General features: G+C 28.0%; 4 protein-coding genes across 4 annotated transcripts; 1 reads left to right on the top strand and 3 right to left on the bottom strand.

Annotated features, from left to right (window-relative positions):
• Positions 1 to 6,869: 6,869 nt before the first annotated feature.
• On the bottom strand, positions 6,870 to 33,422 carry LOC136980340 (proton channel OtopLc-like). The gene is given in 8 exon segments (XM_067276432.1): positions 6,870 to 8,744; positions 8,820 to 8,994; positions 9,585 to 9,688; positions 9,691 to 9,744; positions 9,824 to 10,088; positions 10,164 to 10,278; positions 32,549 to 32,623; positions 33,242 to 33,422. Coding segments are annotated over 8 exon segments (1,737 nt in total). The 5' UTR covers positions 33,277 to 33,422; the 3' UTR covers positions 6,870 to 7,830.
• Positions 33,423 to 50,477: 17,055 nt separating this feature from the next.
• LOC136980326 (proton channel OtopLc-like) lies at positions 50,478 to 55,866 on the bottom strand. Its single transcript, XM_067276418.1, has 9 exons — positions 55,732 to 55,866; positions 55,510 to 55,599; positions 55,155 to 55,270; positions 54,947 to 55,061; positions 53,402 to 53,648; positions 51,891 to 52,051; positions 51,622 to 51,802; positions 51,294 to 51,544; positions 50,478 to 51,161 (listed from the first exon to the last, which is right to left on the bottom strand). The coding sequence occupies exons 2-9, from the start codon at positions 55,546 to 55,548 to the stop codon at positions 50,493 to 50,495; spliced, it is 1,779 nt and encodes a 592-aa protein (XP_067132519.1). The 5' UTR covers positions 55,549 to 55,599; positions 55,732 to 55,866; the 3' UTR covers positions 50,478 to 50,492.
• Positions 55,867 to 62,079: 6,213 nt separating this feature from the next.
• LOC136980339 (N-acetylglucosamine-6-phosphate deacetylase) lies at positions 62,080 to 88,004 on the top strand. The gene is made up of 10 exons (XM_067276431.1): positions 62,080 to 62,301; positions 78,830 to 79,053; positions 79,134 to 79,273; positions 83,289 to 83,343; positions 84,312 to 84,521; positions 85,941 to 86,029; positions 86,203 to 86,347; positions 87,055 to 87,184; positions 87,263 to 87,309; positions 87,425 to 88,004. The coding sequence occupies exons 2-10, from the start codon at positions 78,843 to 78,845 to the stop codon at positions 87,634 to 87,636; spliced, it is 1,239 nt and encodes a 412-aa protein (XP_067132532.1). The 5' UTR covers positions 62,080 to 62,301; positions 78,830 to 78,842; the 3' UTR covers positions 87,637 to 88,004.
• A 3,189-nt stretch (positions 88,005 to 91,193) lies between these two features.
• On the bottom strand, positions 91,194 to 135,786 carry LOC136980348 (prolyl endopeptidase). The gene is made up of 19 exons (XM_067276439.1): positions 135,573 to 135,786; positions 125,448 to 125,575; positions 124,880 to 124,975; positions 123,449 to 123,617; positions 121,149 to 121,250; positions 117,353 to 117,495; positions 115,496 to 115,608; positions 115,244 to 115,389; positions 115,048 to 115,152; positions 112,242 to 112,346; positions 106,168 to 106,248; positions 103,841 to 103,954; positions 103,598 to 103,746; positions 103,390 to 103,506; positions 94,976 to 95,071; positions 93,437 to 93,538; positions 91,793 to 91,952; positions 91,495 to 91,563; positions 91,194 to 91,426 (listed from the first exon to the last, which is right to left on the bottom strand). The coding sequence occupies exons 1-19, from the start codon at positions 135,771 to 135,773 to the stop codon at positions 91,355 to 91,357; spliced, it is 2,268 nt and encodes a 755-aa protein (XP_067132540.1). The 5' UTR covers positions 135,774 to 135,786; the 3' UTR covers positions 91,194 to 91,354.
• Positions 135,787 to 144,179: the final 8,393 nt, after the last annotated feature.

The following is a 144,179-nucleotide window of genomic DNA, read 5'->3' as shown; positions in this document are numbered from 1 at the left end:
TAAATGATCTTCCTATGATATAATCCGTAAAGAATTTCGGAAAACATTACTTTTTCCATATCAGACAAATTACAATTTTAATGGTTACAGGACGTCGCATGCTCCGTTACATTATTTTGCCACATTTTGCCGAACATTTTTAACATTATTTTGCCGAACATTTTTAAAAAATTGTTCACAATATATTTAATGTTTTTTTTTAAATTTTCTTTATTATTTGTCTGGCTTAATATCACTTAAAATAAAATAAAAAATTATAGCTTCAAACTGATGTTGCGATATCTCTTACTTGTTTTGAACGGTATATTTTTATTTAAGATTTTATCATTTGTTATAATTTATTTCTCATAATATTTGATATATTAAGAAAGCATCATTTACGTGAAAATACGTCAGAATTTTGATTCATACTCATATTTTTAAATGTTATAGTTAAATTAAAAAATCTTTATATATTTTATTATACTTCGTGTTTAAAACTTTTTAAAAGAATTTTCAAAACTAGTTTGCTTAAAAGAAATTAAAGATTTGAAAGTTTATATTTTTCTATTAACTTTCTTATTTATTACGTATCTCTTGAAGATAGTCGTTAAAAAGGTAACGATTTCTGTTATCACAAATCTGTTGTATTCATTCAAGTTTCATTGATTTTTGAAACAATGTTTTAATGAAAATAAAACTACTACCATTTTATTATATTTCATTCTAGTCACGTTACTGGATAGGATTAAAAGACAAAAAATCAACCATTTTCTTTTGTTGGTATAATGGAATAACCATTATACCAACAAAAGAAGCAAAACTTTGAAATAATTTAAAACATTTAAAAAATGATAGAATAATTAAATGATTAACTAATTATAACAGAAAATTATTAAATTATTAAAAGAAATAGTAGAAGGAAGTGTATTAAAAATTTAAGATAATAAGAGTAAAAGGATTTCGGTTGCCTGGTTTGAAAAATTAAAAGCATGTGCCAAAATGTGGGCAAATCATTATAAAAAAAATATTCTGAACATTATAGAAACATAATTAACATATATAATTTTTTGTTTAAATTATTTTGAAGTTCTTAATCATAGTTAGTATTATTTAAAATGGGTTTATTTCGCGTGTTCAGGATTTCGGTTGAATCTATAATTGAATTGTTTTTAAATGTTAATGTAATAGAACAACAACAAAAGGAAAAATTAAGCTGCCATATCCAACATAAATAAATTAAATCATTTGTTTATTTTAATCGTTTTTCCCCTTTCCATAGCAACAATTATTTAATTGACAAGAATATAATTTAAAAATTTGCATAGCTATAAAAATGATACAAATATTAAAGCATATTCCTAAATTCATTATCTTCTATAGCAGGGTAGACAACCTTTTAAGTATCTATAGTGCAAAACTTTTTTAGTTACCAACTGAAATTTTTGGAGCATATTAATATTTGGTCGGAAAGTTAGATTTAGCAAATTTTCGGCTAAATTGGCAATCCTGCTTGCAAGCCAGCATATGGCAGAGTCTTAGAAATAGAACGTTTGTTTCATTTTCTTATTACTTATTATTACTAAAACAGTTGATAGTATTTGTTTCTTCATTACATTTTTATTTAGTATTTCTTTAATTGTATTCTGTTTAGCTAAAATATACAACTCGGTGAAGATGTTGGATATTTTTTAAGGGGAGTCCGGAGTTGTTTCAGAAAAAGTCCACCCCTGCTCTATAGGTTGAATTTATAATTTGTATATTTAATTCTAAATGATTGTTCATACAATTAACACACAAAGGGTGATCAGTAGAGTTGTAAATTGAAATCAAAAACTACAAAACTGGTTTCAAAATGGACTGAAACTCGGGTAAAACCAGTTCTGATGGCGAAAAAAGTTAACTATTTTCTCTCTATATAATTAATTAAATAGGCAAAATCATTTTTTATTAATAGAAAAAAAAATTTATTTATACGTAAAAGTGTGAAAAAGGATGGATTTAAATTTACAATTAACTTGGAATTTTTATTTTATAATTCGATTGTGTACAATTAAATTTTAGAGTCAACAAAAAGAAAGTGTAAATTTAAAATAAATATGATTATTATCTAATCGCAAAAACTTTACTACTTTTGAAACAGATGAAATACAATAAATCTATTTTCGAAATGCAATGACTTTCAAATCAAACAATTACACAACTTTTAATAAACGAAAAATTTATTATTTATTTTTTAAAAAATGTAGAGAATAAATGTATACAGTACAAGCTGAAACAAAATTAGAAATTACTGGCTTTTAATAAAATTAAATGAAATTTTTTAAATGTGTAAATTCTACACATTTAAAAAATTCCAATATAAAGACTAAATTGTCTTCATTTTCGACATGTCAAATCACCAGGAACAACAATCTTCCATTGCAGAGACGACCTTCTATTAGAGGCTACGCCTCTGCAAAAACATGCAAAACAGTGTCTATAAAATTCACAGGTGAAAAGCCAATTATTAAAAAATACATAATTTTTTTTTTAAATGACTGATGAATTTACACATTAAAAAAACTCTGTACAAAAGACTAAAACATCGCAGAAACGACTTTTTGTTAGAGGCTACGCCTCTAATAAAAGGTTGTCTCTGCGATGGAAGATTGTTGTTGTTGGTGATTTGCCTTCTATCTTCTGTTCTCGGTTCCAAAAGTAATATTAAAAACCTGGTTAATTAAACCCGGATTTTGAAAACCGGTTTTCATAATTATTAATTATTAAAAAAGTAATACTTATAATTTGGCATTACCGTAGATAAAATTTAATTCAGAATATGTTATAATATACTTTATATAAAAAATATTTAATTAATGATATATTTATTCAAAACGTTTTGTTATAGGCTATCATAAGAAAACAATAAGTATAGTTTTTAATAAATTTCATAAACTAGAAAGGTTCCGTATTTAATACTTGCAGCATTAATATAAGAAATAATTAAATTAATAAATCTTAAATGACTTTTTGAAATTCGAGAAGTTTACTAATGAGAACATTATCACTCATACTTAATTTGTGTGAGTAATTTTGTTATTTTTAAGTTCTCTTAGTAATTCTATTTTTCGTAGTAACGTTTTTTAAAATAATTTTAGCAGGAAACTAATTTAAAATAAGCATTTATTTTTTAAACAAAAATACTTCCTGTTAAATTTTTTATTTTATTCGCATTTTTTCATTCGCTACGATAAGAAAAAGAGAGAGAGAGAGAAGAGAGAAACAAGGAAAGAAAATGAGAAAAACGTGTAACTAATGATATATTTATTCTAATCTCTTTCTTATAATAGTCATAAGAAAATACAAACACCGTTTTCGTCAATTATTTGGTCATTGGTATCGATAGAATTTATTAAATTATTTTATTGTTGTTGATATTGTTATCCTGTTATTGTATAGGATGTTATACATTAAATAAAATCTCACAAATCAGCGAAAATTCTGGTTTTTAATATTTAAATTTCAATATTTTTCGCCTGTATATTGGCTTACATATTTGATCAATATGTATATTATTTTTGTAATCTATAATTTTTAGTTATATTGGATTAACAAATATAATAAAATAGGATTTATATTAAATAATTAAAACTTTAAACATTTTTCTCGTCAATTTATTTCCATTACTTTAAGTTTTATACGTTATAAAAATAAAAATTAAAAACGATTTTGAATTAGATAAACTGTTTTTAAAATATTTTCATTAATAAATGTTATAGATTAGTAATAATGATTTAGATTGGTCCATAGGAATTTCATATTTAACGATAAGAGAAAAGATAGGAAGATAGATAAACAGATAGAGATAAATGAGTATCTGCACAAATAGAAAAACAAGAGAAAATATATTTGTCATAGTAAATTACATCATTATAACTATTGTAACGATTTGAAATTAATAAATTATATTTAATATACGATTTCATTTATGCTTTTAGTATGCAATGGCCAGCAAACTATTCCTCTTTCACGTGTCTGTTTTATATTTGTATTCGCAAAAATTCTGTAAATAAATCGTAGACATTTATTTATTACTCAAACTAACTTAAGGCCTATATAAATTAATGTTTCGTAAGGTTATTACGCTCTTATTTCATACTAATCTACAGTGATATTTTCCTTATGTTAATGTAAATTGTTCATTTTGTTTATATTTTGAAATCATAATGCCACTGATCTTTAAAAATTAACCTACTTGTTATGTAATATGTAATATGTAAAATATGTAAAATTTTAATGGAAATTGTTATGTACAATAGAATCCCGATTATCAGAGGTTGTGGGCTGATGATACCTCGGATAAAACGGACTATACAGCCATTAAAAATTACAAAATATAAGATTTATATGGTATATCACTTTTAAGCCTCATTCACCTTAGTGAATTTAATCATATATAAGAACAACAATTTTTACATCATTTATTATACAGCTAATATGTACTGTACAATAGTTTTAAGAATAAAACTGTGTACAGTATTATTGTAGTTGCATTTCAATATGAATAGTTTGTCTCATATTGAAGTTAAATGATAAAAAGTAACAGAAATAGATAATTTTGTAATACTGTTTTCTTTTAAACTTTCTTTTATGAATTACAATGTAAGAAAAGTAATGTATTCACTTGTAGGTTTGCCTCGGATGATGCAGAATCTCGGTTAATCGGATTCTAATGTATATTAAAATAGTTGATGTTCATTAATATACATTAATTACGAGTAATTCAGACATCTTTTTCAAACTTGCAAGAAAGGGTAAAAAAAAACTACTTTTTTAAACTATTAGAATATTTTAAATCATTCCGTTAATGATAATTGCTTTCCTGATTTGTTAACATATTACTGTAATTAGCTATATAAACAGATTCCAATGTAAAAAATGACTGGGGGGGAAACACAAAATGTATTCAAACATTCAATACAGGTAATTAATTGATGCAATGTTTAGATTTTAAAATTCAAATATTTCATACTAAGACGATAAGTTTGTCCTGCCAAGTTAATTAATTTATTAACAGAAATTTCTTTGCAGGCCAATAAAGGCCTAACTTTCTGTTTAAACATCAGTTTCCAATAACTTATAAAAAATTATTTAAAATAATAACAACTTATATATTTATTAATCAAGCAGAGCTAATTATTATTTTTTATTAAATATGAATGATTAAAATAATCAGCAAGACTTTAAATACTCTGAATTTTATAATGGTTAACCAAATTACAGGTTAGTCACAAATACAATGTTTTAATATCATTAAGCGATTATCTTCTTACAAAATAATTAAATATCGTCGAAAATTTCTAATTGAATCTTTTTAGAATTCAGAAGTTAGCAGAAATATTTAATTTTTTTTTTTTTTTAAATAAACCGGGCAAAATTTATATAATATGCAATAGCATACGGACCTGAAATTTTAACGGTAGATTCTCACTGTAGTACTACACGATTTCGTCCAGCTTTACGGTTCCATTGTTGCCTAGCAACAACCGGTTTGTGACGGTGAAAAAGCGGAACAGACGGGGTAGACCTCCATTGTATTTTTTGACTGATGTTAGATGGCGAATAGACAGGCGCCATCACTCCATAATTTAAAAATAATGGCGGCGGGCAAAAAGCAGTTCAAGAAGAATTGTGTAAAAAACTTACTTTTTACACAATGATATAGTTTCTGTACATTGTCAGACTTCCATATTTCTATTGTACAAGAAATTAAATACCAGGTTCATTAAATTGAAAATGGTACACGAAGATTTGGATGAAAGTACGAAATAAAGCCATATTAAACTAAATTAATAAATTTAACTTATTAATAATACAGTATCAGCATGTTATATTATTGATAAATGTATTATATAGTGTTTACGTACAGTAGATAATAAGCTGGGTTATATAAATAGTGTATCAATATTAGTTTACATAAATAGTTAATTGTATATAATTAAATAATACGGTACATTTCATTATAGTTAAATATTTATATAATTGTATTGTAGATGTTTGTTTATGACTAATTTCGTAAATAAATAAAATTTAAAATTAAAATCATTGATATATATATATTTTCTAGAGGTGAAAAATTTTCCATTATGGAAATTACTTCATCCAGAAAGTGTGCTTTAATATACAGTATTCACTAAAATAATTATGTAAATGATCCTTAATTGCCCAAAAATCTACCAGAAGACTTTCAGTTAATAAGTGCGATTATACGATGTGGATGCTGTTGTGAAAATTCTAACATCTTTTTAATGTTTTGTAGACGTCGAATCCTACAATGAAAGATCGATGTCGAGATCATTTTTAATGTGTATTTTTTTTTTTTTTTTAATAGTGTTTATCAGTCAATTTTATGAAGTTTTTGCTTCAAGTCCTGAACGGAATGAAAGAGGGCTTGAACATTGTTCGTATTGTCTTGATTTTGATTATGAAAATAGTTTTTCAAATGAAAATCCTGGGGCCTCATGTAGGAGTAGGAATATTCATTAAATTGGAATTAATTTTGCTAAAAAAAAACAGTACAAAAAATAACAATAAATAAATAAATAGTAAAACAGTTTAAACATGATAAAAAACAAGTTATTTTTTATTTCAAATGATTGAACTTTTGATGAAAAATGAACCCGTTTTCTTTTTAAAGGAAAAATTTTAACTTTAGTTGATTTCTATGCAATCTGAATTTAGATAAATAACACAGATAATATAATTCAGTACGTGTGTATCGAGTATTTAATCTGGTGGAATGTTTTCAACTGTCTTTAGATATTAATACTAAGATATATTTTAAACATTACGATTATAAAAATTTTCAAATAAAAACAGAGTAAAAAATTAAGTACACATTTTAATACATAAAAACAAATTTTATATTTCAGGTGACATAGATAACATGCTTTAAAATCATTTTATAATAACTACATACGGTATGAAAAGTATCACAATACAAAAGTATACAAACTATATGTATAAAAGCTATTATAAATATTCACATGGCACAGATCTGTATTAATATATCCTTTTTTTTTAAAAAAAGTTTTAGCTAATAAATTTTTTTAAAAGTCAGAAATAATTAATTTACGATGTAAAGTATTCAAACTTTTAAAAATTATGCAGATGATTTTTTCATATTTATGACAAAGGCATATAAAGGTTTTTTTAGAACTTTTACACTATCTGGTTACATACAATAGACTATAAATAAACTTTATGAGATGATTTCAAACAGACGTTGTTAACGAACAATTAGCCTTTAATTTATATTGTATCGATGCTGCCATCTGTTAACGAAGTTTTAAAATTTTTGTTGTGCGCAAGCTTAGCTTTGTTAAGTGAATTTTTTCTTTCATATATTATTCTACAATAATAATCATTCTACATAACCTACTATACACAAATACTTGTACAGATTTCGGTAAATCAATCGGAATATCTTACTTTTTACATATCTAACCTATATAATCTACATAATATCTATACATTTATTTGAAATAATTAATTACGTATGCTGTTAAATGCTTCAGTTTCTTGTAAAATTATATTTCGGAATGTTATTTGCCTTTCAAAGTTTTATCAAAACAAAATTGTGTGGAAAAAATTACGCATATAAAATATCACAAAATCTTGATACTGTAGTTTGAAAAATCTCCTTTGAAATACTTTCTTTAAAAATTATAGCTGCAAGAGCAGAAACATTAACATTAATTAATTAATTTTCTATTGCTCTTCTTAACGTGTTTCGATCTGGTCCGATCACCAATTGCTTACTCTTGGTTTTTTATAAAGATAAAAAATTTTAAAACAGGAACTGATCGATCATGAAGCAACAGCTTTATAAGAATTTTTCCATATCTCCGCGAATGTTATGGAAGAATGAAACCGATAGAGAATACTTAAAGGAAGAGTTGCGCGGATTATAATTGACCATGCTAAAAATCCGTAAAAACCTAATTGTACTGGGCTGGCTTCTACTTTTTGCATCTCAAAAGTGTATATTATCCACAAAGTCATGTTACCCATTAATAAAAATGTTACTACTTGTCTTCCAGGTTTTGTTTGGTCATGTTCGGGTAAATATGTAGTACGGCATGTGACTTCAGCAATAAACAATGATTGTAAAGTTACTTGAATTATAGTCAATCCACTAGTGACCATAACTAGAAGATTAGGAGTGTGATCCATAGCAGACAGAGAACCAGCAATAATACTAAACATAGCATACATGTATAGACCAAAAGCTGCTATTCTTAGTAAAATTTCTCTTAGATGATCGTGGCGATCAGATTGAAAACGCAGAGACCGGACTCTGTAGAAACCGATAATAATTGCAAAAATAGTCAAGATCATAATTGCTCCGTGAGATAAATCTGATAGATAGATTGCGAGTAAATTATACTTATTATGCTGAATTAGGACAAAGAAGACAATCAAACAAATGGTAGCTGCCACCAACATCAACAACCCGAAGAAGAGCCCTTTACTGGATCCTGCACAATTAACTGAACGTACTGATTGAGAACTAGAAGTCCTAGATATTCCGTCTTCGCTATTTGCTTCTACTTGGAAAATTGGATCTTTGCCGATATTTTTCCACATTACGTAAAGAACAGCCGCTCCTATCAGGCTATATTCTACAATAAATGGATAAAGAAATGGAGACGAATCAGAAACTATCGATCCCATAATATCGTGCTTCAGACATGGATTACTTCGATTGCCAGTATAATTCTCTGAAATTATATAAAACAATTAGGATTTAATTTTCTTATTTTAACTCTTTATATTATAATAGAGAGAACATTCACCTCTAAAAGGAAGAATAAGCTCTTCTAAACTGCTACCTTTTCCAGTTTTTAATTGATGATCAGCTATTTCTTGTAGAGTTTCCTTGCCTAAGGTTCTAATCCATACGCAGATGTTGGTAGCTACTACATGCATCAGGCCAAACCTAGCCAAAACTTTAAATTTGTGGATGTTTAACTAGAAAATAGTGAATTTTAAATAAAAATTCAGAAAATCAATATATTCTATTAATCGAATTATCGATTTAATAACTTCAATTTTTTATATGAATTATAAAAATCGATAATTCGATAATTTGAAATAAAATTTAAAAGTTGGTTCAAAGTTACGATAATTGTTTATTTTTAGCCTAAACTAATTAATAAGTTCATAAATTATATTAATTCCGTATATTTTAATATAAAAATATTTTTAAAATTCTATTTCTAAATTATATGTCATTTATCTTATCCAAATTAACGGTCCATTTGTCTTCACGGTTCAAATAACAAATATAAAGCGAACTTCATATATTATATAGTAAAAGTCACGATAACTATTTGATTTATATAAAACATTCTATTCCTTTTATTAATTTTATTTGGTTTACAATTTTTATCCCTTAAAAATTTTTAATAAAATCGCAGAAACAAGTATAAAATTTGTTAACTAATGCTATTTTTATATTAAATTTTAATAATATTCATCGATGTTTGAAAACAAATACGCTTATATTAGTTATCAACGGCTTTTAAACTTAATATGGGAAAGGTGTAAGTTTATCTCACCCGTGCATTAACGAAAATGAAGTACATCTGAGCGAAGGTAAACATCATCTGTAAAATTGGATTAATTCCTAATAGGATGCTGTAACAAGGAGACGTAGACGGTACTCGAAAAAAGATCCAAATTCCAAGCCATTATAGACCATTGTACCCAAGCCGAATGCTGAAAAGAGAAAGTAGGTGGCACGTTAACTTTGACAACCGGAAGTTGTATTGTACTTTTAATCCGAACTGAAACTCACCAATGGCACCGATTCTAAGAAAAAGGCTGCCGTGACTCCGGTCATTTTCTGAAACTCGATGTTTTTTTAACCGAGGTGGAATTGGACCATCTCCTACTTCCAATTTCGGTGATTTTTCGGTTATTTTCTTCAAACTATCCAAAATACTAAGTTTGCTAGATTTCATGTGTGTACTCGGTAGGCCTATATGCGGATCTCTCAGGAGATAAATATACACGTAGAACAAAAACAACAAACTCACGGAATAAAGAAACATATAAAATCCCTAAAACAGAATATAATAAGATTAAAAATTAATTTCATTTCTATAAATTAAATAGAAAATATGCCTAAAACTTACCTCAAAGTAAAATAAAGGTACATGAGGAGTTACGATTTCCGATGTAAAAAAAACCACACAAATGACTACCAAAAGTTGGGCATACATAGAACTCATCATAATAAACTGTTGTGTCCTAAAATATAAAATTTCCATTTCAATATCATTTATAAGCGACTTATTAACCTGTATTCAATTTGTCTTAACTCGAAATATAAATAGCAATAATTGTCTTTTACTCCAGGCCATGCTAATGTCCTACATCAACGAGGTTTGTCACCTAGACCCGACTCTCACCGACCGTTGATAAACGTTTACTGAGCATGCTCTACTTTTCTTTTTTTTTCCTTACGTTCACCGTTGTCTGACGAGATGCGATCGTTATGCTAGAGCACGTTTAATAAATAATTTATCTTCAATGCTTATGTACGAATTGTAATAATGTAATTATTTTACCAAATTAACGCAAACAAGGATCATTTACCTGTAATTAATTTCATTTTTATTACATCAATTACAAGTTTTATTTAGGATATTGTATAGTGCAAGAACTGATTTCTTTTAAATTAAAATAGATGTATATGTATATAATATTTCGTTAATAATAACACAAGTATCCTCAAAAAGCTAGCTATCCCCTGATTTAACATTTATTATTACAATAATAGCGAACGAGGCTATTGTTTTTATGTTATTTTTTCGAAGGGTTTTTTTACAATTTCAAGTGCATTGTCCATTCAGATCTTTAGATAAGTACATTTTGATTTAATGATAAAGTAACAAACATCCAATTATTATCGTTATAAATGATCGTCCGAAGAGAAAGGTAAAAATAATTAGCCAAAGTGCAATACTTCATTTTCCTTATAGTAAACGATTTATTTCTGAAAGTAGATTAAAGTTGTGTATAATATTTTTAATTGATATCGGTATCTTATAAATTACATGATGTAACAATGTAACGCATATACAGTAATCATTTTAATGTTTACTTAATTTCTTTTTTATTCAAATATTATATTAGACTTTAACTTAAAAAAAAGTATATAAAAATAGTAAAACTAAATTATATTTCATTTAATTAATCATTAATTAAAATATATGCTTACAGAATAATATTTTTATAAAAATATTTATTTTCTGTTATATATTTACTATTATATATCAATAAATTACAGGCTACAAGGGTTTGTCATCAAATATGTTTTAAAATAAAATTTAGAATGAGAAGTATAGCTTATATATTTTATATTATTTTTAATAATAATATGCCGATCCTTAAAAAGAGAATTTTATTCATTTCAAAACCATTTTCTACTTTAATTTACTCAGACTTAAAGTTTTAAGAAAAAAGGTACAGTATATATTCAATCAATCAAATATTTCTAATTGGACAACAAAAACACATTTACGACTGATTCTGCTTTATCTTTTGGTAATTGCTGCCTCAATTTATTACACATTCTTTCAGCTCATTACACTCTTGAGATAAAATTTTGTCATTGTTCAATGACTATTGTGTTTCACTAGTAAGATAAACAGACTTTCATATACTCTAATTAATTCGTCTGCTTATAAAAATAAAATAAAATAAAATTTATTTTATTAAGATACTTTCTACAAGACTTTGTTTAATTTTATGTCAATGATCTAATATTTTATTGCCATTAAATTGAAAATATCGAATAATTTATTCGATATTTTCAATTTAATGGTAATAAAATGAGAACAAATTGATTCGTTTTATTGGTATTTTATTGTCCTTAGAAGTGAAATGAGTTAGAATTTTGCGATAAATTTACAATATACAGGACTTGTATGTAATTAGAATTATCTGTATTTAACAAAAGAGGCTTTTAATAAGTTTTTAAGATTTAATTTATACACATAATATTAGCTTTAAATTTTTATTTTATTTTTTAATTTTTGGCCGTAGACTCGATTTAAAGGAATAAATCTTAACAACTAAAATTATATATATATATACTGTATTTTTTCAATTCCATGTTTTCTGTTTTTATTTTAAATTCCATTGTATATTTTAGTTGAATAATAAGCTATAGTGTAATAAATAAACAATAAACTGTGTGTTAAGAAACGCGTTAAGATTTAAATCTTAGATTTATAAAGTAGAATAAATAACCAAAAGACAATTTAAGAAGAGCATTACATACGTAAACAGCTTGAAATAACAGCCTATAACATTATACGATCTCGGTTATTGAGATCTTATTATGGATCTCCAATGTAATAAATTTACAAGATCTTTCTGAAATGAGCACGCGTTATAATAAGTAAATGAGTAATGTTACAAAATGTTTTAATATTACTAATTAAATGTTATTAAACTTCAATATTTTAAAATAAAAAATAACCTAATTATAAGATTTTTTTGTATTTGTTATTTAACATTATATTTTTACTTTATGACGAATTAAGTGGTCAAAAATAGTAAGCGAAAATAAGTCATTAAAGTTCTAAGATTTTTAATTAATAAATAAAATCTGAATGTAAATTAGTATTATTTATAAATTTAATCACATTCGTTAAACCATACAAAATTTTAGAATATAAAAATAAATTAAATGAAGAGAAAAATATTTTTAGAATGTAATGATATTATTTATCTTACATAATGATTTATGCAGTTTTGGTTGAAGAATTTTCACTAAAAGATCTGTTTTTTTTTTTGAACGAGATAGTCGATAAAGTTTGAACAGCTGCTATAAATTTTGAGAAAAATGAAATGAAATGCTTAAATTTCTGTTAGGAAATATAATTTATTAAAAAATGTACTGTACGTACTACATACACATCGTTTCAAATTCAAACATTCACGACCTACTGTCAACGTTAAACAGAAAATAGACGGCCTACGTTCTATCTAGATACTGCACTTCTAATTAACTATGCAATATAATAATCCTAGCTGCATAAGAAAATATCATCAGCCATCACTTTTCACATAAGATTAGAGATATAACCGATTCGTTTTCTGAACGAAGCACCCTTCAGTAAAAGTTTATAGTACTAGCTTTCCCTATAATAACAGCAATGTTACATAATATTTAAATTATATAACTCCCGATAATTTAAAATGAGATCATTGAGTGAAAAGGCATATATATGTGGTTATAGAATCCTTATAGAAAATTCGAAACTTATTATTTATTAATACAGAAATGTTCGTTCTTCTAAGAGATACTGTATTTCTAAATAAATAATTTTTGTTTTGAAATGTGTCTTAACTGAAATATTTAAAGCTTTGGATAATTCTTTCCCTTATTGTTTTTGGTATTCTGGTTATTTCTGTTTTATTGCTCTCCGGAACTAAATGCAATTTAGTATGCCTCAAGCGGAAAGGTTTAATCTGAAATGTGCCTAACGAATCGAATCGAGTTTGCTACGATAGTAAGCCAATCATAAGGAAACCGATGGTGTATTTGAATATAAATTTCTACTTACACTTACTTTAAAATATAAATTTTATTAAAAGATTTGTCACATTCAAATGAATCTTCTCTGATGCTCTATAAAATACGCATAAAATTTAAAATCGTCGATCTTTCACGAGTAGAAAATGAATAGAAAGTCGAAACTATCTTAATAGCTGTTTTCAAATGAAAATTCCAATGAGAAATATATATCTTTACAAATATATTTACGAAATAAATCAATAAGAAAGTGAAAAATGTTTTAAAAATATATTCTTTCCTTGAATACAGTTTATAATTGCAACATTCTTTTTCATAGAAACATGTAAATGTGTTTTAAAAAAGTGACACACGACGAACAAAAAAATGTCCTTTAACAAAAATTTCTCTTCAAAAACCATTCCTGATACATTGTTCAGTTTTTATTCTGTACATATTTAATGCTATAGACACAATTTAAATTTATGGTATTTCCTTCGTTCGTATTCTAACCAAATGGAATTAGACATAAATTTAAAAATATCACATCTGTTCCCTTCTTATTTATTTCTAGTTCGTCGTTACCAGCAGGATATTAACTATTATTATAACATATTTTATCTACTAAATTACAGTATAAGGAAACCCAACAGCCGGCTGAAGTTGATTCAATTAGTACAGTAAACATCTAGGAGAGGTGATGTCTCAAATTATGATCTATAAACTGTTTGTAATACGAAATTGTAATGTGGTGTGTTACTATTTTAGCTACATTTAGGATAATTATTCCACTTATAGTATCTTATTAACATAATTCGTTTAGATAGAGCTAATTTTAGAAGTTAAATTGGATTTACGAGTTTAAACTTCATATTTAAATGCAAACCATCGGCAGTTCCCAATAATTTAAAATCAGATTAATAAACGAAACTTACAGTGTACTATACATTAAGTTTAATATTTAGCAATAATTCGTTTATTCATTAAAATATTCATTACCTTATTTAATTTTCTTATATTCTACAAATATGTTATGATTTTTTATTATGTTAATTTTGTCCTAAATAATACTTAAAAGTCATATTTTTTTTATTAAAATATAGGCCTAGGTCTCCATTTCCAAACAAAATAAGCAAACTTCAACAGTGTTTATATATGAAAATTTATTATATTGTTATTTTGAACTTCACCCAATAGAAAAGTCTAGTATTTGTTTAGTGATATGCTTTGAAAGAGAATAACAATTCTGTATCTGAACCTTTTAATCGTGAGTGGACCTTGCGGTCATTATATTTATTCACGTTACATATGAAAATAGAACAGTAACATTATCAAAATATAATAGTTTTATATTGCATTAAGCTTTGAAAAGTTGTAAAAAGAAAAAAAAAAACATATATAATGCTTAAATTCAATGATCTTTCTTTCATTAACCAAACGTTATACTATAATATAGGACACTATATTTAAAAAGAAATAACGATATTAACATTTGTATTAAACACGTAGGTGCAAATTAAAAGTATACATCCATTTTAAATTTATAATATCTAATCTTGTTTATGTATTGATATATCAATAATAATTCATCCTCAATATACAAAATGAAGGAAAAATTCCTTTCATTTGGCATTCATTTTAATCAAAATTTTATTAAATAGAAATTCTGATAAGTAATTTTTGTTAATTTTAAATAAATGTCAGATTTTAAGTGAATTTTTTCCACGTAATGATTTTGCAAAACCTAATGCATTAAGATTATTTTGCTATTTACGAGCTACTGAAATGTTTACTGTCATTCGAGACTTGAACAGCTAATTAGGCAAGAAACGAATACCATCATTACAATACTCGACATAAAATGATGCCAACAAAAGATAACCATCTCATTAAATTATAAGTAGAAAAACTATTCTAGTTCCACTCGAGTACCTTTCTTCAGTTAATATGGGAATACATTACTTAACATCATCACTTCTGTATGAACAATTCAAATTATGAATATATAGGCCATAATATACTTTTAATATCACCTACATATTACCATTTAAGTATGACATTTTAAATTTAATAAAAAAATTTCCTACAATATAATAACATGGGATAGATTATAAACATGCGGAATCAATAATTCATAAGAAGCATTATATTCTCTCAAGGTTATTTTCTATCCATTAGTTATTATTTAGTTTAATAATTGTAAACCCGTTTTAAAATATTGTAAATCAATTTGGAAATATCCTAAGACCTCGCCAAGTGATTAATATTTCTAAATTTATTATTATTGCTAAATAAAGACCTAAATATATTTATTTAATATGTAAAAAAGCTGTTTTGAAAGTCATATTCTTTACAATTATTTTCCCAAACTTGAAAGACATAAAACTTATATTTTTAATGGGATTTTTAAATTCGAAGAAAGAATAAATTCTGAAAAGAAATAAAAAGAATGCTCTGTTTCCTTCCGGACAATGTAATAAAAATTGAACTGGTGGCCTGAAACTGTTTATAAATTATAAGTTAAGAGCCGCGAGACAAAAACACAATAATGTGGCTGGTGGCAATAAAATACCACCAAATATAGCGTACATCGACCTTTATAGGCACCAGTTTCCATCTGGTATTGGCAAACCTAAATAGCAGCAGAGCGTGATTACACAGAGAAGCCATTCGATAATCAAGTTGTACCATACGTGAAGAACCATCTATAAAATACAACAAACTCTTTCTTGTCATCTAAACCAATCATCATCGAGTTAACAAAAAAAACTTTATTATAATATAATCGTCAGAACACAAAGACTACTACTATTGGCAATAACTTAATCCCTATTACAGTGCAGTGATCGTATCATTAAATTTTTGTAATTAATATTAAAACTTTAAAATAATTTATATTTAATTGAAATTATTCGTAAATTTTAAACAAACCAAACAATAAAAAAACGCATTTACGATTCATTTAATCTTTAACACATATGCCATTGTAAAGTATTTTGCAACGCATGGATCAATGTCCTTCTTGAAGAAAACCCGTTTCATAAAAAAAGAGATTAACGACGTACGACACATTTCATTCGGCTTTTATATAATAAAAAGAATTTCCTCGGCTCAAACGATGCAAACGGACACTTCTAAAGTAAAAAGAAGATTCTAAGAGGGAAAGCATTGGGAGTTCATAATCGAGGCCAAGTTTAATACTTAACTTACAGAAAACGGATATTTGGATGATAACTTTTTCATAAAAACTATTCATTAAGTGTCATTATGCAATGCAGAGTCAGATTATTTTTTTCTTCGGATATGTATTTTTTCGTTTTAGCAAAAAATCGACCTAGAGTACTTTTATTTATGCGTGATCTAATTAGAGACTAGGCCATAAAACGCTTCAACCGGAACACAAGTGAATCTAACAAATGTCATCTTTACTAATTTATGAATAATTACTCAACTCTTAAAAACGAAATAGCGTAAATTAACCAATGTAAGCAATCGTTAGTAATTTACGCGATTAAATTTATTTCCAACCATTTAATTAACTGTTACGTATTGTTCAGTTAATTAAAATTAACATTTAAATTTCAAAGTAAATAACTTAAATGTATTAATAATAAATAAATGCGACTGACGATTCATCAGATTTAACGATGAAATCTGAAACGGATGAATAAAAGTAATTTCGTGCCCGCCAACTGGGTCGTCGATTAAATATGAAGCATGCAGAAATAGCTTTCCCATTCAGACCATCCAAGCAGACCTTTAATTGCAAAGTAGAACATCGAACAGTAGGTCATGGGTCATCGACACTCTTGATTGTTCGTGATATTGACAAAATATTTTCTATCAATTAATTAATAAATATGCCTAATTACCTCACTAATTAATGATAAAATAGCTGTCGGGAAAGGGTTAATAATTATATAAAAATACTACAGATAATGAGTTATTTACATTCATCTTTTAATAGGATAAATTTAGAAATGACCTTATTTTAATTTTTTTAATTAATTTATATATGATTTTTTTCTAATTTTTATATATAATACAGTTTTTACGCGTAGAAGAATTGTATTTATAATGCTTTAAAATTTTTAGAATTAAATAGGCGTACGATAAGTCAATTTAATCATTAACTAGACAAAAAGATGGCTGTAAAAAATGATCTCGACTGTACAGGAAACTTATTGAAACTCTGTGTGAAGTAAAATGGATGGGATATTTTCGATTTACAAAAATACAACAGATATTTGTATCCGGTGTTAGATAAAAGTTACTGAAGTGAGATATATCCTCACTTGATACCATTCATCATTCAAGGACTTTAGCCATTTTCAAAATCGGTACTCGGTTCCAAATAAAAAGATCTAGTTTAAAAGATATGACCTTAAAATTATGTGAATAAGAATAATTTCTCCTCTGAAGTGCTATTGTTTACATAACAATGCAGTCCTTAATATCGCCCAAAAGAAGAATTCCAGTTTAGAAAAAAAAATATAAATATCTTTTAATTTTACGTTCTAGAAAACTCTAATAGAAAGCTTTACACAAAGGAGGTGTGTTGCAATTTATAGTGGACATGAAATGTAAGCCAACTGGTACTAATTTCGCCAGTATCCAGCTAGTACCGGAAGAATAAATATGATAAAGTTACAAAGTAAAATTCGATACCCTTCTACGAAGTATTTTTCTAATATTGAAAACAGAATTACTTATTAAATATTAAAGTTTGAACTAGGTCTAAGCAAACTACAAAAGTTCAACTGTTCATACTTTGGCACGATCATTTTTCATCATAAAGAAAAATAATTTTAGAAACTAAATATACAATATTTCAAGGTCTAGAGGCATGAACAGAGGTTAAAAGATCAAATGACCGAATGTATGCGACGTAATAACAAAAGCAGATGATGTACAAATCTCGCGCGCTTAACCGTTAGTGAAGATAATGGAATCTGATTTTGTCTGAAATCTTACTTTGCAATGTCATTCTTGGTAACGGTCGAAGCGCTGCAAGTCTTCACCTCTACTTGCAGATCACCGCCTTCTTCCATTGACCTAGAGAGAGGGGATAGATGCGACCACTCAGCACACTGACTTTATTCGTCTGTTTGACTGCTCGGCCGACTTCGTCTATTCAATGGGAATGGTGTGACGTCACGTAACCGCTACCAATGTTTACGTTGGAGCTTTTCCCTCTTTGAACCTGTTATGTCAAAACTCTTCAAGCAGTAAGTAAAACTCGTAAAGTTCCTCTTGAGTCCCAGCTTCCTCAGATGTAATTATAAACAGAATTTTAAATTAATCGTTTTGATCTCGTGTCATTTAATAAGAGAAATAAAAAATATCGTGTTGAATTACACATGGTATATATTACATATGTTTTCATTTCATCGCATATATATACAGCACTTCATCATCTTTAAATATCGAAATTGAAACTTGTAGAATGATATATTTTATAAAGAATTTCAATTACAAATTTCTAATGGTTATTTCTACTAAAAAATCTCCATCAGTTTTCAAGTTAGATTTTTCAATTATGTCTAAACGAAAACAAATTTATTTTCTATTTAAAGTAATTTTCCACGAAGTTTATTCTCGTAATAGAATATTACAAAAGAAACTAATGTTATTGAGGTAAACTTAATACAGATTTTATGTTTTCATTTTTTAAATTAAGTTTATTGTAATCTGATACATCTTTCCTTCTATTAAAATGTTATTTTAAAAATTGTATATAGTTTTTTAGACCGATGACTTTCAAAATATGGGTTGAATTATAAAAGTTAACTCAATTATGTCTTTTTTTTTTTTGCTTTTGATAAGAAGGAAAACTAGAATTAAACTAAGTTATTCTCAGATCAAAAATGTCATTAGTTCCGAATGAGTTTGTGTGAAGATCCCTTATTCAAAAACATTATAATCTCGTTGAATTTCTGTAATATTTAATATGAAATAATTTAATTATCTCTACTAGTAAGTGGCTTTAGTGGGGCAGGAGAAGTCATCTCCTGTCTGGAGGCATTGCTCAAGATTGTAAAAATAAAAAATAAATAAATAGATTTTAATTCGGAAGGAATGTCTATAGATACTGAAACATTTAACAGGAAAAAATTAATCTTAGATTTATTTAATCGATGAAGTGGAAAAATCTCTTGGACCTTAATTTTATACACTATTTCCGCTTTATATTAATAAATTTCTTTAAAAATAATTGAACTGAAAAATAGAATAGTCGTAAATAAATATAATATTTTTCGTATTTTTCTGTATGGAAAAATTCTTTACCAAACAGGCAGACTATAAGTAATTTATCCCTTCATTACCAAAACAATTACCGTAATAGCTTTAGCATTGTTTAGAACAATCGTGCCGTATTAAATCGCTTTGTAAAATTATACGAGACTTAACTGCAGTCAACGCTATAATCAAACAACTAATTAATGGAGATTCACATCTCAAAGCGTTTCTTAACATAAATTCCTTTGTAAAGAATTTCTATGAACAATTAAGAATTCGTCAAAGTTAAACTTTTAATAAAATAAAATTAAGATTTATGTATAGCTTTATTATTTCTTTTTATTTTCAGATGTATGTGATGTTTAATTAATTAATTATTGTAAATTACTAAGACATTTAAATAAAACAATTTGCATAATTTAAAAATAAAATATAATCGTTATAAGAAGACGATGTGCAAATTAAAATCAATATTACTAATAGAACAATAACTGATTAGTTCATTTAAAGATAACTTGCCCCAAAACAACAATAATTAAACACAATATTTCCTGAACCGTGCTCTACTTTTAACAGTATTTCCCTTAAATACCCTTGAAATATCGTGTATTCATAATGAAGGAAATTCAGAAATTTATTATTATTATTATTATTTGAATCAAAAGATGAATGCCATTCTTAACAAACATTAGCATGAAAAATTGCAAAATAGATCAATTTTAAGTTTAACTTATGATTTAAAAAGTAATTTAAATTATTAAAAAGCATTTCCTGTTTTTAAAATGATATTGAATGTTTAGAGAAGTAGTACAATCATCGAAGAAAACGTTACGTAAACGTTAACTATTGTGCTAATGCTTCCTTCAACAATACAATGGCATTATTTGATTCACGTTATTATTTTAAACAATAAAAATACAATGTTGTTACTTTTGCTTGATAATTATAATTATATAATCTCAACTTTCGCGAATTGTTAACACTTTCACGAAAAAGAATGCACTAACAAGTACATTATTTCAACGAATTATTTATTGCGATATAAGGATGGATTGTAAGACACAATTTTGTATATATTAAAATCACAAAATTCATCAACTTTAATATATCTATTAAGCAATTTTAGAGATTATACGACTTTTGTGCGTACGATTATTTTTAACTTAAGATTGACTTAGACCTATCGTTTCATTACATAAAATCTTTCAATTAGATGCAAATTCTAGTGTCATTGCACTCAAAACTTGGTTTCATCATCTATAACTAATCATTCCGATAATTTTAATCGTGGTGTTTTGTAACTGCATAATTATTGAGTGAAAATAACCTTTCGAAATTCAAATGCACCCAAAACAAACAGCATTAATATAATAAATAAGTTATATTCGATTTTAATATCAGATTATATTCCTACTTGGCGTTTTTAGGAAGAGGTTTCCTGCTGTAAGAACTGAGACACGTTTCTCTGGAGGACGACAAACTAATGATGCGATCCTTATCCAACGTGATGGATGCGCTATTATGGTGATAACAATCTTCGGTCTCTTTCATTGTATCTTGATCACTGTTAGTAAGTACAAAAGATAGCCAGCCACCGTTCAGAATGTGCGAAGTCTCTTTTGACATACTGAGATTATCTGTAAGAAGAAATTACATTTCTCAGAACTGTCTAATAAATAATATAATTAACAGATTAAATATGTCATTTACAAGAAAAATTATTCTATAGTATATATATTTCGTGTCATATTTAAATTGAGAGTATTTTTATATGGCTAATATATATTTGGCTATTACTGAAAGGTGAAGAGAAATATATCAAATCAACAAAGTAACATAAAAGTTATACTCTAGGTTGGCATGTTGTCAAATTAGTTATTCGGCATCTGCTAAGGATGAAAAGAATTGGAGAGGCATGATGTCGGCATTGGCCTCTTGCCACAGGCATTGCTTAAGGCTTTGGACAAGTGAGGCCACTCTTCTGGATGTTCTAGAGTTGATTATACTTGCCTTTACATTAAAATAATATAGAATTTTGTACGTACGTAAATAGACGCTTCCATAATAAAATAATTATTTATTCTGTAGACATTCTCTACATTAATCAAATTGAGGCCAAATTTGAAAATCTGGACCTCAAAACCGCCAAGACACTTATGCATGAATTACTGTATATAGACATGATCGTGAGTAACGCAACGAATTAAACTAATTTAAGAATGAAAAATGATATAAATAATTTAAATTCAAATTATCTATCTCCATTGTACCAAATTCTAATAAACTTTTAAGTTTTTATGTATGACATGTAATATTCATCAATTAATTTTAATTTGTTAATAATAATAAACAACTACTTTTAGATTTTTTCCATATTGAAATATACTGATCTGTGGTTATTTTTCTTATTTTAATTAACAAATTTCATATGACTTAATCAAAATTTCCTGTTAAGTGTTTACCATGTGAATCGAATGAACGATTTTTTTTACGTAGCGCCATCTGTGAATTGTAATTATAATTTAATCCCATATCCAAATAATTATTTTTAAAATATAGTATAAATCTATTAATACAGTATATAAAAATAATTTTTATATTACAAATAAAAATTAAATCTTTTATTTGATTAAACAACAAAATAGACTTAAAATCATTATCATCTTCAAATGACTTTCGCATAATATTTACGTCATAGATATTAATGCCATCTGTAGACGATTCAATAAACTATTTCCACTGTATTTGACCTAAATTAATATATTGATGATTTTATACGCTTTTTAACATAATTTTTTAAGAAAATGAGCAAATAATGATAGAAATAAATTCATAAGAATTATTTTATAAAAAAGTTATGGTTGGTTTTATAGGAATAGAAAAAAATAAGAAGTGTGTAAAAATTTTCACGCGTTAATTTTTGTTCTAATTATTTAGGAGGCATAAATGTCTGGAAATGTATTTTATTTATGCAGAGGAATGCTTTATTGATTACTGAAGTTTATAATATTTTTTTACGGCTTCATTTTTTCGTTACATAACAGTAACGTACCGTATCAGATATAAAAGCCTATTCATACAAGTAACCAAGCGTTCTTATTCGACCCGAAGCCAGAGAATCACTTTTATTCACAGAAAACGAATTTTTACGAGTAAATAAAATCCCCTTTTATTATTTTATGCATTATTTAAGTCATTCTGAAATTTGTAAATAGTAAGAAGCGGATTGAGAAAAACAACGTTTGTAACGAAAATAAATGAAAAACACATTACATTATATTGTTATGAGAATTAACAGGAAGAAATTTTTGTCCTATATTCAGCATATTGTGTACTTTGAGGTTAGTGAACGTTTCACTTTCCCTAACTCCAATCGCTACGAAGTAAAAACTAAATCGAAAATCCTTTGTGAAAGTCAATAAAAATTTATGATATAGTAAAATATTTCCAAGAAAAAACAACTATATATTCACGAATTATATTCTTAGAAACAATCGAATTTCCTAATTCTATTAATTAATGAGGAATGTGTGATCGAATGATAAGGGAAAAGTTGTAATGAGCATTTATGTAATAAACTGTGTTCATATTTTATAAATATTACGAGATTTATACACGAAAAGATTTTGTAAACTCTTTATTAGGTAGAAAGAAGCCTTTAAGCATCGACAATGAGCTAGTTCGTGATGAAAGAAAGAGAAACGTGAGGGTAAAATGTTCCAAAAAGTATCTGGTTCACGAGTTTGTAAGAATACAGGACCCACCTTAATTCCTTTTTGGATTATTAACAATTAGAATAGGCCTAACAAGAATTTTTAAAACTATTTGAGAAGTTGTTATGTGAATTCTCTCCAAATTCATAAGATTGTGACAATGCGAATGGAATAATGTTAAAACTTTACCTCTTCTTAATTTAATTATTCAAATATATTATAAAACTTTTAATTCAATAATATTTAATTAATTTCATTAGAAACATATTTAATTCCTACGTTTTGTATTTTGTCTGTAAAAATAATTAACATGCAACGGTGTTTGTGTCTGAGTGATTGCAAAAATTACAATTTTGTAAAAATAACCTTTAAATTTTTATATGATTAACATTGGATTAAAAATAACACGGACTGTATTTAATGTTTAGCTTCGCAATATATTTCAAAATAATAATAATCAGGAAATAGTTAGAAAAAACTAATTATATAGGATAAAAAGATTTCATTTGCATTAAATGACATAATAGTTTATTACAGAAATTTTTTAAATATATATATAAAAAAAACTATATTAGAATTTCAAATGACATAATAAATGCTGAATTACAGAAAGTATTAAAAAATAATTATAAAAAAGTTTCTTCGAGAAGTTCATATTTATATAGTATATATTTAGGTTAGGTCGGAGTGGCCCTGAAATGAATACTGACCTAAACTTAATTTGATTTGATAGGACCAGTTTATATCTCGATTAATCTAGTTGTTTAAGTATATCGTGTTGCAATCTTTTATCAAAAAATGAAAATATTAATAAATCTGAATATTAAGATATGTGACATTTTTACAGGCATTTTATTTGCAGTTAAATATTAATATTCCGCACCATTTCATAATACAAGCATTATATTTGCTTCCAGTCGTACAAAGTTTGAATGAATTTTCCTAATCGTGTTGAATTGTAGGTTATGTCTGCCAGTTATTTTAAAATAAATCATTATTTTATTGCATAAAATGTTATAAACAGACACGTGATTAACTGAAGTAAACGAATGATCGAAATCACGAGGCATAACTAAAGTTTATCTAAACGAAAAATGATTTGAGTCGGTAAGCGATTGCAAATATTCCTCCAAATACAACAATAGCGTTACGAAAATCTTGCACAGTTTAATGACTTAATAAATGAGGTCAATGACAATTTTAGTTCCGTCCTATAGTATTTTTGATCTTTCGAGCATCATATTTGTTTTGTCGCGTATTGTCTTAACAACGCTTTCTCGCTTAATTAAACGAGTATTACGAGATTTAGTCAAAATTCTTCAAGGACAACCGAAATTTACTTCTATTTGCGTAATGAATTTCTTACGTGGGAAAGTACTGTACTGTACCTATACGAAATTGAATCAACATTGCTAAACAAATTGTAATCGTGAAATCAGAGGGAATTTTCCGTAAATGTATTCTATTTTATGTAAAAACTTTAGTTTAATGAGGCTACTCTAATTAGTTAATTATAATAAACAGTTTAGAAATAAAACGATTAAAAAAAATCAATGAAATTCATAACTTCTCATATGAGATTATGGACTTTCCATATCTAATTTTATTTAACAAACTAAAACTGTCAATAATTCTAATTCCTCTGTACTAAATTCCAATTATAATCCTTAGTATTTCACATTATAAGTGCTTCGAACTCAATAGAATTTCTTAAAATGTAACTTCACTCACCTCGTAATCTTCAAGACTTACTGGTTACGATACTCAATCCAATCCAAGTGCTGAATACGTAAACAATCTGTGCAATGTAACGTAACGATCGCCTCAAGTAATATAAAATTTATCCTATTTTTACCAATAGCTCAATCATCGTTGAAAGAAATTTACCTCAAAATACTTTCCACAATCACGTAAACAGAAAAACATGTCAACGAAAGAACAAATTCAATAGATTACTCGCTGTCATGCAATCATTCAAGTTGAATATTAACAAAACAGATCGAAATGATAAAACTAAATGTCTTTAATTCTATTTTTATAAAGTAAAGATATAATAAGTAAATCTTACGATATCATCTACGCTTCGAACAATTGATTGTCAAAATCGAATCGAATCTCTACCAATACGAAATTTGTACTACTATTTTTATAGATGAGCAATAAACTTACCCAAAACATGCCTCCTACCGTTTCCTGACCGAGAACTCATTCGATCCGAATTTATCTTCCTTCTCTACCACAAGACAACCAATCCACACAATGGAAATTATAATATGTTAAAGGGCATGGCCAACAGGAATACCCTTTATATATTCTATCGTGTCTTGTCTTGTACACGACAAGGTATCACACGTTAGAGGTTCTGTTCATTTGACGTCACATTCACGTGATCTGGGAAAACAACCTTTTCATCTTACAAATACGGATGCCATATACAATTTTCCCTCCAAAATAATTACATTCCTATTAGCTATGTTTTTGAGTCTACTTCATTAATAGAGAAACATTCTGCATGTTTTATTTGTTCAAAAACATGGTAAAAGGCTCCATACAAGGGCTCCGACGGTCCTGATTAAAGTATTTGTATAGAGAAAAAGTATCCAGATGTTTATAATTTATTAAAATAAATATTTTAACATTGAATTTTTATTTCATTAAATAAAATAAATATATAAATTATTATTAAAATATAATAAATATTATCATTTATTTCAATGTTATTTTGTTTGGAAAATATTTATATTTATTAAAGGGATGAAAAAATGAGTTGCTAAATAAATAAATCGTTTTAAATAAAATAAAATATGGAACATCTAAAATAGAGTTAGCATATATGTTTTTTCAACTAAAATTACTTTCAGAATAAGAATATCATTTAATAATGAGCCAAATTGTTCACAATTTAAATATATATGCCAGTTACGATACAGTTACTTTACTTTTTTAATAAAAAAATTATAATCAAATTTAGTATTTAAATTTAGAAATATCATATTGAAACTATTAATTCTGTTCTATATATTAATTAAATGTCTAGATACAATTATATGTACTTAAAAGTAAATACAATAATCTCTAATTATGAAAATACATAAACATCGAATCTGAAATTGTAAGTATCAATATAAAAAACTGAAATATAAATTTAATATACGATACATTTTCATTTTCAATTAATATAACGTGAATAGAAAAATATATCAGTTATTAATGTAAAATGATTTAATAAATAAAAAACTATATATTATTTTTATTATTATTCCTAACAATATCAAATAATTTTTATTTAAAATTTAAATTATTATTATTTGATTTGAAGTGGAGAAATTACATAGCTTTGTTTATTTTAAATACGTTAGTAAAGGAAAAATAATTTTTTTATCGATTTTTCCAAGAACTAAATATATATATATATACTGTATACAAACAATAAACTGTTTTAGACATTTAAAGCTTTTTTACTTTAAAAATTTCGCTGTCTAAAATGGTTTTTATTCAAATATTTCGAATGGTAGTTATATATTTTACTTCCATTTGAATTAGGCTAATAAGTTATTAAGATAGGGAAATTAATGGAGTAGACTCAAAAACGTAGGCTAATAGGAATGTATTTATTTTGGAGGGAAAATTGTCTATGGCATCCGTGTTTGTAAGATGAAAAGCCGTTTTCCTAGATCACGTGAATACGACGTCAAATGAACAGAACCTCTGACGTGTGATGTCTTGTTGTCGTGTACAAGACAAGACGCGATAGATTTCGAATATTTCGAATGGTAGTTACAGTAGAGCATCGATTATCCGACTTCCCGATTAACCGACCGCGTTCTAGTCAGCAAATTCAAATGTCCGCTAGTGATGTGGCGCTACAATATTTGGTTATGTCTTGGCTACTTTAATATTATTTTTGTCAAATTTTTGCTTGTTTTAGCTGCAGCACTGGCTCGATCATGAAAGGGAGGATAGTATTTAAACCAGGCCTAATACACTATACTAATAATGTATTTTTTCATACTTTTCGGTTATCCGAACGACCCCAGTCCCCAATTAAGTCGGATAATCGATGCTCTACTGTTATATATTTTACTTCCATCTGCGTTAGGCAAATAAGTCATTAAGATAGGGAAATTAATAAAGCGCAGTCGTAAAGATTTTATTTTCTGTCAGTGAAAATAACATTAATTTGATAGGGATGCGAACAACTACGGGTTCCCAAGTTTTCTCCAAAATCTCAACAAACTCCTCGAACTTCACCCCTCTCTACGGTCCTGATTATAACTTTCGAATTCGAGTGAACAAACTTCGTTACTGGCCCTATATATTATCCGGACATCCCGTTTATCGTGTATATTTAAACTTAAAAAGCTATATACAATGTTTAATATTTGAAGTTTAGAGTTAAGAAAGAAGGAGTCCTTGACTTCATTTGTTCATATCTAAAGCAAATGAAGAAATATTGAGAAGAGAATCTTCATCATATTTCAATCGTTAACGTAGACAAATATTTGTGATACTTAAATTAATTATATAAATTTGATGGAACTTACAAAAATATTATCCTGGTAACTGTACATTTTCTGGTTGAACAAAATTAGGAAAATTCTTCAATTTTTTCCTCTTATATATTTAGAAAAATTTGCAAAATATTTAAATAACATTAAAATTTAAAATAATAATAAAAATCTTAACTATTTGGATAAAATACCAGGTTTTTAAGCATTATAATCTTGGAAAGCAGCAAGGCAATAAAAATAAGACTTACCGGCTTTATCGATGCACAGAAAATATTGAATTGTCCGATATTTTGAAATTTATTTGACCTTTCTTTCTTATATTTTTCTATAAATGACGTATTATTGCGTTTCGTGATATCAGGACCATTCGATTATTAACCACAAATAATAATAATAATAGCCGTTTTCGAATACAATAAATTATTAATTGATTTAAAAAAAAAAAATAATTAAATATAAGAAGAAATTTCTAATTATAAAAATATCATAAGATAAAAAGCAGTTAAGCTTTACTTAGAATACTACGAAATAAATAGATCTCGAAACCTACAATATGTTAATCTTAAATGTATTTTTATAATATTAATCTTTAGAACAATTAACGAATTTTGATTGGTTGGGTTTTTATATCCTTCACCTATATAAATACCGAAATAAGTAACATGAAGAAGGGCAAGGATGAAAAACTATTTTCGTTTTTATTAAATGTCCTTAAATGCGAAACAAATAAGGGAATGATTTAAACTTTTTCTCATACATTTATTTCAATTTGATTCTGTCTTAAAGATGTTTTACAATTTTAATACATACAATTAAAATCTTCTAAACAGTAACACAAAATTAAGACAAGTAACTAAATACACCTTAATTCTATACAGATTTTCAATTGTTTATGTCTTTCTCAATCATTCTGATATCAAATCGATGCATTTTTTTTTTGGTGAACAAAAAAATGCTAAGTATTATGTATAATGTTAAGTGTGTAATATAGTCACGTGTTTTGTATCCTGAACAAAAGTCTGGATTTAACAATTGTGTAAAAAAAAACAAAAAAATCATTTCATAAACTTACAAAAAAAAGTCGACGACCTGAATTAATGCTGTTATATGACTATGCATATAAGATCACTTATCGTTAAAAAATCGCTGTACTATTTATATCTTTTTCTGAAGGAAGGTTAGTTTTCCGGGTAAAGTGTGTATAACATCTTCAGATCATAATTATCGCTAGTTTCCTTTTATTCGAATACAAGTGTTAAGTGAGGATGGTTACTAAAATTCTAAATATAGTTATGATGAATTTTATAAATAGTACGGTTATTTTGTACTGAAATTTCATCATTATAATTTTATTTACAGTTATTTTATACAAAGTAGTTTCGTATACAAACTTAACCGGTTAGGAATTGCGTTAAGAAAATTTATGTCTATTTTAAGTAATTAAATATATACACGCGTAAACTTTATATATAGCTTGGAATGCGTATGTATAAAATATAATAATGTTATATTTCTAAAAAATTCAAGAGAATAAAAGACATTTGCTTACCTGAGTCTGCGAGTTCGCTGATTGTGATTGTTGTTTGTGTGCAGGAAGATCCGTCTTAGAACGTTATAAAGAGTGAAACTTTTCCCTTGGTCTTTGGTCAGAATTATAACAATTTCCCTTACTAAAAATAACTCCAACTCCAACAGGTTTTACTTTTCGTGCATCAAATTTACTAAACTATAATTGTCATTAAATGTTTTATAAATAAGGTATAAAAATGTTAAAATATCGTCGATCGCAATTGCATAGCTCTATTATATTTATTTTATACTTTTAAATATATTTAACAAACAATAAATATGCTCCATTTCAATAACATAATAAACGGTAGCTTTAATACAACTGTTAACGTTAGCTGTTATAATATAACTGGCAATACTACTGCAGTTAATGAAAAAAAATATATTAAAAAAAATTTTTTTTCACAAAATTTGAGAACTATTATTAGAATATCAATATAGATTCAGACCAGCATTTTAATTAGGAGTTTATTTTAGAATTTTCTAAATTAAATAAAAAAAAATTTTTTAGTTTAATATGGTCAAAATCATTAATTTCGAATAAAATATCATCAAATCGTCGTCAGAAAAAAGAAAAATTAACAATCCAGTCAATTAGCTTTAGTAAAAATGTTAATAAAACTATCATAAAGCCAAAAAAAGCATTCTGAACATTAGTATTTTGTTTCGCACGAAGCAATTTAGAGAATACGGTTCCGAGCACTAACTCTATCGATGAGAATATTCACAAAGCGTAAATGAATCTGTAATGATGTAGAAACACTTGACCCCTTTGAGAAAGGGGAAACGTCGGAAATAGCACAAAAAAACACAAAGATAAGTAGACGATTTTAAAATACTTTAAATTTCGCAAATATATATATTATTGTTGAAAAAAATTTCGACATTTTATAGGCGAACTAACGCCTACATTTGCAATATTCTCGGATGATACATGATTAATGACTACATTAATTACCGCTACAAAATCATTCTTAAATATTTTTTTTTTTTTTTTTTTTTTACTGTTAGTAATTTTAATAAAATATACAGGTCATGGGTAATCACTCATTATATTCAATTAGTTTTAAGAGAGATTTGTGACATCGTTAAATGTCCTCTTTCAAAAATAGTAGGTGGGAGCGAAAATCATTTCAATTACTCCTATTACTCTCATTTACCGAATTTGTTTCTGTAATTATAATTTTTACTATTTTTTTTCTTTTTCCCCGTTTTTATTTTCATAGAAATGAGCTTAATTATATTTTCTATTTATGCAGTTAATTCATTCATCATGTTACGTAACGTAATTTATTAAAAAATTACATTAAAATTAATATGATTATTATGATAATTTATCAAATAAATCTTTCGAAGTGGTTATTAAAGTAATAATAAGTTAAAATTAGTGTGAAAACTTTTACTTTATTATTACTAGACATTCTAATACGAGTAAGTTTCTCTTTGAAATTTTAATATTTAGGTTTTAAATTATATACTTTATATAAAACAATAGGAAGGCAGCTGTTACAAATGCCTATAATTAAGTGTCTGAACAATATGAGTATTATAAAGAAAATCAATAGTTGAAATCAGGGGATGAATCTTCACGAATGTTTCATCCGGAAATCATCACGAATTCGATTCGTGAAGAAAATAATAAGATTTACCTTGGATCAAAAATTTGGGTTTTTCGATGGGGAATGGTTCGAATTCAATAAATAATTATCCACGTTGAAAAAAATTACCGAATTATTAATACGAAATCACGGATTTTAACAAAGGTTGAATCGTGCAGGAGATTTAAAAATAAATCTCTTAAATAAATTAAATGTTAGATTAAAGTCTGCTAAAAAAATTGAACAAAGAATTTATTTAGTTCTTTTGTTTTATTGATGTATTGAGTATCATATCATAAAGCAAAATATTAAATAATTTTTAAAAAAATGTACTGTACATATTTTCGAAATATCAAAACACAAAACAACGCAAACAACAATTGTTTTACAATATAAAAGTACTGTTATATAATACGACAAGTATATAAATAGGTATATATAAAAAGAAAAATACTGTTAAAATTATATATATATATATATATATATATATATATTATATTATATATATATATATTTTCATCATCATTTTATTAGACTTAATTTGTCATATTTCTTTTATATTAAATACAAAATAAGGCTTGCATTTTTTCAAAACATTCACAATTTATAATGATTTTTCAATCAAAGTTTTCTTTAAAAAAATTAAATTATTTTTTAGAAAAAGCTATTATAAAAAAAATTACTAAAATTATCGATATTTCTATAGTAATTACCCAATAATTATGCAGATGATAGGAAGAGCAACCGAGATCAAAAATAACATCCATCACTCATAATAAAATATAACTACATCACTATGATTTACCACGTAACAGTTTTATTTCAAAGAAAGTGGACGATCAATCAATCATAAAATACGCTTATCATATTTAAATTCACTTTACTCTAAGTGATTAAACCTTGAAATATTGTAAATTCGTTATTTTACATGATTCCTCAAGGTAAATCAAAATTTAAATACCATATTCTCTACAAAATTGATAGGAAAATAGTATCTATCATCGGAAGATTAATTTATCGGATATCAAAGTCAACGATATGTAAGGAAAAAGAAAGTAATGTAAATAGTATAATATCAATCTTATTATTAGATATAAGTAGAATATTAATTGTAATTAAAACCAAGGAGAAAATATTTCTTTTACCTTTAAACTATAGAATACTTTAAGTTAACAGAAACTTTAAACCTGGATGATTATACACATGCTTATATGCATGAAAACACAAACAGAATAATGATCTTATTGTTTAAATTATCAATAGACTTATTATATGTTTCGGAAAGATTTTGTGGTATTCTAGAAATTATAATATGTATTTATATATTTTATAAATCATTTAACTTTTAATTAGCTTACTCACCTTTTAATTTTGCTTTTAACATTTAACTCAATCTCAAAGTCTCTGGATTCTGCCATTATAACTGAAATAGGCTCCCTAAAATTAATAAAATTCTATCAAAAATCTGAAAGAATTAAATGTACACGTTTAATACATGTTAAATTAGTATACATGCTACCAGCATTAGTTTAATAGAATAATTTTAATGTCTATAGGCCTGCTACTTATATATATATAGGATTAAAATAAGAATAAATTTATTAATGAATTGATTAAAGAGATATTTTATTTCTACGACAAATAATAAAGATATTAAAACAACGAATAAGCTATTTAACATTTTAATTTTAAAAGTTATTTAAAAAAATAAATCTATAAAAATGTAATAAGCTTATGATTTCATAAGGTAGATTTTGATATTTACAATAAAGATGGCCGCATATAAAATTTCAAGCTATTATGACGGAATTAAAATTTAACATAACGGCAAGATAAATTATAATACTTAATAGCAATAAAAATGATTAGGAAATTATTGAATTTAATTCAATAATTCTTATTAAAAATTGATAATGTTTATTTATCGAAGGTTACGCCGATTTTGTCATTGCCTATATGTGAAAGAGAAGGAATGAATGTGTAATATTAGAATTGCGCGAGTATTGAATAAAATATTATATAGATTATAGGAAATAAAAAACGCATAATATTCACCTTTTATCAAGAAAAAGTGGATCAGTTTCAACCATTGAAAACGAATGGAGTAAAGGCGCCAAAATTTCGGGTCGAGTCCATTGACATCGTCTTGAGGGTCGCTCGGATCGATAAGCTGGAATTGAGTGCTACTGCCCCACCATATTCCGACCTCTAAATTATTTCTAGAATTTTCCAATGTTAAATCATCCGATGCTCGTAACTCGTGCACGACATTTTATTTTTTTCCCTTTTTTTTTGGTAAAATTGTTTTTAATCCATTCGATACTATTTCCGTTAATTTCTTTAATTTTCAGATAAATTTATTCCTCGTTTTTTTACGCATTTCCCCCATTTTATCTGATAATTTAATAGCAGTCGATATTAACCATTAAAAAATAAAAAGTAAAATAAATGCGGCGAATTGTTAAGATATTGATTAAATCGATTACTAAATATAAATTATTTTTAAATAAAGATAAATTTAATTACGAAATAGTTAAAATATCGTTTACAAATTAATTTAACAATGAAAATATTCTTAAAATATAAAGTTGCAATAAATATATTGCAAATTTAATACAGTACAATAAATAGACGAACAGGAGTATAATTCTACATTATAATTAAAAGCATTTTAGTATTAAAATATTCATATAAATTATGTTTCTAATGTACAATACATCATTAAAATTAATTGTATTAAATGCATTAATGAGCAGTACATTATTATAATTAATGGCTTCTTAAACTTTGTTTTAAAATTTTCTTTAAAATGAATATAAAATAAATTAATAATTTTTTATTTTAATTTCTTAAACAACACCATAAACAAAGAATCATAAATTTAATTAAATTCTGATGAATTAGTTATTAATGCCTCTTTTTTATTTAAAAATGAATAAGAGTTATTTCTAAATACTGTATTTTTATTTAATATTATGTATATTGATTTAAATCAAATACAGTATAATAAATGAAAAATTTTATTTATATTGTTATTTACTTTCTATTTTATTTATGTTTTCATGGGGTTGCAGTAAAAATTTAAATATGATGAAAGAAAATATTCAAGACACGGATTTATTATTTATAAAATATTCTATATTATTTTAAACAAGTAAATCTTTTTTATTTGTTTAAAATAAATAAAATATAGTATCTAAGCAATTTTAAAGATAATATTTAAAATTATTCTCTTAAATATAATTCAAACAAAGATATATTTAGATTTGTTCGATTTTGAGGGAAAATTTCCAAAATTTCCCAATAAATTAAATAAAAAATTTATAATTAAAAACATACAAAGCCTATAATGTTCGGTAACCCGACAGGACCGCCCGAAGTGTAGCAAGAGCTGGGGTAAAATACATATAGGGTCCTATAACAGATTAAATTATTATATTAACGTAAAGGAAGTAAACGAAAAAAACAGTGTACAGAAATCCACAATCCCTCAAGGCCCAGGGCATTTTGCTCCTTATGCTGTACTCTGAGCAACCTTGGATAACTATTACTTACAGAATCAACATATTAAATCAACTTAGAAAGTTAAATATAAGAAAAGACTTTAAATTATATTTTAAGAAATAATTCAAATAGACATATTCAACAAATATTCATGTAAATTCAATAAAATAATGAAAAATCGGGCCTATTTAAACAATCTTTATATTGATTTTAATACCTAAATTGAGAATATGAATTTTTACAGATATTTTAAATGCTATTAAAACTATACGTTTTTGAATTTCGTTAATATGAATGTGAGACTGTCTTACGTTTTTTAATAATATACTTCGTATTGTAATCGAAATTAGTTCCATTTCCATGATAATTGTTTAGATCAGTGATAAGCAAAAATACTTAGAATCATCGAAATATTAACATAAAATAGAGCTAAATATTTATATGACAAATTAGGTTAGACGTGGAAAGTAGAATTTTCCAAAAAAAAAAAGCGAATAGAGAATTTTTCGAAACACTTCCCTGATAAAAAGTGAGAATGAATTCATGAAACTTTTACTTTTGATAGCCCATTTCTTTAATAAGAGAGAGAAATAAAAAAATTGTCATCGGATTTTCGTTTCAAACGGATTTTTTAAAGTAATTTCAAAGTAATATTATTTTAATTTTCTTTACTCTTACAGTATTAAGACAATGCCATTAGACACACAAATATCCCCTCCCATTAATATAACAAAATAACAATCATTATTTATTAAAAACTAACAAAAGCAAATACGATTTTAAAAAACAATACGAAAGTGCATAAAATTATTCCATAGAATAAAGCTCATCAATTTTCGTATAATTTTCGTAATTGTTGGTGAAAAGCAGTTACACCACACATCTCTTGTTTCTACTTGTATTTTCTATGTGAGAGTATTTCTCAAAATTATAACTGTATAAACGAAACAGTTTCAAACCTAATTTGAAAAATGTTTTGAGAAAAATGATTCCGAATTTTTCCAAATGCAGATCATACGATAACTTATAACCGAGCTCATCATTTGGATTAAGCAAATATACAGTATTTACATTATATACAATATCTTATTACTTCATACAAATATAATTGTATTAAGCATTTCGTTCGACCATTGAAATTGTTACAGGTTCGAAATTAAAAAATTAAATAATTTTCTATTTGTTCAAAGTAAAAAATTCTTAATACGTGGATATAATAATATATGCGTATAAAAAAATATGAGTAAATACTATACGAGAGGATTAAAGGGTCACAATAAATGTTTGAAAATGGTTCGGCATCACTGATTTAGGAAAAAAAGATTGACCGACGTTAATAGAAACTGGATATAAATTATTAATAGAGGTTAAATTTAGAATTGTAAGATAAAATATAATACTAATTTTAACAATATAAATATACATTTATAAAAATAGTAAGATATGAAAGACCTATTAAAAAAAAACAATTTTTGATATTTAACATTATTCTTAAAATAGACCGATATTAAAATAACATTTTCATAAATAAACATTTAATGATTTTTTAATTTAAACTTAAAAATCGTTTAATTGTTTTATCTATTAACACTGTGGTTCCCAACCTTTTTGGAATTACGGCGCACTTAAATAATTATGCGAAGGTTGCGGCACACTTTATTATTAAATATTAACTGAACCGGTGAACAGGTCGATTACGGGGTTCTCTAATACTTTTTCTATTATAGTTTACTGGAACGAACTTAAACCTTCAAATTGTTTACTGGAAATCTTTAAATCAAGACATGTTAAAATTCCTCTATAAAAGAGTAATATTAAAATGCTGTTATTAATTCTGGTTATAATTATTATGAATATTATAATCTATTTATGATTTGTTAATATAGTCGTTCCAACCGGTGCCCCATGAAGCCATTTTAGCAAATTAAGTGTACGCTTGCCGCTTTAATTTTTTTCTTCTGGCAGTACATATGAAATGGCTTCGTGGCGCACCGGTTGGAACGATTACATTAATAAATTATAAATAGACTATAACATTAATAATAATTATAATCAGAATTAATAACAGTATTTTAATACTACTCTTTTATAGAGGAATTTTAACATGTCTTGACTTATAGGCTCTGTTTTTAATCAGAAAAGATAGTGTTTCTCAACCAAGGCCATGTCTTGCACGTGTATGCAAAACGTTAAATCTTGTACGTATACGTACTGTTGGTTCTCGTGCACATCAATATTACTGAAAGAGTTCTCAACCTGTGAGTTTGAAAAGAGTTGATATCATATCCAGAAAAGCTGATATTTGCCACCGCCAAAAAAACTGACAACCAAAATTTTAATCGAAATATAATGATTTTTACAATTTTGATGGAATTCTCTAGTGCGAGGTGCACAGAAATGGTAAAATAAATTATTAAATATGATATAAGATTATTTTATCGCATCAGTTTTTGTACTTTTGATCATTTTGCACTTGTTAAATCACAATGTAGTGTAGAACAGCGATTCCCCTATATCGATCCTCCGATCCCCTATTTCTGATTCTCCGATTCATCCAAATATAGAATTGAGACCTCACCAATTCTTATCTGTTTGTATAAACACTTTCTCTCATAAATATTTTTCTTCTATTTAAAAAATCTTGAAAAGTGTTGTGCATAGTTTTTATTTTGGATTTTTTGACGGCCAAAGAAAAAGTATATACAACATTACATTGAAGAACATTGACAATCAACAACAATAACAATGAGAAAAAAGGATCGTTGGATTTGTATATATAAAAAACATTATCCGAAAAGCAATAATTGTAAGAAAAGAAAATTTGAAATCATCGACGAAAAAAGCAAACAAATGCCAAACACGGCGAACACGCAAACAGAACCCTTCAAAAGCGAACTGTCGCGCAAAGCATGGACAGTTGAGAACTTTGTTATTGTTAGTTGATACATAAACAAATATTATTAATATACAGTATACTAATTAAATATAAATTTAAAGTATTCTGTAACTATTCTAAATTATGTTTATAGTACATTGTTTTTCATTCATAAAGTGAGTGTCAATAAAGTAAGCTAAATGTTTTAAAATGAATGTATAGGCCTATGCACTGTACATACATATGTATGTAATTTATTAGAATATGTTATAATTAATGCTTTAATTTTTCCCTGAGCCACTATTATGGGGACCACAGAAAAATATTAAGCTTAAAAGGTGCCAATGATCAAAAAAGGTTGAGAAACATTGAGAAAAACGATCGGATGGCAGAGGCAGTTAGACTACCGCTCTAGGAGACTCGGGATCGAATTCGGTCAAGCAACTCCCTAGAAATTTTTTTGGGCGGCTATATTTCCTAGCTTGGAACTTTTTAAACACTCAGCGTACAGCTACGATTTAGCGCCGAGCGACTTCCACCTCTTTCGTGAACTAAAAACGTGGTTAGTAGGGCAGAGATTCGAGACTAATGACGATTTTCAAAACAACGTTAAGGCCCATCTCATTGGCGGCATCTTTCTATGAAGTGGGGATTGCAAAGCTCGTCCACAGATAGACAAATGCCTCAATCTTCACGGTGATTATGTCGAAAAGTAACCATGTTTGTACCTAACTTATGATGATAAATTCATTATGTTATTCACACTTGTTTTTGTTTTATGGACCATCAGAGGTTGAAAAAAACGACTTACATATGATGGAAATAAAATTTTCGCTTAGTGTCCACAGGATCGAAACAGTTAAAACTGAAAAGAAATCAAACAAAATAATCAGAAAATTTGTATATATAAACTATCTATTAAAATAACTAAAAATCATGGATCCCGAAAGCAACTAAAAGTTTCTAGGTTTGATTAAAAACTTGAATAAAACCCGAATTAACACGTCTCTGAAGTCCTTATATTTAGACGAGTTCTGCCTTCTTTCCGCAGAAAATGTGCATTTGCAGTATTCGAAGTTAGACAAACAACTATACGAAAACACGATACGTTAAAATAATAAAGCCAACTATTGCCGTATACCATCGGGCTATATAACGGCTAAAATAATAATAAATTACCAAACAATTAGAAGTTAGAACGGAAGTTTACAAACCGTTTACTTTTGAGAGTCACGCGATATACAGTTAAATTTTGTTGATAATAAAAAAATTAGCTAAATTTGTAATTTTAATATGCTACTTTGCCCTTGAAAAAGATCCGGTGTACAAATAGTTCTGAAGCGGCGCTCTAGATATCTCCGACACGACTGTACTAGTGAGTTTATTCATGCAAATTTTCTGACTGGGGTTCAGATACACCTGTATAATAAGGTTCGATATTTTGATGAAATACTACTTAATGAAATTACTGATTTTAAAATATTTTACATAACTAGCGAACAACCCGCGATACCTGCGAGGTAAGGCATTAGATAGAAAAAGTTAATTTAGGAAAAAAATTGTAATTTAATGCGTATCAAACTTTTGATAGGCATTAAATTACAATTTTTATAGTAATTGTAGTCTAGATACTACGAGAAATATATCCACGATCTCCGTACCAACTACAAAAATCGGTTACAAATTGTTTTGTTTAGGCCTACTAGTAGAATCCAAGTCTTTCTACTTCGGCTACCGATTAATATCTTTAATCCATCGAAGGACCGCGAACGACTCACAGCAACGTAAAGTTGAACATGAGCAAAGATTGGAGAGAAAAACATGGAAGGCACAAGCATAGAAGAGTTATGTATAACATGGAAATGACACCTGGTCATTGTGGCAGCATTGCGCTGAGGACCTTGGATCTATTTTGGAGAGAAATGAAATGCTCCGCAATGTAAATATTCATGGTTCAGTATGCCAAGATAGTGTTCATCTGGTATAGTGATACTCCTCATCACTTTCAGGTGAGTAACAGGAACACGAAAACTTACAGTACTTCACATGATCTCTCATACATGTACATCTCTCATACTAATAAATGAAGTACAGCTTTGGGGTCACATAAGTTATTACAAAATGATCAGTGGACATTTATAAAGTGCGGAAAATTCAACACCGAACAGAGCTCTTTGTCGGGCCACACACTCATTCATAAACTACTTTACATGCACAAATGGCTTGCTGTAAATCTCACCTCTATCCGTCGACACTCAATTCTTTCAAATCTGCTAGAAAAACTCCTCAGTAATTTAAAAAATAGAAAGAGAAATTTAAAGAGTCTAAATGAAAAATTGTCGCTAACATTATTAATGTTTGTAGATGGCAATTTTGATATGCAGGCGATCTGCCAAGAGGGATGCCTCCGAGCACGTGAGCGATCTGCCGAGGGAAGATGCCTCCCGAAAGGACTTTCGGTTAATGTTACCTATGGTTCTAAAATGGCGGCTCGTCTCTGATTCAAGGAAACAGAAGAAAGAAAACAGTGGGGACGCACGGTCTAACCTAACTTATCCTAATAAATTACCATAATTATTACCAACCAAATTATTAGAATAGATTAGGTTAGGTTAGAACGTGCGTCCCCACTGTTTTCTTTTTTCTGTTTCCTTGAATCAGAGACGAGCCTCCATTTTAGAACCACAGGTAACATTAACCGGACTTTCTATGGAAAACTGGTCCCTATTTAGGTGTAACAAACGTGAAGAAAACGTTTGATGATTACGTGGATTTTCACGTAATCATCCCGTTGACGAGGCACAAACCCATGACTAGTGTTCAGTGGTTTTATTCACTCGGTCGCTGATGGGTGCCTAACGTTATTATTATAATTATTTCAAATATATAATGTAGCTATTTATAAACATTTAAAGTATACGCCATAATTAAAAGTTGATTATAACTTATTAAGAGGAGTAATTTGATTTAAACAAATTTATTCAAATATGCTTGTAACTAAATATTCAGGAATAGACTTTTTAACATTTTCGATATGATAGACAAACAATTGATTCATAGAATAGAATTTAATACAACCAAATAAAATATAATAATGAAGTTCCTGAAAGTTTAAATTTGAAACGATTTCAGCACTATCTAAATATTATTTTTTAATAAACATAATAATATACTGTGAATAACAGTTTCATATTCTCAACACATGAAAACTACAATTAGAAAAATAAGGCAAAAATCATTTAAATTAATTGATAATTAAAATTAATTCTAATTATTAATAAGTAATTGAATTCATTTAAATAAATCCAACTATTTATTTATGTATTTTAGTTTTAATATGTTAAGAATTCAACATATAAATTTAACAAAATGTTGTTTTGAAATTTTTTAAAAATATAAATAAAAATTAACGAAACTATTTATAATATTGATATTATTTTAAATCTAAATATATAGATTAGTCTAATTTCGTAGTAATCCTCTTCATGATACAACGATAAGGAACTGTTCTTTTACCATCTTTTTTATTGTTAATGGTGTTAACCAGGTTTTGTCTCTTATGGCATCTTTCCATTCTATTCTTGATATTCATTTTCTTCTCTTGCCTTCTATTTTATTTATTTATTTCCCTTTGAAAGGTTCTTCTAAGTTCTTTATTCTTAATTATTATGATTATTTAATTATTTATACCCTGTAAACAAATAATATATTTATGATTAGAATAAATTTAGAAGCGCATCCAAATTAATTTGAACGTTATTTTGAAATTCAAAAGATAAACATTTCTGTTTAATTAAAAAACAACAGAAAGAAAAAATGATATTAAAATGATTTTCCTTTTAATTATTGCATGAGAATATAGAATTTTTGAACAAAATGCTTTGATTGTGTGCAATTATTACACCAACTTGCAATTCATTATTAAAAATGCAGTTTTTATTATACAAATAATCATTCTACAAATGTATCAAATAAATAATTTAGGATTAAATTGTGTTAATTATAATATGTTATTACATTATAAATATGTAAAATAATTTTAATCATGTTGGCTGCTTACTGCATTTCCTAATGAAATATTCTTGAAATACACAATTCAATTGTAAAATCCCACATCCTTTTGTACCGAATCATTTCGATTTAGATTTTCCCTATTCGTTACTGTATTTTTCTAGAATTACTTGGTGTCAAAAATTCATTCTCAAATGATGACGTTTGAAATTGTTTTTGTTACAAAATTTCAATATGTAATTTTATTAGCTCGATAAACTTACACAATAAATATGGAAAATTTTCTTTATACATGTTTTCCCTTTTCTATAAAACGGAACTATTATGTTTCAAAAGTGATGGTTAATCATTTTTATTATTATTTTTTATATTATTTTTATTAAAAATATATAATTTTTTTATTGGCAGAATATATTTACATTATTAATTACCTTATTAATATAAATAATAAATTGTTAATGTTTTTATTTGTAAATTTGTATTATCCTTTTCAATCTAGATTTGAAAAAATATCAATCAGAACTTGTAATTGTTAATTCAGCATTTAAAGAAATGCTTGAAAATTTAAGATCTCATTCACAATTTGCTGAAAAATTTCATGATCTTTTCTTTTGAATGCTTTCCCCCCTTAAAGTTTCTGTATTTTTTCAAAATATTGACTAGGTCAATTCTATCAGCAAAATTAGGAAATAATGCAAAATTTGAAATTACTATTGACAATTTTATTAGATTAGGACATAAACTTTTCAGAGATAGGCAAACTGATAAATTAAAACATTATGCATTTTTTAAATAATATGAGTTTTAGGAAAATTTGTCATAATTGGATTAAAAGAAAAATATTTAAAAAATAATATAGCATATAAATTAAAATGATAGGAAATCTGTTATTAATTTATATTTGTTCTAATTAAAATAAATTGTATTTATTTTCAAATGGAATAGTTCAAAATGTCCTTGAACCATAAAAAGCAACTAATCAACCAACTAACCCAAATACAATAATGCAAAACTAATTTATGATTTGTTTGTCTAAATAAAAACAAAAAATTATTCACAATTCTGTTTTAATTCCATATTATATATTCCGAAAAATCATTTGTATAACATTATATATTTACGAAAACATTTATAAATTATTGCAAAAAACAGATGCCAGAAAATAATTAAAAGAATATTTTATTAACAAACATTTTTATAATTAATTGTTGCTGATTAGCAAATTTTTGAAAAATTTTATAAAATATAATCATTTGTTAGATTACAGAATTTTCATAAAATATTTGCCTAAAAATTAATCAGCTTTTAATAATAAATAAATGAAAAACACGTTTAAAAAATAAATATGGGTTTTTCAAATAAAAAATAATCTGTCATTCGATTATCGAAATCACACGAAATAGCTCTAATAATTTATTCGCTCCCTTTTAGTACGTTTTAACCAAAAAAAAAAAGAAAGAAACAAGATGGCTGGATGGCCCCATTGTAAGCCTTGTCGAACCCATAATGGGTATGATTAAAGGGGAATCAAAAAGGAAAAAAACAAAATAAATAAACGAAAGTACCAAAAAATTACAAAATTCTCTTACTCAACTATCGAAATTCCGCTTCGCCCATAATGGTGCGATTTTGTTCCGTTGGGGAATACCACACTAGACAATTGAACAGTTTCCTATTATGTAATGTAAAAAACCAATGAGTAATTAAACGAGTTATTTAGATTTTACATTTTGATTTCTTTCCACGGGTGGGTGATTGAAAACAGTTTCAGTTTTTAAGCCAATTTATTTAAAGTAAAAAACACTTCGACGATATAAAAATTTTATAAATTAAAGTGACGTATTAGTTTACTTTTAATTTTAATTGTAGTTTAAAGTATTATATTATTTATAATGAAATTATTAATTTTTTAAAAAGACCTACTTTTATGCTTAATATAAAAACTGCAATATTTACAACACCAAGAATTAGAAAAGAATTGAAGATTAAATACAATTATAAATTTTATGTCTTCGCACATCCTTTACAACCACAGAAACCACAATTGAACAAGAATGAAATATATTTTTCTTTTAAATATATTTCATCCTGAATTTTTTAAAAGTTTCTTAAGAAATATTTTTAAAGAATCAGGTTCCAGAGAGACTTTTAACCAATTTACATATTCGTAAGCAGAGATCTTGAAAAAATAGGTCGATTCTGCTTATGTGAATTGTGTTCCTGTGATTGTAAAGCCTAAGTAAAGACATCAAATTTTTATCTGTATTTACTCTTCAACCTTTTAAAAATATACTTCATCCTAGATTTTTAAAAGTTTTACCAAAAATTTAACTAAAAATAAATTACCAAATGGATCCATCAACGGTTAAAATGTAGATGTTACACTTCCTTCAATTATTTCAGCTGAGAGACATTTATCAAAATCTGTATTCTATATACTCTATGTATACGGTACACAGAAACAAAGCTGAACATCATATTTTATTTTTATTATTATTAAAAATATACCTTATGAATGAATTTTTCTTTTATATATTTTTTTAACATTTTTCTTTTTTTATTACAGTAATTATAAAACCTTCTTATTTTCCTTATTAACGGAAAAAATAAATATTTTCAAATTAATGTTATTTTTATAATAATAAGCATTGAAATTAAAATGACAAATATTTGCAAAATATATATCGTTTAAAATTTATCATTTATAATAACTTTCAAAAATAATTTAAGAATTTCTCTGAAATAGTAATCTTTTTTTTTCAAATCATGCTTAGGCAATAATATAATTATTAAAATAAGTTTCTTAGAACTTTACTTTTTTGTAATTTATTATCATTATATTCGAGCAGGCGCTCATTAGGAAGTCTGGGAATTTATATAGTTACTTACTCCCCAGTAACCTTAATAAATCATAACAAAACGTAACTATGACGGCAAAACCACACTAAAAACATGTTGTTATTAGCCTGGGCCGGCTATTATCATTACATATTACAGTAATGCATGTTCGCCAAACGCTTAGCATTCACTTTGCACTTGAAGAACCACAAGCCCAGCAAGCATTCACTTAGAGCTCGGGTGGAAAACTAAGCGCTGAATGAGGCACGTTGGGATGTCTTCCCAACGTGCATCTTGTTTTTTGTCTTTACTTTTTATTTTTTAATTCCTTTGCAGCATTTTCTGTATGTCTTCTTCGGAAATGCTTTCAATCCACGAACAGATCAGTTCGTGAGGTATCCAAGTATCTTAACAGTAATATCGCTTTTGCTGGACATCTTATTCTACCAATGGTTGAAAGGTGGAAAAATTTTTCATCGTTTTTAATTTTCCACTTCTCATAGACAAATAACCTCTTTTAAGATTATTTTAAGAATGTTTTAGTCTTTTGTAGAAGGTTGGAAAACGAAGTTTAGTACATGGGCATAACACCGATTATGGATGTGATTGAGAATTAGCTACTTCTCTCAATCGTGCTGCAACACACTGATACTGCCTCGACATAGTAGAAGCACAATCGGAAGCTTTTACTTATCATTTTTTTAAAGAAATTCCTTGGTTCATTAAAATAGTTTTCAAGATTTCAAAAATCTGTCTTAGATGTTCAAAAACCGTTTTTTAACACGTACCGCGAAACCAGAACACACTCACCATAAACTGAGATATTTATGATTGTGTCCATTTTAACTGAATAAATTTCCTCCTCTCAAACATCTGCAGAAATTTCTTAAAGTATTTCGATTATAATTCCTCGCATGATATTTATAACAGACTCAGAAATGCAACCAAAATTCCTCTATCAGATTTTCCTCTATTGGTCGTCTTTTCGTTGTACAATTTCTTTTTCCATTTTCTCTTTTGCTATCACTTTATTGACACGTACTTTAACTTATCATCAGTTCCAGCTAATAACAAAATCAATTCCAAAGTTTTTGTGATTGATAGTTCACTTTCAATAGCAAATGCGACTTCATTCCTGTATTCTCGATATGGCAACATTTCTACATCAATGAACTTCACAACTTCAAACATACTCCACACAACTGTTCTTCTATTCGTTATTTCATTCTTCCGTTTGCCTAATAAAAAAAAGTAATCTGATACTTTTATCCACGCTTTCTTGCATACACACACTCACAAATAAAAGATGCAAAATAGAACAAGATGTTCTTCGTCGTGACTAGCCAATGCCGATAAGTTTCTGACTTTTGCGGTTCTGCGAAGTCTTTTTTTTATATAAATAATTATGATAAACTTTTGAAAAAGACTTGCATATTAAATTTTATTAAAATAAAAATAATAAAATTTTTACACTGCAATTTTTTTTATAATAATAAAACAGTGTAGAGAAACATTAGGAAACCTGTATACCATGAGTTTATTAATCCCCTAATTAATTTTATTATATTCATCCCAAATTTCCTAATTCTATTACTTTAATTTTCTAATTTCATTTATTTCTAATTAAAATTCTGTTCCTCAATTCCATTCATTTTTTAATTTCATATCAAAAAAATAAAATTTTTATTTTCTGTAAAATTAGGGAATGAAAAATTAAATAAATAAACTAGATCTACTACATTAAAATTGTATATTTAGAATTAAATATGTGTTTATAGAGTTGTTTATTTCAATATTTAGCTGAAAATGAATCTTATAAAAAGAAAAAAAAAAAAAAACTCGTAGTAAATTATCAAAAATAACAAAAATGCAGTTTGTATTTGTATTAGTATACTCCACATTTTAAACTTCTATATCTATTAGGATCAGATATCCATAGTCTGGCATGGCCTTTCTATAACACACTGTATATTGTACAATGTTTAATTTTTCAACTTATCGGAATGGATTCCAGTTAAATATATATTAAGTTCCATTCTATACATTTATTGTGTGTTAATAATAACCACAAAGCATCGAAACTGTTCAAATATTTATTAAAATTCCAATTACTCACTTCAGGTAACAGTTTTTGTCTGGGCAGCAGAAAATATGCAAATATTTACAATAAAATTTATATATATAAAAACAACAACTATAGAAAGCAACTACTTACCACAATACATAAAATAGGTTTGGTCTTTGTGAATATAATAAATAAAAATTCTTTTGGTTATTATATATAATCCGTCATTCTGATATTTGCACTATTAGGATACAGTTAAATCATTAAGCAATAAATGAAATTTATCTTATAATATTTCAATATTTTAATTACTAATATATTCAATTGTTAAATATAGATTTTCGAATGAGATTTAACGAATCAATTAATGGTATAATGTACGACTTTCATTAAAATATTTTAGCTAAGAAAGCAAATTTTCGGATATCGCTTCAATGAAGTCAGACAAGGACATACCAGTACGTAGTCGTACAGTGACCATCTTATTTATATTTACTCGAACAATGTAAAAATATCCTACATTTCGGTTCATAAAGTGATTGATGTTTCGAAATCTGCAATAAGCATAAAATATTTTTAGAAATGAACGTATTCTCTTGTAACATTTTATATACATGAAAACAAACCTTTAACCTTAATTTTTTTCCCTTTTTACTTACATATGTAATAATTAATTTAGTTTTATTACCTTATATTTTATTACTTATATTAAATAATTATGTCACGAATAATTATTTAATATAATGAGTATTAAGGAATTATAATGTAATAATATAAAATAAATTTGGAAATGTTTCGAAAAATTTCAGTTTCTGCTTAATTGTATGAAAATATTAAAAAATTAAACACTTCATTTTCGTAAAAAGTTATTTATATTATTTGTTACATTCGTTGTAAAAAAATTAGCGAAAGTGAGTCCATCTAATTAATTAAAATTAATATATTTTCTACAAAACTAAAATAAATATATTGTGTAAAACAAATAAAATTTAAGAAATCTAATAGCTAGGGTTGTGTAACTTTCCCGGTAAAAGATGTAAAATTGTGGTGGCGCCATCTGTTATGATATTTAATTTTAAAATAACTTTTTATATTATTGATTTATTATAAATTGACAAAAGGCTTAATTTTGAGGGTAGATATAAATTTTATAAAAAATTGTAAATGCTAATAACGAGTAAAATCTTCATTAAGTCCAACTTCACTCGGACACATGACACCCCTCTATCTCTCCACTCCCGTGACCTTTTGCCACCAAAATTTAATAGCATCAATTCCCCTAACACAGAAACATTCCTGCAAAATTTCAGAAATTTTCGACAAAAGACACAGGAGTTATTAACTTGTGTACAGTAGAGGAATAGAGAATTTTAAAAATGTGTTAGATTGGTGACTTGGAGTGATAAACTCTTATGTAAGATAATCTTTGTAAATATAAATCTAATATAACAAACGTTAAAACGGAAACCATATAAAGAGTTTGGTTATTTTAGCCTACCATTGTCACCTTTATCGCGATACTCGGATGGTACGAAATGGTAAAATTTCATTAGTCAAGTAGATAGCAATTGAAAACACGATATCTTAAATTTTTTAAGCTATCATATTTTTTCTTAATGTTAACACTAAGAAACTGTCCATTCCGGATACCAAATAGTAATCTGCCAACGAATCAAATTTCGAAGTTGCTAAACTTGACATCCTAAAGACTTCATATGATTTGTTCAAATGAAAAAAAAATCTTATAAAAATGCTAAAGTAATTGATTTTATAAGATAATAAAGTGTTTATATTTTTGCAACAGATTATATAAAATACACGAGAAGTATGTCCTCGTAAATATCGCGTTTATAGATAAACTATTAGAATTTGTGATGGTTTATTTAATTACGGCAACGCGACACGTGAACGATCTGCAGAGGGGATGCATCCCGGGAAGACTTTTATGGGAAGCTGATCTCTATTTAGATGTTACTAACGTGAAGAAAACTTGGAAAACTTCACATGGCCAGCCAGTTGGCAGTGCCAGAACCCACGACTAACTAACCACCAGTGTTTGGTGGTGTTATCTACTGGAGGGTAGTTATTAGAATTAAGAAAGTACCGTTCAGAAATGAAAAAACCCGAGTTGTTAGATGTAGAAAATTAAATACTTATAGATTTTTCACAGGATAACACTTTCCATTCCACGCCGGCAAGTGCTATGTAACACACAGCACTTGCCTGTTGCAGTAATCAGATAGCGTGTCTATTTCACTCTATATCATTGTCGCAGTAATTAAGTGAATGTAATATATATATTTTTAAAATTATATTCAGTTTATTATTTTTTTAATTTTTGCCATAGATGCCTCTACGTGTAAACCCAACAAAAGGAATAAAGACAGAAATTAATCGATATATAGAAATCCGATCGATATTTTGGGGTGATATTTATGGCATTATCTAAGAAGTATGTTAACGTAACTGCCTAGTTTCGTAGGAATTGGTCGAACGGCCTAGGTGTGCATAGCGAACAAACAAACAAACATCCTCATTTATATATATGTATAGATAATACCCAGGAGACTAAGGTAATTAACACTTTATACAATGATAAAGTAACTACAAGTTTATATTATATTAAATAAACAAATGTTTCTAGAAGAGTAAATTAATATTCAGACAGATTATTAATTAGTACATCTCAGGAATAATTACAAGTGTGAAAATCTGGAGTCGAGAAGAGATATTTTAATGTTTTAAATGAAGTTAATATTCTAAATGTAAGTTTAAATGAAAATGATAGAAAAATTATCTAACTTTGTTAAAGGAAGTATTTCCTCTGAATCACACAGAAAAACGATGTAGTTCCTTTAAAACTGACAGTGAGTTGAATTCGATGCATCACTCGACTATCGGCCCAAACCGTCTCGGAAATACGGCGTGATATTCGAGTTTTTACATTCAAAATGAATTATTTCGTCATATTTAATATATATTCATTTAAGTCTTTTCATTAAGGTGATTTATTGGGCTGCAATTTGAAAGGATTGTAGGCCTACAAATTCCTACTGTCGTCCGTCTGTCCGTCTTTTCTTAATCTCGAGAACGGTGTTAGGTAAATGAAATTGGGATCAAATATGGAAATATTAGGGGCAGCAAGCCCCGATAAACTATATATAAACTTCCGATGCAAATCGTAAGTCACATTATTTCAATTCAAAAATTTTTACCTGGAGATGACGGCACGACTCCATTGCTAACGGAAAAGTATGATGTACAGGGGCAATACACTACAGTACCAATTTGAAGTAGAGAACATATATTTTAAATTAAGTAAATTAAAAATATGATTACAAATTGCAGCCCGGCATTATGACGATGTCACAATAAATATTGCTCGTTCAAAATATAACGTTCATAGATTTTAATATTCAATACAAATTTTTATAAAATATGCCTAGTTAAATAAAATAATAATAATAATTATAAATATTATATCTGGTAAAATATGATGAAGATATAAGAAAATAATTCGTGGATTCGGCTAAGCCTACAATGGTACATTCAGGTAGTGAGGGATGGGACCCGATATTTCCTAGACAGACCAACCCCGAAAAACCACTGGAATTTTTCTTTGGTCTCCAGAGAGATATCTGACGCTTGGCCATCTGGCCGTATAGTTAAATGAATTATATAAGATAATTAAGTTCACTAATTATTCGAGTATTCGAGGTCTGGTTAATATTCGAATTCAGGGAAAATGTTATTCTCTCATAATGAATAAAATTTTTGTGTTTCTTTTTAATAAACAATAAGCCATTTTTTGTTTTTACAATCAAACATTAAATTATTTTAATTCTTTTAAATTAAAATACAATAAATAATTGCAAAAATATTTAATAAAATTAATATAATATAAAATACAAAATAAAAACAAATGCTTGATGAATATTTGCGCTTATTAATGTTATATCATTTTACGACGTTTTCTATACACTGTATCACAAATATATAGCAAATATATATTTCTATACTTTATAACATTTTTTCCAAATATCACATAAGCATACTGTAGAATGGAATCGATAATAGATTGCAAGAGGCGTAGTTACGTACAGAATAATAATCCATCCCCAAAATCTATAAAATTCTAAGAGTACGGGATTAGAATCAACTCTTTGAGTTTCTAGCGTATTTATAGCCCACATTGCAAAATTACATAATAAAAGAAAAGTTACCATTTCTCGGCCCGGTTTTCGATTCATTTGTTCAGAGTTAGTTGCCCTTCTTTTAGAAGCATCAAAAATGAACATGGTTTGCAAAGTGCTTTGAATAAGACACGCCGAACTGCTTAGCAATACCAAACCTAAATTATCATTTTTTGCAAATATTGCTCCTATAATACTGAACACATTGAATAAAGAGAGGCCGGATTGTCCTACCACTAGTAAATAATTATCTAATTCAGCATTCTTGTTCGGAAAATATTTTAGTTCTTTCAATTGATACAGGGAAACTGCAACAGCAAGCGAAGTCATCAAATATAATACAAGTTCCGTGATTCTCGCTTCAAGTATAGCTAGAGGTTTTGTCTTTAGTTTATTAATAAATACAAAGAATAAAATGATGCTGATGATGGATAAAGAAAGAACGAATATACCGGTGAATAAACCCTTATTGGCTTTGGTGCAATCCACCTAAAACACAAAAATTTCAATTAAAAATTAGATTTATAACATTTATAATATATTAAATATATATTTTTACATTTATATACTTAATATACAATATGAATTCGATTATTATTACTGCTCAAATATTATAATTACATGATAATAATGTCTCTTAGCCGAAAAGGAATGTTTTTCGTCTGTACTATTTTCGAGAGACTTTCCGACATTTTTCCACATCATAAATAAAATTGCCGCAGCTATGAGACTGTGTTCAATAACACAAGGGAACAAAAACTGACTGGCATCTTGAACTAGTTTACCCATAATGCTTGATCTTCTACATTCATGATTGGAATATAAAGTTTCATCTATCACAGTCTTATTAGAAAATTCATTTGCCGATTCACCTAAAGAAACATCGAAATTATTTCGTTCAACTGATGTAATCATTACAGATTATATAAACCCACTTACGTTATCTTACCTTGATTTATCGTGATGTTAAAGTTCATACTATTTATCAAAGGAAAAGAGGTTGAATTAGCTGACGTCAAAATGCCGTGTTTAGTTTCCTGAACTAAAACGTGAAGCCAAACGCATAAATTGGCTGCAATCATATGCATTAATCCAAATCGAGCAATTGTTTTATATTTGTTGACAATCATCTTTATAATAAAAATTATATTGAATTATAAACTTTTACTATTAATTAAATTACATAATTGTACATTCATCAATTTATAATTATCTTACCGTAGAATTTAGAAAAATAAAATACATCTGAGCGAAGGTGAATACCATTCGAGTAAATGGAGTTAATCCGAAGAGAATGTTATAGCATTTAGATTCTGTATGCAGTTCGAAAAATTGTCCAAATTCCAATCCAGAATAAATCATGCAGCCAATTCCAAAAGCTAAATTATAAAGTAAACTATTGGATTATTTTTAAAACGTAATATTACATAAGTAATATAATGTAGTTTTATGCTATAAGAGAGTTACGACAATGATAAGTGTCAATTCTGTAGAAAGTATGACTACAGTTGCAGCAGAATAAATATAATCGGCATGCGATGTCATACTATTTTATTTATTTACTTTTTATCGTAGTTATTAAAAAAAAATTAGTCTAATAGGCAATTGAAATTTACTTCTTTGTCATAAGATGCAGCTCGTAAAGTAGTAAAATGGCATATTATAAAAAATTCTGTTCAATTTTAATTCAATTTAAACATTTCAGTTTTTTCACAATATTCTATTGTTTATCCTTAATCCGGAATGTTCATTCCTTGTCCGTAAAATGTCTGGAAAAACAAAGTTATCACTTTCTAGAAATGCATTTTCCGAAATTAAATGTCTAGAAATCAATGATCGTATTTACAGCTTTATAGAATTACGTTTATGAACTTAAATTATAAACTGTAATTATAAGCATGTAAGCTGAAATATTTTGCATTTAAATATATTGCGAAAAATTCTATAAAACTAGAAGTTTTTTACTGTGATAAAATATTACGAAAGATTAAATCAAAAGTTAAGTAACGGACTACATTAAATTATATTAATACGTTATGTAATGTGCATCGCCTTGTATTATTAGTAAAGAAGGAGTTTACCTGAAATAAGTTATTATGAAAATATTATGATCATAATTCAGTTTATATTACCGGTAATTAAAAAAAAATGTTCTTTACAGTTAAATCTGTAAAAATAATTTTAATTGCGATAAAATATGCTGATTTGGACAATAATTTTTAAAATAGAATTTTAAAAAGGAAGTTTTAAAATAATGAAATTTAATTATGTATAATTTTTTCTGTTTTTCTTTTCCTAAATTTCTCTGTACAAAAGTTTTCCCATGATTTTTCCTGGAGAAAAGAAAAAAAAAAAAAAAAAAATGTATCCACATTTGGGAAAAACAATTTTGCAACGATAGTCACGCACCGAGTCTTTAAATCAATTTTTTAACGTTAGGATTTATTACAGAAACGTTTGGTGAATTACCAACGCTCGTTTCAATTAAAATTCTGTACAATACAGTATAAATTTCCACAATCCAATTGTTTATTAACTGGTAGACTGTCTTACCACTAAATTAATTAACGATCATAAATATTCCCCCAATTAATCAGCATTTTACTGTATTTTTCAGTCTTCTGGAAATTTTAACAAATGTTTCGTAATAAACAAATCCTGTATGACAAATTATTGCAATAAAATATATTAATTGAAAATATAAATGCAAATTTTTAACGTTTACATACCTACAGCACTTAATCGGATGTAGAAACTACCGCTGTGCATTAATTCGTCTACTTTCTTTTTTGTTGTTGGAGATGCAATTCCGAAAGAACTATTTCTTCTTGGTACTGTATCCATTGTTTTCAAAACAGTATGTAAAATCTTTGAAAACGTACTTATTTTATGCGATTCTCTTTCTCTTCTTAATAGAAACACATATACAAATAGAATAAATGATATACTCCCGATATATAAATAAAGATAAAAGCCCTGAAATAAAAAATTAAATTTAATAAGTAAAAAACAATTTAACTGACAAATAAATATCTTTATGTATTCTAAAGACATTAAAGTTTGTTTAAAAACTGCTTTAATGTCTTTAGAAATAGCTTATTAGTTTTCTTTCTAGAATATTAAACTATTCAAATGTATTTTATATAAACACTAATGATAAATAAGTTCAATGTGTAATAAAGTTATAATTTTCTAAATTAATAACTAAAAAATTATTTCTGCATAAAAGTAATTTAATTTTACATGACTAATTTAAATTTAAGCCTGCTATATATATGTAAGAAGTTTAATATTAAAATAATAAATGTTGTATTTGAATTGAATATTTATTTTTTATATAACTAAATAATTAAGAACCATTAAAATAAATTCAAGGTTTTGTTTCTTTTTAAAGGTTAATTTCACTTGTTTTTTCTTCTTATTTAAATATGAAAATTTTTTTAATTTAACAGAATTTACTCTGATAATTATTCTATTATATATAAAAAGTATAATAAATATATATTCTGTAATTCTTATAGTTTCTTTTTGACAATAGAACAATTTATATATTCAAACACAATCTTGCTAAATTTTTTCACAGATATGTATTTTATCGTTTAATTATGATATTTATTAAAGAATAAATATTCTACATATAATTAGGATTGTTTTTTTACAGAGATTCATTTCGTTTATTTCTGGGCCACATCGTCCCAAACTAAGAAATGAAGTATATCTATTGTAAACAATGATAGATTTAGACAACAGAACGCTATGTGTACTTTGAGTTCTTATAAACAATTTAAAACTAATTCTTGACACATTTTTAATAGGTCTATTATTTTCTAAGAAATGGTTTCAAAATTATTTTATAATGTTTAGACTAGTTAGCAAAAATGCTAATAAATTTTAGGTTTGAAAATCTTTGAAATAGAAGAACTTGGCATATTCTTTAATGTACTTTTCGGGATTCGGATAAAGCCAACATACAAATGAATAGGATAAAGATGCCCAAATTTGAACTTGAATTTTAATTAACTTGTATTTCTTACAAGTTAATCAAAATTCAAGATCAAGTTTGTGCAGTTATCGCATTTGCTATTTAGAATAACAGGACATAATTTATCCTCTTTATTTATTTGCACGTTCTGTTTATATATCTAAATTTGTACTAATTATAAAAAATATAAGAAGTTAAGTTGTATTAACAAAATAATAATTTTATTATCTTGTTATAGTTTTAATATCTTTTAAAATAATAAAATAGAATAATATAATTAAAGAATAATTACTTCGTAATAAGATATCGGAATACTTCTGGAAATGACCTCTCCTAATGGAAAACAAATTCCCATCACCATAAGCAATTTTGCATACACTCCACTTAACATCACAACTAAAGCATCACTAGTAAAATATATAAGTTTTTTCAATATTAAAGACATATTCATTTATAAAAATATCACTTATATAAAAATGAAATATATACTTAAATCTTACTTTTCGTTATAACTTGGCGGATTAGATATTTCTTTTAAATTGTTAATATTAGGCATTTCAATAGTTTTAATATCTTGTGCTTGTTCTTCCGCCGTCGAATATAGATCACTGGTAATCTTAAATATGTCAAAAGATAATATTATACGTTTATATTTACAGAATAACAACTTTATTTATATTGTAACGCATTGAAGGATATGGATAGGCTAAACAGGCATAATCTGTAAGCACAATTTCGATAATTAGCAACAATTTAAAATTTAACTCGTTATTATTTAATTCTATAGATTGAAAATTACTAATTTATCACATATAAATTATTATAAAATAATTATTTTAATAAAGTAAAACTCACAAATTTTACTCGCGTCGGTGTTACATCCGAAGATAACATGGTAATTTTTCAAAGCTTTATGCACAAATAACCAGTCTTTAAATTAAAATTTGAATACTTTAATAAGTAATATTCGTTTAATTTCGAAAGATTCACCCTGTATAATAGAAAATGTAATTATGAATTGTATCTTATTTTTAAAATAAAGTGACAGATTAATGTAACAAATATTTTACTATGTACCTTTTGTTGGAGTCGTCTACTCTACATTTTGTAATGCGTAGTCTAGACTGGCGCTAGATCTGTTTGTAATAAAGTGAAATAACGTAATGCAAATACTCATAAAATGCTTATCAACGATCCTTCGAAATTCACGTCAATAAAGATATGAGTTGCCCGTGAAGGATAATAATGTTTATATAGAATCATAGTCTAAAGTTTCGAAGATTGAATGATCTACAATAAATTTCCTCTGACGATTTTTTAAATATCAGCTATTAATTAAATTTATTAAAGGTGTATTTATGTACTAGAAAAATTTGAAAGATTTAACTAAAATTAAATCTAAATTTTATAGAATGTAATATTTAACTTTGTCGATTTTTTTTAATTAAATAAGATAATTTATTTTAATATTTTTATAACATGTTTATGAGCTTAAATTTATGGTATTAAGCTTTATGAATGTTTGCGTTAATAGTTATAACGCATTTTAAATTACGCATTAATATGACGATTTGCTGACGTTATACCTTCAAATAGTAAATATTTAAAAATACAGAAGGACATACGTCAGACAGTAAGAATTTTTAAAATGTATATATATTAATTAATGATCGTTGTCACATGTTTATAAAATGTTTTAATCATAAATTTTCTATTTAGAATTACAGAAAATACCAATTATCAAAACTTTAAGTATGGCTGTATAAGCTAATAAAGCTATGATTAACTCATTTTCATTTTCTTTAATAAAATAATTAAATATTAAACATTCTATAAAAATATTCTAATATTTACAGTTAAAAGTTATAAAAAATTATATTCTATATTTAAATAAATTTATTAGACATAGAAATTTCAAAACTTAGTCAAACTGTGATTTGTCTTTTGTTTATAATGTTATAAGTTTAAATTATAAATTGATGAAATATTAATTCAACTTTTTACATATTTTATGCTAAATTTTGACTAATATATTTAACAAATTACTGAAGAAAATTGAAGGAAGTTTAATAAAATTATTAATCATTCTTGATCTATTTCATGCAAATAATTTATTCCTTTAATACGAAATTTAGAAAGAAAAAAAAAACATGTACAGTAGTGTGACATAAAAAATAATCTACAGGAAATATTATTATTAATAATCAAAAAATCTCAATAATTCACCATTTAGTTTCCTATAATTTTTGATTAAAAATGGATAAGTTTAATTTAAAAACTATAAGATATTTTTAGTTGATAATTTTTTAATTATCAATTATTTACATCGTGACAATTTTTACCATATTTTTCTTTTAAAAATAATAGTAATAAACATGAGCAAATATTTTTAAAATATGACCTAAATTTATAATATTAAGATTTTTCAAGAGCGCGATAAAAGAGTAATTAAACATGCATGTGAATTAAATCGTAGCCGATTTATAAATATTAATTTACATTAAGTTTATACGTGTTTAATTTAGAAATATGTTGAAAATGAATTTGTTAAAAATATAGATTATAAGAAATACGATGTGGCAACGTTAAAATTTTATTAAATAATTATTTATATTTCATATTATTGGATCATTTCCCGAGGTAACATGCAAATGGAATAAAAAAGTTTTAAAAATATATTAAATATATATTTTTAAGAAAGTAAAAAATAGTTTATCATTTATAACAAGAGCATTAAATTATAAAATAAATAAATCAAAACAGAAGAATATTGAAAATACAGGTATACCGCGGTTACGTCGTTCTCGATTATACGTCGTTTGCCAAAAAAATTATGAAAAAATAACAATCAAGTTTAAGTCATTTTATCCGACTTTACGTCTGTCTGCCACAAATATTGAAGTCGTAGTATCACTAGAAAAGCGTTAGAAGCATATAAAATCATGTTACTATACAATAAATCAGAATAAAAGTATATAAAATCATATTAAAGTACGTACTGTACATTTACAGTAAATGTTAATACTGTACATCATAAATCCTAGAGAACGAAATATGAAAACATCTGTGATTCTGTGTTGTCGTCTTATTTAGCGGTCTTTATTGGTAAATTTAACGTATATTAGTTTATTTTCTACTATCGCAAAATAATTTTAATAACTGTATTTGTTATTTAACCTTACAAAATCACCTTATTTTATTATGTCTTAGAGCAAACTACATAAACGAATAAAGAGTCCGCGATGTACTGTAAACGTCGTCAAATTGTAAACATACATTTACAAGTATGTTCGAACTGTACGTGTATTCGTAAATTTAGATAAATTTTAGTTTTTAATATAGTACAGAAAAAAGTAATATATTTGTAAGCTTAAAATAGATTCTTATTAACCATATACTATTAAAAACGCATTTATAAATAAAATACAGAATTGGGAATGGTTATTTGTGGTTTAGCCTAGTGACAAGGAAATTCGGCTTAAGTCGCCTCGCCTGGAACCAATTACCGACGTAAGATGAGGTATACCTGTAATAATAAAATTCATAATAAATACAGTCAAACCTGTTTTTATGCGCTCTTTTTATGTGCGATTTTTATTTGTGCGATTTTTTTAATGCGAATTTTTAATTTGTGCGGTATAGTTGGCGACTAGTCTCGTGCGATTCGTCATGTCTCACGTTGACTTATTATAGCTAAATAAACTTATTATAGCATAAATGCACTTATTATAGTAATATTTTTGCATGAATATGCGAAAAATAAAATAATTTACTTTTTAAGTCAATAAAACACCACCTGGACAAAAATATGTAAAACAGACGATAGACCAGACGATGCAGTCAAGTGCTGACATCTGTTGTCAATAAATTCTATTTCGTACGGTTTTGAGTTATTTTCTATGTGAGACTTTTTTTATGCGGTCCCTGTTGACCGCATAAAAAAAATATTTTTTTAATTATGTTGCGAAAACTATTTTTTACAGCCATTCGTGAAGTTTCGTGCGATTTTTTTTAATGCGTCTTTTTTAATGCAGTCCCTATCCCCCGCATAAAAACAGGTTTGACTGTATTTCTTTCCTAAATAATTAATTAGGAGATGAGAAGAAAAAGTTACAGAGTAGATAGCCTAATACTCCGAGCACAAAGATCTGTACAGCTCTGCGTATAGTATTGGGGAAAGTTATCTGAAAGTTGTACCAAGGTAAAATGAAAATAAGAGGTTTTCATTTCAATATTCTGCAACTACGCATCTACAGTATAGCAATTTCCTCTTGAAATATTGTCAACGAAATAGCATCGTAATCACGTGTCGTTCTACTATTGTTACAGATTCTGATTAAAATCGAATTTAATCCTTCGCGATTTTTCGTGACTAGCACGAAATTGTTTTGTTTTACTCTTTTCTCTCTGTGGATACTAAAAGAGTGCAGTGAAAAATTACCGGGGAAATGGGTGACTGAGTCATTCGACACCTGACGTATATCGACCCTCCGACTCCGACATAAAGAAATAAAAATATTTTTGAAACAATATTTAGAAAAACTCCAGCAATGAGTTGCGTAACTTTACCGCGACAACCAGGGGCGAATCTACATAGGGACTAATAGGACTTAAGCCTATTATATAAGCCCCCAAATGTCAAAGGCCCACAAAAATTGAATTATTATCATACAGTTTTAAAACTACGCGTGACGCCATCTGTTATGATGTTTTATTTATCTGTTTGATAATTAATAATTATAAAATGGCAAAAGCTTAATTTTAAGGGTAAGGATAAGTTTCATAAAAAAAAATTGTAAATGCTAATAACGACTGAAATTTTTAAGTCCAACCACACTTGAGATAAGACACCGACCCCCCTCTACCTCCTCACCTCCGGGCCGGATGGCCGAGCGGTCAAGGTGGCAGCCTACCGCTCTGGGGGACCCGGGATCGAATCCGAATGGGTCGAATAATCCCCAGGGATTTTTCGGGGGTGGTCTGTTCGGATATGTCGGGCCCCGTCCCTCACCACCCGGTCGCCCCATTGTGGGCCTGGCCGAACCCATAATGGGCCTTAGAGGCCCTCTTAGTGCCCACAGGGCGGAAAGAGTTTTAAAAAAACCTCCTCACTTTAACCACCAAAATTTAATAGCATCAATCTCCATAATAAACAAACCTCCCTGAAAATTTCTGAAAATTTTCAGGGAGGTTTGGCGCAAGGGATATTAAGCTTCAAAGTGGGTGAACATAATAGTGCCCTCTCACACACCCAAACACAAACCTCCATACATGAAAACCCATCTTTTTTGCATTTCTCGACGTTTCAATGTTCCCAGAGTCCAAAAATGTAAAAATCGGTAAAAAATTTTTGACCGGTTGCCATACTTTTCCCTGTGTTATATTTTGCCTAACATCTGGGGCGGTAAAAATTAAATACCGTAACTTGATTGTGGTCGGAAAATTGGCATTCGCCTAAAGGCGACATATATCCATAAGGAGGATGCACACTGCGGTGCGAAATGGAAAATCGGCACGTTTATGGCGATCTTCGAAATATTACCGCCTTTCGTTACGCCGCAAAAGTAAAGCAAGATTCGACTTTTGCGACGAATGTGGTTGAGACGCTTTCTCAGCTCATTTCGGAAGTTGCGTTTATGTCGCGTAAGTCTTTACACATGATATAAAATTAAAGAATATAATTACGAATAAGATTTTTCTTGACAGAACAGTAAACAAACAAATACAAAACTACATGAAAACAGAAAACTGTCTACCAATTAAATGGATAAAACTAGAGCGATAGATATGGTTTGAAAGTGGTGTAAAAATATGCCACTTCTTACCAGATTTGCAGTAGCCACTTGTCAAAAAACACTTACTCGACATTCTCTTGTTTCTTTTTTTCGCAGAAAAAAATTACAAAAATTCTTGAAAACGTTAAAACTACCTACAAACCAAATGAATAAACTAACTTTTTCTCGCCGCAAAGCGACTCTAGCGCCAGCTATCGGAAACCTGACATAGCGCAGTGACCGGTATATCTATGGACTCTGGTAAAACTAACAAAGCCCTAAAATTGAACTCTGAAGTAAATGGTGCTTTAATTGAACGAATCCGAAAATTAGAAATTACTTAATCAATTAAAATAAATAAAATCATATAAAAACACATTGTAATATAATAAAAATAAAAATTTAAAGGTTTTTGAAAACATTTTACTTCTATATCGCTTCAAATTTATTATTTCTGTAGACAGAAAAACAACCGACTAAAAGTTTAGGACAACATTTAGTCCTCCTAAATATCCGACTAGTCACTAGTCGAATGTCTACAATCGATTATGCTCAACGCTAATCTTAAGGATACCGCGACATTTAGCGATGAGCAGTACCATAACGCTTTTTACGTCTATTATTATAAGTTGTTGTATATTCACATGTAATTAAAATTATAAATTATAAGCGTTTTATTGAAAACACCTTACACAATTTAAACTACCGTATTTTACGGCATATAAGACATACTCCATTTCAGCAAAAAACATTCAAGAAAAAATAATTAGTGTATTTAAGCTATACCGTGTCCTTGCAGTCGGATCCATTTTTTAAAACTATATTCTGGTTTTAAAATAATAATAATATGTTTAATTAAACAACAACATTTTTATTCAACAGCTGGGTTAGATAGAGGTTACCTGTAGCCTACTACGAGTATTTCGTTAGAGAAATTCATTAGCGTATGGGAGACGCGCTTCACATTTAAGTTTCGGGAGATTTTTTGAGTCTGTTTTGAGCCAAGTTGCATCTTATTTGCCGTAAAATATGGTAACTGTAAATGTATATTTATAATACGTATTAAAGTATATAAAGAAATAGGTGTGCCACAAGAAAAAAATATCAAGTTGAGGGTGCCACTATTAGAAAAAAGTTGTAGAAAACACTGCATTAATATGTCACTTCACTACTAATTTTCATACCTAATCCTCTAAAAATTTTCAAATTATTTGAAATGTCCCAGGAATTCTCTTTTAGTTAAATACATTAAGTATAATAATTTTCCTAATATAATTTAAAATTAAAAGAAATTTAGATAAATTTACTAAAAAATTGGGAATAAAAAGTTAAGGTCTAAATTCTAGACTTTAATTTTTAAAAATTATTTATAATATTCTTCGTATCCATATGTAATATTTAAATATATTATAGATCAGAGCCGCCCCTAGGGCCGGGCAACTGGGGTAACCGCCCCGGGCCCCGCGTTTAGGAGGATGCAGCATAATAATGTTTTATAAATAAAATATTAATTTTTTTTTAAACTAATACTTAGTTTATTTTTAAAAAGGGCCCCGCAAAAGCTAGGGGCAGCCCTGTTATAGATGATCTCAGACAGCGGCTATCCAGCTTAATATTTTTCCAAATAACGACACTGTGTGGCGTTGCTATAATTACACGTGCAATTGCGATAGATGCATTGTAGAGTATTATCTCTTTCTGCTGTTGTATTATATTCCTGTTCTGCAGCATTTATCTTCTTTCGTAAAAATATGCATTTGCAAAACAAGAAAAACGGAACGAGCGTGAATTGAACATGTTTGCATAAACTTTGAATTCCTTTTATTTTCAAAAGCATACAAAAATTAAAAGGATTTTGTTGAAACGGTTGAAGGTGAGCTTAACTTTAATGTTGACCTCCGGTTTCAATCCAGATATGTAATATAAATCCTTGATAATTTCAATTAGCTCTTGTTTGACTATTGATAAAATATATCTGTAAGGTTAGTTATAAAGATTAAACATTATTTCTTTTATTTTTAATTTATGAAGTTTTTAAAATATAATTTGATTTATATTTTGCATTCTCTATTTTTTTTTTTTTTTAGGAAATTTCCTTAAGTTCAAATAAAATAAAATAAATAATTCAACAAGTTTAATATAAATTTCCTTTACTGCATCTCTGATACCTTGCTTTCTGTGTATTGTAAATTTCATCATTCTACTGTAAAAATTGCTGATAACAATTTTTAAATTTTTATTTGATATTAATTAATAAATTGCATGCACATAAAAACATATACAAAGAAATATACTGAGAAACATCAAGAGATAACTTTTAAAATGTGATCAAATACAAGAATGTTGAAAAACTATAATTCTCTTATTTTACCTTAAATTGTGGTATTTTAAAATATTTCTTTTGGCATAAAAGAATCATTTTTTTTAAATCATAATTTGCCTTTCTGATATCTCGAGGGGCATTATTACCGTAAGAAATTTACCAAAGAAATTAACGAGTTTTTCATTGGTTATAAAAATTTTAATAACAAAAGTGGAGGTTTCCATTATGCAGAATTATTAATTCAAGAATAGTTTTTGAAACATAATACCTATTTTATATAAAAGTTTTTAATAAAAATAAGATATATATTTTTAAATTTAATATATTACTATTTACATTAAAGAATATTAATTAATTGTAATTAATTGTTTTTTTGAAATTTTTAAAATTTTAAACAAATACTTTCAGATTAAATTAGAATTGTGACTAGGCAATATTTAATAAGTTTGGTTTTCTTTTTTAAATTCTTAAAATTAGTTTCAGTTTAATTAAAAGATTGTTCCAAGTATTTTTAGTTTTATTAAAAATGAATAATTAAAATATATCTATCATTATGAAAATTGAAAAAAATTATTTTGTTTAACATTATTAATATGCTTCAAAAATTGTTTTTTTTTATATTAAATTAATTTTAATTCAATTTTCATTAAAAAAAGGAAAAGTTTTTAAATATGATTTACAATAATAATATATTATTACAGTTCTGTTATTCATAAAAAATAGAGTTCTTTGGAGTAATAATTATTATAATATATATTAGATTAAAAATAAAAGATTTTGGCTAAATCAAAAATTATTTCTTGATATAAAATTTAATAAAAATTGAAGTACTAGGATTTTGATATTTAAAGAACTATGGAATGATTTGACAAGTTCCTTAATTTTTTAAAAATTGTTAATACTGATTGGGCTGTTTTAATTTTCATAGTATCATTATCAATCAAATAGCCTAAACAATTGATTTCATTTTACTGCAAAATTTATTAATTTAATTAATTTTATGTTAATAATAAAATTATAAAATTAAAATGATTAAAATCATAAACTCTATGAATTTTGTTCAGTTCTATAGTTTGTATATAGTCTAATTTTTATTCTTTTATAATATATATATGCTTTACGAGACAATTTTTGCCATATATCAAAAAACACATTACAGTACACACTTGCTAATCTGACATATGTGGGACCAGAATAATGTTGGATTAAGAAGATTGTTGGATTATTGAAAGTTCACACATTTCGATGAATTAATGATTTGAACACAATAAAAATATGATTACAATCAACATAATGAAGACAATTTGGCACATAAATGAATTTAACAGCACGAGTTCAACTTTTAACAATGCAGCAAAATACAGGTTGGACTACTGATCAAAACATCCAAACATTCTGCCTTCTCCAGTGGTCTGTGTTATAAAGTTCATGGATTCCCACTAAATTTAGTGGAAAATTGAAATGACCATGGGAAATTTCATAGCAGATATAGTATTTTTGGTGAGAAATTTCAGGGGACTGATTTTTATATTTACACAGGATTGTCTTGTAATATGCTGTATCTTTTTTTAGCAGTCTAAAATGACAAGCACAACAATCTTTAATATTGTTTTACACTTAGTCTAGATCAAATAGACACATATACATGTGGGCTTATCACACCAGTGAACGAGATTAAATTACAAAATCTTTAATGATTTCATTAAAGTTTTTGTAATTTAATCTCGTTCACTGGTGTGATAAGCCCACATGTATATATGTCTATTTGATCTAGACCAGCTATTCTCAACCTGGGGGTCACGGTGATATTAAAGGGGGTTGCGAAACAATAATGAAATCATTTTATGAGAAAAAATCATTTATTATAAACTTATAAACATTTTACTTTCAATAAGTACACATGCAAAGAAAAGAAATTAATGTGATGGTTGCATTTGTTTTTCATTTAAAATTTTCTCCATACGTGGATCTGCATTAGAAACACAAAAAATCAAATTGTTTTTGAGTGTTAACAGACAGATTCCTGTATTTAGTTTTTAGCACAACCATAGACGAAAAACCCTTTTCACAGAGATAAGACGTGGCGAAAGGGATTAATATTTTCAATGCTTCTGTGACTAAATTTCCATATTCATGTCGATGAGCAAGCCAAAACATATTTAAATCTTCAGATGTAAATTGCAGTTGTAGCGTTTCGATAAGCTGGTCGTGAATCTCAACTGGTAACTTAGCAGCGGCAACAACATTTTCACTAAACTGATTCAGTACCCATCTCTTGGAGAAATCATTTTTATCTTCCGGGAAATACTCCGTCAACTGAGTTTTTAGCTCCTTTGGGTAGGGGATTGCAAAATATTAATTTTATTTATATTTACTAGGGTTTCTGAAACGGGATCCCGGCTGTTTTTTTACCCCGGGAAATATCCCGGGAAATTTTTCTCATCCCGGGAAATCCCGCAATTTTTTTAAAAGTTCACTTTTTTCTTATTTTGTGTTAAGATTGAAGAAATTTTACAAATAGAAAGTATAATTAACTCATAAACTGTCAGAATGCCGGAATGCATTTATATTTAATTTAAGCCTGTGTTACTGATGGTGCAGCTGTAATGGTGAAATTTGGAAGGTTAATTGAATGTGAGCATCAGTTATGTTATGCACACGGAATTCATTTAGCGGTATGTGATGTTTTGTACCAAAAGTCAACCACTTCAGTAGCAGTCCCTCTTTCTGAAGAAATTCAAAACTGAAGATGAAGAAGACTTTAGTTATAGTATTGATTTTGAAAGTGTTTTGTGTGAGCGTTTGGCTGAAGATCCTTTCGATATAGATATTTCATTTGAATTACATGACACACTAGGTAATGAAATAGTCTGTTCTCAAATCATTAATAAGGTTAGAAAAATAGCAAAATTTTTTCGCAAATCACCTTTAAAGAATAACATCTTACAAAAATACGTTGAACAGGAACATGGGAAAAATTTGCACTTATTTCTGGATTCCAAAACCCGATGGAATAGCCTTTTAGCCATGTTAGAGCGATTTATTAAAATAAGATCATCCATATCGAAAGCAATCATTGACTGTAATAAAGATACGGACAATTTTGATCTTGACAAACAAGAAGTTACTGTAATTCGTGACATCGTGGCATCACTGCAGCCATTAAAAGCTGGAGCAGAAAAGCTTGGCAACAGAGGATCGACTTTACTTTCATCGGAAGGTATTTTTTCTTTTATTATAAATGAGTTAAATCAACTAAACACACCTTTTTCAAGAAGACTAAAAGAGTCGTTTATTCGACGCATAGCAGAGAGAAGAAATGTAAAACTGACTGGCCTCATACAATATCTCAATAGTGGAAAGAATTATGGAAAAGTTTCAACTTTCCCAAGTGAAAAAAGTTTGCCAGCCTTACCAACCAAGACTATGTTAATTTTATCAGCAAAACAGATGTTAGATCATCTTTTTGAAGTATCTACTGATTCTACTTCCGGTGATACAGATCAACTACCAGATGTCGCAAGCTCATCTGCAATGACTTTAGCTGAAAAGCTTGATGCTGCTATCAAAGAAGCTGAGATAGACAGATCAAGAAAAGTGGACAACAAAAGCAGTACTGAAACGCGTCTCGAGAACGAAATAGAAATCTTTGAGGCTACAGGTGAAAAAACACACATCATCTGTCTTCTGTTAAATGCGTTAAAAACGATTCCACCCACATCGATTGAATCAGAAAGGGCATTCTCGGCAGCAGGACTTTTTATTACCAAATTAAGAACCAGATTGAGTGATCGGAGTATCGACCATCTTTGTTTCTTAAAATCTCATTATAAAAATTTACAGTAATATTTGTATTATGTTTTATTTAAATAAAAAATATCATTTTCTAAGTTAGAAGTTTGATCAAAGTTCAGTTTTTTTCTTTAAATTTTTAACTCAATTCGTAGGCAATTTTTGTTATAAGCAGTTTCGAACAAACTTTAACAAATTTTTTTTTATTTGTGAATTTTCTACGTAATTCAAAGGTATTTTTAATACATATTTTACACATCATTATTAATACGATTTTGGAGGTTGTAGAACACTTAAATTACTTTAAAAAATGAAAAATAATGATATCATTCGATTTCAAGATATTTTTTATATTTTAAAAATAATTTATTATATCCCGGGATTTCCCAGGATCCCGGGAAACAGTTCACTTTTATCCCGGAATCCCGGGACAAGCAAAAGACCGGGAAATAAGAAACCCTAATATTTACTATTTGGGGGGTTGCAGAGCTAAGAAGGTTGAGAATTGCTGATCTAGACTAAGTGTAAAACGATATTAAAGGCTAAAAGCAATAGTTTATTCCATTGACTTTAATATTGTGCTTAAGCTCAAGTTCAATATCATACCATTAGTAGAAAAGTGTTCAAATTTAGTGAGAATTGGAGTATGAATTAGTGGAATGCTTTTCAATGATTTGGCACCAGTACTAATAATACCCGAGAGTTTAGCATGTCCAGTAATCTGACACTAGTTAACTAGAAAATGGATGGATTGGATTGCCAAGATTGTGCTCTATGTTATCTATTCAGATATATCATTTGACAAAAATTCTCTGTTTAATGTAAATTATTTATGAAAGTTATGAAATAATAAAAATCAAAATTTATTACTGGGTTTAAACATTTAATATAAATGTTGATAATTCAGACTATTTCCTAATTATCTCATTTACTTTTAGAAATTAAAAAATAAAAATGAAGATTATTTGGCTTCTTAAACATATCTGGAAAAAAAAAACACTTAGTTTGTGGATAAATATTTTTGGAATTAGTGCATTTTATATGAAGATCTAAAATAATTCAATAATTGTTTATCAAACTATTTTGCATCAGACAGGAATGCACTAGTTCTGAAAGCATTTATTTGTAAAATACTGACGTCTTTATAACTTTCTTTTTTAAGTCATTTTTAAATATAAAGATAATAAAATATATAAATAAAGTCTTATGATGTAAAAATAATTAATATTTCTATTTTCTAGTAATAGAACAAGGAAGAAAATACATTATATTCTTTGTTAAACTGATAAGTACCGTACATAAATATAGGAAAATAAAAAGTATAAATTTTTTTAACTATAAAATAATATAGATGTTGTTTTAAATTATTTCTTTTATTTTAATTAAAATGTATAATTTTGTATAAACAAATTATAAATACATCTAACAAGTAAGTAATGTTTTTTTAAGATAAATGTAAATAGAAAAAATTATAAATTTTGAATGTTTAGTAATTTTCCTGATAAACAATAGCTAGAGGCAATAATTATTTATAGTATGTAGATACTACAAATATTACAACACATCTACAAACAAACAAATGTATAGTACATACAAACAGTAACCTAATAGTAGTTTAGAGTTAATACAATGGTATATTATATTTTAGTGAAATTATATCTACTATTTAAATTTGAGTTTGTCTGTCTTCTTATGTTTGAAATGTGAAAAATTTAAATATTTTAAATGCTTTGTTTAAACTTTTATCCCTTTTTTCATTTAAGTTATTGGAATCAAAAAGATTCATTTATTTGAAAAGTCTTTAAAATGGGGTACTATAGATTGCACCGGATGGAATTTCGGGACTTTGAGTATATATTTGAACTCGGGACAGAGATGAGTTCAATGATACCCTACTTTTGGACTGGAGGCGAAAAATAAGAAAGTTGTTATACTTTTTCTGATGATCGCGCAATGATCAGGAGTTGCGTCACTCTCTCCATTAAGCCTATCACGTGTTTAATAGGCAGTCCGGCAAGTCTTCCTGTGTACCTTCAACAGAGGCAGATGATCTACAAGTACATTGATTGTCTGCAGTTCTTTTCGCACATCCTTGTGCTCCTCAACCTTGGGGCCTAAGGCCCCTCAGCCATCAACACGCTCGCTATCTCTTGCGATTGGCTAGTACTACACGCCGCTATCATGGCTTGTCCAACAAACCTAACCTATCCCTCCAGGAGATGACTGTAGTCCGACATGATGGTTTGCAGACTTTACTGCAAGATGGTGGTACTAGCAACTATGATGCCATCTGCATGATAGCATTAAAAAAGTATGATAACTTAAAAAGTATGATGACTTTCTTATTTTTTGTCTTCGGTCCAAAAGTAGGGTACCGTTGAACTTGTCTCGGTCCCGAGTTCAAATATACCTCGCCTTACGTCTGTAATTGGTTCCATGAGAGGCAACGTAAGTCGAAAAACGATGTAAGTCAAATTTACTTGTGTAGTTATGACGTAAGTCGAAACTACGATGGAAAACGCCAATAATGAGCACTTAAAGACCACTAAATAAGATGACAACACAGAAACACAGATGTTTTCATGTTTCGTTCTTTAGGATTTATGATGATTATATTAACATTTACTGTAAATGTACATATTTTAATATGATTTTATGTGCTTTCAACGCTTTTCTAGTGATATTACGACTTCAATATTTGTGGCGGACAGACGTAAAGTCGAATAAAGTGACTTAAACTTAATTTTTATTTTTTCATATACTTTTTTGACAAACGACGTATAATCAAGAACGATGTAGCTCGAAACAATGTAACTCAAGGTATACCTGTATATACTCAAAGTCCCGAAATTTCACAGGGTGCAATCTATAGTACACCCTTTAAAACTATTAACACTTATGTGATATTTTATTATTTCTTTAATATTTTTGGAAAATTTTCTTTTTTAATTAAAACACTTTAGTGAAATTACCATTTCTACATAATTTTCTGTGTACTGTATAAAAATTTAAATTTATTAAAAAAATGTTAAACATTTAAGCATATAAAAATTGAATCATTTAATGAAAAATTTTTTAAAAATACAAATGAAAATTTATTTTTAATGTGTAAAAATTAACTATTACTGTTTAAAACCTCAAAATGACAAAAATCTAATTGATATTACTATTTATTGTACTCTTACTAGTTTTGAAAAGTAATTTTACATTGATTATTTCTAAGCAAAATCTGTATATATTCTTTTCAACTTTGAATTTGAGAAGTTCATAGGAATTTGATTAAAACTGATATAATGTTATAGTGGTAGTTATTCTGTTTTCCATTTTGTAAAATCTTGTTTGAAAGAATTGAGAAACATTCCACATTAGAAAAGCTAAAAAGGTGTTAATTTTAGATAAGGTAAAGTCTGAAATGTCAAGCCAAGGTAGGAAAATCTTAAATGTTAATAGATCATAAAAGGAAAATCTATTTTAGGAAGGGTTCAAAAGAGTAAAAAAGAATAATGTATTTATTATCAACAGTGTTAAAAAAATTAAATTGATAAATCATCCTGAGGATGTATTTTATGACTTTAGAATGTTAATAATAATGTGTGGTATAATGCATTTATATTAGATCTGACAGATAGAATTAATATCTGCTAGATCTAGTACATATTATTAATAAAAATATATTAAGAACAAATTCCAGAAATTTTTAAAAGAAACTAAAGATTCTGGAACTATGTTCATTCATATTGTATTTCAAATATGTGGGATGTTAGTGCCACAAACTTTTATGTATGAATTAGAACTCATGGAAAGCTAAAAATTGACATCAATCCATTGTTGTTAAGCTTTAAATGATGTATATTGGAAAAAAAGAGGATGTTTATTGATTTTCTTATGAAATACACTTGGATGACAAAGAATGGTTATAAATTAGTAAAAAAAAAGGGGGGGAAGCAATTAGATTAAAAGTGAAGATTGTTTAAAAAAAAAAAAGCTTAAGTTATATGCTTTTTTTAATATCTTTAAAAGAATTTAAGTTCATGAATATGAGATATTGTTTTAAAAAATAACCAATAAAACTGGATGATACAAATATACAATTGCTACCTACCCAAAAATCCAGCAGAGAATGAACAGTACATAAGAATATAAAGTACACAAGAATACAGGTACACAGGTTTCTTTGGTCTTAAGCCACATCTTCAGGTTAGAATAATCCTTTGGTCATAGAAGAAGCTTTAAATGGAATATTTCATTGCAATTGCTTCGTGTCTAGTTGTTTATCTCCAAGTTTTATTAACGGCTATTATTATCTGCCTGTAATAATATTAGACTTTTTATACCAGTCATAATGAAATTATTACCTGTTTAGGAAATCATCATTTTTTATTGACTCATTTTTACACAGGAAGGCATTTCAGACCATTTTTGTCTCTCAGTCAGCCCAATTTATTTATGACAACAACTACTTTATACATTTTTTATAAGAAAAACTACTAAACCATTTTCAGTATACAGAATTAAATATTAAAACCATTAAAATTACATTTTACACTTCTAACCATTTCCAATTCCAAAGCAGCTCTCACTTTGGTGATTTGGAATTGGAATTGGTTAGAAGTGTGAAATGTAGTTTTAATTTTATTGGTTTATAATTTTAATACTTCCATTATGACTGGTGTAATAAGTCTAGTATTACAGGCAAATAATAATAGGCTGTTGAAGAAGAAATAGAATAAAAATTGAAATATTCCATTTAAAACTTGTTTTGTTTGTAGGTGGTAGCTTAAGACCACAGAAAGCATTTGTTATTATGTATATTCTTATGTACTGTTCATTCTCTGCTGGATTTTTAGGTATGTAGTGATTGTATACGAAATATTGATTTTATAGGTAAACATAACAAACCTTGTTGTTTATTAATTTTATTTTAAATTAAATGAATAATAAATAAATGGAGATATGTGAAATGCCTAAAGATTTTGCTCTTTTAGGTTATTATGGAAATTATAAGTGGTAAAAAAAATGTTGAAGTTTTCTATAAAAATTAATTACAAGCACAAGTCCTTGTTATATTGACTCCATTCACTGGATTAAAGTCTAAATATCTTACAGTACTAGCAATTTCAAATAAAGAATTTTTTCTGGATACTTGATTTGGTAAAACATTTTTTGGGATTATTATATTACATCTTCAAATCAATCAAACAGAACATTAAGAACATTTAAAAACTGAAATTTCAGATTTTACAAAATCAAATCAAAGTGACAGTTTTGGTATTATATGCAAAAATTGTATTTAAAAATGAAATAAATTAAAAAGCATACTATGTTCTGTTTGATTGGTCTGAAGATGGGACATAATGTTCCTGAAAAATGTTTAACTGAATAACGAATTTTTTCTGGACCTCTTGGTATGAAATTGTTAATAGGTTATTTAGTTTAAAATTACTTTATGAAACAAATGATATCTTTTGTAATGAAAAAAAAATGGGAAAGTTTAAGTTTCATGAATTCTTTTTCAAATGAAATGTTACTGAGACAAGTAGATAAAGTATATTTTTAAAATTCCTGCATTCATAAAAAAGAAATAGCATATTTATGCATGTGTAGACTGCACTTTTTTATCCTAAAGGCTTTGTCCAACATTAGGATGTGGCCTATACTTGAGATAATGAATAATTTTTTAAAAATTTAAAATTTTTAAGCAATTTGTTGTCATTAATTGTCTTTACATATCTTAGGACTTGTAGTGAGATTATTTAGAGGTTTTAGGCCACCAGGGGGGCAAGAAGTAAGAAGAAAAAGGTACAAAAAAGAAGAAAAGAAGGGAGTTGTCTGAGATCCCAACTAAACAATAATGCTACAGGACTATGAAAATTATAATGTCTTCATTTGAAACTGACAGCTATTGTTTATGTTCTTTACTTGAAACTTCACTGTCACTACCAGCATCACTTGAGTTTTCATTCTCAGATGATGTGAGATGCATTGTATTGTCTTCTGACCCATCCATCACATTAGAAATGGGCATGACTTTGAAACTTTTGGACACAATTTCTTCATGTATTAGTTTCCAAAAAGTCACAATCCATTTGCACATCTGAGACAGGGATGGTTGTCTTAGCCTCCACTTGGCATTGTCTTCATTGAAGTCCACCTCCAATCACAATAGAAATGTCACAGATGAGCTTTAAGAGGGATGGTTGATGGATACTTCAAGTGGTTGCAGCATTCCAGTTATTCCTCCTGATATCACAACCATGTCACTTTTCCCTCATCTTTTTCACATTTTCAGTCAGAGGACAACAGAAGCTGTCAACAACCAATATGGACTGCCAATGTAACTGCACCTGGATGCTGAAACCAAACTGACTTCAGCAATCCATGTAGAGTTCTTCTGTCATCCAGCCCTGATCTTGAACTCTTACCAATATTACATGTGGTAGTGTTTCTTTCAGCAGGGTTTTATACTTAAAAATGACAAGGTGGCAGCTTGTTTCTGTTCGTGGTGATGCACAGCATTATAATACAGTACTCCTTTCCTGCTCCTGCTGTTCTCACCAGAACTGTTTTTTTTTCACGTGTATTTACATATGAAAGAAGACAGGAGTTTCATCAGCATTGTCTGTTGCCCTTAAGTTGTAGCCATGTGTCTTTCTTATGCTGAAGACATGTTTCTGAAATGTGAGCAGTTTTTTTTTTTTTTTTTTGTAGATGTCAGGAAGTCACTTTGCTATTGAACTTTGATGCTGAATCATAAGCTAATGTCGTGCTATAAAACATCTTGCTTAGTGTAATATCAAAATACCCTTAAATTCACTTTTGGAAATTTTCATATTTTGAGCAATCTTTCAGGCATCAAACTGAATCATTTCAACAGATACAGAAAATCCATTTGCCAAATTTTACAGATATACCTCAAAAGATTCACTTTCAGGTTGGAATATTTTGCTGTCTTTCCACAAAACAATTGCCAATTCTGTGGTTTTCTCAAGAGTGTCTTTTGTTTGAATCCATCTATCCCCGCATGATTTTTCCATCTACATCAAACTTTTTGCTGCTCTATTTCCATTTTCTTGTGCATAAGGCACTGCTTGAATTTAAACTTTGCTGTGTAACTCTCTCTCACTCGACCCATATTTAACACTCACTAAGCAAGCATTCAACAACAAGCATTAACTATCACTTCATTCCGGTTTGAAATTTGCAGTGTTGCCATATTTCTGTATACTCATGTCTCTACTCACCTCTTGGCAGAATTCTTAAGATTTTAATTTTTTTCCAAATATATTATTTCATAAACAGGGTGCGGTTTATACACGTGTAAATATGGTAATTTATTCCATCATAGTTGAGAAAGAAAAATAAATTCATGTATTTTCTTACTCAGTTTTATAATTTTTTGAAAACTTTAAGTAAAACTTTTAAGAGTTTTGGAAAATCACTGGCTTAGAACTGGAAAGATCATAGGTGTACTGCAAACATTTTTGAAAGCTATTAAATAGATTATTGTTGAAAATAACCCAAAGAATAATAACTGTAAATGTCAAAATTAAAACCTCTTTAAATTGATTATACAAGTTTTTCATTGTTATAATAAGTAAATATATATATAATGTAGTAAAAAAAAATATATTCATAAGCAAAATTATATGTACCAGGTATTTCAATTAAAATGACATTTTATTTAAATTAAAAATGTATCTATAATTGTCCATATTTAGTTCAAATTATATTAACTTAGAAATAGTGAAACATTGGGCAGATTTCTAAAGGCAATTATTATGACACTTTAAAAATGCAAATCAAGACTTAAAGTTAATTGTTTTCATTTACATAAGAAAAACAATTAATTTGAATAACTGTTGTTGTAACCTGCTGCTATTTTAAGGAGCAACAATACTGTTTTATTTAATTAACAAAAAATAGAGACAAAAAGAATTAGGTGCAAGTAATATGGCAATAGGATGTTTACAAACATAACTTTAAATCATACTATTTTTTTCTGCAAAAATTTAATTATAGGTTCAAGTATGCTGTGAGATGAAAAACATTGATTAAGTTTATCAATAAGTGTCTAAGCAGGATGGCAAATGACCTAGAAAATCTCATAAAATTTTGCTTGCAGGGAAATCTTAAAGATTTTCCTAATTGGAAAAACATAAAATTTTACAATTTCAACATTGCATCAAAGTGAAATTTCTACTATAATTTTTGACTTCAATCATGGATGACAGTTTGACAGGCACCCAAGAGTTTCTCTACATTATGCAAATTTTGCCACATTGTGATATTTTCATTATTCTGATGATGATGATCATCATCAGAATAATGAAAATATCACGATGCATGGTACATGGCAACGATACATGCCAATAATACACACGTCATGTGGTACATGCCATCGAGGTACATGCCAACGATACACACATGATCATAATGTTGTTCAGCAGTGCTTGTTTTGGTAATCAAAATGGCAGATATTCATACCCTGCATTATTTTCCTTAATGCATCCATTCTGTGTTGCCAGAACAGTTCATATTAGGAATCTGGTAAATACTGTTGTCTTTGATGGACTGAGGAAATGTATATCACAGTCTGTTGCAATGGAAGAATTGCAACAATTCTAATTTCTGAGCCAACATTTGGAATACCTTAATAATTGTTTACCAACTATTCCATCAGCAAAAAGTGTTGACTAGACCGATAGAAAAAGGATCTAATGAAATGGCCAGCATAAAGGATGAGGTAAAAAAACAAATTTGATTATGAATTCTATTTAATCTGATTGGCTATACCTTAGAATTCCACTACACAGTAGTGGAATTCTAAGGTATAGCCAATCAGAACGAATGGAAATATTTATATAAAAGTAAATGATCAAAGTATTTGACACAAATAAGGCATATATGGGTGGGTATGCAGGTAATCATCATGATGCATCAAGGGAGGGGATATTTACAAAAATGTTATGTAATGCTAGTTTTTAAATCAACTGTTGTTTGTTTGTTAAATGTGTAAGGATTAAACTTGGGGAACAGAATGTAACACTTCAAAAACAAAAATGAATCATAGTGAACCATACTGTTACTGTTTGTCACTGCTTTGAACTGTACATTATACATGTAGTTAATAAAATACAATAATGTAATGTTGCTTTGTATTACTCTTTAAAACAATTAAGGGGGTTGATTGAGAATATGTATTATGTATTTTTGGGAGTGGTTATATGCGTCGGTTTTATGGAATGTTAGAGGATGGAATGGATGTTGAAAAGTATAAAAAAATTAGTTTTGTAATATTTAAAAAAACTTCATTTAAAAACTGTAATGGAAATTATAGCATTTTGTAATTTATGGGCAATCCCACAATTTCAAAAGAAGTTTTTGTATTCATGAAAGTAGTCATATTGATTTCTTACAGTAATAACAAAACTAAAAATCACCCAGCTCCATTATAAATGAAAACAAATCTGCATCAAAAATTTAACTAAACATTGTTATTTAAACAATTATTTCTAATCAAAACATGTGCCAGTTATCTACCATGAAAACCTGCTATATGGTCAAGTAATTATGCTGCAGAGCTTCCTAAAAATAAAATCAAAATATTTTATTAAAAAAAAATAATACAATCAAAAACAAAACACACAGTTTCAGTTTTCTTCGATAGTCATAAAACTGCAAATATGCAAGGAAGCCTACTTCTCCTGTTATGATGTACAGTACATGCTGGGCAGCCTACTACCCAATATACAGGACTTTGTCTCAATTTTGTTTTAACTTTTATCGACATGGACAGAATAGAAGCTATTACAATTTTTTTTATGATAGAGGTGTGATTTATATATTTTTATAAAACACAAATTATATGAATACAATTTTTTAATCAACTAGGTATGATTTAAATGTGATTTGTATAAATTAAGAAAGCAATCAGAAATTTAGTTATATTGATTCCCAGATATTTGTAAATATAAATTCTGAAAACTAATTAAAGGTTATATTACTTAAACTACAACACAGATGTTCAACAGTTTAATTTGTTACATTACAATCTCATGACATGTCAGGAAAAAAAAATCTTTTTTTACTCTTGAAAACTGGGAAATTTTATTTCTAGTTTCACTTGTGACATAAGCTTGTCAACAAGTAAGATATTTTTCAGAGAAACCACTCCATTTTGTCAATCAATTTAGAATTACAGAGATAAGAAACTTTCAATGTAGTAGTTTATATATCCACTTTGGCTGTTGTGTAGATTACTCCTGGTGGAATTTCGGGACTTTGAGTATATATCTGAACTGAGGGGACTGAGATGAGTTCAACAGTACCCTACTTTTGGACTGGAGACAAAAAATAACAAAGTTATCATATTTATGATTTCTTGCCTTTCACAATGCATTCTATACCATTTTAGAGTTTTTCACTAGGTGGTGCTTCCTGATTCTTTATACATATTGTCCCTATTAAAAAAGTATTTCATTATCTCATCATATTTGTTGATAATCAAACTTTAACAACTTACATCACGACCAGGAGTTGCATTGCTCTCTCTGCTAAGCCTATCGCACGTTTAACAGGCAGTCCGGCAAGCCAGCCATATAATCTAAAGACACATTGGCAAAGACTAAAGAAAACTGCACACGTAAAAGGCCAAGAAAACAGATTGTACACTCACTTTCAATAGAAGCAGATGTTGATCCACGGACACACTGATTGTCTGCAGTTCGAGTAAGTTCTTTTCGCAAGCCCCCGCATTCCTCGACCTCAGGGCCTAAGGCCCCTCAGCCGCCGACATGCTCACTATTGCTCACAGTCAGGTAGTACTACGTGCCACTTTTGTGGCTTGTCCAAAAAACCTAACCTATCCCTCCAGGAGGTGACTGTCCCTAGTTAGGCTAATAGAAAACCTTTTATTTCAGCTCAATTGATATTCAAAGCTGCAAGTCTACACTCAGTTGGATTAAATACATTACCATGGAAAACTCTAAAATGGCATAGAATGCATTGTGAAAGGCAAGAAATTGTAAATATGATGACTTTATTATTTTTCATCTCCAGTCCAAAAGTAGGGTATCGTTGAATTTGTCTCGGTCTCCTCAATTCAGATATATACTCAAAATCCTGAAATTCCACTGGGAGTAATCTATACAACATCCTCCACTTTTGATAAGCATAAAAATTGCTAATGTTGTTACCAGTGTTTCTCTCTAAGCTGCGCGGCCGCGCACTGCTCAAATTGACGCTGCACGTGAGAATTTGTGCGCCACGCAGGCGAGCATGCATACAGATTTGAATTGTTGTTTACTTATTTCTCACTCTGTCTGCAACATGATTATTGCTACATATATTTCGATTAAATACATTAAATCATTGACAAAAGATAATATTTTGTATCGAAGTATGTTTTAAAATGAATTTTAATCTCTACTTTATAATTATTTTAATTTTTATAGGAAAAAATAAGATTTTATATATATATATGCTCAGCAAAAATTTTTTTTGCTCAGAGAAGTAGATGTTCAGCTCATCTACAAAAAAAATTAGAGGGAACATTGGTTGTTACTCTTAGTAAATATTTTTCAAAAAAGATTATTGAATATGGGTGTATGTGGTACCTCACAGCAGTTAATGTGTTTTAATAATGAATGTAGCTAACACTTTAATTAACAGATGGCCAGACACCGGGTGCCAAAGATTTCAAAATTTGCCTAATAATTGATTTATTCCAATTAATGTCAGTTATTTGCAAACATTTTAAAATATACAGTATATATTTAAAATTTCTTTGGAACTAAAGTTGGAATCTGTTCAAAAGCAAACACTTATCAAAAAGACTAAATTAGTTCATGAATTAGTCTTTTCATCCTTGGTCTCCAGAGTGGTCGGCTGCTACTTTAACTGCTTGGCCATCCAGCCAGCATGTTTAAAGGTCTAATGTTGAATTCTTGTATATTATAAAACAGGATATGCAATAATATATTTCTTAAATATATTTTATACTTATATTTCTTAAATATATTTTTTGTTTTATTTGATACAAACAATGTTTAGAAAATATGTAAAATGATTATAGAATTATAAATATATGTACTTCCATATAATTTCAAGATCTATTTTGAATATATTCTTATTTGTGTTTGTTGAGTCATTTATGGGTATCCCTGTCATCAGGGTTAGATCTATTTTGAATATAAAAATATTTCAAATGATTGAAAAAATTAATAGTTAATTAAAATATACAAATTTTAAAATTTTATTTTTTAATTGCATTTTGTTTGTTTTGTAGGTTATATAAAAAAATGCCATTTTCTTCACCGTCGGAACTGGTTCAGTTCAAAAACTGTTTTATTCTTCGAGATCATCAAATTATCAGAGAAGATCTTTGGGTTAGAGATAAAAAAATCATCAATCCCGAGCCAATTTTCTTTGATGAGAAAATCATCGCAGATGTTCAGATAAACTGTAATGGTGCCATAATTGCACCTGGTTACATTGACTTGCAAATAAATGGTATTAAATTAATTTATACTTTTATTTAGTACTTAATCTTTCATAAGTAAATATTCATATTTCAAGTTATAATTTTGCAGGTGGTTTCAGTATTGATTTTTCACACAATATAGAAAACATTGAAAATGGAATTGATCAAGTTGCTAATGGAATTTTAGCATATGGCGTTACCTCATTTTGTCCTACCCTTATTACTTCCAGTCCTCAAAAATATCATAAGGTATCTAATAATTTCTATAATAAACTGATATTTTCAATTCTAGAAGTACTATGTAAAATCAAATAGATGGTATTTCCAATCAAGAAGTTAGTTAAACAATTTTGAACCAACTGTTAAATTTATAATGATCGTCTCAAATTTCAATGAGCAAACTTTAAAATTTCTATAATATAATTATAGCCAAATTTGCACTGTAAATTAAGAATAGTTTAGAACATACATATAAATTAAATTATGACATAAATTTCTACTGTTGTTAGTAATTATGAAACCAAAATAATTAACAAAACTATATTTATATAAATGGTTTAATGTTTTCACATTAATAATCTGTTTTCATGCTCACAAGTTAGTTAAATGAAATATATGTAGGCTGTTTTTTTTCCAACCTCCGATGGTCCATAAAAAAAAAAGTTTACCATATGTTAGGTACACACATGGTTGGTTTTCAACATAATCACTATGAAGATTGAGGCACTTGTCATAGCTGTGCATGAGCTTTTCCATCTCCTCTTCAAAGAATGTTGCTGCCAGTGAATTGAGATGGCCTTAACAACGTTGTTTTGAAGATCGTCATTAGTCTCAATCCTCTGCCCTCCTGCAGAGGTTTGAGACTAATGAAGATACAATTTAGTATACTCCATGTTGAATGTTTGCTTTTATGTACTATGGGATGTTGGAATTGCAGTTTATCACCTTCCTAATCTTGCATGGCTTTGTATATGGCTCAAATTCAATTCTCTTTGCCTTTCTGGTTAATTTAACATCTAGGTAATTTATTTGGAGTATATATATATATATATATATATATATGAAGTATGAAAAAATCGTGAACAGAACAAGCTCACTACAGAAGAAGAAAAAACATCTTAACAAACTGCAAACTAAATTTCTATTAAATGGCTATTCACAACGTATAATAAAAAAACTGGGAAAGTAAAATCTACGATATAAGGCTGAAAAATAAACAAAACAAAGAGGAACAAAAGAAGAACAAGATAAATATCCTTCCCCTACATTCGTGGCTTCTTTGAACAGATAAATAAAAATTTCAATAAAATAAATATAAAACTGGTACCAACTTATAGCATCTTACAAAAAAGAATCCAGCAGGCTAAACCTAGTGAAAATAAACAACCAGATAAATACAAAACTACTGACGTCGTTTACAAAATACCTTGCACATGCAAACCACCAAAAGTATACATTGGTGAAACAAAACAAAGATTAGAAACAAGATTAAAAGAACACATCGCAGATTTAAAATATAATAGAATCAACTCTGTTTTTTACGAACATTGAACATTTTTTACAAATAACTCATAACTGCGGAACAGCTAACTCCAATGTTGTGATAGTACACAAAGAAAAAAATTGGTACAAAAGAAAATTTAAAGAAAGCTATGCAATTACTACAGACAAAAATAATATTAACAAGAACCTAAGCATTGAAATTCACAAAAACTGGTTACAACTATTAAAATAGGATATCTCAAGGAGAATATTTATACAGTTGTAGGCATGGCAGTGTGCAGCATTCTGGGAGAGAGAAGTTATACGTTGCAAGGCATGCGAGGGAAGCAGCCAAGTTAGCAGGGAGGGGAAGATAGGCAGGAAGACGTAGTGCGGAGGGAGTCAGACAAATGTCCACCAGATACAACCTATCTATGAGAAAAACACTTAAAATGAACTAGAAGTATAGAATAAATGTAACCCTGTAACCAGGAATCAGATCGTTATCCGGGTTGTCATGGTAGGTTTATTCCAATTATCATAGAGAAATATTATGTGTTACGAGAAACTTATACATAAGTTTATTATGTAACAGACTGAAGAGGGCAAAAGCCCAAAACACGTCTCTATATGGATTAAAAAGTTGATGATGCATTATTTGCCAAGTGTCTAATAATTCACCAAGTTGTGACATTGAACCAGCCAAAAAGTATGTTTTTAATCAAAACTTTGTTCTAGCGGGTCATGTTTGTTCAATTGTGGACCGAGCAATTTTTTCCAGAATTTGTGTTCTAACACCAAATTGTTTTAGTTGGAAACAGCTCAAGTACCAATATACCACTGTATTTCATTTGTCATTTTTACAAATGATTATTTACCTTCAGTTTAAAAAGTTTAATAAAAGTTACGTAAAAATGTTTAAATTCACTTTTTATTAAATACAAAGATTGATCTATGAAAACAAAACATGGTAACAGTCTTAAAGGCTAAAATCTGAAAGCAACAACATCTGGTTGATAGGAAAGCTAGGATAAGGAAGAAAAAAAAATGCACTAACAGTTTTTATTAAACCGAAAAGCACAAAACTAATTGAAAATTTCAATATTCTAAAATTTGTGGGCAAATCTGAGAAATATGCATGGTTACTTGAAGCAAAAAATATCAAATAACAGAGTTTTTACTTAAATCATCTGTACAAAATTTCATAAGTTTTTCCAACTTCTCAAACCATCTTAGAGCAAAACCGGAAACTGTGTATGAGGAATATCCCAATTTTTGAACTGTTAGAGCAAAACTGTGTTGTATGAGGGATACCTGTATTTGTTGTATATCATACTTTAATGACCTTGAAAACATAATAACCATTTATATGCATTTTTGCTTCCAAGGAAATCATGTTTGAATGAATGTATCATTATAAGCATCCAGATATAAACTAATATATAATCCCATCAAGATTTTTATAATTTAACAATACTACAGTTTTAAAATACTATTTATTAAATGAAATGCTATCATAAGGAATGAAATGTTTTTCTGTCTAAATGTTTAAATTTCACACTTAAACGTGTGAAATTTGAACATTAAGACAGTAATTGTACTTTCATTGTACTTTCATTTGAATCTCAATGAAAATTGTACTTTCATTTGAATCATTACAGCTACATTAGTCTCATGTACTCACTCATTTGAATGAAATGTTTGAGTAGAAACAGATTTACAGAAAAAACGAATTGGTATCTTTCAACGAACATTTCATCTTACTTATAAGAAATTTGAGGGTGTTGAATGTTACTAAAAAAATTGAAATCTCAAAAAAAATTTAATATGCTAAGTGATGATAAAATTTCAGTTTTTCAATGCCTTATAGAACAATAATATCCAAGTGATTGAGTAATTTAAGTTAATGATTAACTGTGTATTTTTAAAGCTATTTATTATTACACTCAAACCTGTTTTTGTGCAATTTTTTATACGTGCAATGTGTTTTGTGCAATTATTTTTGTGCAATATACCAATTTGATTGAAATTCATATACCGCACACAAAAAATCACACAAAACAAATCGCACAAATAAAAAATCGCACAAAAATAGACCGCACAAAAACAGGTTTGAGTGTATTAGTATTTTATTCTTCAGTGTAAAATTATATTTTCTTTTATCTTATCATTAATTAAGAATAATTAATGATAAGATAATGGTCTTTCTGATTCATGATGTAATTTTTTATTATTTATAGTTAATTGTTTAATCTATCTTTAATTTTATATATATATATATATAAAATTAATATTATTTATATAAAGAATTAATATACACTGGTTGAGTATTGCAAAGTGACATAAAACACTAGGCTTGGATTACCAAAAGCATTCCGGAAGAGCTTTTAGTAACTAAGTAGTAATTTTAACTTCATTTTATTTGTTTATTTTAATTTACGATGGCTATGCTGTAATGATTGCTGCCCCCATAATAACAATAAAATAACAAACCCCAATTAAAAGAAAACGTGAAGAGCAAAACCGGATATACAGTGCATGAAATTTCCATTACTTTTACAGTTAATATTTTGTATATTTTATCTATCAGTAAATAATTAGTTAATTTTATTTTTATCTTTCTGGACACACTATATAAAATTGTAAAGTTTACAGTTAATTATTTTTATTTTAGAAAATTATTATTATTATTCTGTACTATCTTTTTCATATTTTATTTATAATCAGGTATTTCTAATTTTACAGTATATTGAATTAAATTAAATGTTTTAATCAAATTTAGATTATTCCAAAAATACGAAAGAGAGATGGTACAAGTCTAGGAGCTGGAATTTTGGGTAAGTTTTATTTTAATCAATTGAATCCTTTATGTTTAGATATAGTGTGAAAAATTATAGTTGAATTGCTATGAGGTGAATTTTATAAAGTACAACCAAGTCATTTGTTATGTAGAAATTTCACTACAAAAATATTATCTTAATATATTGGGTCCTACTCACTTTATAAACTTTGGTTTTATGACTGACAATAATTTTTCTGTTATAATTATGAAGTGCTGTAGTAATGTTTGATTTTTCTCCTTCTAATTAGCTTTGTTTTCTAGTTTGAAGAACACAAGTTCTTCAGTTTATGTAATTTGTCTAAAACACAAAATAGTTCATTCTACCCAAATGTTACAGTTATTATAAACAAAAAAAAACAGTCTCTAGATACTTTTAGCCAGATAAACAAAAGCTTTTTAGAACTAGTATTGAGATCTCTTCCAGCATGTTCTTCTTCCAAACAAAAGAACATTCTTCAAAATCCAGTTCTAACAGACTTCTTTAGATGCTTCTTTACTTCTTTGGTTGAATGTGTCATAAGACTATATTAAAAAAATAATAATAATAAACTTTGCATTTCATGTAAACATTCCAAAAAAAGTTACCCCTTTATTCAAAAGATTTGATTTTATCAAATTTTAGCTGCTGTATTGAGCAATGAATAATTTTCTTGACCATTTTAATATAGTACTAGAATTAAAACTTTATTCTAAAAATGTAATCTCAATTTATGACATTGATCTTATGGAAAATAAGATGATTTACCTTATACTAAATTTTTTTAATTTTTTATTTTCTACTAATTAGTTCATATACGAAACACTAAATTATTGAAATTCTTCTTTGTTTATATTTAATTGGGAAGTGGATGAAAACTGAGCTATTTTATCTAAGTTGTTATTATTATATGTATATATCCAGTAAATATGATGACACACTACAGAATGTAGTAAAAAGAAAAACTAATAATGAATATTTTCCAGGTATTCATGTGGAAGGGCCTTTCATTAGCAGAGAGAAGAAAGGTGCTCATCCAGTTCAGTATATCAGATCATTTGAGTCAGGATTCCAGGAAGTAATTGATGTATATGGGCAATTGGATGATATCTGCATGGTTACTATAGCACCAGAATTAGATCCAGATGGACAAATAATTAAAGAATTTAATGAAAGAGGAATTTCAGTATCAATTGGTAATTTAATAAACAAACAGAAAATAATGACTTCTTTATAATCATTCAATCACAATAAATAGATTAAAATAAAAATATAGAGTAAAAGTTTCCATTTGAATAAATTAAGCTTAAACCATGGTTTGAAAAATATTTTTTGTACTAAGTGTAGACTTGTATATTTGAGTCTATTTCTTGTTATGATTATGATAGATCTGTTCATGTACAGAACATTGTAATCATATTTTATTTTTATTAATACATTCCAATAAGCTAGGATCAACAGCAACCCCATATGTTTACTTTTCAACTGTTTAAAAGTGTTATAGGAAATATACTATTAATATTATAAGATTTAAAGATGAAAAAGTTGGCCCCTTTTAACCATATGAAATTGCATATTTTGTGTAATGATTAACTGGCCCAGGAATTCAGTTTTATTCCCATTTAACATTTTCATATTTTATTCAGAATTATTAAATTTTATTTCATAAAACTACCTACTGGTATATATGCCCAAAATAGAAACACTAGATCATAATTTCGTTTGTTATTCATTTTTACTATTTTTAAAAGAATAATTATTGTTTTTAAAACATTTTAAATTATTAATCATCGTCATCTCATTTCAGAAAGGATTTATTCCACAAAAATGATTTTCTTTCTACATTTCATTTAATATTATATAAAAATATATTTTTTTAAAACTTATTTATTGTGTTTTTAAAAATAGTTTGATCATTACATCATATCAGGAAAAAAGCAATACATTTTCTGTATTTTTGATATCATATTCACCACTAATCAAGAGAAATGCTATCTTTTTGATATTCTAAGTGATAATGTTAAATAAAATTCATTTAAAAGATTTAATTTCAAACTGGTAAAATGTGTGTAAAATATAATTTCAAATTCCATGAAACTTTGTACCATCTTAAACAAAATAAAGACACTACTAGGTTAAGGAAATCAAAGATTTTTATTTTTGTTTTGAAAAATAAAAATTATTATTATTATAATATAAAGGTAGCAAAAGAATAGTTATGAGAGAGTCTATCAAGCTATTACAATATAATTTTGATTAATTTTAATTGAGGATAAATGCTGTTTAAATTTTTAAAACATTCAGAAGTGATTCATTCTTTGTTTGAACTGTTAAATTTGCATAGCGTATGATGGCTTCAAGAAAGCCAAAAATAATTTTGTTGCCTTAATCCAGCAATTTCTTTGTCTCTGCTATACTTTTCAAACTTGAAAGCAAAGTATATTAAAATTGTTTAAGGTTACTGGTACTTAGTACTTATTACTTAGATGATGATAAAATTTAACATAGATCTGCCAATATTTTATCTTCCTTTCATAACATCATAATTTTGCCAAATATCAATTTCAATATAAAAATATTTATTTGAAATACATATTGTTAAATTGCATTTACAGGTCATTCTGTGGCAAGTTTGAAAGAAGGAGAAAATGCATTCAGAGCAGGAGCCTCTTTTATTACCCATTTATTCAATGCTATGTTACCTGTAAGTAATTCATCTATTATTATAAAAAAAAAAAAAAACTTGTAAAAGGACTAATGAAACTTTATGTAGTCAGAAAAAATATTGTTTTATTACGTAATTATTACTAAATGGTAAAATAGAAAAAATATTTAAGATTCTTATTATACCAATTAAAAGTAAAATTTCTATTTCAGTTTCACCATAGAGATCCAGGCTTGGTTGGCTTGCTTACTTCCAAAAAACTTCCTCCTGGAAAACAAGTATTCTATGGAATCATTGCAGATGGAATACATACTCATCCAGCCACATTAAGAATTGCCTATAAAACTCATCCTGAAGGTTTTTATATTTCTGTAGTATTTAAAAATTTCCTACTAAAATCTGTGTGTAGTGTTTTCATACTTTACTTAAATGCCTTAGATCACGTTTACAATTAGTTATGGTAGGATATGTAATGCATTAGATAAATATTATGGAATTAATTCCTATTATGAATTATTCTTTAGGAATCTAAATGGCCAGATACATAATTTTTTAGAAAATTCTAAACAGATCATTAAGTCTTGGTAAAAGAATTTGCTTTAAACCCAATTTATTTCCTTTTTTGAAATATCTCCACTCTGTTTAAAAGGAAGTTACGAATAAATTCATTTTTGTTAATTAATTGTATCAGAATGCTTGAAGAAAACTTCTATTTCTAAATTATGCCGTACGAATCTTTAATTTTCTTAAGCATCTTTCTTTATTATATTGAAGAAAATTCCAATACTGGAAAGCATTTGGATAATTTCTCATCTGTTCTATTTCTAGTGGCACCTTATGAAATCTTCAATTCAATTCAGTTATTAATTTAAATAAAACTGTTTACCTTATCCAAAAGATTTTCATCTTAATTTTTCTACAACTCCTGTTAATTTCTTCTGACAATGCTTGCAAGTCTATATTTCTCCTCTTAGTAAAAATTATTTTTTTAATATAGTTTTTACCTATGTTTTGTGCAATTTTTTAATTTTATCATTTAAATGTATACTAATACTCATTTGTAGGATTAGTTCTGGTGACGGATGCTATGTCGGCAATGGGTCTCGAGGCGGGAACTCATTACATTGGCGATCAAAAAGTTGACATCAGAGACAATTGTGCTGTTATTGCTGGTACTAATACATTGGCAGGAAGGTAAAAATATTCATGGCAATAAAATTATAGTAATTATTAGAGAAAAACTTGTTAAAGAATTTTTTCATTTTCTTTCAGTATTAGTACCATGGATAACTGTGTGAGATATTTGAAAGAGGCCACAGGTATTTTTTTAATTCATTTTTAATGAGAGTCAGGATGTAACACTTCTTTAAATTTGAATAACAACAGTTCCAAGTGATTATTCTGTCACAATAACTAATTTGTTTTTTCTCTTAGGATGTTCAACTGTTGAAGCTTTAGAATCTGCCAGTCTGCATCCGGCCCAAGTTCTCGGGATTACAAAGTCCAAAGGCACCCTAGATTTTGGTAGCGATGCCGATTTTATATTGTTAGACAATGATTTAAAAGTCGTCTGTACTTACATAGCGGGAGAATGTGTGTGGGAAAGCGAGAAGTCCAGATGTGCAGTGAAGAGAATAATTCCGTGATTTGACGTTGCATCTAATAGAGAGTTTTATAGTAAAGATTTTGGGGGTATGTTCAGTTTTTTTTTAATTGATTAAAAACAAATTTTGTATAAAAATGAGAGTTTAATGTAAAAATGGCTTATATTTAATGGAGATGTTAGCCTTAATGCGATGGGACCATATCTAAATATTAAATGGAAACATACAGGATATGCGGTGATCGAATGTAAATAAGTTATCGTACGAACGTAGAATGTAAATGTATTGTATTATTATCGCCTTTGGTCTTTGATTTTATGTATATAAGTTAGTGCAGTTGGGGAAATATGCACTGTGGAATAGTAAAATAAGTACAATATTTATGTATTAAACTGCATTGAACCACACAATTTGGTGTCTTCTTTTAGATGGTATATGTAGGGATAAGAAATATTTTTCAAATAATTTCCACTAAATACAGTAAGCAATCAAAAATCTGGACTAATTGAGACCTAACTCCATTGGAATTTCAAATGTGTGTAAATTAACATTTTAAATACCTAAACTTGGAATTACAGCATAAGTTCAGGCCAGAATTTTGCAAGGAATGCAAGGCCTTATAAAATTCAAAATATAATTTACAGAATCACTACATTTAAGCAAAAAATATAATAATTTGAAAATTCTTAATATTAGTGTGTTCTTTAAACATTCAGAATTGCCATGAAAGAGTAAATATGCAATGGTAAAATCCAAGTTTTTGATGCTTTACTGCATAACTTTAAGTAAAACAGTCATCAGTGTAGAAAATTTTGGCATATTGAATGTTAACTTTGAATAAGTTCAAAATATACAGCATATTTCAACACTAACTTGAATAATATTTAAAAGTTTTAAATTATTACATCAGTGCACTGCTTAAACTGGAGGCCCACAAGACTTAAATGTTTTATTCAAACAGTTTGAAGGAAAAAACCCAATTGTTGAATGGTTCTCCAAAGTTGTTATAACATTTTAAGCAGTACTAATAAACTGAATGCATTAAGCTTTAGTGCCAATGAAAATAAACAATATAGCAAAAGATTCTCTTAATTTAGTAGCTATTAACAACAAATAATGTGATTCATATAACTGCATACACATTTTAAGACAGAAGTAATTTTAATAAAAGTAACAAGTTTAATATTTTAATATATAATTGAATTACAGGATGTCCCTAAGGAAAGTCTGGACACAGGCAAAAATAATAAATTTCATTTCTTGAAAACATGTAACATTTTATTCAATTGGAATAGTAAATAACGTCCTCAAGATGATTTCCCATTATTTGTGATGCAAAGGTTGATGCGCTTTGCAAAATTCACGTGAACTTTATGTAATAAATCCACATTACCATCAATTTTAGCACATTCACTCTTTGTGTGTTCAATCAAGTGCATTACATCTGTGATTTTCATTGAGTACACCTTTTTCTGGGATATGATAAAGGAGAAATCAACGGGGCTAAGGTCAGATGAAGAGATCACATCGTCCAATCCAGTTGAGAGATTGGATGAATGACAATTTCCTTAACTTCTTTTCTGGGGTATGATAGAGGAGGTGTACTCAATGAAAATCACACTTGATTGAATGCATAAAGAGTGAATGTGCTAAAATTGATGGTAATGTGGATTTATTACATCGAGTTCACGTGAATTTTGCAAAGCGCATCAACCTTCACATCACAAACGATGGAAATCATCTTGAAGACATTATTTATTAACATTTTATTCAATTGGAATATTAAATTTCATATAGGCAAAAATACATATTTTCAAGAAGTGTCCAGACTTTAGGGACACCTGTAGAATGTATAAAATTTCATTTATCTACCTATTCTCAAAATTAAGGAAAGACACGCAACAGTGAGAATTTATAAGTTCATTTTTACAAATTACAGCTCAATGATTTAAATTATTAAAATCTCAAACAAAGACAAAAAATTTTTTATTTTAAAAAACAATTAAATGTATAGTAAATGTAAGTCTTGTCTTATATCATTTATGGTATGACTCTAATAATAATGTATCGAAAAAATTTTTTATTGTTTTGTAATTGCTACAGTAGAGATAAAATTTACAGCCAGAAGCTGCCATTGTCTATACCAGTGTTTATAAACTGCTGGTCCATAAAAAATTTTGCCACTTTACAGAAAAATATTTGACCAATACTGGTGCAGTTGTTTATGAATGGTGTTTAAATAATCTAGAATTACTGTACATAACAAAAGTGTAATAAATAAGCATAATTCATAATCACACATAATTACTGGTCCATGGTAAGAAAATGATTAAGAAACACTGATCTCTACACTTGTGATTATTTTTTTTCTGTTATTGTAAACATGTACTCAAGTTGTGCAAAATGATTAATCAGTTGAGAATGATATTTAGCACACAATTCAAATGTACAAAATATTTCTATGCTAAAATTGCATTGCTTGGTGTGTCTGCTAACATCAACAATTATAAATAAAAATAAGTAATTAACTGTTGATGATTAACAGCATGATATTTTAAAAGAAAAAAAAGGCAAATGATGTCTCTCTCCTGGTACAACAATTAGATAATTTGCTCTATGATTTTTAAATGGGTATGTTATTTACATATTTCTAACTTTTTATTATTAGAACTGTCAGTCAGTTTAAACTTTCCACTAAAAAACCAATAAGAATGTCAAATATGCAAACAAGTTCCATGGGGACTTGAATGTTGATTGGAAACAAATTACATACGGGAATTTGGCAATGAAATGTCACAATGAAAAATATGATATTAGTGTTTTTGTTTAGTATCACTTACGATATGATTTAACTCCCATACTTCAAAACAAAAGTTCTCATTCAAATCACTTCTTTAAAAGACACGTCAAAATATATTTTTTTAATGCAAATCAGATTTTAAAGAGCTTATTTAAAATATTCTTGATTGAACAGAGACTATTTGACTATATCTGCATGGTTCATGTCAAACTTATCATATACACACAACCATCATTAATTTGCTAGTCTGAGAATTTCTATTACAATCAAAGAACAGTTTCTATCAAAACTAAATTCCCTCCGGAAAAGATAATCTTATATAGTATATTATAAATTTATGATGTCAGTTTTTAGTTTTTCTAGTATTTCAAATAAGTCTGTTTCATTATCAAGTTCATCAACTATTTGATAGCTTTTTCAGCTTGAAATATTTATTATGAAAATGTTTTCAACAGTAAATCTTTCAAGCACTAAATTTGGTTAAACTGTGGTACCAAGTTTAGAGCATAATAAGATTCCTTACATCTTTCAAGACACAAGATGCAAGGAATCTTATTATTTTATTGGTTCCATATTCAGATCAAAAGCTAAAAGGTTAGCTTTTGATCTGAGGCATTTTAGATTCGTAGCATGAGATGAGCAAAATGGTTACATTGAATTGATGTAATGGGCATAGCACAATATAGTTTTTTCTTGATATTTCAAAATAAAAACATATTACACTAAAAATATCATACTATGTTTTTATTTTAACATTTAGTTTTTAAAAGTTCTGGTCAAAATTAAGCATATTTCAAAAACCATTTGAATGATAAAGTTTAATTTAAAAAACTTTAATACATGGCCACCTTGGCTCTTATTTTTCATGTAAGCAAATGACAGCATTAAAATATTTATGTAAAATTAGAAAATTATATTGCCATTTAAATTACAACAAAAATTTCTTAACAATAAATTTAATTATTTTAAATCTTTATAATCCAAATCTAAAGTAGCAATTATGAAACTGTAGATGTCAATTAATTCTTCAATCTGTAAAAATTAGATGCATTTTGTCATACAAAAAATAAAATTTTAACTTTAATTAAAGTTATACTCACAATTTTCTTTGTGGGTTTTCCACTACCATGTCCAGCTTTAACATCTACTCTAATCATTAGTGGATTTTTCTGTAATTTAAGTAGAATTTTTATTTTTTGTTATTAAGTTAACAGAGTAATATGTTAATTATGATTAAATAGTTTATTTACTTTAAGTATTTGGGACAGCATAAGATATTACACAGCAATAATAAAATGATAGAGAGGTTTAATAGAATATTATCTTCCTGTTTAAAATTTTTATGCTGTCTTTAACATTTTAACTGATGCTAAAATAAGATTTTGTTTCATTTCAAACCTGTTTTTCACTGCTCCCAATTTTCTGTTGTATTTCTGCAATAAACTTCAACGAATGAAGTGGAACTACACGATCATCGTGATCAGCAGTTAAGAGTAATAGTGAAGGATACTGGACAAATTCATTTTCAGGAATATTAATATTATGAAGAGGAGAATATCTGAAATGTTAATAGTTTTAGAAAATTTTTAAAATAAATCAATAAAAGTTTAATTTTTTTTTACTTGTATAAATTAATGAATATTGACATCCACATATATATGGATCATTCAAGGATATTTCAATAAATTCTATTATTACTCCTTAATAATATATATCCACCCTATATTATAGTGTGTATTTCAGGAAGGAATAAAAAAAAAAACAACACAAAAACATAGTGACCTCTGTTTTGTTTCAGATGATAAGAGTAGCTGTAAGAGTTTGTGCCAACCTTGACTAAATGTAAGTGATACTGTGATACTGTGATGGAAAATTAGAAAACCTTTTCAAAGCATATAGTGACTTGCACTACTTACCTTGGTATGTTGTAGGATTATGTATGCAATAATTGAATACTGACAACTGAACATTTGCTTCCAAGATGAGGCACCTCTACATTGGGATTTAATTTATTCCACAGGAATAATTTCCTGAATGTTGGATTGGCTGCAGAGGACCAATTTCCTGGTCATTGTATTGAGGCAAGACTTGTTACAGAGAGGAGATGCTTTCTTCTTAATCAATTAAAGATGATATTATCATCATTATTATTAATTTCAAACTAATGAGAATTTCCAATAATTTTATTGTTTAGTTCTTATTTTGTGAAAATAACAATTTTAGTTGTTTTTATTACGAACTAAATTTTATGTATAAAAATGTATTTCTTACTTCTTCATTTCCTAAACTATTTTCTAATACTGCAGACTCGTGATTATCTGGCTTAATGTTGTGGATGGCTGAGCCACATCATGACTGCACAGGAAATACCTCATCTTCAATCTCTGTTATCCAGTGTTTTCAAGTATGTCAGCATGCCGCATATGCAATTTTACGGCTGCAATTTTTACAGTACATATGATAATGAATACAAGATTTTCAGGAAAGCAAGCAGGTTACATACCTGCAATTACCATAATGCAGAATAACGATATGTTTTACAAAAACATTTGCAATCACATAAACTATAGTATTTAACAATGCTGTAATAAAAAGTACAAAATAATTATGAAAATATAATTATTTTGTACTCTTTGCTTAAATATAAAAAAACTTTATGACATTACTCATCAGGCTGGATACTTGTGGGTAAGAAGATCAAGTCTACTGTAATGTTGTATTGTAAAACATTTAGAATGTATGATACAGCATATTGTAGAAAAGGGCATATTCTTACACTATTAAATATCAATCTAGAAAAATCATAGTTGGTTTTGTCTACTACAAAATATTGTATTCTTGTAACAGATAAACACATACATATACAATCTGTTTATCATCTATTATATAAATAAATAGTAAACTCAAAAATTCTTCATTCTTAAAAAATAATTGTTTGATAACGATATATCAATTTAAAAATTTTCCACACTATTTAAATCATTTATCTATACCTGACATTTAATCAGTTTCTTGAAATGACAAAAATATTGCATTACTTACTTATATAGATTATGGAAATGTTCTTTATCATCTGAAGTTCCATAATCTGTTTTCCATGCATGACCAATAGTAAATTTGTGATAACGTAGCATATCCATAACCCTAAATAAAATAAAATAAAATCTCTTAATTGACAAATTTATTGAAAAGTTTAGAAACAAAAGCTATTTTATCACATTTTCAAATATTCTCTCTCAAATTATATATTAGTATGATAAGTTAATTAAATATATGGATAAATTTAAATTTTTAAAACAAATTTTCTTCCATAATAAACTTTGTCTTTGCAATAATGATTTCATTTAATAAATACACATAGAAAACCAAACTTGAATTACAAATAATCAAATGATGAAGCCTAATTAGATGTAGTGAGTAACCTGTGAGAGATTATACTGTATCTTGTAAATTAATTAGTCTAAAAGTGAAGATCAGATAGTGGTCCAGATAGCAAAATTTGAACACACCTACAACATAAACAAAAGTTATGGACTGAGTCCCACTCTAGATAATTCCAGAATAGTCTAAATTATTTCTGAAATTAATAATTATCAAATTTAATACAATATGGCAGAATAACTGCCTACTTTTATTCCAAATTGTGTAATATTTATGTAATTATTAATAATTAGCCAAGTTAAAGCCTGATAATTAATCTGGTTGTCATCTGATTATTTTAATTCAATGTAATTTATTACAATTTATACAAAATATTTACTTAAATCTTTTATTTAAACTCATTCTTCATAATTCATTTGTATGATTTCAATATATTCAATTCAAATCTTCAACTGTTAAAAATAAATCTAAGAAATAGAAGAAAAGCATTTCATTTCTATACTATTTAAAAGAATAAATTTTTATAACAGTAATATAAATTTAAAATGTGAATTATATATATAAAAAATCTTTTTTCTAAAATATTTCACTCTAATTTTCTTACACCCCTATTAAAAAACAACAATATATCAGAATTTAAATTTAAAATTGATAATATTTAGAGAAAATCTCAATTACTGTTCGATGTGATGCAAGAAACAGAATAAAATTTTAAGTGGAAAAATATGGTTAAACAAACATTAAAGACAAATTTATTTGTAGATTTTACACTAATCTATTAAAAGAAATTTTCAATGAAGGGTTAAAATTAAATTATTTATTTATTTATTTTTCCATTTAAAAAATATTTTATTTGAAATTTCTCAAAATTATTAAATGACTTCAGATAATCACAAATTAATCAATAAAAAATAAATATAATGAATAACTTTTCACTAAAATTCCCAAGCATTTTTGGCTAATTATTCTTCAATATGGTAAAAATTTGATTAGTTAGCTTTACAATTATTAATTAAGCAGCATGAATACTTTTAATTATAATCAATAAAGAAAAATTTTTTAAATTAACCCATTGCATTATGTAAATTTTAAGAACATTTTAGTTTTTTTATTTCATGAATATAATAAAAGAATAAACTATGTTTATTGTGGAAGAAAATTGCAATGGTTAAGAAATAATGCAAAGAAATGAAAACTCACCCTACTTGTGCAACTGCACATCCAAACAAATCTGGTCTTTGATTAACACAAGCACCAACTAGCAAACCACCGTTAGAGCCACCATTAATGATCAATCTAATTTACAGGGGAAAAAAACATTATGTATATGTACTATAAATAATATATTTAATCAAACATTAAGCATTTTAAGTCTATAAAAAACAAACAATATCAATCTACATATTTTTTGCAGTTATATTGTTTATTTTAAATTTTAAATAAGATATCAAAATCAAAATTTAAAAATTATGAGTTAGAAACAGTATTTCTATTGTTACTTTTGTAGCTTTCAAGTGTAAATTTTAGCTACATTACATGTATACATACAATGAAAATGATGATGCCAAATTGTGATTTGTGATAAAAATGAATAAGACATTTATTTATTTTCAAATATACCAAATGACAATCTATTTAAATTATCATTATTAGAAAAACTTCTGAATATCATTGCATATATAATAGCAAAATTATCTATAACTGCTGTCGTAATATTTTAAGTTTCAAATGATTATATTTCATTTTTATCTGAACATGTTTGAACTTTCATATTATCAAATCAAAATTAAAATAAATCTTATGATTCATTTCAAGTTGGCCAATGATATTTACATTTTTAATAAAAAACAAAAATATATTTGTAGATGAAGATTGTATGTTACTAGTGATTGTGAAGACTGATATCTAAAGATAATTTGTATCTCCTTTAGTTTTGTATTTTATTAAAAATTTATGATCATCAAGATAATGTTTATAATTGTAAAATTTATTTAATTGATTTTATTTGCATGAAGTAATAATTTATTTTATTCAAAAATATTATAATAAAATTTACTATTCATGATGATAAATAAAAAATTAACACAATTATAATATCTAATAAATTTGACTTTTGCATTACAATGAAAATAATGTATTCAATAAAGAATCTATAAGTGACATGTTATCTGTAAACCATTATTATTATTTATGTACTAACATTTCTTTTTATAAATCAGACTGTTTTGATTTATATACGTATAAAACATATTAAATTTTTAAATGTAAATTTCAACAATATTAACAATAAATTTTATGATTTTAACTGAAATCTAGTCTTTACTTATTCAACAAACTAACAATTGCTGAAGTAAACAAACATTTCTTGAATTTTCAAATACAGTTTATGATCTATGAGTACTTTGTATTAAAGTTTTACTACTACTGATAAACTATTTCCACAAAAACTTCTAGAAATCCCTGATAAAAAAAAGGCAATTCATGAAAATTTGGAAATTGTTTCTTGAAATCTCTGATATTGCTATTTGGTAGATTTACATTATATTTGTAAGTGGGGGTGTGTACCAGCCGTCGATGGTGCTGGCGTGTTTTTTAGAGAAGCATACTAGTTCAGAGTTGTTGGTTTTGTTATACATAAATTTAGCATGATATTATTAGGGAAGTGGATGTTTATTAATAGGTTGACCTTGGTTTTGATTATGTTCTTGTTAATCATTGCTGGGATTGAGATAAACCCAGTGCCGTTATCCCATTCGCCACAGCAAATCAATCAGTTGGATATGCAAAGAAGGGGGCATGGCAGGCCTCAGAAGGATAATGCTAAAATATTCGATAAAGCTAATCAACAAGAAGAAATACTAAGTGAAGATTACTACCAAGTTGTGCAAGAATATAGCAAATCTGATTCAAATGAGCTGAGATTTACAAAAATACAGGATTACTTCAAAACGGTTCGAGAAACAGATTTGCAGGCACCAGAAGAACCTCAGTATTCCTTAAAATCGATTTATGAGTTAATACAGGATAAATTTCCTCAGTTGAACATAGAGCTACAATCAAGACAGAAGTCAATCAATTGAAACAAGAAAATAGAGTTAGCCAAGGGGAAACTATGAAAATCATTCAAAAGTTAGAAGAAATGGATGTAGTAACTAAAGAGAATTGTCAGGTTAAGAAGCATGTTAGAATTTGAAATAGATCAACTAATAAATGAGAAAACTAATAAAAATATTGTAATTATAAATTTTCCATTCAAATCTACAGAGTACTTAAAAGAAATAGAACAATTTATTAATACGGAAAAGGGTATATTAAATAGCCCCATAGAAAGTTTAATCAAGTTATCAAATAATAATTTTAAAACTATTGTGAAAATTATATTAGATTCCGTACAGGATAGAAACATAATCCTTAAAGAATTCTGGGTTAAGAAAGCCAATTTTAATATAGAAAAAAAGAAACAAATGATATTTATGATAAACCTATGTAAAAGATTGAGGGTAAGAAAGAAAAAATTGCTGGCAGTGGTCCAACAGGAGAAGGCTAAAGGAAACAAAATAAGAGTTAGAGATGATTATTATATTAGTGGAGATAATATTAATACATACGACCTCAATTTAGATAAAGTCATCCAACTAAAAGGTTTTTTTAGGAATAAATTAAGTAAGACACTAGACAAGACTTCAAAAGAACCTTTTGATATCATGGGTTCTTTCTATATATATATATAACAAATTAATAAGAAATATAGAAGAGGATAACAACCAAGATTGGTATATACAATATCAGATAGATACTAAGGTTGACCCATTCAGATTCCTAATTTAGGATTAACAACTAATTGCAAACCTTCTAAAGTGTTAATCAGCTTTTGGAATATTCAAGGGCTATAGGCAAAAATACATAAATGTACCTTATAAGATAATATGAAAGTTAATTCTATCATTGGTCTTACAGAAACTTGGATAACAAATTTGAAAACAGAAGATAAAGAATATTTCGAACGACAATTTATAGTATTAGAAAGCAAAGCACAGAAATCTAGTAAATTTGGTTGTCCTGCTGGAGGACTATTACTTTTAATAAGAAGACACCTAGGTGAGTTAAAATTATGTAAAATAGAAGATAAATATATATTTGCAGAAATAGAACTTAGTGTTTTAGATTAGTTTGGGGAGAATCACGATTGGGTGTCATACTCATATATTTCTCGCCAGCAACAGATAAAAAAAACTAAATTATATGAAATTCAAAATATTATGGCCCAGAAATTGATTATTATTAATCTTTGGATTATAGGGAGAGACATAAACACCCAAATAGGTGAGGAAATGGACACGAAATATAAAAGTAGTAATGTAATGATGAATAACATTAGAACATCCAAGGATAAAACAGCTAATACAGATGGTCAAGTCTTACTTGATTTTGTGCAATATAATGATCTTTATATCCTGAATGGTAGGTTATATGGTGATCGTCCCACTGAATATACTTTTATCCCATTCCGGTAAATCTATAATTGATTATATCATCTGTTTGGATTTTATTCTAGACCTCTGTAAAAAGTTAACTGTTCTAAAAATTGACGAATCTGACCATTTCCCGGTACAGTTGAAACTATGTGGAATTATAGATGGCTGAAATGAATTATAGAGTTATATACAAGGTCAAAAACTACGAAATGACATTGGACGACAATTTAATAAGATTACATTTAAGAAAGAAATTGATAACAAGGTTAGCGAGATTTTAGAGCTAGAGTATAATAATATACCCACAGTAAACTGACAAGTTACTCAGGTTAATATATTCGTATCGGTTTAAAAGTTGTACAAAGAAAAATAGAACAAATTACAAACGTTGGTTTGAAATTTGCATTGCAACAGTCAATTATTTTAAATTTGATTTTCCCATAAGATCAAAAAACAGCAGAGCTTACAACAATTCAGATACACAAATACTGATCTAGCTTTGAAGAAATATTTGGAAAACAAGAAAATTTACTTAAATCTAGTGAAAGTGAAAAAGAGAAAATATTTTTTGGAAATGAGTGACCTGTTGATAAAAACAAAAGATACAAAAAGTTTCTGGAACATTATAAATAATTTTCAAAAAACTCCACTATATATGGATGATAAACATTGGGTGTCATTCAATATTTTGGAGATTTCACTGATACATATAAAAATAATAATATAGAGAGATCTATCAAACTGAAAATACTTTCAAATCAACCATTTGAAAAAATATTTAATGGGGAGGGTTTATATAATTGTATTAAAAAACTAAAAGAAAAATCTGCTCCTGGCTTTGATACAATTTCCAGTTATATAAATAAAAACCTACCGATAGATATTATCAAGTTTTTGATTAGACAATTTAATGCATTTTATAATTCAGGTATAATCCCCAAAGATTGGAATATAGTAATTTTTCATATGTTATTCAAGAAAGGTGAAAGGAATCTGCCAACAAATTACTGTCCAATTGCTCTCCTGTCAGGGTTTCGTAAACTTTTCACATCAGTGTTAATGTTAAAATTTATTGACAGAAACAAAATGCAGTTTGCATTTACTAAGAACAGAGGTACACAAATGGCCCTTTTTACACAAATTGCACTAGTCCAATTACAATTATATATGAAAAGACAAAGTTTTTGCATTATTCCTGGACATAGAAAAAGCATTTGATTCGGTGGTAATTGCAGCGTTACAAAGGAAGTTGATTAAATATCAGGTGGATGATTACTTCGTGAGAATAATAGGAGAATTATTTGGCCGATACGAAGTGATAGTCAAACAAGATAACAGTGAGTGGCCAATGTTAGACATGGAGAGAGGATTATTACAAGGCGACCCCTGGTCCCCTCATTTATTTAACTTTTTTATGTTTGACATAAACGAATGTTTCAAGTGAGAAGATGATGATTTTACTTTTGATGGCCTAACCGTCCACTCCATATCATACACAGACGATATTGTGATAGTCGCCCTGACAGCCGCAGCGCTTCACAGGAAAATCAAAATAGTACATGAATACTTTCATAAATTAAAGCTAAAGATTAACCCACGTATCCCATCTTCTATAATGATATTTCAGAATGGGTCTAGACTCTCTAAGAAAAGCACATCCTTCTTCCTGAATGACAAGCAAATTAAGATAGTACAGGAAATAAATTTTTTGGGAATAATCCTGACTCCAACCTTATCCTTCAAAAAACAATACAAAAAAAATTCAGGCTAAATCTACTGTATTGATCAATAGTATGGTGAAATTACTAAAACTAAACTTAAGAATATATTTGTTTATTTCAAACTGTTCAATTCTGTTGTGTTATTCTCGCATACTAGGATATTTGTATTCGCAATTAATCTAAGCCTTTAACAACATAACAACTTTATTGTTAACTACAAAGGTCTCAAAAGCTCTACATAGAAAGTAAGCACACCTCGTGCTCCAAAGCTATAAAAATTGCAATAATTTGTTCTCAATAAAATTTTGCACAACAAATGTCTATGTGACCTACTGTATTTGTTATAATAAATTATACAGTCCCAAGTTATAAAAGCTTAGGCAACATACGTCTAAACAACATCATAAAAAAATTGATTGAAGGATAATTTAATTGTAATAATACTTAAATTTATTTTATTGATTATATTGAAATTGAGTACATGGATACATATTAATTATATTTTCAAGTTTATAACAAATCATTCTTATTTGTAAGGTCTGCATTTAATGATATTTTTCAAAGAAAGCTACTAAACTTCAGAAAATAAGAACTTTTAATGCAAATTAAGAAATAAAAACAGGTATTTTCAGATACTAATTATATATTAAAATTTTTATTTAAAAAAATTTAAATATGAAATTAAATCACACACACTATAATCTTGTTTAAAAAATGAACTAAAATTCATTAAAGCATCCAAAATTCTCTACGTTTTAATAATCAGTGTCATTTTACTAAGATATAACAAAAATATATTCATTGACATAACAGTTACACATCCAGACAGAATTGTTCAATTGCTGCAAAACTCAGCATACAGCTATGTCTCAGTAACTATGTATATGTTACACCAGTAATGCTAATTGTACACCAGTAATGCCACCTTAAAATTCCTACTGCAATTTTCTATAAAAAAGCTCACTGTGTTCAGAATTTTCAGTAAACTGATCTCTTGTTTGGAGGTCTTCAAACATAAGGCTTGCCTATATTATTCATGCAGTCAAAAACATTATGCAAAACTGATAAAGTTTGACCAAGGCTGCATAATCAGGCAAAGGGGAACAGAATAGCAGTTTTATCAAACTGCCACCATTCCCTTATGATCCATTGCACTCAACATCATTCTGACCTGGCTGTGACGTGTTAGGTGCAATGGATATATGAGGGCAACATATATCCATTTATATGTTGCCCTCATATATAGGGCAACATATATATATGGCAGGCGTACCCACAAGTGGTAATGGGCTCTGTACACAAATTTTGTATTCATGTTACCACTCGGTACTCAATATTTCATTACATTTTGTTGGTTTTGGTAAATAATACGATGCAGACGCCCATGAGCCTTCCTCCTTCATCCCCTTTCCTATTTTTCTTTATACTTCACCTTTGCCTCTTCTCTAAATATTACTTTTCTCTTCATTTCACACCCGGGCAATACCTCTGAGTAGTCCCAGGTCTTCATCCCCTATGTGCTAGAAGTATAGAAATATATATGGCAGGCATCTCTCCTGGTAGTCTGTCTGGGGCATCAAGACACTACCTGGAGAGATGATTATCTGAATATGAGACAATCAGATAATCATCTCTCCTGATGAGCATGAAAAGCTACATCGTTTTTGTCCACCCAGAGATAGGTAGAAGTCTCACTATAGAACCCTATTTCTTCCTGTACCATTGCTAGGCAACTAGCAGAAACAAATGTGCATGCATGACAACCAATTTTATTGGCTCATTTGCAATGCTGGCAGCATATTGTCTTTAATGATAAATCCTGGTTCTGTTTGGAAACAGACAACCTCCATGTTAGAATTTGGAAGACCACTGGTGAGTGCTCCAATCCCATCTTTGAGTGGCACACTCTCTCCATTGCATGTGTACTGGTCTGGGAAGCCATCTTGTATGACAGCTGATCATGCCTAATAATGGTGTAAGGGATTGACATTGATGGCAAAGCAATATGTTAGGAAATCCTGGACTTTGATGAATTCTCCTTTTCGTAACAAGGCTGAAAGCAGCCATTATTCAGCTAAATAATGCTTAGATGCACATAACTAATTTTTCAGGAATGTTTCTGTCACATCGCCACACTTCCTTGACCTGACTGCTTTCCAGATGTGTGTGAAAATTCAGATTTTAATATATCCACTTTATCAAAGTATTTTAAATCAAATAATATTTTATTGTTAAATTATACATTTCCTCCACTTTAGAGAGATATTCCTCAGAAGTTAACTTCCTTTCCCACGAAGTTACTTCCTTGTTGATATGTCATCCCTTCCTCTGAGTAAGCTTTTAGTCTTGATGAGTAAACCCATCCAAGTCCCCTTCACCCAAGTCAGATGAGCAGATTCTAGGTCTGTTATTGGAGGAGATTTAGGATAAAAAGAGGCAACAATGCCATTTTCCATGCACTATGTCCTCCTCCCAATAAATAACCAAGTGCCCCTCATGTCTGGGAAGAACTTCCGCCCACCAGACGTCCATACTGAAAGTATAGAACTTCGACATGAGGAAGAAACTGGACCAACTTCCAGAGGTATTATGTTGATTGAATGACTGTGTAACTCTCTCTTGTTTGCTAATCTATATAATATTTAGATAGTTTATATAATGCTAGCTATTAGAATAAGCTCTTATCAGCAGAATGTTATCTTGTCCTTTAGAAGGATGTTTTGTATCCTGTCATCTATAATCCTGTTAGTTTATTAAATTCGTTTGTTGTTTACCTCACCTGTCTTGTGAGTTGATTAATGGACACATTCGCACGCACCTCCCCACTTGTTTTGCCCTCCTAATGCCATCCAACAGACTCAGAGGTCGGGCTTTACCAGCCCGTGCAGATTAAGTGGTCAGAAGGGATTAACCCCTGACCCCCTGCTTATCACATATGTCACTCATTGAGCATTTGTGAGATCAGATGAGAAGCCAGCTTCAACCATCAACAACTGTGACGAAGTCTGGAGTTGCAATATGTGGGTTTATCTGTTGCAGAATAGCATGTGGTGTCTGATTCCATGCCTGACCATATTGCTGCATATCTAGACAAGAAGAGATTCTACAAAGTATTAAAGGTTCATTTAAATTGCACTGTTGTTCCACAATAAATTCTATCTTTGTTATAACATTATAATCACTCATTGCTATCATAATTATATTTATACTAATAAAGTTTTATTCAATTCCAATGCTTCCTCTTCTTGGTGTATAATGTTTTTTGTTAAAAGAATGTGTGTATGTATATACACATATATATTATGTAATTATTAATGAATATACTACATTATATTAATTCAATTACTATATATATATACACAATTATAATTAATATAAAATAATCAACTTTCTAAAGAAAAACTTTTATGTATAATACCTTTTATTAGAAGTAAATTTATTTTTGATGAGATATTCAGCAGCAGAAATAAAGTCATCAAATACATTTTGCTTATTTAGAAGTCTTCCTTGATTGTGCCATGTTTCACCATATTCTCTAATTAAATATAAAAAATAAAGTGTTAAATGAAATTTATGTAAAAATGACAATAACTTAATTATAAAATTTTTATGATAATTTTTTTTACCCTCCTCCTCTGATGTTAGCTACAGCCACTATGCCATGTAAATGCTGCATGAAAAGAATTCGAGAAGGACTAAAAGATGGTTGAATACTCACATTAAAACCACCATAACCATATAAAAGACAAGGAGCATTACCATCTTTGATTACATTCTAAAAAGTAAATTTAAAATCTATAAATACAAGTTTCAATTTATCACAATAATTATTTCATATATAACTTTTTTACTGAAATATAAGAACCAACCTTATCATGAACAATAAACATTGGAATTTTAGTTCCATCTAAACTGTTATAAAATATTTGACTTGTAATAAAATTTGAATTATCAAATCCTGGTACTTTTATTTCTCGAAAAACCTATAAATTATAAGATGACAAAATATTAATTCTTTCACTGTAAACAAATTATATTTGAGTGAGTATTTTATTTTACTGCTTATCTATATCATTTCTTACAATATTTGAAATTTTACATTTTTATATACAGGTCAGTACAGGTAATTCCATCTGCGATTCCTTGACCAATTATTACATTATTCCCTGACTTATTAACGTCTCTGCATTTTCCCTTTCCATTATGTAATATTCAACCAAGTCTATTTAAGCCTATTTTGCACACAATTATATAAATTTTTTAATTAAAAGCACTTTATTCACTTATAGAAAATGAAAAATTTCATCTAAAATCAGTTACGTAGTTGAATTCTTAGAAATCATTTATGTATTCATGAATAAGTTTTTGATAAATACCTCTTGTGTTAGTTGTTTTAACTTTTCTCTATATGTCACCAATATTTTCAAGAGCATTTTTAAGCTAAAATTTTCCCAAAATTCTATAAAACATTCTTCTCCTGTTGTTTAAATTGTCTGACAAGATAATATGCTTTAAATGTTGAAATGACCTCCTCATTAGGGTTTATACAAAAACCAACTTTTTAAAACACCGGTTTTCAAATCTCAACTTTTCTACAAAACCGGTTAAAACTGGTTTTCAAATTTTTACCCAAAAAAAGGAAATAAGAGATATTTACAACTTATTTTAAAACTTTTTAATTTATTTAATATTTGTAACATTTCAAGGATATAACAAAATATAATCGACCAATGTCTACACAAAACAAAACAAAAAAAATGCTAGAATACTACTTTAAAATATAAGATTTACTCCATAGAAAAGCATTAAAAAATGAATAACAATGAATGCCTACAAAATATTATTTTAATTCTTATTTTTCCTAAGAAAATATGATTTTAGAAAGCAAAGAACTTCTATAGATCTATCGCTCAACCGTGTCCTTATTTTGCACACAAAATTGCCAGGTATAGAAAAAAACTCTTGCTACTGAGCTGGGTTTAATCATCTTTAAAGCATTAAATAATAAATCAAAATTTTTCCTTATTCTGTTTGTACCCTCTGATACAAAAAAACTACTTATTTAGTGTCCTAGAGCTGGGTGAAGTCACTTATTCAAGTTTTTGAAGATATTTAAGTAATCGATCTCGCATGACCCAATTTTAGGGGGCTGTATTCGCAAAGGGTCGCTTGTAGAAGTATGGTTCCTTTTAACTTTTTTGCTCCTATGGATATGCTCTACAGCTCTGATAAGGGTCCAACTGTCTCATTCAGAGCTTGAATTGAGCCAAATTGGCTGAAGAATAAAGAAATTTTTTGTTTTGTAGTTTTATGAAACTTAGTATTTAACAATATTCCCGTTTTGTGCCAGAGACAATTTTGTGTCAAAATGTTGATGTTCTTAATCAAATAATTAATTAATTTTTATGTTTTACGTATAGGCTCAAAAACTGGTTTTTTTACTTGGGAAAACCCAGTTTTCAAATTATATAAATTTCTTCAAAAAACTGGGTTTTAAAAACCAACAAACCCTATGCCTCATCTACAATCTAGAATAATGCAGCTATATGGTTTAAAAAAAATAACTAACATTTTGATAAAAATCATTACGTTTTGCTAGATAACCAGGATTATTATCCAACATTAACAAAATTATAAATTTAAGATTTATGTAGCAAAAGAAATCATATGCTTTTTTGATGTTGCTGTTTAAATTTAATCTTAATCAGTAAATTTTTATCTAAATGATTCAAAATGTATTAAGTGTACACCACTGATTTTGTACTAATTTACTTTATAGTTACTTCTGTGTATACTAATTAATTTACTTCTGGTCAGCACAATACAGAAAAATTCCATAAAAATGTTTGAATGGATACACTAACTATAGTTACAAGCACTAACTAATACAATAACTGTAATTACTGTAGTTTATCCATCTAAAAACCATGGCTAAAAAACAAATTAGATTCTATGATAATTTTAAAGCATATAAAATTTAATATATAAATTTATATTTATATATTAAATTATATATATTATTAATAGTTACATTAATAATCACATAATAATGTCATTAATAATTACATAATTTTTAAATATATATTTATATATTAACATTGTTATTGAATACAACAACTTTAAATTCTTTGTTATTAAATAAAGAATTACTAGTAGTAAAACTATTTCACCTCAATAATTAAGAAAAATAATTTACTTTTGGTGCTGGTTCTTCAGCTGATAAATCACAATGATAAATAATTCCAGGAGTTAAAAATGATGTAAATTGATAAAATATCTAAAATAGATGAAAAAATGTCTATTATATTTTTATACTTTAGATATTTATTGTAATTGTTAATGTTAAAAGTAATTATAACTCAATTCATAAAAAATTAATTAAATATTACAAAAAAGAAAATAACTGAGATCAGGGCATTAAACCCTGATACGTTGACACCAGATGTGAAAAGCAGGACCTTGTCAAGATAAACACCCAAACTCCCGACACCAGAATGTGAAAATGGCTTTTCGTTCAGGATGGGTTAATTAAATTAGACAAAGGAGATCGGCAAAATCTCTGTCTAATATGTCAGGAGCCTGACACCAGTTAGGATAAATTTTCGTATCGCATCCTAACTCGTGATTTGTATTGATATAGGAAGAAATGAGAACCGATAATAGAGTTATACCTTATATAAAAATAACTGGACTCAAACCAGGAATATTACAAAAGATACACTGGACAACAAAAAAATAACACACCATGAAGGACTTGTTGGATTTGAATAAAAATTGGTATGTTGCATCATCATAGCTAGATATGTAAATGATTAGCTTTTGGAATCAGGTTCTTGTGTTGTATTGCCACCAGAGGGTGGAAAAGTGCTTCCTCTGTCTGGTATAAAGGTGCACGCTGTGACAACTTGTGCATATGTCCTGTGCTTGTGTTAATGGTTGTGACTTTGGTGAGTGACAGACATGCCTCTATGACACATTCGACGGCCTTACACTCAGTTAAGTGAGTTTGAGAGAGGTCGCATTGTTGGATTGAGAGGAAGAGAATGGTCATATCGCCGGATTGGCTGCCATCTGAACCATTCTGATGGAAATGTTAGGATGTGTTATGAGCAGTGGGGATGTAGGGGAACGCATGAATGGCAAACAGACTCCGGACGCTATCGACAGACCATCAGGCGAAAGGATCATCTCATTGTATGTCAAGCATGGATAGCGCCTACAGCTTCGTCGTCTACCATTCATGCAGCAGTGGCACCTGTGTTACAAAACCGTGTATCCAGCTGCACCATTTCCAGGCGCTTAGTAGAAGGTGGATTGGTCTCCCGACGGCCAGTATGTGTTCTACCATTAACAGCCACCCACCAATGCCTCCATCTGCAGTGCTGTCGTGCACGACAATCATGGACAGCTACCGACTGGCAGCATATTGTCTTCAGCGACAAATCCCGCTTTTGTTTGGGGGCTCACGATGGCTGTGTGAGGGTATGGTGGCCCACTGGTCAAGGCGTCAACCAGCCTATACTGTGGAGCGGCACACGGGCCCAACCCCTGGTGTTATGGTGTGGGGAACCATAACATACGACAGTAGGACACCTCTAGTTGTCATGCAAACTACCCTCACAGCCCAACGATATGTGCAATACAACCTCCGGCCACATGTGTTGCCCCTCATGGCAGGGCTTCCGACAGGCATATTCCAGCAGAATAATGCCCAGCCACACACTGCAGCGGTCTCCCAAGCATGCCTACATAACATTGCCACACTTCCTTGGCCTGCACGGTCTCCAGATTTATCATTAATCGAACATGTGTGGGACTACCTGGGACGCCAGCTGTGACAGCCGCGGGATCTGACACATCTTGAGTCCCAGTTGCATCACGTGTGGGCAGATATGCCACAGAACATTATATGGAACCTTTATGCCTCCATGCCGAGGCGTATCACAGCTTATATCCGCACTAGAGGCAGCACAACGGGATATTAGTGCTGCACTGTATTGAACATTACTGCACAATAAAGTATGTTTTTGCTTTATGGTTGCAATCATATACCTGTCTAGCTATGACAATGTCACATACCAATTTTTGTTCAAATCCAACAAGTCCTTCCTGGTGCATTATTTTTTTGTTGTCCAGTGTATATTTTTTTTATCAAGTAAACATACATTAAAGAATTATAAATGATTAAAGAATTATGTAAAATTTCTATAAATTCAAACATAGGAAATAAACCATTTCTATTAATATCCCTTTCCTTATTCTAACTTATTCGCAGAAAGAGAGAGGTTACAAACATAGGTTCACATTACCTTGATAGTTTCAATGTTGATTGAAATGAGGTCCAAGAATAAAGGATCTCATTTCAAAAAGTGGTTTGCAACAGGAAAACAAATGGTTTACCATAATCATAACCATCATTTTACAAAAGAGCATGTAACACTATTCGACATATAAGGTGATTATAATTAAAGATGCCCTACTCAGACCTGTCTACAGCCCATTCTTGTGAATGTATTTTGATGAAACTTGGTATATATGTTACATGGACCATGGGAAAAAGAAAAATGCAAAAAAAATTTAGTTTGAATTTTTACCACTAGGTGAAAAAAAATGGCACATGAAGAACAAGAAAAAGAAAATGGAAACACACAAAAGATTTTTATTCACAATATTTGTTCAATGTGCAACCCATTTGCATCAATTACATGTTTAAAACACCTCACAATGCAATCCATTTGCATCAATCACATGTACAAAATGTCTTACAGCATTGTAAGGAGTTTTGAACATGTGATTGATGCAAATGGATTGTACATTGAACAAATGTTGTGAATAAAAATCTTTTGCATGTTTCCATTTTGTTTTTCTTGTTCTTCATGAGCCATTTCTTCACCTAGTGATAAAAATTCGAACTAAATTCTTTTTTGCATTTTCCCTTTCTCCATGGTCCATATAACATATATACCAAGTTTCATCAAAATACGTTTACAAGAACGAGCTCTAGACAGGTCTGAGTAGGACAACTTTAATTATAACCACCATGTATTAATTCTTTTTCTATTTAGAATAACTGTTTATCTTTTTAAATAAAGCTAAATAATTAATGACTGAATTTTATAGCTTACATTAGATAATATATAAACAGATGAACTCCAAGGGATATTATCTGAAATTTAAAATTATAATCTTTCTCTTACAAATAATTAACATCCTGTAGCCAATATGTCTCTTAATTTTTGTCCAGATATAGCGAAAAAAAAATTATCATTAGGAAAGTCTTAACAGCTGATCCAACATTATTTAATAACTTTTTGATCGTAGTGGGCCACATCTCTTAGAAATGCCATATTAATAGATAACAAAAGTTTGTTCTATGCTAGTTGTCTATAATCATTGCCCAATAAAATAATAATTTTCCAGAATCAAAGCAAATTTAAGGATAAGTTTACAGTAAGTAGTAGTAGTCTGCCTAATTCTGTACTTATCACAGAATGATTTAGGTGAAAAATTTGCTTAAAAAACCACTGTATTTTTCCCCTTTGTCTACCAATGATCTTCTTCAAATAAGAAATGCATATAAAATACTTGATCTAATTAACAAATTAAATAATCTAAAGTAATTTTTAATTGATGATACTTTCAGTTTAACAAACAGTGTGATGAGTTTAGAAAATTTTTGTTTTGGCATCAAAGTGTAATTTTTTCTAAATGGAAAGAAAAGAAATAAATTCCTAAATATTTAAGGATTGAAACAAACTCCAATTTATAGTTCTCTAAATAAAATTTATCTATTAACCATATTAATTAAAAACAAATGATAACCTTTCAGCAGTGGGATAGTCAGGTATGGTGCTATCCCTTAGTAGTGGAGAATATACCTGGGAAATTTTTAAAGTATTTTTTCACACAATTTTTCTCATTACCGTTTTGGAAAAAGATTTTGTAAACAGTTATGTCTAGTAAAGAAAAGTCTTTTTTTTTTTATTGTTACACAATTCATTTTTTATGTGAATTTTTTTCCGGTTTTTTGGCTAGTTTTTGGCGATACCCCCAAAAGAATTTAGCGGATATATACGTCCCTCACCACTGCCACACGATCACCTCGACATATATATACATCCCTCACTGCTGAGTGGTTAAAGAAGTTTTAAAACTTTGTCAAACATATTTTCATAATTTTATAACCAAATTTTAATTTCAATTTATGAAAATATAATTTAGATCAAACAACTATTTTAATAAAAATAAATTGTTTCATTAAAATACTTCAGAAATTTATAAAATTAAAACAACAAAACATTAATTGGAACCTATCAAAATGATTTGAATAAATTAAGAGACAGAGAAATTAGGATACATCTACTGCAAATGTAAACTAAAAAATAATGAACTTAATGAAATTTTTCAATATCAAAACATGGTTTGAAATAATTATTATATGAAGAATAAAAATATAGTTTAAAATAAAACAATAAAGAATAATCAATATACTTATATGAGCCATTATAAATGAAAGTGATACAAGTCCATTTTTGGAAAAAAATAAGTTAGTGATAGATTTTTAGTGCAACATAGATGTCCTTTTTTATATATTTAATAACACAGTCAATAGCGTTACAATATCCTCATAAATTAATCAAAAGAATATTAATTGTAAAATGTTATCGAAAGAATGTTTTATTTATTTATTTATTTTTGTTTTTTGAAAGTGGAATAAGTCCATTCGTAATAATCAATAATTATTATTATTGATTATTACAAATGGACTTATTCCAATATTGTACACCGTTGACTGTGGTATTAAATATATAACAAACGGCCATTTATGTCTCAATAAATCTATCACTAACTTCACTTTCATTTATAACGGCTCATTTTTTTTTACATTAAAATGAGTATTTATTTATTGTGACATCATCACAATGCCAGGCTGCAGTTTTCAACCAAATCATATTTTTAATTTAATTTAAAATATATGCTCTCCATCTCAAATTAATAGTGGTTTGCCCCTGTATGGACAAGCCATTACTAATTTGAGATGGATAACATATCTTGTTAACAACAGAGTTGTGCCAGTCATCTATCTAACACCTTTCAGGGAAAACTTTTTGAACTGAAATAACATTACTTCTGGCTTGCACTGGAAAATTGTATATGGTTAATCGAGGCCTCCTGCCACTAAGCTTTTCATATCTGGTCTCAGCTTTCATCCATCTAATTCTGTTCTCAAGATTAAAGAAGGACAGACAAACACAAGAACGACAGTGGGACTTTGTAGATCTACAATCTTTCAAATTCTTTCAATCTACAATCTTTCAAATTGTAGCCTTTTGGGGCTGCAATTTGAAAGATTTGGATACATTTTAGAAAATTAAATTATAAATTCAAAATTGTTATTATTCATACTTTTCAGAATTTGTTATTATTGAAAGTGGTTTAAGTCCATTTGCACCAAAAAAAAAAAAAAAATTGTTTATTTTATTTAACAGTTTTATTAATTATTATTACATTATAAAATTTAAAAAGTTTAGTTTTAAAAACATTACCTGAATTTATTAACATTTGTCAATATTTTACAGTTTATTCAAATGTAAACCCTTAAATATCTCAATACATGAATAAATGGAATTATACCACTTTCATTTATATTCAACCTTTCTTACATTCTTTTAATAGAACTTGCATAATGTAAAATGTTACAAGTTTTTTTTTATACAACTAATTTTTTTATTCATTTAAAATAGCAATAAAAAAAATTATATAACAAACTAATTTTAAATGATGATAATTATAAATTAAATATTAAAAAAGAACAAGCAATTATTTATTGTGACATTGTCACAATGCTGGACTGCAATTTTTAATTATCTTTTAACTTAATAAAAATCACAACTTTCAGTCCATACTAGAAGGTCATATATAGTTAATCAGGGTCTCTGTCTTATCCTTAAACTTTCCATATCAAATCTGGATTTAGCAGTGTCTTGCCCCTGAATATCATGCTTCTCCTGATAACAATTGAGCCATGCCAGTCATCTAAGTCCATTCTGGAGAAAATTTTGAAATGAATCATGTGACTTCCAGTCTAGACTGAGAGTTAGTGTATAGTTAAACAAGACCACAGCACTCCATATCTGGATTTCATTGGAAATGTATAGGTTGGGCTACAATTTGAAAACTGTAGCCCAATTTGTAATAGATTTATTAATAATAAAAAATGCTTTTTCCTAATTAACATTTTATAGATGTTCAATATCTGAAAACACTAACCTCTTCATCCTTCTTTTTGCCAGAATATCCTGTAATTGTTCCAACATCTAAAGGAAAATCTATTAGTTTATCTCCAGATTTTAAACTGTGTAAATGTAAAACATTCTGAAAAAGAACACTCTAGTTAATGACATATATTCATATAAAATAATTTTAAAAAATTAAAAAATGCAGACAAAAAAATGTGTATGAAATACATTTATTTAAATTTTAAAACTGTTGAGAAGAATTAAAAAAGAAAAAAAAGGTCTATTTTAACAGATAACACACATACATTAATCAGATTTTTTATTTATTTATTTTTGAATACAATAGGTAGAGTCGTTGACTTAAGATTACCATCCCCAGATATAATAATGATACAATAGTGACTTTGTTGAAAATAAATAGCAGCAAATAATAATAGTAAAAATAATTAAAATGAAAATAAAACAGTTAAACAAGACAATCAAACATGAAAATTTAAAACAAATAAAATTACAAATAGCCATAGAGTGGACATTGTATGTAAAATTAAGATAAAAGCAGCAAAAATCAGACACTAAAACAAGATGCAAAAGGTATAAAATAATTTACAGAATTTTATAAACTGTATAAAATTATAAAACAAACACACTTCAATTTGAGAAATATTAAAAGCAGCATGATAGGAACATATAAAAAAGCTTTATCAAAGAGAAGAATGCTATAAAAATATTTAAAATATAAGATACAGTAAAAATATTCATTTCAATCTTTTAGTAATGGAAGGACCCAACCTAGACCTGACAACTCTGCTGCAGTCAGTATATGGCATATTAGAAAATTTATTTAATGAGAGGTAAACCTTGTTTAAGATGAGTTCATTTTTTCAGGTAGAGATGGAGAAGTTGCAGACCAAATAGTAACACAATAATCAATAAAATGAGTAAAAGTTAGCAAAACAAACAAACAAAGAAAAGTCGAGGACTAAACGATTAGAGATGTGGTGGCAGAATTGCCAGAGGATACCTCTTCTGATGACAAGATTCTTAATAAGTTTGCTGATGTGGTCTGAAAAGGTAAGGTATAAGGCATTTATTGAATATAACTACAAGATTGCAAATCATCCCAACATAAGTAACTGAATAATTAGATAGAGAATGGATAGAAGGTTATGTACCAGCAGCACATAATGCATAGCCAACATTTAGGTAGATTATTTTTCAGGTTAACCTATCCCAGGAATGTCCAACCTGTGACCCACAGGCCACACTGCGGCCCATTGCATCCTAAATTTTTTAGGTACATTTTTATTTCTTTTGGTAAAGAATATTGTAAAAATTATTCACGTTTCACTGGACACACTTTGATGTCGTAATGACATAATTGGTGCTAGAAACTTACTGTACTACCCTACATGCATAACATACTGTTGTGAACAATTCTTTTTGCACATGAAAAACATCAAAACTGCTGAAAGAAATAGGTTGAGTGATTCTCATTTAAATAACATTCTTAGAATTAAGACTAGTACCATAAAAGCAGATATTGACAATATTATAAAAGGAAGGCAATGTCAAAACTCGCATTGAATTTATATCTATTTTGTGTGAGTATAATTTGTTTTTATTGCCAATAATTCAGTATTTTATGTAATTACTGTATATAAATTTGTTATTAAAATTTGATATTTATATTCTTGAACTTGTTAAATGCATACATTTATTTAAAGTACCTTGTGGCCTGCTGAATATATGTAAATTTCTAATTTGGCCCATTAGGAAAAAAGGTTGGACAACCCTGACCTATCCCATGTTGAAATTTTTCTCTGTTGCATCTCACGCCAAGTTGAATTTTTGTCAATGTTAAGCCTAACAAAAATCACACATTTTTGAAAAAATAACCATGGCTATTGTATTGTCCGAAATTATTTTTTAATTTATACAAACAAAATAGATATATTAATAAATGTAAAAACAAAAAAAGTATATTTTGGAAGTTCGTTTTAACATAAAAATTATAATGATAGCGACATCTAGTTTCAAAAACATTCTGATGCTGAAATGAGATATCTTAAGTCCACCGGTCAAGGTCAGTAGGTCATGACCCAAGATATGTTAGGAATAACACAGGACAGGTTAAGAGATTCAAGATTATTATTCAATAACTTAATGTCATTTTAGAAAAGACTTGAATTCAAATTAATCATTTCCATACTATTTGCAAATAAAATGTTAGAAGTGATATTGGCCTTGTAACAGTGTAATCAATATAACATATAAACAAAATACTGTTTGGGACAGAGCCTTGAAAGATGCCACACATTGAAAAACATGGAAGAAAAAATCTCAAGCTTAACACTAAATGATTGTAACACAAAGTAATTATTGAGCCAATTTATAATCAAAGGATGAATATCCAAAACTATAAAATATCCAGCAGCTGAAACAGTAACATTGGAATTGAAGGCTTGTTTAATGTCTAGATAGTTAATAAAGAATGGTAACTTACATTCCAAATTATCAAGAATAATTTGCTAATCAAAATACTTCAGAAAATATGTTTTCTTATTTGATTTATTAGAAATGATATTTGGATTTGTCCTAATTTTATAAGCTAACTTAACCACAGTTGCTTAAACAGAAAAATTGCAAAAATAACTGAATATATATATTTTTTTAATCATTACTTTTCTTTCATTTAAGAACAAACTTGCATATCTAAAAATTTTACAAGCATTTTTCAATTCATGTATTTATCCAAAAATCATCATACCATTTGCAATAAGCAGAAAACTAAAACTTTTAAATTGTATAATTTTAATCAAATAAATATTTATTCTTACTTTAACATCTTGAATGTAACATATAACCAATTTATCCTTATTTACACAGGCAGCCCAATCTAATACGTTCTTCGAATGTTCTTTTATTAGTTCTGTCCACATTTCCTTTCAAAAATTTGTTTATATTATATAAATAATTATATACACAAATAATCTTTAGTTATTTAATTTTATGAATATTAAAATATTATAATACCTCATTTGGTTGATTTAAATCAATATTTACTAAACGAAAACATGGAGCATTTTTGTTTGTACGAATAGTACATATAGAATTCTCATTTGTAACATATTCATATTCTGCTTCAAAACGATCAACAATAGTAGTCAATGGTAGAATACCTGATTCAGAAAAATTTTTAAACTTAGCAACAATAAATCAATTTGCAAATTAAGAGTAAATTTTTGCATTTAAGATTAATAATATAATTAAATTCAGTTATATCACCTGTTATTCCATTTGGAAGTGATTTCAGATCACAAAAATACAATAAATTATCTTTACATCCTTCCCGAATAATTACAATCAAATAACGACCACAATCACTTACAACTGCTCCTCTAAAAATAATAAATTTTCTTTTGAAATGAGTAAATACTTAAAAAATAAATTTCTACTTAATTTCTAGAAAATTTTTAATTACTAAAAACTCTTCCAATATGTAAGCTGAACGTATGTATAATAATCATATATCCCCACTTTTTCCAGCAGCAACACTTTCTGATGTCAATAGGCATGAATGTTATTCCAAACTTTTATTTTATTATAGACATTTGAATTGATTAATGTTGAAACCTGATGCAGGCCTACAAATGCTGCCAAAAACATTCACACATTAAAGTATTGCTGCTGGAAAAGGTGTGGATGGTGTGATTTATTATAATTACTATAAAGTAAGATAACTACAAAAGTATATTCAAAACAAGAAATAATCAAAATAACTATAGTGTAACCACTAGTATTACAAAACAGTGCAAAAGCTCACAAGGATTAAATATTCGTTTCCTTCAAATGAAACAAACTGTATCGACAACACTGACAATATAGAGGGAAAGTAGGGCACCAGTGTACAGTTGGAAGGAATATACCTCTTTAGATTCTTCAAGCCCTATGGTGAGTGTATTATATCTGTAAATCCTTGTATATAATAAATCACATACTTGCATTGGATGTCTGAGTCTATGTTTCATTTGAAGGAATCAAATATTTAATCAATTAAAATATTTTAAAATTTCTATTAACTATATTTAAAACAGCATAATTTAATTTCAACCAATAAATTTGACACACTCAACAAACTGATATTTGGATAAAATAAATTTTTGCTCAATCTAATATAAAATTTAAAAATTAGAATGATGAACAATGTAGATAAAAATAATGAAAAGCCAAATATTTCATAAGTCAATTTCAAATAATAAAATGAAGTAGACAAAACTAATAAATAAATAAATAAATAAAATTAATGAACCTATCATCACAGAATAAATTCGAAACTTTATCATCTTTTAATGAATCTTCACAGGCTTAAATATTTATTTAAAAAATTTAATCCTATTTTTTTCAAATGTTACTCATTTATTTAATTAATTAATTAAATTTATTTAATCATTAATAACATTAATGATCAAATAAATTGGCAAGTCTATTTATTAATTATTTATTAAGTTATTAAGTTCATATGTATAAACATCACTAAGCCTGATGTATTAATAATAAATAAATTTCTTCCAGAATATTCTAAATTAACTAGTAAATATTATAATTATTAAATTTAATAAAAAATGGTGCCTAACACTTACCTACAGTACCAAATTACTTAATAGTTAATCATTAATAATAGCACTTAATTTGCCCAATTAATTATGGTGATTGTTTGGTTTATTAAGTTGATAATAACTTAAATCAGTATTAGTTATCCATTGTAAATAGAAGAATCAGTAATGTTTGGTCTATAACTAATTACTATTACATTCTACTGTACTAGATATCAAGAAATGTGAATAGAAATTTAGAAACAATAATAATTAATCATTTATAAATTTCAGTATAAAGTAAATGCTCACACATATATTACAAATAATACAAAAAATGAGTGCCATTATCTGTATTATGTGGTTGTTTTTATATGCCTAAAGATTAATGAAATTTTAACATTAATTGAAGACTAACAGATAAACAAAAATAATTATTTAATAATTACTTGTTCAAAATTATTTTTTAAATATCCAATAAAATCATATACATTTAAGTAAAAATGTAATAAATTTTCTTGTATCTAAACAATTATAAATAATTACTTACATCAACCATTTAGGATGTTCTGGCAGTTCAACACACAAAATATCTTCTGACTGATCTGTTCCTATTCTATGATAATACAATTTTTGATTTTCATTTTCAATTGTCTCTCTTCCATCATTTTTGCCTTTAATTGAAGGATATCTCTAAAATAAAATTTATAAATATTTGAAAGCAGTTTATAACAATTTGACTATATTAATATAAAACCTTTTCAGATAGTTGACTGTTTCCTAATTTAACAGATTTATAATCTTTAAAGACTTATTTTCAATTAAATATGAAGCTTAATATAATGCTATTAATTTTAGTTTTCATTTAATAAAATTGTAGTTAACTGTGGATGCCTCATCATCCACAGTTAACTTTAATTTGTAATGCACTCATGCATTACAAATTAAAATAAAATTTATGGAGGGTCAAAATTATCTCAGATGAAAACCATAATTTTATTTGTCAAAATAGTTTATTTAAACCTTTTCTTTTTAGTCAAGTTTCTATTGTTCAGGATATACAGTGCCATAACTAGACTTTGTACATAAGTTATTACATAATTCAATAATTAATTTGCATCCATAATGCATCATAAATTTAACTGAAACCATCTGCTTTATGATTTCTAATATTTTGGAATACTCCTCATATGATTGATTGATATATTAATCTATTATTTCATGCAGTAATCACGAGATAAGTTTGAAATTTAATATCTTGGGATGGATAAAGATTAAGAAGCAAAATTTGGCATGGTAACTCATATAAGGAGCATTAATGCTATCAAATTTTCATAGTTAAAGATCAAGGGGATTGGAAGACAAAAGGATGCCATGTTTGACTAATGAAAATTTTACTTGTTATTGGTATTTACAACTTTTTTAGAAACTAATCTCTACCATTAAAATTAAGCCTTTTGCCTTTTTATAATAGTTCATAATACATAGTAAAATAAACATTACTTTTTAATAAAATCTCATAATACATAATTTCAGCTTTGTGATAATGTATCTTTAGTGTTTCTTAAACTTAAGTATTCTTTGTGAGGAAAGTTATGCAACTCATTGCTAGTTTAAACAAACAAAATTTTATAATACAAAAACTATTTTGTTTGTAAAAACACATCTAGAATAAGTACAAAAATTTGATTAAATACACAATATTAAACTATTAAATGTTAATAAAAATGAAGAAAAGGGTCTGTTTTACTTTAATGTCCATCATTAATGAAAGAATTTTAATGGTTAAAACAAACTTCCAGGTTCTAGACAGATCATCTAAAACTTTGAGATTAACACATTCTCCAATCAAACTGATTATAGGTACTCTTATACATTAGTACAGAGTATCCATAATTCCAATAAATCTGAGAATCTTCACACTTTATAAATGCAGTTAAAGTAATTTTAGATCTCTATTTCAACACTGTATCCATTGATTTGTTCCTGCAGATACTTAATTTTAATAAAATAATTAATGAACACAGTATTAGATAATCTAGAATTAAAATGCTAGATATATCTAATAGTCTGTATATCAACCCAAAGATCATTCTAGGCTAAAATATCTTTCATATTCCCAATTTATAATTATTAGTTAACTCTAAAAATACTCTAAAAATTACTACTCATTACTACTTTAAAAATATCAAAAAATAAATTTTGTTTTTAGCTTAACTAGAATCTAGTAAAAGTAATTTCAACTGAATTACAACATGAACATTTCTCTACCATGTTATGTATGGTAAATCTTATTCTGAATTTTCTCCATAATATATACCACAAACTAACTGTGTAAAAACAATTACTATACAATATAATAATCAATAAAAATAATACAATATCTGTTAAATATCAAAAATTTAATATGATAAATATTTAAAAATTATGATATACTGTATTTTCTGGCATATAAGTCGACTTTTTAACCCAGGAAAATCTTCTCAAAAGTCAGAGTCGTCGTTTTACGCCCAGTCGTCTTATATGCCAGAAAATACAGTAGATCTTATATGGCGAGTATATCCCAAACTCTATATTTTAACTGTAAAAGTCGGGGTTGTCTTATATGCCAGAAAGTATGGTAATTTACAAAGATTTATTTTTCTATAAAAAGATTTATTTAAACAACATTTTTTTTATTAGTTTCAAGTTTTTTTAAGTACTTAAAATCAGAACATAAACTTTCAGTTACTATTTTAATAAAAATCTAACCTAAAAATTTTTTTATAAAATAATATATATGTTACAGTAAAAACCCATTTTTAGTTAAAATGTGTTTTAACTAGTTGAAACTAGTTTTTACTGGATGTCATTGTTAAAACTAGAATTTAGTGCTAGTCAAAAATGAATTTGAGTTAAAATTAGTTTTAACTAGACAAAACGGGTTTTAACAAAATGGCTTAGTAAAAACTGTTTCGACCAAGGTCATTCAGCTAACATGTTCCTATAGTGTATGATGAATTTAGTATCGCAGACATCTTGTTTATGTTTATTTTGCGATCCCTCCTAAGGCGATATAGGTCAGTCAGGCGATATTATTTTAAAAATTCACCAAAAATCAAATTATCATTATATCTATATGAAAAAAATTACTTACATTTATTAATATCTTTAGTTTTAAATACGATATTTTTCAATACATTTTATTAGAAAAATTTATAAGAAAAAAAAATAATATATATCAGAACTAACACATAAACTTGATAATTTGTAACATTTTGTGAAAATTAACATTGTCCAGTTACATACTTGTTTGCTGGCGCTGAGCCAGAAAGACATATCGAATTGTACAAAACAATATTCTACAACACTTATGCATGTATGTTTATTCGTTGTGAAATTATTGCACATTATATCAAACATTTGTTTGAAATCAAAATTTTATACTGCTATCAACTAATATAATGAATTATTATACTTTATTCACTTCATATCGAACGAGATTATATCTGTTGTTAATAAATTTTACAAAAATTGATATTTACCAAAGTAACGATGAATCGATACCCTCGAAGTTTTGCTTAAAAAGCCAGGGTACCGATTGATCGGTGCCTTCAGGGACAAAGGGTTAATTAATGTTAATAACACAGATGTGTGACCAATATTTTCAATAAATATCGTATTAAATAATACAAATGTTTTAATCCCAATCATCACTTTATTTATTTCCCCCAAACATATTTATGTAGCTAAAATTAGTTTTAACTAATGTTAAAAGTTAAAACTAGTTTTATCTAAAATCAAAACATGTACAGTAGTAAATTCTAGTTTTAACTAGACAAAACGGGTTTTAACGATGACATCCAGTAAAAACTGGTCTCAACTAGTTAAAACGCATTTTAACTAAAAACGGGTTTTTACTGTAACATATATAACAAAACTTACAATTTAATAATTTTTTTGCTAAAATCTTATAATCTAGAATAAAAGAGCATATATGAAATGAATTTCATATAGCAAGGCCAACTGAAACTTTTTTTTTATGATAATTATTTTAGTAAAAAAACAATAAATATAATCAATATATAATATAATATATATTATCTTATCAAGTAAGTATAATTAAAGTACTAAGAGAAAATATTTTGTTTTTCACAAGTGGTGTTTTATAAAATATTTTGAATAAAATAGTTAATGCAACTAAATTTAAAAATTATCCAAATTTTTATAATTTTTCTATTGTATTAAAAAGAAACATATCATTGTATGTGTCATACAATAATTTAATGTACAGAAAATTTCAATAATAATTTAACAGAATCTGATGCAAGGAAGTTTAAGAGTATATCTAATTTAAATTAGCTTACTGAATAAAAAAATCCCTTGTGATCATGTGTCCATGCAATTGCTGAAAATTTAATATTTTCTAAAACTTCTGGAAAATCTTCTCCTGTTTCAACACGTTTCACCTATAAAAAATTTACTATTTTTAGATCATCATAAAATATTACTATATATTTTTTTAAATTAACAATTATACAGTAAAATGTGTTTATGTTGGAAACCATTGGTTCCATTAAAATGTGTCCAATTTAGACAGATGTCCAAGATATAGAGTGAGTAGTTTTGGTCTGAAAGTATGAAAATTAATTTAAATTTGCAAGCATAGTGTGCCTATTCTAAGATGTATGAAGCAAAATGTGTCTCCGTTGAATGGATAACATTAAAAATACATCACTTTTCAAATAGCTTCTTGCAATTTTTGTAGTATGTTGAAATATGTATCAGTGTTTTTGTCTTCTGTAGCATGAATTCCATGAAAATTAGTCTTCCTATATTCCAGAGCAAACTTATAACTTTTTGGTAGATTGTTAATTCCATTGTTAATTTGTTTGGATTTTTTTTATTTTTGGAAAATTCACATATCATATCATATATATATATATATATATATATATATCTACTCTGCTGACAATTTGTTTGCTTTAGTATTAATATACCATATCTCACTGCCAATCACAATTTGTTTCCAAAAAATATGTTCTCTTATCAATTACACTATGAAGAGACAGGAAAACAATAAAATGATTTGTCATTTAATAGTTTTCTTGCATCTTTATGTTCATCATTGTTGCATACAGTAATACCCCAAACTTACGCGATAGGTGGGACCGAGCGATAACCATGTAAATCAAATTCACGTAAATCGAGGTATAATTTTGCATATAAATACATACAAATTATTTTTAATTGGGGCCGGAGACTAAAGAAAACAATAATTTAGAAAAAAATGTTTAATAAAATCTTAGATAATACATATATAACATATGTATTATATTATTAAAATCATAAACCGAAGTTATTTTGATGTAGAAGACTTCATAAAATCTAACAAATTTGTCTGACAGCGCAAAGATTCTTTTTTCTCCCGCAAAATTTCCTTGTAGCATGCTAATAATTTTTTTATTTCTCGTTTTGTAGAAGAAATGCACTCTGCATTGGAGTCTATATTTTCTAAAATTTCTAACCCCTTTTTATTTTTGTATCAAAGTCTTTAATAATGTTAACTTTACCTTCCAAAGATGAAGTTTTTCTTTTCTTGTTTGATGCAGAAGAATCAGTTCTACTTCGTTTGGATGACTTAGTAGTGTCTCTCAAGTCTCCATAGATATAACAAACACAGACATAAATAACATAGTATGCTATGCGTCAATTCCGCGCGACACGTCCGAACGTGTAAGCTGAACAATAGTGTGGGGGAGTGAGTAAACAATAGCTGCATGTTGCTCAAACAAAAGACAAATCGATGAAATTTAAAAATCAATCAGGGTAGTGTAAGTTGAGGTATTACTGTATTTCCTTGTAACTTAGCTTTTCATAGACAATGTTATTATCTATTTTCAACAAAATCTTTAATTAAAATTTAATTCCACCTTCAATTTTCCAAAATTAATTTTTTTAATGTGATATATTCATTACAATTAATGAAATGTTTGGACCATCATTTCAACCTTTACCACAGATACTTGTTCTTCCACTATTAAATTTATGTATCATTCTACCATTGTTAAACAATCAATGCATTATCACCATTCATTGTTATCACTTATGAACTTTAATGGATAAACATTCTTCATCTATAAAAATTGAACAACACTGCATATTCTAATACAGAATCAAATGGAATTAGAATTTCAACTAAACAACTGCTGTCAATAACATCAACAAATATATCATTATTGTAAATTTTCTAAATAAATAAAAATGTATAATCTAAGAACCTTACTTTTTGAATTACTACTGTAAATAATTTTAATAAAAATTTTTACATTCTAAGCAATAATTATAAAACTAAACATTAATAAATTGTTTAAAGTTTAATGAAGTGTTTGAATTAGTTTCTTAAGAAGTCAATTATTTTATCTTCAATAAAGATTTAAGTTTCTAAAGTCAATAAATTTCAATAAATAGTTTCAAATCAAATTAAATTGAATTCATGCTTTAACTGACAATTATAAATTGAATCATTCAACTAAATATTCATACAATTGAATGTGTGTCAATTCATATGCTTGTTGTTGGCATATAAATTTAAAGAAAAGAAAAAAAAAACAATCTAATTGAAATTTGAATTTTTCATATTTGTATACAATAACAAGCTTCTAACCTTAATTTTAACCCAGTCAGATCCACTACTACTTAGACCATATGCAAAATATTCACCATCTTCAGAGAAAGAAGTAATACTTAAAGATACTGTGCCATCTTCAGAGAGTTCATTTGGATCAAAAAATATTCTTGGTTCACCATCTAATTTATCCAATATATATAATACACTAGAGTGAAAAAAAATTATAAATTATTAACTATTAGAATATAATTATGAAAAACTATAAATTAAAATCATTCACAATACAATATTTATTTCAAATGAATATATAAAAATACCTAACTATAAATACATTAACTATTAATTAAAATATTAATAAATTGAAAATATAATTTTAAAACATTTCATTTATTCATTATCAAAGAATATTGATTTATAAAAAATTTATTAAATACAGTATTTTAAGTTTAACAAAAGACACAAATTACTATTTAACTTTACAACAGATGTTGAAAACAGCTTCCTCTAACCTGGATACAGTTTCATACCATTTCATAACATCTGTAGTCACTTTATAAAAACTTCATTCACTTATGTTTGAAATCTCTCTTTCAATGTTTGCCTTCAAATTTTCAAGTGTGTAAGAATTGTTTTTAAGCACAGTAGCTTCCGATATCCCCAAAATTAAAAATCAGGAAGTGCAAGTGAAGATAACTTTCTCAGAGATTTTCTGGATGTTAAATGTGAGCATTTAACATCCAGGACACATTATCAAGAATTTCAGCAGTTAATCAAATCAAACAAATAATGTATTGTTGACCTGTTAGGAACTGCAGTCTGAGGAACCTTCAACTGAAACTTCTCTCAAACCTTGTGAGACCTATATGCAAAATAAGACTCAACAATAAATACACGTTCGTCTTTAGAAGGTGACATATCTGACAACAATGCAACAATGATTAAGTGAGACTAGTGTATGACCAGATTACTTCAAGGGTTAGAGGCCATTAACTTTCAGTGCAGGGTTGCCAACCTGCCTAATATGATGACTAAAGTGTAATTGCACATTACATTTTACTATCTTATCCTTTGATTTACATCCTTTTTGAAACATCTTGTACTTATAAATGAATAAATACTTATTGTACAAGTATTTATAAATACTTGCACAATACATTTATTTATATTTTCTTAATACTAAAAATGATGAAAACATTTTGAGCTATGATTTTTAAGAATCATTGAACTTATGCTCCATTTTATATCTATTAATAATTATTTTGTTTAGCTCTTTCAGTTTTTAATCTATTTGTTATTCAGCTATCAGAAAAAAAAAATCACATTTTTTTTTTTAATGTTTTATATTCATAAAAGTTATATTAAAACATTTTAAATTTTGAATTTTTTTACACCAAAATTTATTTGATATTATATATATTGTAATAATTATGTTTTCAGAATCTATATAAAATATGTAAAAAAATTTACCTTTGATTTTGGAGACCTGTATTGAAGTAGTAATAATATCGTGAACCACGTCTGAAAGGACAGCTGTATTTTGGATAGTTCCATAATTCAGTAAGTCTACAAAAATTTCAAATTTAATTAATTATATTTGCAAATAATTTGTGTGCAACTCATTCTCTAAACTCCACAATTAAAAAAAATCCAGATTTAATACATTCTAAATTTTAAAATTTATATTTAAAAATTATTGAAATAGTTATGTTTCATATTAATACAAAAAACCCCTGCCAAACATGAATATATAAAACATAATTTATAATAAAATTTTTTATTTTAATTAAAAGTCTGTATGTATTTCATTACATATCTACGTTAAAATGGCAACACAATCTATTAGAATATAATATGTATAGTTAAAAAATAGTTTTCATGATTAAAATTGTGCTGTCTCAAATTCCCAAGACATGGAGGAGGGAAAAAACCTAAGTTCCAGGAACAGAAAAATAACTGCAACTCAGAAATCCTATTACATGTAATAAATCATATATTTTAATAAATTATTATTTCTGAAATTAATATTTGTGCTTACCTTTCTTTCAATTTTTGTCTATGTTTACATGACTCAAGAAATGGGACAGTAATTTCATTTTGAGCTTCAATAAAATTTTTTGTCTCTTCTGAATCAGGATCCTCTAACCAACGATAAGGATCAGCTACCTACATAAAAAATTTTTAATTCAATTAGAATACAAAAAAAGTTTTAAATCTTAATATTTCTTATTGTAGCTTATGCAATCTAGTAAAGAATAAATTTAAGAAACATATTGTTTGATAATATACAAGTATATATCTGTTTGTTCTTTATGCATTTGAAGATAAGAGCAAATGCAACCAAACTTTCCAGAAGTCATCCTCTCATCCATAAGGCTGAGAACTACTTTTTGTCTTAAAAACATTCAGTTCTCCATCGACAACAAGGTAGTCACTATATCTAACCAATACAAGTGTGGCATCCTGTAGTATTCGAGCACTACTGAACATCACAGTGAACAATTGCAGTACATATACCTAAAAGTTTTTTCAAGATTATTCTACATTATTAGTACATTTTTAATTAACTCCTAAATCAAGTTTCTAAACTGATACCTAGTTTTCATAATGTCACACAACGAGACCAGTTTTCAGATCAATTAGTACTTCCATTGTAAAAGTGAGCAGTTGTTAAGCAAAAAGACTGGCAGATAAATCATGTTGTAAGTAAACTCACATGTTGATTTTCAGCACTAGTTGGCACGTACATCTCCAGAGATATAAAGTTTTCAAGCAAGCTGTAAGTCCATTGGCCATTGTTTTCTTTGAAACAACAAGTAGCATTTGATAAAATTATATTGCCTTACCCAAAGCTATAAACATTGTATATCAATCTACCTTATAACAACTATTTTTTAATGTAAATTTTAAAAAAAATTTTAATGCCATAGATACAATAACAAATTTTGATGAGCAATGCCAGGTACTGTACTTCTAATAGTTTTATTTCTATATGATAATGTTAGAAAAATACAATTATAAAATCAGCAGTTTAACACAATGTAATATCCTTTGTAATCCGTAAGTCCTTTTAATTTATTATTTGTAACTTACATGAATAGATTAAAAGATGTCTTTGAATTTAATATCATCACACATACATACTGTCTGCCCAGTGATGAGAGAACCACAGTTAACAGATTGCCAAGAAGAGTCAACTCATGTTGAAAGGGAGAATAGTTTTGTTATTAGCAATTATCAAAAATATGAATGAATCAGTACTTTCTTATTTGCTGTATTATACATTTTCATTTCAATAGCTAGATTTTTGTTGTGTTAAACACTTTACAGTTTAATTTCATAGTTTCCCTTATTGGGCTGCAATTTGAAAAAATTGAAACCTATAAATTCCCACTGTCGTCCGTCCATCTGTCCTTCCTTAATCTTGAGAATGAAGTTAGATAGATGAAAGACAAAACCAGATATGGAAACCTTAGGAGCAGGAGGCCCCAATTAACTATATATAAACTTTCAATACAAACCAGAAGCCATGTTATTTCAATTCAAGATGCCTGACAGATGCCTGGCATGGCTCTATTGTTAAAGGAAGGTATGATGTATAATAAGGATTAGAAATGATAAAGATAGCAGAACAGAAAAGCAGAATATATGAACTACCAATAACACCAAATGAAATTAAAAACAGAATAATAAACATGGGAAAAACATTCAGAACATGAGAAAAGAGAGTAAAAGAGCATATATTGTAGAGTCAGTCAAAAAAAAAGGAGCGCTTAGGACAGCAGTAGCAGAACATATTTATACAAGATGCAAAATCATTGTGTAATAGAAATTAATAGATTAAAATTATAATACCCAGAATAACATTCCTATACAAATAATAGAAAGTTAATAAGTGAAAAATGAAAACCACATAATCAATAAAAGAGGTTAAGGTCTGACCTTAACCCATGGATATGGACTGTGAAATTGATGGTGGCAAAAAAAAAATGAGAATGAACCAAAGGCGTAAAGTATTTTGGTTAATAGATTTAAAATAACATACTTATTTTGGTTAGCTGTAGGGTTTGTTTTGGTTTTAGTTTTGGACTATATAGTTTATATTGAAAAACATTATAAATTATTTAGAGAAAATATTGTTTTATTTTAAGTCATGTTAAAGATAATATTATTCTAAGGCACAAGAAAGTTTTGTACATTTACTGGAAATTTGGAAAATGTTGATATGTTTTTCTGTGTTTGAAAATGTTCTCATGTTCCATTGGGTTTTTAATAGTGATGTAAATTTGGCCGAATACCGAATACCTAAAAACAGAAGTAAGAAATAACAAAAACACAGTAAATTAATCATTTTGGAAACTTTTATTAATGCTAAACATTAAATTATAATTATTAAAGTTAATAAGAAATAGCGTCTAACTCTAGTAAATTATTTCATAATTAAAATATTATTATAGCCTTTATCTAGCCCGATATTTTATGGCATTGATGGTGTGTAGGTTAGAATGTATTGGGCATTAGTGTTATTGTTTAGTTAATTATGTTATATTCGTATTCTTGTATATTTTAATATTTTTTATGATATTTTAAAATGATTTAGGAAACATTTTATTGAAACTTATCATATTTAATGAAATAATTATTTATTTCTAGAAGATGAGTAACTACTATATAATTTATTTTATATATAAAGCAAAGAATAAGCATTTCTCATTATATGCAAAAGATAACATTTGAAATCATGTTAATTTTAAAAATATTGACAAAAACAATAGCAACAAAATATCACAAAACTTCACAAATAGAAACCCCCCCAATAATATATTTGAACTGTTCCACATCTGGGGAGAAACTAGACCGTATGTCCCCACTAAAGTATATATCCTTAGGGTACGATTCAGTCTACAAATACATAGTAAAAATAAAATTTTACTGCTGAATTAAAGAGTTAAAAAGATCAAATGCAAATAAAATAACTTATAAGTTATAACTTACATCTAAATACCAACAACTGCCAAATCATATCGGGCTATTTACGGCTATTACATAAATTATAAACCAATTTGGCACTAGAGGCAGACGTTAGGCTCCATCTCATATTAACTTTAATAATTATAATTTAATTAATAATTTAGACCTACTGGAAGAAAAAATCATAGTGACATCGGGCCAATAGAGAGCAGGGTGCACGATCCTTGCATAATGAGGTTTGCGCGCTAATTTTTATATGTGCGTTAATCAAGCAGAATAGTTTGGCCAAATATTCAGCCATTCAGCCACGCTCCTGGCCGAATATTTGGTATTTGGCTGAGGCCGAATATACTATTCGTTACATCACTAGTTCTTAAGTATGTATCTAAAGATGAGCTGAATTAAACTTGAAAAACATTTAATAGATTTAAATAAAAAGACTTCTACTTGTATAATAAATTTGCAATTTTATATATGAGTAAACATTTAGACAAAGATAGTCAAAGATAGACAAAGTTATATGTCTATCTTTCAAACAGAAAATAGTTTATTTAACAATTTTATATGCTCAATTTCAACTAGTTAAATTTCAGATGTTAAAAACATAAAAGTGCAAAATTAAGAAATTATCCAAAATAACAAACATTAGTTACTGTTAATTATTAATGAAATGTAATAATTTTACATGCATTTAAGATTAAATATTATATTAAATTATATGAAATAAATTTCATATACAGGTAGGCCTCCTACAACGCGGTACCTTTACAACACGTTTTCGCTCCAACGCAATTGGAAAAACGCAGAAATTTTTTTACAACGTGGTACTTTTACAATGCGGTTTAGAGTATTTAGAAATGAATTATCTTTCACATAACAGAAAAATCACAACGGATCACATAAGTGCAATGGAACTTGATGAAACAAGCTCAGATCTTGAAATAAGGCCAGTCAAACATTCTCGAATAACTATAAGTGACAGTGAGGACTGAATTTGTGAGCATAACATTCTGTTTCTTTCTGATTTTGACTTAAAATCATAATCTTTTTTTATATGATGTCGAATTTTATTTAAGCTTTTTATGTACATAAATTTAAAAAATGATGAAAATGTTACACTATAAAAGGCAGTTTTTCTCTTTTTAGAACTGAATCCCAGTTTTTGTATTAAGTTGGTGTCTCCTACGACGCGATTTCCCACAACGCAGTATTTTCAAGGAACGTATCTACCGCGTTGTAGGAGGCCTACCTGTATTTTAATTTCCATTGCCAAGTTTACTCTGTCTGTCCAGTGCATCATATAAGCATTCCTTTCCATGCATTTGAAAGATAAAGACATATCTTCCCAACAGAATGGCAAAGAAGTGTTTAAGCAATCCGCCTATTCTTGTTACTGAAAAGGATTAGCCAAGTCTCTTCATATGGAATTAACCGTGAAAAAAATTTGATGCTTTTTACAACAACCAGTGTATCAATCTTAAATCTGTGCTAATATGGTATGCTGAACAACAAATTCATTTTTTGTAACATTAACAGGACAAGTGCTTTTAAACAGAAGTTCTCTAAATGTTATAAATTTATGTTTGGAAAAAATAAAATGGATTTTAGATTTGATGTTTAAAGACTACTCATGACTTAACTGTATGACAATAAGAAAATTTAAAATGCTTCAAATTATTTTTAATTGCATAGGTCTTTTCTTCATCTAAAATTACTGTGCAATTAATTGTTCAGCAAATAATTACATATTATCACTCAACTTTTTTCATTTATATATCTTACTGAGAATTGATTGTTAAAATTGTAAGTCCATTTTTATAATCAAATGTGACTTTCATTAATGAAATATTAATTTCTGCATAGAGACTACAGTTCTTTCTAGTAATAAATGTTCACTAACACTCAATTCACATACTATTGAATTACATGATTTCAATTTTACATGGTTAGAAAAATAAAACAAAATTTGATTTTAAATAATCGGAAAGCAAATTCATGTTTATGCAACATTTTAAAATATTCTTCAATATTTTATTATAAAATTAAGTGTTTTCATTAATAAAACTAATGTTTAAGCTTATCTAACAAATATAACATTGGAAATCATGTCGTTGGTACTTTCAATGTATATGTTTAAAGCATGGTATAAGAATACAGGCAATACCATGCTATCTATTCAAGGATGATGGTAAAGTCGTTGAGCTTACTTGCACATCCGCCAATGATGCAGAAACACAATTTTTACAATTGATTACCACTAGCAACAATTGCTAATTTAACTCTAATTTGTGTTTATTTTAATGAAATTAGTGAAATTTACATAAAATAATTTAAAAGTAATAGAATATGTGTATAATTTTTTTTAAAAATATTCATTAAACTGATATCTTTATACTTTAAAAAGGGTTAAAACATATTACTTTAGCTATTAAATGTAATTTAAGCTCATAAACCATTGAAAGCTTTTTAATTTCATCCCCATAAAAGTTTTGTGACTTAGTATAACCTCTTAATGATGAACATCGACTGGGAATGACAAATTTATCCTTATTTCAAGGTCTTTAATGTATCTCAACATCGTAAATCATTGCATACTAGGCAATAAGAATGTCTTTTATTTGCATTGAAAATGTTAAAATGATCGTTAATTAAAGGTGTCCAATATTTAGAAATGTTCTTTACAAACGACTTTATTCTGAATGCACTTGACAACAGTTTTTGGGTTTGGGATATAATTTTTTCTGCAACAAATTTTAGTACAGCATAATTCATAGTGGATCATTCAAACAATATAAACTCAATAATAATATACAGTATATATGTATGTATATATATATAATATAATATATAATATAATATAAAATATCAATAAACAGCTTTATTCAGATAGAAATTTGAAATATTTTCATTTCTGCATTGAAATGCCTTGCAATTTTATGTTATGTGTCTGGCAAATTAAGTTAACCTTAGAAGTATATAATATTTTACATTTCATTTTTATATGCTTTACATGGAAACATGATTTTTTTAGTTTGACATTGCTTTTGCAATACCATTCAGAATGTTATCACTAAGCATCCTGACTGATAATTGTTCAATTTGGCTAAGTAGTGAGAAAAAAGTATTTGGGTAGTGAGTCTGCTTTTTGTTTTGAGATTAAGTCAACTGTGCCACAGATTGATAACTTTCATCTTTGGTCAATGCCTTAATACAAACTTCACAACCTATAAAATTTTTAAATATTTTTGCCACAAAGCTAGTGACATAATCTATTATGCATTCTAATACATCTGCAGATGCATAATCATGATTTATTATCTCATCACACTCCTAAATACCTCTCTCTATATGTCCATCCAATTTCTCTTTTAATGTTTTCAAGTGGGTAAGATCCTCTTTGGATTTGTTTTTGAATGTTTTTTTTCCTACTTTATAATGAACTCTGTTTCTCATCAAACAGAATTTGGCAAATACTTGATCTTGGTAGTTTTAATAGGGAATATAATAATGACAAAAATGTAGTTACAAAAATGTTGGAAAAGAAGGATGTTTATTTTGACATCCAGCTCTTCTAACTGTCCCAAAAAACTGCTGTAATAAAAAAATATTTTGTTATAATTTTTGTACACTGCTGTAGAAAAAGTGTAACAATCAGAAGTATGTTTTAGGTTATGGGTTGGTTAAATAGTTTATAAACTATAATAAAAGTAATTAAAAGACTTTTTTCAAAATACTTTGCTGGGTTTAGAAAGGTATGATGGACAATTTGGAAACAAATTAGGCACTACATTCTTAATTTGTGAAGGAGTTTTATAAAAAATGTTAATGATTGATGTTTAACATTGATTTTCTTTCCATCTTTATAAAGATCTACTCTCTCCACAAACAAAGAATTTGATGAGGAGCAAAATGCTTTTCACAAACATTGTAACATTCAGTCAGTTCTTGATCTGCACGTGTTATTGTGCGTTCCCATTTTTTAAATAATTCAAAATCTTTTGGTCCCTTAAATAATTTACTATTTGTTTCTTTGGATAATAATTGCCTTTGCACTCAGGCACACATCATTTAAAACATATGATTTTGTAAGAATTTCTTAAGAACACTGTCGAGCAAGGCAATAGTAAATGGTAAACGATACAAAATGGACTTCCTGATAAGACAGCATCTGGTAGCAAATGTCTGAAGTACAACCACATTCATGACAAATAAGAGTGGTATCACCTGCATTCTTACATCATGATTCAAAGAAACAAAATTCTCCATTTTGTACAACTCAAACTTCAGACTGCTTACGTTATATTTAGTTTAATATCAGGAACTTTATAAATAATTAAACAGAAATACTACAGACAAACAAGCTTTCACAATGGATTTCATTGAGACAAGACGATCAACTCTGACAAACTATTGAAAAAAAAAAAAAAATGAGGCCAAAGAAAGTAAATTACTTAGAAAATTATGTGAAATTTTCAACTAAAATGGAAGAAAATTGTTTCTTTAATAAAAAAAAAAAAAGTGAAAAAGATAAAGAATGAAAAATCATTTCCACTTTCCATTCATTTTATAATGGTTAATAAAAAACAAAACCTGAAATCTAATCCTCCCTATCTCATATAAATGTTAGTCTCAATTTACATGGAACCAATCTAACATGTTTTTTTTGCTTTCTTCAAATTGTGGACACTAAGAGCCTTTTTCACTCATAAATCTAGCCAAACCTATCTCAGACAACTAAATGGTGAGAGATGGATCCCAACATATTCAGGACTCACTAACCATGAAAATTCATGGAGTTGCTTGCCCATATTTAATCCTTTCATACCTCATAATAACTTACTGCCTTTTTTTAACCTGCAAGAATTTAAAAATCCTCACAAACCCAGAAGAATTACAATTCTCATAAATTACATAAAATATTAAAATGTAATAAAATTTACAAGACAAAAATATTGTATAAAAAGAAAACACTTCATTGTAAAAAATAAACTGTCAAAAAGTAGTGCAGGTCAAGATGGTAAGTACTACCATGATAGACTGCTCTCCATATGGCCAGATCAACAAAAAATTCATTTACATCACTGATTATTTATAAAACTGAAATAATAGCAAAAATAAAGTTTGCAATTATTCTTAACCTTTGTAAGAAATACATTTATTTCCTCATTATGATTTAATTTTAAACATACAGGACAACTTTCATTTTAGAAAAACACTTGTATTAAAGAACTCAACACTTAAACTGTACAAAATGACATAAAATGCCAAATATTTAAATAAAAAAAGGGAACGATAACCAATACTACATGACACTGCTAATAAGACCAAGATGAGACTGAGACCAAGACACTACTTTACAAGAATTGTTACATATCGAGAATGCCTCAATATTTATCATCAGTGATGAAATACTTGACAGGTGCAAGCCTAAGACCTCATCGTCTCAAAAGGCCTTACAAATTTTATAGCAAAAAGATAATAAACCTCTAAAAATTTAGCAAATGTTTAAAAAATGCATATTTTGCACCGGGACAAGAACATTTACATAATTCATAAATTGACAATTTTATTGTCTTTTTAATAAAAGTAAAAATTAAAAAACCACCTTTACATAAAGGACCTTATAACAATTTATTTTTAATTGTCTACTTGGACATTACTCATTAGTAGGACTTTATTCTGGTGTTTAAAATTTGACATGATTTGACATTTGGTATTTGCAAACAAAAACTGAAATTTGGTATGAAAATTAGCACCTTTAATCATCCAGCACAAATGTTTAACAAAATAAAAATGTTTTCAATCGTTTTTAACAGTCATCCTCAGTTAAAACGCAAATTAACAATTATAATTTTATTCATTTATTGTATAATATATGTATGTTAGGCATCATGCGCAATCTATTTGTAGTTGCGCATGCGCATTTATTATTTTTCGTATTTAATTGCTTATATTCCATTTTAGTGTTCTTTTGTTAATTTGCATTTTAACTGAGGATGACCGTTAAAAATGATCAAAAACGTTTTTATTTTGTTAAACATTTGTGCTGGATGATTAAAGGTGCTAATTTTCATATTAATTCTAATTTCCAGTATAATTTAAAGTTGGTTTCTACTGAAATTTGGTATTTAAGAACAGAAAAAATTACTACTACAGGTGATATAATAAAGAAAATTTGTTTTTTCTGAATTAACTCTCATTATTGTGTCAAATTTTAAACACCAGTATAAAGTCCTACTAATGAGTTATGTCCAAACAGACAATTAAAAATAAATTAGAAGTAAGGACAGTAAGGCATTTATAATTAAGATCTTATAACAAAATTGCACCTAGGGCCTGAAAGGAACATAATCTGCTACCATCTAACATCATTGCCAGTTTCCTAAAATCTTGCAGGAGGCATCCCCTTGGCAGATCACTCGCATCACATTGCCTCATCCATCTCAGACACACATCTGCGCTCTACATCTCAGACATGGCTAAACATTACATTACACAAAACTCATTTAAAACATACAATTCATGTACATATTTAAACTTATACAGAATATAAAAATTTACTAGTATTATATTTTGCATTATTAAATGCCACCTACGAATTGAACAATTTCACGATCAGAATAATCAATAATAATCGTAAAATATGTTCTGCAAATCACTACATAAATAAATACTGTTTTCGTAGGACGACACAATCGAAATCTCTTCGGAAACCGGACCTGAAAATTTACGTATCAAAAAGCTTTTTATAATGTTAATAAATCAACATTTTATAAATCTTGTAGGGAAATCGTTACATTATTTTGGAGGCGTTATGTAGTAAAGTGGCTTAAATACAGCTGGATAAGCAACCTAATGACATGGCCCGTTTCATTTGAACAGGACTGTCGTCGGTTTCTTATCCAATTGTATTAAAGCCGCTTTACTACGTAACGCGCCCATTATGTTTAAATGAGTTAAGTAGTACAGTACATTACTCAGTAATTATTATCTTAGCTTTGGATTTATTACAAGTCATTTCCATTCTCACGTGATTCCGATTTTTTAATAGAACACGTGACTTTTAAATTTATCAAATAACGTTTTATTTCTCTTAACGTTGTATTTAAGTATGGAAACGACGATTTAATTAAAAGTTATACTTTTTAATAACTTCAGGTTACGATCAATTGCTCTATTAATTAATTTTTACCTCGACTCCGTGATAAACATCGACAACACTTTCCCGTCTTGCTTTAGGATACTGAAATTTCATCTCGAATTGTTTATTTAATAATAAACTTAACGACCGAAAATTCTTTATCGGATTACAATGACGATACTGTAATACACGCAACGTGCTTAAGAATCTACCGTAACATAAATTAAAAGCAACGCTTCTAATCAAAGACATAACAGCCGCCAGATGGCAGCTTTAGCATTTCAAATTTTCGAAATTTTACAAAAAAGGTTCGTTTTAAATTTCAGTAATTTTTGGTGTTAAGCTTACAGAAAAATAACTAATTTTTCTAATAATTGTGTTTAAAATGTAATATTTTTTCAAGGTAAAACATACTTGAAATTTTAATATTCTAGATGTCTATTCTGTTATTTTTTGTTACGACATTTGAGCTCGAAAGAAAAACTCAGTTTAGGTGAAATTATAAATTGACAAAATTGTAATTTTATTACATTTAAATGAAACGGCAGCACCGGCGCAAATTTTTCAGAGCGACCCTGATTATATATATATATAATCAGGAGTCGCTCTGAAAAATATCGCCACCATTTCGCCAATTTTTAATTTTTTTCTCCACTTCAAATATTATTTACCGCCACCAGTTTACTTACTAATTAATGCAGGTACCGGTAGCCTTATCAGTTTGGCGTCTGGAAAGAAAAAGTAACATGTTAAACTGTCATTTACAAGGAGACGTTCGGGTCTCCAATTCGAACGAAATTTGGTGAGCACGTAGCCTTAAACATAAATAATTTCTTGTCTAAATAATAGGACCCACTTTTCAAGCGTTTCCGAAAAATAGGCCTCTGAAAATTTAGTGTTTAGTTTATAAGTCTGAAAATTTCGTATCCAAGTGTGGCGATAGCAGAGTGAATAAAACGATAAGCACTTATTCATTACTTTATTATTCACAATTACTTCATTATTTTACCGCGTTATTATTGCTTATTAGCATTATTATTAATAATATTATTCTTCACGTTTAAAGCTTATAAAACAAGAGATTAAAAATCGTGACGTTATTTCCTATTTACGAAAAACGAGCCCCTGTAGATTTAACTCTTACGTAATAATAAGATAAAAAAGCAGTGGCACTTCCAGGGGCAATCAGTTAATTGTGCGTCAGGGATGACCTAGGGCAGGGATGGCGAACCGTTTTGAGTCCGCGTGCCATATTGTAAGCATACTTAGCTTTAAAGATGTTAATGCGTGCCAAAGTCTTAGACTTCGAATAATGATATTTAATGAAATTAAACAAATACGCTTTAATTCGAATAAATGTAAAAAATCTGATTAAAAAAGGGATGATTAGGTGATAAACAGACAGGATGATTGAAAAGGACAGAAATCATATGGTACATTACGTGCCACTTCGGGCACGCGTGCCATAGGTTCGCCATTTCTGGCCTAGGGTCCATTCAGACTAGTGATGGCCTAGGGTCCATGATCAGGCTGAATGAGGAGGCTTCCGTGTTTCAGGTGGAACTGGTGGCCCTTGATGAGGCGTCCCAGTGGATCTTAAGGCATCCAGGATCTACGCCGATCACGGTTTACTCCGACAGCCAGTCGTCGCTTCAGGCTTTAAGCGACGGGTACCACCGTGATCGTATGGTACTGGGGATCAGAGGTAGTGTACTGAAGGCTAGGCATGAACGGCAAGTTGACCTACGATGGGTCCGGGGACACATTGGAATCCCAGGCAACGAGCGTGCCGATTTCCTGGCCAAAGCCGTGGCACAGGACCCATTTGTAACAAGGGTGGTCGATTTATCGGCCTCTTACATAAAAGGTACTCTACTGCAACGGTCAATGAAATACTGGCAGGAGAGCTGGAATCGTAGTAAGGTAGGTAGGACAACCTACGCCTTCTTGCCTGAGGTTGGCCAAACTTCAGTAAGTTGTGATTGGTTAGTGACCCAACTGTTGACCGGTCACGGGAGGTTTCCCTACTTCCAGTCTAAATTTGGACAGAGAGATGGTCGCTGCTCCTGTGGGTGTCTCCGCGGAGACACCCACAGGAGCAGCCCCGGGACAGTAGTGTTGACAAGTCTGTAGGGCACGGGAAAACTTCCTCTGTTGGCGTCGAGGACACGGTCGAAGTCCGGAGTGGCACGGGTTACAGGTTGGCACAATAGACAAAAAACTGTTTATTTTTTTTGTGCGTCGACACACGGCGTTTTGGTTATTCGGAACGTTAACCAAGTGCCAGGTGTCCTCGATTGTCGAGAATTATATCAATCTTCGTTCTTTCTTTCGTCCATTTGATTGGTCATTCTCCCTCAATCACGCTTCCCGAGTGGTTGGTCCCTCGTTACTAAACGTAACGAGACTCTTACCTGGAGCGGGAGAAAAGTCAAAATCGAAGACGAATTCCATCTTCCATTAATCGTAAAACGACTTCCTTCCGCGATTTACGGTTTCTGCCTGGCAGTTTGATATAAACAATGGGTGTCCGACTAGAAACGACTTTTACCTATGTTTTTTTAAACTAATGAATTTTTCTCAAAATTAACCGTTTTTTCGCGTCCTTCGTGACGGGTCAGACCTGTCCGGTACATGACATTTCCATAAAAGTTTTAAACAAATACTGAAAATGAAAAAAATAAACAATTTATGTATTTTAGTTCTAAAATACAAATAATATATACATAATACAAATTGATACGATACAATGATAGAAAAAACTTGTTTTATTAATTTTTTATAAACTAATTCTATTCGGCGATTTTTTCCGCAAAGTCGTTAATTACTTTATCATAAAAGTCGCCGGTGGTCGACTCCATCAACGTATCTGAAAGCTCTGAAAGTCGATATATGTTATCTATTTATTGTGAAAAGAGAATATTTTTAAAGAAGTTGTTAACTAGTGTATCGATTACGTGTTCCATATAATCATAGCGCCAAATATTAACGATATATGTTTGTATTTGTATAGTTATTAAAAAGTATATCGAGTTAATGTTATATGAAATTAGAGTGTAAAATATTATTAAAATTCAAGCTGTTATACTAATTGGAATTAGAAAAAACTCGATTATTACATCTTAAATTTTTAAATCAAATAATTCGATTGATAATTAAAAGAAGGTGTAAAAATAATGCTACTTATCGTGATTCTAGTGTCTAGCGTCGGGAAGAAAAATGTTCAAGTTTAATTTTAATTTGAAAGTCGTTAACCTGAAAGTAATATTTTTGTAAAAATTTGAAAAAAAAAGTTTTATAAGAGGAAAGATGATAACTTAATAATTGTTTCTGCTTAAATTATAAATTACTTTTGACACTGACCTTGGCGATAGTGTTCTTTTAACTGTTTTATTCGACTTCGATACTGAAATTTGATTTAACTGAATAAAACATTGCTTATTTTATGTATATTTGGCAGAATTTCGCTTCATGTATTGATTATATAATTAAGGTGTTGCGTATTCATTGTTACAGAAAAAATCTCGGAATTAAAATACTTTGCGTAGATTATTATAATAAACTGTTCATTAAATGTAGCAAGAGAACTAAGTTTATCTATTCAATTGATTCCTGTCTAAAGTATTACTCATTTACCTCACTTTCATTTTAATAATTTGAGAGTTATTATCTTAATTTGAACGAAAATAAGCTCGAATCTAACAAAAATCTGTATATAAATCAATCTCTCTAATTTAATTCGACAATAATTTGTATAAATATCTCAACTTGAAGACATAAATATGTTTCGGGTCGATGCTCTATTAGAATTTAAACTTAATATCAATTATATAAACAAAAACAAAGGATAACTTACTTCCGTTTGATTTGCCGAAACAGAATTCATCTGAAAACTTTCTGAAAAGAAACAACAATAAAAATCATTTATTGTTACAAACAATATAAAATAAAACAATTGTAAAGTATTGTTAGTCGAGTATTACGTCGCATCAAGCGCGTCACTTATTACCTCGAAATTTCTACGATAAATTATTTAAGTCTTTACTACAAATATTCAATAAGCTTTTAATTTCGTATAATTAGATACCGAGGATTATTTGCGCGTGACATTTCAATCATGTTTACAGTTCGTAACGTCGTAAGAAATAGCGTAACGATGATTTTACGTCTTTTCTGTTAAAAACTTGTAAAGAATGCACCGGTCGAAGGAAATAAGAGCGTAATTTTGTTATAGAATGTTACCGAAAACGAAAAAAAAAAAAATTGTCGTCGTCAGACTGTTCGAAGTTCGAAAGTTTTCGGAAAATACGTCACACTGTTGACTAAAGTTTCGAAATAGTAGTGTGACCGAATGTCGTTTCGCAACACACGTCGTGGTACACATATTGTCCGATAGAAAGCGTAAAGAGATTGTAATTGGAAGATAGTAATAAATTTGCGAGAAAATGTCAGTGTGAGTGGTAAATTCGTGGTAAATTGTGCGCATTATAAGAAATTACAAAAATATCTGTGAAAGTTTATTTAAATATAAGTTACGTAGTTATATTATTGGTCAAAATTGTAAAAAGCAAGGCCGTAACAATTTTTTCCCTCAATCCGGAGGCCAAGCAATTTTTGAGACCCACAATCGGAAGACATTTTTATGTTCGTTGCACTCGAATAACTTTTGTTTATTAGAAGAAATTGCGTAGGTTACATAAAACTTAACGAACCGACTTCACTACGTTGATTCAGAGCAGCAGTTCCCATACTTTTTTGTATGCATGCCCCGTGGCAGCCATTTGATTAAGTCTTTTTCCATTTCACATTTTTGCTAGTTATATTTCGTATTATCGACAAACGAAAGTTCCTTAGTCAATTATATAGCAGTGTACAATTAAATGTAAAAACACTTTTTGCAGGAAAAACATAGATAAATGTGATAAAATTATAATTACGTTTTATTTAAGACTAAGCACCCGATGACGTAGCGTGGTCAATGTAGCACCGGAATACAATACATTAGCTACTATTTATTATTATTTTTTTCGCATACTCTTAAACCATTCGATGCGTACTGTACGCATAACCAGAGAAAGTATTGGAATTGTGTCACATTTGAACCTTTGAGTTTTTTGCAAATCTTCATGTTTTGTAACCTCTTAAATCAGAAAAAGAATGTTGGAAAACAAAACAAAATAAAATTATGGCGATATGTATGGATATGTGTGTATGCGTGTGTGTGTATGTTGACATCTATTTTCCTTAATATCTCCGGATTATCAAAGATAAAGAAACGAAAATTTTGGCATGGTGGCTTGTATATGAAAAACATTGATGCTATTAAATTTTGGTGGATAAGGTCAAGAGGGTGAAAAGGTAATTCAGTGTCACATCTCATATTTTGAGAGTAGAACCTAACTACACTTTTCTTAAATACTATTCGCTATTCTTAATATTTTTGTAAATGATAATATTTCAAAACAACCAAAAGTTTATTTGTAAAAACTGAAAATAAAATCTACTGTTAATGCAATATATAATTTATGTATCATTTATGCTGTTGATAAAAGTTTCAAACTTGTAATTGTTATTTTTAAATTACACTTGCTTTTCGTAACTCGATCTGCAAAGGCGCAGGTGCCTCCCGCTAAGAATGTATAAGAGAAATTTAACTGTATTTATGTGTTACACACATCAAACATATCCGAAATCATATTGTAAATCACTGAGCCTATTTGTTGGATAACAGCAAAGGAAAAAACGTACTACTGTAGTGTTCAGTAATTTTATCTATTCTGTTAATGGTGAATAAGAATTTCGTGAAATGCGACTTCATTTCTTTTCGCGTATGACTGTTCCGATCTGAAACCAACGCACATAGATATTTCAACAGTTTACACAAATTTAAATGAAAGCGCTGTTTCTTTTGCTGCAAATTGTCTAATAAAATAATAATTCCTACATTGAACAAGCATAATACATAGGTACGCGTTGCATTATTATTGGTATTTTCTAAAATGTGATCATTTATATATTCGAATGCATTTATTTTCTTGACTGTTTAATTCATTAAAGCATTAGTATACAGAATCTCGAGTCTGAGTTCCTTATTCTTTCATGAATTACTTTATTTTTCTGTATAGAAATTAACAGAATAAAATTAGCATCGCATGTTTTTCAATTAGCTTAAGTATACATCGACTAATAGCAATATGATTTAATATAACTAAATCTATTTTCGAACTGCCTTTTGTAAAATTAAATCGTGTACATCAGCACTGAGCTGTCAATCTAAACGATATCATTAAGGCACGATGTAAACATCAATCAACTTAATTATAATATTATAAATTTTTATGTTATATTAAGATAATTACATCAATTTATTTTCTAGGCGTATTATAAAATTTAATATTAATACTCTTCTATCCACAAATCCCACGTGTGCGAGTAAAGTGGAACAATACACTGATACTTATGTAAGGAAGTGGGCAGAAATCTCGTAACTGGAAAACACACATTCAATCTGCCATTCTCTATTCAAGGTATTGCAGATTACGATCTATTCTGTGTATTGCAACGATTTCTCTCGAATAATTATTTTCAATTCAATTGTTCTTATCATTATTTAACTTAATAAATATGACACGAATTTCGTCAACACTATTCGGCCTCATCGGTGGGTAGTGATAAAGTTTTAATTTCGAAAATTGCTGCGTATACATTTACATCGATTGATTTATTTTTAGAACAAATTAATCAATAATTATATCAATTAATATACAGGAAAGTGGTATTTGAGTGCTTTCATTTAATCTGCATATCAAAGTATTGCGATTAAAATAGCTAACGACACATAAACGTCATTACTAACGACTATTAATTGCTTTATGCAATCGATACAGATTTATAAGTTTGCTCGCACTTATCACACTTCTTCAGGAAGAGTATTTAGAAATTTTTAAGTGTAAGATCTGTTATAAATCTACAACAGAAAATATATTTCCAGCTTTTAGGCTCTGCGTCTACGTCGGGAATTTCGACGATACTCGCGGAAACTTCACATACTTTTTATTTTATTTATCAATTATATTTATATGATGTACTCACTTATGGTTTGAACGAAGACTTTTTACGCACCGAATATGTCTTTGCTTTCCGGTAATTTCGTTGTTAATGTGACGTATTTTCAAACTAGCCGTTGCCAATACGGCAGAACTGATTAATTGGGATCGGTCGAGAAGAAAATAATTCGAACTTCGAGTTATAGGGTTTTGTGTTATAGAATTTCGGCGAAAAATCAAACTTTTGTGCATTGGTTTAGAGATGATCCGTAACAAACTATCCGTACGATCTTACGTGCAGTTGTCGTGCGAATGTAAACTTATCGATGAGATCCACGAATGCAAAAACGCTTAACTGAATTTCGAGAATATTCCGTATATACTGGCTGTGAGTTTACGTACAGCGGTATTTGTGCTTTTGACAGGTGCTATCGACCGCCACGTTAATATAAAAACTGAAATCTGTGCTACGTTTTGGGCAGGGTTGTCAATTAAATTCTATTTTCTTAAATCTATTTATTAAAATTTTTGTCGTGTGACGAACCACATTATCGGAGTTAAATGCTTGTAAAAGGTGACAAGTCGCTAATAATTGCGCAAAATTGACACAGGAGTATTTCAATTACTTTCTTGTAACACAACGATAGCAACGATGAATTATCTTTAATTACACGATAAATTTTATTTTTTGAACGGTTAATACCGCTTAACACACAAAAAAAATTATGATAAGAATCGTCTCGAGCGTAAGTCCTGCGGTTGATAATCACCGGGAGGAAATATGTCTGAAGTGTTTTCTCTCTTCATTTACTTCAATTTCGACGGTCTACGGCTGGGTATTTTTTACTCCTTGCTCCTGTTTTTTAAACACTGACGATCGCGTCCGCATACCTTTGAAATTTTACATCTCATTTATTGAATGTTTTCATTGGATAAATTCCTTTTTTTGTATATGTATGACAATTCCTTACGTATCGGATGTAACTCCTTGCTTTTCCTGGAACTCGGTATTCGAGTATGACATATTTGTCAGAGTATCTTCTGCGAGTATCACTTCGGCCGTGGCTGCAATGTTCAGTATTGTCAAAAGAGTCAAACTGAACCCAAAAATACAATTAGAAAAGTCGTATCGTTTTCCTAAACATCAGTTATACGATACTATCAACACTCTACAACTTCTTGCAGTACTTGCAACTGTTACTTTTACTATATTCATTGAATGTATAATCGTTTTTTTTTTTGTCTTATCCTGCGTTAGAAAAAGGAAAGTCTTTCAAATACGAACCATTTATCTGCAGCATTGAAATTAGTATCTGCAGCACTTTAATTCTTGGTGCTTTAGTATACATCTTTACGTTCCTCATTTTGTTTCACTTTACTGTGTGGCCGCCAGCGCCAGAGATCCCGAACACTGCCTGGCAACACTTGCCAACGAGAGTTAGCTGGCAACTTGTAAGAAAAAGAGGCGCGAAAGTTCGCGGGGTTTTTGCCTGGATGTTGGCCGAGGATGTCGGAAAAACTGTACATCATACTTTTCCTTTAACAATAGAGTCGTGCCGGTCATCTATCTAACCCTTTTCAGGGGAAAATTTTTGAATCGAAATAACTATAT

Source organism: Centruroides vittatus, unplaced genomic scaffold (genome assembly GCF_030686945.1).
Source record: "Centruroides vittatus isolate TY-2023 unplaced genomic scaffold, ASM3068694v2 contig_694, whole genome shotgun sequence".
Taxonomy (NCBI): domain Eukaryota; kingdom Metazoa; phylum Arthropoda; class Arachnida; order Scorpiones; family Buthidae; genus Centruroides; species Centruroides vittatus.
This window is presented reverse-complemented; position numbering and strand designations above follow the sequence as displayed.

What these genes read in the sequence shown, in the direction of transcription:
- LOC136980326 (XM_067276418.1), bottom strand. Translation starts at nt 55,548, where the DNA reads ATGTTATCTTCGGATGTAACACCGACGCGAGTAAAATTT. An exon ending in CACCGACGCGAGTAAAATTT is followed by an intron (nt 55,271 to 55,509) that starts GTGAGTTTTACT and finishes GACATATTTAAG; the next exon opens with ATTACCAGTGATCTATATTC. An exon ending in TTATTTTTCTAAATTCTACG is followed by an intron (nt 51,803 to 51,890) that starts GTAAGATAATTA and finishes TTTATTATAAAG; the next exon opens with ATGATTGTCAACAAATATAA.
- LOC136980348 (XM_067276439.1), bottom strand. Translation starts at nt 135,773, where the DNA reads ATGTCTTTGATTAGAAGCGTTGCTTTTAATTTATGTTACGGTAGATTC. An exon ending in GTTACATTCAAGATGTTAAA is followed by an intron (nt 112,347 to 115,047) that starts GTAAGAATAAAT and finishes GTTCTTTTTCAG; the next exon opens with AATGTTTTACATTTACACAG. An exon ending in TGTTTATTGTTCATGATAAG is followed by an intron (nt 103,747 to 103,840) that starts GTTGGTTCTTAT and finishes TTTACTTTTTAG; the next exon opens with AATGTAATCAAAGATGGTAA.
- LOC136980339 (XM_067276431.1), top strand. Translation starts at nt 78,843, where the DNA reads ATGCCATTTTCTTCACCGTCGGAACTGGTTCAGTTCAAAAACTGTTTT. An exon ending in AGGAATTTCAGTATCAATTG is followed by an intron (nt 84,522 to 85,940) that starts GTAATTTAATAA and finishes TTGCATTTACAG; the next exon opens with GTCATTCTGTGGCAAGTTTG. An exon ending in TATTCAATGCTATGTTACCT is followed by an intron (nt 86,030 to 86,202) that starts GTAAGTAATTCA and finishes TTTCTATTTCAG; the next exon opens with TTTCACCATAGAGATCCAGG.